Below are 144,179 nucleotides of genomic sequence, written 5' to 3'. Positions count from 1 at the left end.
AATAAAAGATAACGAAAATCTAAATGAAGTCGCTAGTGGGTTTTGTTATCGTGTGCTGTCTGTGGATGTGAAGGAGAAGGATATACAAGCTCGATTAACTGGCCATGGAGGAAATTCCGCCATGATACGGCCTCTTGTCGTCACATTTTCAAATATGGGGGACAAGATGAGTGTTCTCAAAAATTCATACAGGCTTAAAAACACGGATTTCCACGTGCACCACGATCTACCTGAAAAGATGAGGAGAAGAAGAACGGAACTGCTGCATCTTCGTAGAGAGATAATGAGATCTCATAGGGACATAAAGGTGCTGGTCATGTCTGAGCATCTTGTTGTTAAGAACCATCGGTTTTGGTGGAGCGACTCGGAGGGTCTACGCTGTGACGATGGAGATGGGCGCAAGAAGTTGGATGAACTTTTGGGGACGGATCTTTCTTCGGATGGTGACACTCTCCCGCGGATCAAGAGGAGTCAGAACATCGGGCGGACCCGAAGTAAAAAAGCAAAAAACAATGTACTTAAACTTAAGGCATGACATGGTGCCGTTGGTCGGATTCCTGTCCCCAATAAAATTAATAATTTATCTTTTGGTATCCTCGCATAAAATGTTAATGGATTAAAGTCAAAGATTAATGATAGTTTCTTTTTGAATTTTTTAAGAAACTTTGATTTTAAGTTTTTCATCAGATCCTTCATATCCCGTCTTAAAGTCCGTACTACCTTTCCTTTCAAGCTGAACCCACTTCTTGGCTTTGTTAGTGGTTCTAAATTATTCTAAATTTATGCTATTTCTGCACTCTCAGGGCAAAACTAAATAAATCCAAAAAGACTATTTTTCAGGATTGCAATTTTAAAGTTTAAAGAATTACTGGAAGAGGCACCTCTCATTTTGCCAAAATTTGATTTATCCACACTAGATTCTCTTCGAAATGACTATCACGTCTTAATTTGGGCAATGAGACGATTCTCTTTAGTATCAATTCGTATTCAAAAAGTTCACTTTTTCATTTTTTTTTCCACTTTTTTCTATGGTATGTCTTGCTATTTCATTATTTCTGAAAAGGTTGAGATGGGGGTTGGGGTCCGAGTGGATGGAAGTCACGATAGCTCAAGTGGTAGAGGAGCGGCGTATCTAGCCGAAGGTCGTGGGTTCGAATTCCGCTCGTGATACTAACTTTTTCATTTCAACCAATACCTTACATAAATTATTTGGGAGATCATGAAATGCGATCTGGTGTGACGTAGGTTTTAGAAAAACATTTCTTTTATCGTACCAACATTTCGATCTTTATTGAAATCATCTTCAGGGCTCAAAGTGTTTGTTTTCCGTGTAGATATATCATTCTTGTCTGTCGTGTTGAGAGTACCCAACTCAACTCTATTGACATCCCCTACGTGCTCTCTAGATCGAATTGCACCCTTCAATTATGGGGGATATATCAAGACTTTCTCAACATACTGGACTTACGTGGACTTTAGTTCAAAAGTACAAGGGTACTCGGAAGGTAACGAAAAGGCGGACATCCCAACCTCCGGACATAACCTCCACGATCAGGCCAGGCCCCCTGATGTTAAAAATTAAAAAAGAAATTAAAAGCGGATCAAGAGCATTGTCGATAGGTGGCCCTGACTCGTAGAAGAAGAGTCATCCTCATCCGATTAAGAATAGACCATACGAGGTTAACACACCGACACTTTTCGCAGTTTCCATTTAGAACTGACAAAATTATTTCGTTTTAAATGGGAATAATATTTTTAAGTTTGGTGTAAAAAGAAGAATTGAAAGTATGATATGCATGTTAGGTTTAATAAGTCATTAATGCAAAGCTGAAATAAAGTAATTATAGTGTAAATAGAACCGTTCTACGCAAATTGGTAAATGATTTGGGAAGATTTAATTCAGCGACTTCCGAGAGTAATAGTAACAGATTTACTTGATTGGACGAGTATATTCGGAAGATGCTCATAAAAATTAACCAGAAGAACCTTCGTTCAGGTGGTGTTAATTTCTACCTTCCTTGATATTAAATCTCGCCGACTTTTTTTTTTGTGTGAGTGAGGTCAACCTTTCCGACATTCCCTCCTAATGAAGAGGTATCGTAAAGTTTTTATGAAGTGCCTGGGAAACCGCGTAGTGAAGTCCATCCTTTAATACTTTACAGAGAAAAAAAGGCATGGAAAGTTTTTTTTGTATATGCTTAATTTGTTTGTATTTCTTCTTCGTGATATTTAAAAATACATTTTAGAAATATTTTCTCAGCGGGTCTAAATGTCAGTTTGTAGCTTTAGAAGTAATTATACTACCCTTGGGCACAACCGGTCCAGTTCGAGTGCTTCAATGAACGGCAGAGCAAGGTTTGCACAAAGATTCAAGCCGTTGAATTCGTTAGGGCGAAAACCGAGGAAAAAACCCAACTCTCTCACCATGATTACATTTACATTCATAGTGCAAAAAATGTTCCTATCTTGAAAACGTATTGTATTTCCTCTGCATGTGAACTTTAAGGGGAAACGAGTTTAGTATCTAAACAAAAGTATATTTTAAAATTTAATTCATTTCTCCGACAATTCCCTTTTTTAATCTTCATTGATGAATGGTTATGGTGTCTTTAGTCTTAAAACATGTATCCAAGCTGACTACTAGGTCGAGAATAGACAGACCACCAATTCTTAATAACCCGTTGATTTTTCTTCTAAGGATAGTATTTTCTACACCCGATAGTATTAAGTGTAACTAATATGTAGCTGTCTCCCTATAGATTTACAGTCGTGCCTTCTGGGTGCCTTGTTAGATCCTAACGGCTTTTGACGGCATTTTCATGTAACGCTAAATTGTAACGAGCAGGGCAGATGGAAAATGGGATTTATGTTTGGCTAGATTATGAAAAAGGATCGCCTGTTCCTCTCATTTATTAATGGTACTCTTTTTTTTTTTTTTTTTTTTTTTTTTTTTTTTTTTTAATTTAAAGATTATAAAATCGAGAGATGTTGTGAATTTTTAATTGTTTGGCTATGTTAACCAACTAAAATAATAAAACATATTGTAAAATGTACGTTAAAAAGGTTTAAAGTGTAAATGATGGATTTTTATATTTGCGTTTTATATTTGACCAATAGTTTTCCTTAATGCTAATTTCTCTTTATGAAAGAAAACAGGTAAGATTGACTTTGTCATAAGGCATAACAAATATTAATTCAAAAAAATTATTTCATACTCGTGATTTTAATTTTCAATGTTTTTATTACAAAATTCACACACACAAATCTCCCCTCTAACTCACTCTCACTCTCTCACTCTCTCCCTCCCTCTCACCCTCTCTCTTTCTTATCTATCTGTTTATCTATCTCCCTCTAAACTATCTAATACTTTCCAATTTTAAGTTAAGTTGAACATTGGACATCGGGGAGAAAAAATTTCCCTCCAGTGAATCCAGTCAAAAATACATATCTTTCTATTTTATACATTTTTTATATTATATATATTTTCTTAAAGATATACATTTATATTTTTATTGAGGTAAAAAATTTTATTCATGGGTTTTGACAGGATCTTAGAAAGATTTCCATTTTTTTTTAATAACAAAAATCCTTTTTGGCTTACTTTATTAGAAGCAAGCAATTTTCTGGTTTTGTAATTTTTATGTAACTAATTTCATTTAATACGAGTGTGCATATTGTTTTCTTACCTAGATACACTCTCCCTCTCTCTCTCTCTCTCTCTCTCTCTCTCTCTCTCCCTCTCTCTCTCTCTCTCTCTCTCTCTCTCTCTCTCTCTCTCTCTCTTTCTCTCTCGCTTCACCTCGACAGGGTGCAAATTGCCGTCTGTAAATATTTTTTTAATTTAATTTATATTTCGCAGTGTAGTATCGTCTTATCAGTTTTTCTTAGTATCAAACAGGTCCCGTTACACAAACCGTTTCCTACGCATAAATTTCACAATAGCATAACTATACATCCTGGTTGAGTGCAGTTCTGCAGGACGCAAACCCGAAGGTGTCATTGACTGTAAATATACAATGGGGTATTGTAAACTCACCAGCATGATATATGGAAACGTACTAACAATATTATATTCGTCGTTAAGAAAAAAATATTTACAGAATTGTTTAAAGAATGCACCACAACTGTACAGTGGTAACGAAAAATTAATATGGCTGCGAAATGGAAGCTGGGATAAAGAAAAAATAAATGATTTATTTTATTTTATATTGGGTACATTGAAGTTGAGAGCGTTTGTGTTAGATGAATGATGCAGTTTGCCAAAGGTTCTTTATATGTCCATAATATGTTCTATGTTATTGTTAAGTATCTATATCAATATATAATTGTATAATTATAATAAATAAATAATAATAATTAATTATTTTTTAAATTAAAAATTATGTATATTGTTAATTGTGTTGCACTGTACATATGGTGTTCTACTGTAGTTCATGAAAAATTCATAACAGGTCTACATCTAAATTAAGCTGTGCTGGTGTTGCTTCATCGGCTTTGATAGACATTTTCAACTTATACCTTGTTACGAGATAAGTAATTAAAACTGGTTTTATGAACATTTTTATTTATTTCTTGCGATTACATGTCGACCAGTTTGGAAAAAAAAATCAGTGGATTGAACGAACATTTCAGATGTTTTTTTTTTTTTAATTAAAAAATACGTATTGTTTATAATTATTTAGAGATCGTGAGATGGGGTCTGGTATGACGTAGGTTGACATTTTTTTATCGTGCCAACGTTTCGATCTTTAATGAGGTCATCTTCAGGGCTTGAGAGTGCCCCCTCCGCCTGCCAAAACGGCACTCTCAACACGACACACTAGAATGACTCATCTACACAGAAAACAAACATTTTGAGCCCTGAAGATGTACGCAATAAAGATCGAAACGTTGGCACGACAAAGAAAATGTTTGTCTAAAACCTACGACACTACAGACCGCATCTCACGATCTCCAAATAATCATTACAATAAAGGAAAGAAAAAAAGATAAATGTAGCCTTCGCCCTACAGTGCGTAAGCTGACATTTCTAACTTGCTGGAGTCGTTGTTTGCTGAATATCGATTACGAAGTATATTCCAACAATAAAACGATCATCTCTCTGACATGTGATCCGTTGGCGACCTGATCTATGCCTTCTTGATTAACATCCAGTACCTTGGTAGCGATGGAAGACCCTTCGGACAGTTGTTCCGGGAGTGCTATATACCCTGTCCATATATGCTCGACTTCTTCCATCGTCCAACAGTACTACGATAGCTCAGGTGGTAGAGTAGCGGTGTATCTAGCCGAAGGTCGTGGGTTCGAATCCCGCTCTTGACAATGACTTTTTTTATCTCAACTAAAAACCTTAATTAATTGAAAAATACTTCGATTCTTGCCGAATCTGAATCACTTTAACCCATCACTCAAACAAGTTTAAAACTTAATAGTGGCACAACTTAAATAAAATCAAACCACTGGAACTTTATAAAGACGCTTTACAGAAAATCCAAAAAAGAATAGATTGGCTATTCCATGATTCATTTACAAAATCCAATTGTTCACACAAGTGGTAAATTTTATCTGTTTTAATTTTCTCTAATCCTCTAAAACGTACCTATATTGTCGTAAGATAATCAATAGAGGATTGTCTAAGAGATAATTAAAAATATTAAGGGTAGCCACTTTTTTCCCCTCGGTATATATGAAATTAATATGTACAATGTAATTGCTACATTCGATAAAGATATGGGAACATTATTTTTTAAAGTTTCGACAGAAACAACGAATGAATTCAATTTTTCATTTATGCCACAGTAACAATAGTAGTCACACCAGACCCCATCTCACGATCTCTAAAGAAACATTTATTAACGGTCACTATTCACCACACATTGTTTATAATGACAATTGTTTTGAAAGGGCATTGGCCAAAGTATCAAGTTTAATGAGTACTGAAATCGTTAAATAAACTTCTCTTTTTTATTACAATTTACAAGATTTTGTTAAGTTCATTAATATGTTGTTTGTTAACTAGGAAATGGCAATTTTCCTTTGAAATTTTCTAACACGAACTCTCATTTGCACTTTGGCTTATACAAGATAAAAACAAGGTTAATTAACAATCTATTAGTATTGTTGCGTTATAAACAACGAATAATTGTTAGTAATAAACATGGTATGGAATTTAATAGGGAAGAGCGGAGGCGTTGTAATGATGGAATATTGGAAGGTGATGGTCACAAGGCGCCTTCAGTAACGACCAATTATAATTATCATAAGTTACACAGGTAGGGGATCCACCTATCTTATTGATGTCTCGTTTGTTTACTTTAGCCCTGCTAGCCGATCACAATATATCACATTAGTTTAAGATAGGATCAGACGCCAATTATAAATCTTTAAGTAAATCCCCCTGGGCGGTTTCCATTTGTTTTGGTTTTCTCAATTTTTTTTTATACCCACGTTTGATTTACTCTTGGAGATCTTTGATGAAGGCATGTATATAGTCATAACGTTTCGCCGGTGGAAAAGAATTTCTCAATGAACGAAATATTCCGACGGAGGACCGACTTAAAAAATCAATTGAATATTTAAAACTTTTGTGTGGTGATTAGTATCCGTTAATCGATAATTATTCAGAAGTCGTGAGATGCGGTCTGGTGTGATGTAGGTTTCAGAAAAACTACAAAATCCAACATATATAAATATAAAACAGCAAAATCTCGTATGCGCATTCTCAACACGATACGCTAGAATGGCACAATTACACAGAAGACAAACACATTGAGTGAGTAGAAATACTTTGATTGAATATAAAAAAATATATTTTGCATTGTATTGTATAAATTCACTTTTCCACATCCTAAATGTATTTGTTAAATGTAAACAATGTTTATAAATCCCAGGCCCTGAAGATGATCTCAATAAAGATCGAAACGTTGGCACGATAAAGAAAATGTTTTTCTCAAACCTACATCACACCAGACAGCATCTCACGACTTCTGAATAATTATTTAAAACTTTATTTGGACTTCAATTTTCTACGGCTGTTAGCTATTGGTTAAAGCATGCCTGATTAAATTTCTGTAACTGGTCATCACGCCGAATGATTGGCAGCCTTGCGATTAGCAGTTAATAGCCAATTATTCAGATCGCCTTCGGAATGGTAATAGACGCGTTATTTTAATGTGACTGTTCAAATCCAGGGCAAAACTACTTTCCATAACGATTTCCTCTCTTGCGTCTTATTGCAAATTGACCGCCTGGTAAATGTACGTTTCTCTTATCTGAAGTTTGAAACAGGATAAATTATTCCCCTCTCGACACAAATTAAATATTCAAAATTCTATTAAAGTGCAAATTATGTTACATTCAGATACATGTTGTAACGGCATGGAAAAAATATGTTTTTGAAAATTACATTATACAGAAATTATTCAGAAATCGTGAGATGCGGTCTGGTGTGATGTAGGTTTCAGAAAAACATTTTCTTTATCGTGCCAACGTTTCGATCTTTATTGAGATCATCTTCAGGGCTCAAAGTGTTTGTCTTCTGTATAATTGTGCATTCTTGCGTGTCGTGTCGTCCTGGCACTCTCAACACGACACACAAGAATGGCACAATTACACGATTGTGATTTTTGTTATATCCTTATTGATAGGTTGATACTGGGAAGTTGTAGTAGGTGACTCATGATACAACCGGCACTCCGACACTTATTGGTTGCGTCTTCACAAGTGAGTTACCGTTGAATTACTCCTACACGTTTCGGCATTGCACTATCTTCTTTGAGGAAAATTGTTTTTTGATTATGCATTTTACATTCAACTTGTTGAAGGAAGCATGATGAATCCCGCTTTGCAAGTGTACTTAAGCTCACTCCGGCAAATTTTGGAGAAAAGAATTACCAAATGATTGATTAGTTAATAAGAAACAATCATTGTTTGAATAGGGAATAATATCGGGTCGTAAAATAAGTTTATTTGACTTTTTGATTATAAATTAAATGAAAAATTCAGGTATTTGTAAATAAATTTAATCCACAATATATGAACCATTTTGTTCCACTACCGGTAGCCATGTAACTTTGTCCTCTTAAAATGTTCTCAGGTTTTTGAGCGATGAACCCCGATGTGTTTTCTGAAATGCTTAAGTGAAGTAAAGTCTTTCATGTTAACAGAGGTTTTCAGAGCCCGGAAAAAGTAAGAATTTGAAGGGGCAAATGGTAGGAATGATGGCACATACTAGCCAAGCTCCAAGGAATTCTGCCGCATCTGCAAAAACACGTGGGGGCTAAGTGGGAAACAATCCAATTACTTACTGTCGGATGTTGTTGGTTAATTGGTTATTTTAATCGATCTAATTGTATGCATTGTACACTAGTATTAACTATATGGTCGGTTGAAAGAAGTTCACAATCACCCCCTTTCCATCTCATCAAATGCATAACTTTCTTGGGATGTAATCCGACTTTTGGAGTTGTTATCGGGGGGTCGCTGCGTTTTCTCCATGACATTGTTGTAAATGCTCCACTTTCCATCTCCATTTATTAATCATTTTCATAATGGATCGTTTACATTGCGTTTTTGCAGATGGAGTTCCAATAAATTCTCCTCAGTCAACCTAATGTAAGGAACCCATATATCGACATATACATTATTACAACCATTCTATTTTTTTCTTCATGTTGTTCTCAAAATGTTATAAATTTATGTGATTATAACTCAGAAAAATAGACATAAAAACAATAACAACATCCAAACGTTTTATTTTATATCTTTAATATAAATTTATTTATGGAAACCAAACTAATATAAATAGGTTCGAAACTTCTGTAAAATCTCTTGTAGAACAGTTTTTTTAAATTCATTACAGTTCGTGGTCCGATTGACTTAATGAATTAACTTTTTCAATTAATTAATATTTATGAAAGGTCTTGGTTGAGATAAAAAAGTCAGCGTCACGAGTGGGATTCGAACTCACGACCTTCGGCTAAATACGCCGCTGCTCTACCACTTGAGCTATCGTGACCTCGATCCGCTTGGACACCAACTTCCCAACCTCCCCTCTCGAATTTTCCCTCCTTTTTGCCATTTTTCAAATGTCGTGTAATCTATTTGATATAAATATTAATTAATAGAAAAAAATCTTTTTCAAACTATCCCTAACCATTTGTGTGATTTTAGAAAAAAAAAATCTGGGGTATATTTAGTCACGAACACTCTGGATCAAAGTATGCTCTTGAAGAACTTCTTCTGAGTTGTATGCCTTTATTCAAATTTGATATTTACCAAAAGGAGCACAGTTTTGCTGGAATCGAACCGTCTTATTTCTTTTTGAATTAAATGCCAGAAAAAAGGAAACATGAAATACTGGGAAACCAGGTATAAAATATTTTCGCTATCTTGTTTCCTTCCACTGCCTGATATGTAAACAGGTTTTCAGGGTTTCGATAATCGGCTTAAGACGTTCCCGAATCAGTTTGTTAAGAAGGTGACCGGTATACCTCGGCTGCCCTTTCATGGGATTACACGGGTAAATCCTCAAATCGGACTTGAATGGAAAATCAAATAAGATTAGTTTCACGACGCCGCCCTTGGGAAGGTCAAATATAAAAAGGCCCATGTTACATTTCTTTTAAATTCTTATCTTCCGTTTTATTCCAAGGGAATTTATGCCAGATAAATAAATAACCAATGGACAAATTCCTTTTCAAAATTTGAAACCATAATCGCCTAGAAGATATCTTTGAACCGTGTCAAAAATTGTTTGTCCTAGGAGAAAGAGGTATATTTTAGAATAAGTCTAATAAATAAATGAATAATAAATTTATGACTGATAAGATAAACGCTGGATTGGAAAGTAACAGTGCAGATTGTTGTTATACATTTTTTGATAAATCATTACGATTTTATTCACGTTACAATCAGGATGCTCCCAAAACCTAAGAAACCAAATCACCTTCCTAGCTCCTACCGACCCATCAGTCTTTTGCCCATCATTGGCAAAATATTGGAAAACCTCCTATTGAACCGCTTTTCCAAGGAAATTCCTACAAACACAATTCCCCATCACCAATTCGGCTTTCGGAATTGCCACTCAACAAGCACATCGCATAATCGACGTTATTTCCACATCCCTTGAGTTAAAACAGTATTGCCCAGGTGTGTTCTTGGATATACACCAAGCCTTTGACCTAGTATGGCACTCTGGGCTGCTGTGGAAGCTCAAGAACAACCTACCAGCAACCTATTACCTTATCCTAAAATCCTATCCTAACTATCGTTACTTCCAAGTATCTCACAAAAATTCATTGTCTCCTATCCATCCTAATCTTGCAGGTGTCCCACAGGGCAGCGTGCTCCTTTCCTTTATTCAATTTATACCTCCGATCTACCTACGCAACCTAACACTATCACCTTCACCTTTGCCGATGATACCGCAATCCTTTCTCCTCATAAAGATCCTGTCACGGCTTCCCGTAATCTTCAAAATCACGTAAACACCCTAGAATGCTGGCTCCGTCGGTGGAGAATCAAGATCAACGAAACCAAATCAACAAACATAATATTTACGCTAAACAAGAAAACACTCCCACCAATCAACAACATTCCCATCCCAATTGCGAACCATGTACGATACCTCGGACTCTACCTGGACAAACGACTGACGTGGAACCCCCATACACGACTTAAGCGCACAGACTGTAATGTAAGATTTTTCATGTTCAAACGACTACTCGACAGACGATCAAAACTCGCACTAACAAACAAAAGAAAACTTTACATTGCCCTCCTGGCCCCCATTTGGACATACAGACTTGAAATGAACAGGACTGCTAAGCGTTCCAACCTCAATCGAATTCAATCCCTTCAATCTAAAATCCTCAGAACAATAGTACACGCCCCTTTCTATGTATCCAATCACATCATCCATACCGACCTAAATGTCCCTTTTGTTACCGAGCTAGCCCAATCCCGCTACAAAACGTTCCATTCCAAACTTCTCCATCATCCGAACCCTTCCGTCAAAAACCTGCCATCAACCACATTACCTAATAATCCCAACAGAAGACTGAAGCGTTGGTTGGCCCCGCGACAACTATTGACAATTGACATCGGTCTCTTACGATGGAGTACATCTCGCTCATCGTATTGATTAACTAACGGCTACCATCACTGGATGGTAATTGTTCAAACTTTCACGCTACCGTTAATATGTTTATATGTAAATATAATCTGTTTTACTTGTTGCGTCGAAGAATGCAGTTGTAAAAAACAAATAAAAAGTTAAAAAATACAGTCAATGAAAAGCGAGAGAGAGGGATTTTGTTGTTCCTTTGATACGAATGTGTGTTGTGATTGGTGACCGTTAATCGATATTTATTTAGAAATCGTGAGATGCGGTCTGGTGTGATGTAGGTTTTAGAAAAACAATTTCTTTATCGTGCCAACGTTTCTATCTTTATTGATATCATTTTCAGGGCTCAGTGTTTGTCTTCTGTATAATTGTGTCATTCTTGCGTGTCGTGTCGAGAGTGCCGAGTATTTGTAGAATATTTCTGTTATTCAGTCTCTCAAAGGATTTTTTAATTATTAATTATTAATTTTTTAAGGATAAATAAATAAACCTCGTAATAAAATAATTTACTTGTAGCTGAATGGCTTTATCGCATATGTGTGGTGTTTAGTGACAGTTAGTCAATAGTTATAACAATAGTCAATGATTATTCGGAGATCGTGAGATGCGGTCTGGTGTGAAGTAGGTTTTAGAAAAACATCGATCTTTATTGAAATCATCTTCAGGACCTGGGATTTCAATAAAGATCGAAACGTTGGCACGATAAAGAAAATGCTTTTCTAAAACCTACGTCACACCAGGCCGCATCTCACGATCTCCGAACTATCATTTATCGCATATATTGAATTTTAGGTATATTTGTCAGCCAGGATTGATAATGCAATTTAAAAATATATACATATATTTTTTAAATATATACATTTATATATTAAAAAAAATATATATTTTAAATATATACATTTATAACAAAAAATATATACTTATAACAAAAATTCTTTTTAGCCTACTTTTTGGGAGCAAGCATCTTTCTGTTTTTGTATTTTTTATATATCTAATACGATTTTGCATATTTTCTTTTATTGCTCTTTCCTAGATAAAAAACATAAATAGACTGACGTATTATATGTCAATCTATTTATGTTTATGAATTGACGTTTGCAATACGTGTATAAAAAGGGCAGAAAATATGTTTAAAAAATTACTTCCATTAGTCCAAATATTTTTTTACCACAAAAAGAAAAAAACCTGATCAACGTATTTAATTAGTTTAATTTAAAAATGTGGGAAAATAATTTCTTATACTGTGAGAAGTAATTTGAATTTTTGCCTATTACTATTATGTAGGTATACTTCTTCATCTTTCTTAATTATCTGAAATAGTTAGTGATGGATGTACTTTCGAATCGATTTGAAAAAATGAGATTTTACAAAGGTCTCAGCTTAAGGCTAAATTGTAGATAATTAACAACACCATAGGTTATTTTAAATTTTAACAAAAAATAAATATTTAAATAAAAAAATCGAAATTTGCATAACCATATATTATAGTTATTTGCTTATATTTTCTACCTACTTTTGTATTTAAGCATGATATGTCAAGAATAATTCTTATTGTTGATTTAAAAAAAAAAAATCTAACAAGGGTTACAATCAGTATTTGACGAGCCACGCGAAAAATTTAATCACTTGTCTAATGGGTTTTAATTTACCGTCTTTTAATATCACCTTTCATACTATTTTGTATGGTAATTTATTCAAAAACTCATAATTATTCCATAAAAACTGTTATGGAAGGTTGATAGATTGCACTACGCCTTTTTCAATCTTCTTGCAAAGAAGCGAAGCCATTTTTCAAAATGAAACCGCGCGTTAATTAGAAAAGGAACAAGTGAAGAAGCCATTAATTAAATGGACAAGTGGTTTTCAACTTATAACCCCCCTAAGGGTTCTGTGTTGTAAAATTCAAGAAATATTATTGAATTTGTTTGAAATTGTTTCTGTTAAATATTAATTCAACGTAGCTTTAATATAGTTTGACTAAAGCATAACTTCATCAAGGAGAAATTCGGAAAACGAAATTACTCTTAATGCTTGGCTGAATAAACTTGTTTGGAATACTAACGACCTACCAATCTAGTTACGTCGTCTTTTACAAGTCCTTCGCAGCAAAATAAATAAATTGTGAACAAATTAATTTTGATAGAAACAATCGTGCTTTTAATATTTTTTTAATACCTTACATTATTGATGTGTTAATTAATGTTGGAGATTTATTGAACTAATAAATCTATCATTAATAATCCTTAATAATAAATATTAATGTGTGGTGATTAGTGACCGTTAGTCGATGATTATTCGGAGATCGTGAGATGCGTGACGTACGTTTTAGAAAAACACTTTCTTTAATGTGCCAACGTTTCGATCTTTATTGAGATCATCTTCAGGGTCTGGGGTTTACAAACATTGTTTAAATTTAACAAATATATCAAAGTATTTTTATTCACTCAAAGTGTTTGTTTTCTGCGTATAAACACTTTGAGTGAGTAGAAATACTTTGATTGAATATAAATTTTTTTTTTCATTGTATAAATTCACGTTTTTTCCACATCCTACATGTATTTGTATAATTTAAACAATGTTTATAAATCCCAGGCCCTGAAGATGATCTCAATAAAGATCGAAACGTTGGCACGATAAAGAAAATGTTTTTCTAAAGTTCACTAATTTCGTGGTCCGCTTGACCAATTTTCTAAAACCTACGTCACACCACACCGCCTCTCACGATCTCCGAATAATTAATAAATATTAATAGATCCTAAATACAGTCAGGATGGCCTGAAAGGAGGATCATTTTTATTTCTTTTGTTCCCGCTTTGAAATGAGTCGGTAGATGGAGATAGTTAAAGTGAAATTAATTATAAAAGTAGATCTGATAAAATTGCTTATCAAACATCGAGGAGCCGAAAGAACAGTTTTTTTAATCATCTTGTTCTTTTCACAGTCGTAAAGTGCAATTAGAGCAGGTTAGATTATCTACTGTGATGCATCGCGATGCTCGTTTTGAAATAAATCGAACTCAGGAGAAACGATGTTTAAGCAGTGTTCGTGTTATTTTCAGCGATAATTTTTCACGAGATGATCGACGTCGTTCGTGAAGCGTAATTGAAAATTAATTATTTACGACTAATCTGGACGGCTAATGGTCTCGGCCGATTTTATCGTTTTGGTGATAGATCATATTTTACATGGGGAAGCATGAATCGGCGAATATCGCTGGTTAAACGTGTTATTGATGGACTAAACATGATTTATGTACGTGTAAAAAGGTTCGTAGGTTTGTTAAAAAAAACCTTTCTGGTAAGTTTCAAGAAAATTAGATATTAACATAGGGGTAATTCGTTCAAATCAAAATATGTATAAATTATTTACGAGCTGCAATGCTTTTTAGTAGACCAACTACATTATCATAATCGTTCGCCGATTCTTGGAGACTAATGGTGGTTAGCCGTTTTTAGAAATCATTAGTGAGTCCAGGGTAGTAAACCAGTTAACGGCGACAACAAATCAAAAGTGATTCGTTCCAATTATCGATCGTCTCACCACCGACATACCCTTGTCAGATCTCCGGGTTTTAAAACAAACAAAAAAGTTCTCAGCGTCAAAAACCGGTACGTGTGTAGCTAGTGAAACCAGATTTTATTTATAAAAAAGACCCTTTCAAGAGACTGCATTCTCTTTATAATTTATTAATGTTTAATATAATAAAAAGGCTATTTTATCCTGCACCCTAATTAGAGAGCTTTCTGCCGGAATGGGCACTGGCACGATGCCGTTTGAGATGTGCGGTAGGTATTCTTTTAAATGTGGGGAAGCAGAGATGCACGAGATTGACAATGGCCCAGCGGGAGATCCGGGCTCCATCCCTCAAAGTCGCACAATAAAACCACAATAAACACGTTTCCTCCATTTGACAAAATACTCTGCGGACGGTTCTGTAGAAATATTTATATTGAATCGACAAAAGGCTGACCGGGCTGGACAGACTCAATTGTGCAGATGATCATTCAAAACCACCTACGTCGAACGACTGTAAAACAGAGGATAAAACAGTCCGTTTTCGTTATTATTGAGATAAGTCGTATATTATTTAAACTTAAATTTTGTAGATGGTATTGAAGATGCAGAAGTTCAGTCAGATTATTTTTGAATAAAACATAATAAAAATTCTCATCTATTGAACCTTATTAGTCTAACTGATAGCCCTACATTTGTGTTGATTTTAATCTGTAGTAATCAGTTTTTCATTACATGTACCGGATACGATTAAGTATATCATTCGAAGCTTAGTAAGGTTAATTCCAGGAAGTTTCTTCACAACGAAATGAAATTTTAAATTATTCATAAATCTTCCAGTGTTCACATTTTACACATTTGTGCTTATCAGTTGGACTGAAAGGATTCAGTAGATGACTCGTTCTTTAGATAATTTAACGTAGATTTTACAAACGACTTTCCTTTTGATGAAAAATGGATAGGTAACAGATAAAACAACTACACAAACATTGTATCTTTTTGACGGAGTCCTTTAGAAAACCAATTTTTGCGACTATCTACTGGTTAACATTTTTCTTGTACAATTGGCCAAGAAAAGAGAGGCTTTTATAAACATTTATTTGGCTCGTTTTAGGTTCTTTTTGAGAAATTGAAGGTTAATTTTTTTTGATCAAATCTGTCTAAAATGGAGCCTGTATTATCAACGTTGTACTTATTTTGCTAGTCTTACGAAATTGTTGAGAAATTTAAGGTTAGTCTTTTTCGGTCAAATCCGCCAAGAAAGGTTTTTTTTAATCAACATTCTCGTTGTATTTATTGGCTAGTTTTACGTATTTTTTGAGAAATATAAGGTTAGCTTTTATGTCAAATGTGGCAAGAAAAGGAAGGCTTTTTTTTATTAATATTGTCATTGTATTCACTAATTTCGTGGTCCGAATTGGTGAAAAATGGCAAAAAGGAGGGAAAATTCAAAAGGTGGGGTTGAGATGGGAAGTTGGTGTCCGAGTGGATCGAGGTCACGATAGCTCAAGTGGTAGAGCAGCGGCGTATCTAGCCGGAGATCGTGGGTTCGAATCCCGCTCGTGCCATTGACTTTTTTATCTCAACTAAAAACCTTAACTAATTGTAATTGTCATTGTATTTATTTGACTGGTTTTACGTAATTTTTAGAAGTAGGATGTTGGTTTTTTCTTTTATATAAATTGATGGTCAATTATGGCCACTAAACAAATATGGGTTAGTTTGTCTATCAAATCTGCTATGAGAGGAGAGTTTTTTTTTATCAACATTGTTATTGTATATTTTAAACTAGTTTTACGTAATTTGTGGGACATTGAAGGTTCGTCTTTTTTTGTCAAATCTGCCAAGAAAAGGGAGGCTTTTTTTAATCAACATTGTTATTGTATTACTTAGAGATCGTGAGATGCGGTCTGGTGTGATGTAGGTTTAGAAAAGTATTTTCTTTTCTATAAATTGATTTTCGCACGTGAAAATCAATTTATACAATAATGTAAATTTGTTTTCAAATCTTACATGTATTTGTAAATTTAAACGATGTTTATAAATACTAGGCCGTGAAGATGATCTCAATAAAGATCGAAACGTCACACAATAAAGAAAATGTTTTTCTTTCATCACACCAGACTGCATCTCACGATCTCTAATCATTAATTAACGGTCACTAAATTCCACACATTGTTATTGTATTTACTTTACTAGTTTTACGTAATTTTTGAGAAATTGAGGGATAGTTTGTCTATCATATTTGCCAAGAAAGGAAAATCTCTATTATCAACATTGTCATTACAATTATTGCGCTAGTTTAACGTAGTTTTTGAGAAATTGAAGGTTCGCTTTTTTTAAGTCATATCTGCCAGGAAAAGGAATGCATTTTTATCAAATTGCTATTGTATTTATTTGCCTCGTTTTACGTAATTTTTGAAAAGTTGAACATTAGTTTTTTGTCAAATCTGTAAAGGAGAGTTTTTTTTATCAACATTGCCATTGTATTTTTGTAACTAATTTTACGTATCTTTTATGAGTAGATTGTTGTTTGTTCTGTCAAGTCTGCCAAGAAAGGAGAGTTTCTATTATCAATATTTTCATTACATTTATTTTGCTAGTTTTACGTAATCTTTGAGAAATTGAAGGTTAGTCTTTTTAGTAAAAGCTGCCAAACAGGTTGAAGTTTAGACTTTTTCAGTCAAATCTTCCAAAAAAGGAAGCCTTTTTGTCAACAACAACATTTTTTGTACAAAATATTTTATTTTTATAATTAATTTTACGTATCTTTTATGAGTAGATTGTTGTTTTTTCTCTCAAGCCTGCTAATAAAGGAGAGTTTCTATTATCAATATTGTCATCACATTTATTTTGCTAGTTTTACGTAATCTTTGAGAAATTAAAAGTTAGCCTTTTTAAGTCAAATCTGTCAAAAAAGTAAGCATGTTTTGATATCATTTTGTCATTGGATTTATTAGGCTAGTTTTACATAATTTTTGAGAAGTTGAAGATAAGTTTTTCTATCATATCTGCTATGAAAGAAGAGGTTTTTTTAATCAACATTGTCATTGTATTTTTTCAAAACGAATTGTACGTATTTTTATGTCTAGATTGTTGTTTCTTTTCTGTCACATCTGCAACAAAGGATTGTCTTTCTTCTCATTGTAAAGAATATTTTAAAATTTTATAAATTTATTTTCCATTGCACTTGCAAGTATGTTATCCTTATTTACTCCACATCGTTTCTCTTTCTACACGACTTCACGCCTTGGAAAATATTGAATTTCGTTTTATTACTTTATGGAACGCTTAAAGCACAAAGTGTCCAAATACGTTTTCTCTCATGCAAGGATTAAATGGTCTGTTTATCTGTAAAATAGGGGCCAAAGGCGTTGACGCCTTTGACAAAGGCATGCATTTAAATTTGTCAATCTTTATGCAAAGAGGGTAAAAGAAAGGCGGCCTCTAAACGGCCTCGCAATTATCCAGGTGTGAAGACATTCTAGCCGAATATTACATAGAGAAATTATCACGAAATTGGACACGAAATATACTTTAAAGAGTTTTCTAAATTTCGTCAATTAGAGAGGATGGTTGATGCAAAAGTGGATCTATTGGTGTTTAAATGACTAGTTCTTATGGAAAAAAAATAAGGGTATGCAATATTGAAAATTTTCGATGTAGATCGATTGAGAAGCTCAAGATTGTAGTACTAAAGTACTATTTATTTTGTAAATGAAATGTTAAAAATATGCCCTCTCGACCTTCAAAGGTATGCGTTTACAAGGGTTGTAAAATAAGCGGTCGTTTCCGGAAAATTGTAGGACCGTTTGGAAAAAACTTACCCGCATTTGTAGATTACATGTAATTGCCGACTGTGTGGGGTCCACCAGGGTGGGCTCCCCTAACAAGAGGTTCGTGTCATTAGGGGTAGTTCCGATGGTCGAACTGTGAGTAATTAGTATTTCTTCTTCTGCCTAAGGCAACTAGATCCCAACCTACATTCGGACGTATACTGTTGTTTATAATTTACGGCTAAATTTAATGCATCTTTTTACTTTATTGGTTAAAAAAATCTCCAATGGTTTGGAAGCTTCTCCGATGAAAGAGAGCAGCATAAAGCTGTATGGTAAAGGGCTTTTCGTCGGGTCGGAGCCCACTTGGGTTGTCAAACAGTGTGGAGAATTGACACATTCACCATAAGTTATAGGTATTGCTGCGGTTTTCAACCTTATGGCCCTCGACGTGGGAGGCAGAGTGAATAGTTACTCTCACCTGCACACATTATAAAAGAGTCAGTATGTGTGACGGGGGAGGGGTTTTGTGGTCATAAGGACTTGGACGATGACCACAATGACTCTTGAAAAATAAAATAAATTCGTATTTTTTGTTTTTTTTTAATTCGTCGATTGCTAATATTTAACACTTCCATTATTTCCATACATCCTTCTAACCATTACAAGTTTAAAAAACAATAAAGGAAAAAGTAATTGTAGCAATAGTAAATTTGTTCGATATAATTTTTAGAGATATTTTGACCATAAAATATTTTTGAACATATGATTTTTAACATAATTTCTATAAAAAAAGTCCATACACTTTAAAAGTCAACTTTGAAGATGCTTATTCTCGAATTAAACAAGCACATGTAAGTCTGATGAAGAATTGAACCTGAAACTTGACGGTTTAGATTCCTACAAGTGTTGTCGCATCAGCAGCAAAATATAATTTTGACTTTGAAGCTCTTTTGTATCTATTATTACATTCAAATTAGATAAATATTGTTATTATTAAACAATATTTAAACAATTGTCATATCATTATTTTAAAATAAGTCCAATATATTCTAAATAAAAATACATAATTAGCCGACAAATGCGAAAATTAAGCCATTCTTGCTGTGTCAGCGACAAAATATAATTGGAGAAGAGCTGTCTTTTTGGAGCTCTGAATCGTAGAAGAGGAATCATCTTAAACCGAAAGAATAGGTCATGTGAGGCTGTTAAAGAGGTACTTACTTACCTCTGGGCCAAAGGAGGCATATGTGTCCGGCATGATGAGCAAGTTTTTCCTATGTGACCAACTAATTGTCTTCCTTGGCCCCATATAGCGAGCGTGTAGGAATGCCACCAGATATTAGAATTGTGCGGCAGTGAGTACTTGGCTTTTTTTGCTATATCTGGCGTTTTTTTATGCTTGTTAAGACTTAATGTATTTATTAGCGAGCATTTGTTGTGTTAGAGGACCTCTAGCGGAATATGAGTACCCGATCTCGATTAGATTAGTTTATAATAAGTATTCTTTCTATGTAAGGTCTTGGTTGAGATAAAAAGTCAGTGTCACGAGCGGGATTCGAACCCACGATGTTCGGATAAATACGCCGCTGCTCTACCACTTGAGGCTTTGAGCTATAGTGACTACGATCCTCTCGGACACCGACTTTCCATCTCAACCTACAACCGTTCGAATTTTCCCTCTTTCTGCCTTTTTCATAAGTCCAAGCCATACGAGTAGCGGCATATTTAGCCGAAGGTCGTGGGTTCGAATCACGCTCGTGACACTGACTTTTTTTATCTCAACCTTACATAGAAAGAGTAATTAATTGAAAGAAGTAACTTAGTCAATTGACTACTAAAACGTAAAATGGATGTATGTAATAACTGTAGAGAGTAATGGAGGAATTATCAAGTATTTTCCTAACTGAGTAAATGGCATATAACTACGAAAGGAATATTATTATATAAAAGTATTTAAGAGTGAGTGTGACTGGAGACGGTTTGCATTGGGGGCTGAAATGACCTAGCCGTTGATCTTGATAGCTCCTGGAACCCGACCCCAGTGGCCGGATAGACCAAGGTTGACCCCGAACGGGAATGCCAACACCCTTGAGACTGAATATATTTATTAGCATGAATGTGTTGTGTGAGAGGGCCGATGGCGGAATATTGAGTAGTATATAGAATGAACGGTATTTAAATAGAAAATAATATATTTAATAATGTGTGAAAGTGTAAGTGTGTCTAGATTTTTTTAAAGATGTTTATTTTATTTATTGCTATCTGTACATAATATACATTGAGAAAATAGTTAGTTATAAACAAATCTGACAGACCTGTCAGACTAGGAGGCAGTAGGGAGAGAAACCAACTTTTATTTAATTTAGGGGGGGGAGTTAAAGTTAATTCGGTGGGTTAGATAGAAGGTCACGAGGCCATCGTCGTTTTAAACGGCGTGGAGGATTGTAAGGGTAAGATGTTGAGGAAAGAGTTAGGGCTAGTGAGTTAGGTGGAGGGAGAGTTTAGAGTGAAAAGTGAAGAAGCGTGTTTGGATAAGATCTTTGACGAAAGGGATTTTAAGATCTTTATGGATCGTTTGATTTGTGACATAGAAGGGAGCATTGAGGATGCGGCAGAGAACGTTAGATTGAAAAGACTGAATTCGTTGGATATTGGATGATTTGGCCGAACCCCATAGCTCGACTCCGTAGGTCCAAATAGGTCTGATGAGTGTTTTGTAGGCGGTTAGTTTGTTATGTATGCTTAGTTTTGATTTTGGTCCAAGAAGGTGTCGGAGTAGTCCATATCTTTTGTTAAGTTCTTAAATCTTTCTAGATTTAAAAACTGAATCATTTGGGGCTGAAAAGCTATGAAAAAAAGTTTGAATCCGTACATGCGATTAGGTGGCTGAATCTACAAAGGTCAATCGATGTAATACTGTGACATTTTATACGATTTGTGACTTAAATTAAAAATTTGTACATATTGCTATACGAAAACTATTACTCTAAACAATGTTAATATATATAACGAAAAAGGTCAGTTGGCACACCTAAAACTTTAGAACACCCAAGTTTTTCCGATCTGCAAAGAAATACAAGGGTTTGCTTGACTTATACTGTTATATTCGAGTTATTGTATTTAACGAAAAAAAATATTATCATTGCTTTATCACGAATTATTTTTGTGAAATATACATAAAACATCAAAATTCTTTCAACTGGTACAGATTAATTTTTGAATTGGCTCTTCCACTAAAATACCTGAAATTTCATACAATTAACTCTAATTAAACTTTGTATTTATCTTATTTTCTATTTATTACTAGGAATCACTTTTATTCGACAGGTCTCAAGGGAATAAATTTAAAGTTAATGAAAGACATAACACCGTTTAATTAAAATAAATGAAGAAAAAAGTTTTATATTTATTTTGTTTCAAAAACCTGTTTATTCAAAGAACTAATGAAGCTTAGTGAATCTCCTGTCTCCAATGAAGCTAGATTTATTAACAGTGGCTAATTTTATTAATTATTATATATTAATTGGCTTATTAGATATTAATTATATATATGAGGCAAATAAGGGTTGATCGTTGAAAAGTGGGATATTATATAAAAGGATCGTTATTATATAAAAATACAATTTTAATAAAAAGAATTTTTAACGGACAACTCTAGAAATATTAAATTCACTAATTTCGAGGCCCCCTTGACCAATTAATATATTACAATTAATTAAGGTTTTTAGTTGAGATAAAAAAGTCAATGGCACGAGCGGGATTTGAACCCACGATCTTCGGCTTGATACCCCGCTGCTCTACCACTTGAGCTATCGTGACCTCTAAAAACCTTAATTAATTGTAATATATTAATTGGTCAAGCGGACCACGAAATTAGTGAATTTAATGATTAAAAATGAAGTGTACTTCTCTGAAGCTTTCCGTGGCCATTTCATTTGTCGTCGAGAATCCAACCCGATTACACGATATTTGAAAAATGGCAAAAAGGAGGTAAAATTCAAAAGGTGCGGTTGAGATGGGACGTTGGTGTCAGAGTGGATAGAGGTCACGGTAGCTCAAGTGGTAGAGCAGCGGCGTATCAAGCCGAAGATCGTGGGTTCGAATCCCGCTCGTGCCATTGATTTTTTTATCTCAACTAAAAACCTTAATTAATTGTAATCTAGAAATATTAATCAATTTCAAGAATTATGTCGATTGGCATTGATCACTCTCACGATCACTTCAAAGGTCGCTAGGATTATCTGGAATGCTGCGGGATGAAAGCTTTCTAACAATAGGGTTTGTGTAACAGAATAATCATTCATGAAACTACTTCTAGCTGTTTTTGGCAAATTCAAGTACATTTTGGATAGTAAAGTCGTTGTGAATAGAAAGATTTGAAATGTAGAAAGGAGGATTGACCATAGTTCGGAGGATTTTGGATAGTAAGGATTGGTACGTTGGAGGTTGGGAGTTTGATTGAACCACAAATTTCGTAGGTCCAAATGGGCCTCGGAATGTTGGTACAAATGAGCCTATTGTTTTGTAGTGTCTGTTTTATTTTGTTTATCCAGCCTCTTTTAAGAAGTCTGAAGCGCCTGTTGAGTCGCGTATACAGTAAGTCGGTTTTCAATGTATAGCCCAAGGTAGCGGACGACACTATCAGGTGGGATACTATTGCAGTTGAGGGAGAGGAGTGGTTATTCTTGAAAGGGTGAAGTGAAATGTTCAGAGTGTTTAACGTTTATTGTCATTTTCCAACGCTGCTCAAGTAATGTAGGTGTGTAGTTTTCTGGCTGAGATGACGGGAGAGAGGTATCATCTGCACAGGTGTAATGATAGTTACAAAAAGGGTTGGAATGTCTGCGGTGTATACTGTACAAAGATGGATCTTAAGATATTTCCTTGATGCACCCCTACATATGCGCAATAGAGATGAGCCACTGATGACTTGAACGTAACTAGCGGTTAAGTATAATTTTAGGACTTATTAAGAATTATTCTTCTTCCTAAGCTTCTAGAATTGCCTAGCGTGCCATGCCCTATCGAAGCTTCACATCTAGCAATACACCGAAACTGCACTCCTTTCACTCTAGAGCGGTAGTCACTAAGGTTGCATGAATGAAAGATGGGGAGAATGTACTTTACCAGGAGTTATTCTAAGATTTTGTAATTATAATTAATTGATTATAAGAGGAAGTTTATTTAGAAATCGTGAGATGCGGTCTGGTGTGATGTAGGTTTCAGAAAAACATTTTCTTTATCGTGCCAACGTTTCGTTCTTTATTGAGATCATCTTCAGGGCCTGGGATTTACAAACATTGTTTACATATAACAATTACATTTTGGATGTGGAAAAGTGAATTTATACAACGCAAAATATTTTCCACTTTTCCACATTCAAAATGTAATTGTTATATGTAAACAATATTTGTAAATCCCAGGCCCTGAAGATGATTTCAATAAAGATCGAAACGTAGCACGATAAAGAAAATGTTTTTCTGAAACCTACATCACACCAGACCGCATCTCACGATTTCTAAATAAATATCGATTAACGGGCACTAATCACCACACAAATAAGAGGAAGGTTGATAGAAGAATATAACGTTTTTTTAGGCTTTGGAATCATCTGAATGAGGGAAAGTCCCATTGGGTTGAAAAATATGTGGTTCTACGGACAAAATTATAACTTCAAGCAAGGAAAACTACAAACTGTTTTAAACATGTCGATTGTTGATTCCTTGCTACATTTTTTTGTAAATAACGCTGTATTTTAATGGCTCGACAAACTTATTAAAAGACAAAAACAACTATTACTACTAGACTTTGGTCAAACTTATTAAAATTTACTTTAAGCTGCTGTTGGATTTAAAAAACAAGCACGTACGTGTAATAGAAACAACAACACATTTTAATTTGTAATTAAGAGAAAAACCTTGATATTCAATTTAAACGACTTTCCATTGAGCTGTTAGTTGCCAGATTTCGCCCAACAGGCTACGGATCGATAAACGAGTAATCTAACTTTGTGAGGAGTGTGGGGGAGAGAGAGAGAATGAAAATTACATTTTCAGTCAAATTGAATACATACAATAAAGCGTTATTCCAACAACATAAAACAACTAAACGAAAACTCTCCAAAACGTTTCAATCTTTTGACTATTTCATTTGCAATTTTTTCTATTTCGTTAAAAAGTGATCAAACCACCTTCTCTCTGTTTGTTCCCTCGTTAATTAGTCTTTCGAAAGAAATACCATGGATTCTTCTCTGATTGGCGTTAAACGATGGAAGCACGAAATTAAAAGCTAATCCGACAATAATGAGCGATGATTTAAGTGATTAGCGGTTTATTCTTTAGTATCGAAAGGTGGTAGGAAACGAAAGTGGGGAGGCAGGTGCACTAGGACAGATGTCCTGGTTCTACTTTCATCTTTGGTAAACTGCGAGGAGTGCAGACGCGTACGCCGTGATCCTTTGGAGATAAACAGCTAGACACTGTTTGCTTCCATTCATGCCTACATTGCCATAAAAATAACATTAAAAATTAACCTGAAACGTTTAAAATATAATTGCATGAGATAAGCGGCATGATTTTTGAACAATCCCATAAATTGATTTATTTTTGCCCTTTTCCAACAAAAAACAATCTTTAGGTATTTTATTGAAAGGACAGTGAAAATAACTACGTGAAATTTTTTAAATATCAGCTCTTGAAGCCATCGGCCAAAAATTAAATTTATCTATGGTACTTCATGAAGAGTTCATATTGGCGAAAAAAAAAGATTATTTTAACGAAAACCAACATACATATTTGTCATTAATTAAAATATTATAATTTCTCGAAATCGAGTAACATGAAACATGGAAAGGTATCCTAAAAATAAAACAAAGCTTTTCGAGAAAACATTTTCCCCTTGGATACCAATCTGTCAGCAGAGTTGCAATAGAAAGTCTTTATTTTATTTAAATAAACTAACTTTTTTTTTAAATCCTCAGCTTATCAGAAAAAAAAATTATCTCTGTCCTGTAAGAAAAGTATATATCGGCGAAAAAATAAACTAGAGGAACTTTTAATCAAAACAATCTTTATTTTATTATTATTACTATTTATTGTTTATGTAAAACCTTTAAAAATTATGTTTATCGGTATAGATATTTACAAAATATTTCAAAGAAAACATTTCTCGGATGTTCAGCAGAGTGGCAATACAAAATGTTTATGTATTTTGTTATTTTTGAAATATAGGATGTTGGGTCTTCCCTGGTCCTATAAGAAAATAGACGAAAAACAATATACAAGAAGATCATTTAATAATAACGATAATAATATCGAATATTAATGACGATATTTATAAAACAAACGAAATATTTCAAAGACAATTCGTATTAAAATTTCTATTAAATTTGAAGCCTGAAAGGTCAAAAATTTAAATTTAAATGTTCACTCCTTGCTTTTATGTTCTAGTATGTTTTATGTTCTAGTAAACGATGTGAAGTATAAATAATTAACAATGTAATTCAACTTTGGGTGTATTTTTCTAGCTTTTATTTCTGCATTGCGATTTTCTTCTAACCTTATTTTTCATGCTTTGTTTTTGTCGGACGTGTTGATTCTATTTTGGTTGATTACTAATCACAGAATCGGCCAGGGAAGAAAAATAAATCAATTATTTAATATTTGACATTATAATTTCCGACGTTTCGGTATTTCAGTTCTGCTTTAGCCATCTTCAAGGCGTATTTAATTATATTATTATGCTCACTCTTTCGTGCCGCTTATTTTTTTATTCTCATAATTTTAATCAGCAATTGCGGCTGGAATTACATTCTTTCTTGACTCGTCTCTTCATACAGAAAGAACAGTGAACACAAAATATATATCCCTGAAGATGGTTCCAAGACAGATGAAACGTCAGGAAATATAATGCCAATAGAATAAAACGTTTTTCTCTTTGTTTTCCTGACCAACAAACCTATAAAAACTTTACAATATTTGAAAATTAAATTTTCTTAAGTTGTTGTTCCTTGGGTTTTCTTAATTTTTCTTTCTATGACGTATGATTCTATTCTTTTATAAACTATTTCTTCTTAGTACTTCGATGTTTGGCGAGACAAACATTGTGCCATGAACCCAAAGGTACGAGGTTGGAAATAGGTACTGGATCAGAGAATAGGTCAATCGAAGTTAATCAAAATTTTGAAGTGGTTTGAAATGAAAAATTTGTCCTTTCGTTGGCCAACTGCAGAAGATTTGCCTGCGGTTTGTCAAAAGCTGAGGATTTTTGGCCAGAAAAAGTAATATTTCTGTATTATATTTATTATTTGTATTATTGTAACTTATTTTTCCAAATTAAATATGATCACTGATATTTGCTATTAATCTAGATGAACACTTTTTCCCTTATTTCAATTTGTCGCAGGCGATCAGCTTATGAGAAACGTTGAGACTTACAAATTATTCTTTTTTGATTAATTCTGAAAGTTGATAATAAAGTCGTAACAACTCGTGATAGTATTTCTGATAAAAACGTTTTTTATTTACAAAACTTTAAGTGTACGCATAGACTATTTTCTACTATTTCTTCAAACCCCGGCAAATACAGGATGTTTTCCTATGAGATGAAAAAAATGGTGATAGTAGACTGTAAATGGAGTTGAATGCCGCAGAATTGTTTTTCTAACTCACTGCATCGAAAAGAAACGATTTTTGCAATTGTTTACAGAAAAAGTTTATCTCTGTTAATTATGCATTTTTGACCAAATGAAGGTCGTTTTTAAAATCTATGTTAAATTGCCTATGGGAGACCAAAAATGGTTGGAGACTTCCCCCAAGACAGGATATACAGTGCACAAATGTAAATATGTAAATAAAAAAAATAATTGGTCAAGCGGACCACGAAAACTAGTGAATGTATGTATATAACCTCAAATTACGAGATGTACATTTTATTAATGCAGGTAGTAATAAAATAAATAAAAAAATTGCCTAAAGAATGAATCACTTACAAAAATTGCTTTATTTAATAAATAAACTTTCGAATGGTATCAACGAGAGGATCGGCTTTAAAAAGGCCATTGATGAAAACTTTGTGAAAGTAAGGGCAAGAAAAAGTGTAAAAAGAAAAAAAACATTCTTGATGGAGTGCGTAAGAAAATCAATTTTTGTGGAATTCTATTCAATTTACAGTTTACTATCACCTAAATTTTGTTTGCACCTCACACCAAACGGCCCTGCATATTTTCTTTAGCCAAATATTAAAACTTTGACTCTTATATTATAAAATATATAATTTAAAAACACAAGCATCATTTGTTTGCGATAACTCCGAAATAACGATTTTTGAAAAAACTGATATTTACAAATTGCAATACTAAAGAGATTCCATTTTTTCGATTCACAATGATTCGATTGAGTCTGATTTCAAGCCAGAAAGAGGTCTTGCTTAAATTGTACCATGTATCAACTCCTTAATAATTAAAAATAATAAAAATTGACCCTATCAGTTCTTGTAAATTCTTATGTATGTATATCCAAAAAGGAAGAATTTTCTCCTCCTTCGTCTCTAAATTTTAATCTTTGTTAAATCGCCTAAAGAATGATTCATCTACTGAATTTTACCCCTTTAGCCCATTATGGCTGGAACAAACCGATAAAATTGAAACTTCGGAGGATAGATGAAGAATTTCAAAAATTCACTACGCAGGGACCAAATGAACTAGAGATTGGGAAATTTCAAAAAATTGCTTTATTTAATAAATAAGCTTTCGAATGGTATGAAGGAGGGGATCGGCTTTAAAAAGGCCTTTGACGAAAATGTTGTGAAGGTAAGGGAAAGAAAAAGTTTAAAAAAAAATCATTCTTGATGGAGTGAGTAAGAAAATAAATTTTTGCGGAATTCTAATCCATTTACAGTTCACTATCACCCAATTTGTGTTGGCACCTCACACCAAACCGCCCAACATACAAACATTTCTTTTGCCAAATATTAAAACTTTTATCTAACTATTATCAACTCTTATATTATAAAAAAAGCGTATATTTAAAAACACAGTCATGATTTTTTTGTGATATCTCCAAAATAACGATTTTTAGCGATGATTTTTACTAAACTATAAATTTTTATAATTTTAATTTTAATTTTTAGTAAATTATAAGTGTTTTCTTTAATGTCCGTACAAACTTTTAAGAATTAATTAAAATGGATCCTAGTATTGATGCCTGGATGTTTGGAAATTCGAATCTTTTTTCCACCTCTACGTTGCACCGTCATTATTGACATTGCAGGTATTGTCAATAATATTGTGTAATTTGTTTGTTTGAGCGTAAAACATGGCGGACTAGAGAACCACAGTTTTTTAGCAGCTAAAAACGTGAAACGTGAAACGTGTAAACCTGTTCTGCCGATTCTAACTGATTTTAACCGTCAACATTTCGCGATTTTCTTAGGTGCTATACTTTTAGCGCACCCCTGGTCATGTCACACACTTAAAAAATAACACTCTAAATAATAATGATTAGATTATTCGTGGTTACAAATTTCCCAAAATCTCACTCATTAATTACTCGATAAGATCTTGGGAATTTCTGTGACGTAAAGATTTCATAATTTCCCTCGGCGGTGTTGAAAGCGTGACAAGTTCTTTTGGAAGCTCTATAAATATTTTATTTTCAAACTATGTTGTTCGAATGTACAAGTGAGCTTATTAAACCAGATTATATGAGGGCAGTTACAATAAGTAGTCCAGGTGTCAAGGCATTAGGCTCTTAGGGGAGCCGAGCTCTAGTTAGGGGAAAGAACAAAACTTAAAAAGGGGTTTTTACCCTTGTCTCAAGTCGCCTGAGCAATGAATAGTGGCTAGAGAGTATCAATTACCTATGTCGGCCGAACCTTGTTAGACAGATAATGACGGGGAGCCTTCGATGAGATGATGCCGCCCCTTTTTTATTTTCTCACCTTTTTAACCGGCCTACCCTCCGGCTCTTTTGATGATGGGAGTCCGGCTCGTAAACATTGTACAGTGGAAATCGGCATTAAACCGGAGCATTTTTGTTCTTTCACCCGAGACACGGTAAAGAAAAAGAGACTTTTGTACGTTCGACTTGTATAAACGAGCCGTTTCTATACTGTACGTCGAGTTGCATTTGGGTTGAATATAAAGAGATGTAATGCTGAAGTCAGTAGTTTATTCACATTTTATCTATAGTTAAAACTAATAATATCAATAAATCTTTATTTACTGTTTATGGATATATATTTATAAATTAAATACATAGAGTACAAGTATTAAAATAAAAGACGAAATTGTTTATATTTCTAATACGACCTGCATAAGATTTACTTGAGCTCAAGACATCCTTTATAACTTATTTCCGTCAAATTAACCCTTTTTAGCTTCAAATTGACTCTTTTTAACTTCAGTTTAATATGTGCGGTGTTTAGTGCCCATTATTTGATGATTTTTTGGAGGTCGTGAGATGCGGTCTGGTGTGACGTAGGTTTTAGAAAAACATTTTCTTTATCGTGCCAACGTTTCAATCTTTATTGAGATCATCTTCAGCGCCTGGGATTTATAAACATTGTTTAAATTTTATAAATGCATGCAATATGTGAAAAAAAATGAATTTATACAATGCTATAAAATTTTTGGATTAAAAAAAATTATACAATGCTAGACAATTTTAGATTATAAAAAAAATTATACAATCCTAAAAATTTAGATAAAAAAACTAGCATTGTATAAATTCATTTTTTTAACCTAAAATTTTCTTGCATTGTATAATTTTTTTAAAATTTAAAATTGTCTAGCATTGTATAATTTTTTTTTAATCCAAAAATTTTCTAGTATTGTACAAATTCATTTTTTTCACGTCCTACACGTATTTGTAAAATTATCGCTCCAAATTATCAATTTAGTATTTTTTTAAATTTTCAAATTAAACCTCGTTTAAAGCATTAAAAAACTTGCAAATTGAAAATAAAAATAAAGGGTTGTCTAAAAGTTGTTTTAGAACCAGCAAACTAAATTGGTCATCGCCAGCCCTCTCTCTTTATCTTTGCATTTCTTTTCTTATCGTTCTAGCGTTTTAAATCTGCTAATTTCTTTTACTGATTCTCCTGCCAAGTTATGATGTGCTATGATGTATGATGGTAACCAACTCTCAACCTATCTGTACGTCAGTGCCTATTGTGGATAAAATAACTCCAATAACAATCAAAATTACACAGAAACACAAAAACATAGTCTGGTTAGCATTCACACTACCCCAGAGTACTCGATATTCCTCGGGGTAATTGGGGATAAGCCCCTCCATTCACGCAAATAAATACATTCGTACCAATAAATAATACAATATAATAATATAAAGGGACGAAAATCTATATACAATTAGAAATATTTATGGCCATGAGATATTTCTTGACCAGCGATCTTTGGCTTCAAGGCCGCTCATAGATCATTGGGGATGCCGTATCTCTTTCTTTGCAGAAATAGGTCTTTGCATTGTGTGATTATATGCTCTACCGCAATAAATTCTCTACAAAACGGGCACCTATGTCGTCTTACTCTTATAAGAAGGTGTCTGGGGGTGATCTTGGTATGAACTATGCGCAAACTGTTAAGTATGACCTTTGTCTTCCAGACACATCTCCGCAGGCCAGGAACCTATGACTTTTTTACATTTATATAATTTAAATTTTTTTTGTCCAGCGGATGCACGATTCATTTTTTATAGCATAGCTTACCGATACTCACCCCAATTTTTAGATCCAAGTAGAAAACAAAAAATTTCAACCGCTCGTTGAGAAAGCACATGAGCATGTTCTTCCATTCGGCACAACTTACCTAAGCACACCATTATTTTCTAATTACACAGCCACCAAAAATAAATACCGAAGTTGTCTGGATGCTTAACCCGATGTACATTTCCAGCTATCAAAAATTAAACCAAACATCCAAATTATGCAAGCTAAAACAATATAACATTTCCCATTAATTCGTTAATCATTAATGTTCAAATTATTACTTTTAAATTTGGCTCGAGCTTTATCTACCTATTGAGTCCGTTCTGGACAATTTGATTTTTGTGTTCAGGATTTTGTAAATAAAGTTAAGTACGTCAATCTAATGTGTTTTTTTTTCCATAGTAATATTGTCCTCCATCGCCTAATTAGGAAGGACTGGCTAATTTATAAAACTTTAATTGAATACATGCTAAAAGTATCTAATTTTAAATAAGTGAATGAGAGGGGTTAGCCTTAAATTTTGTTTTGTGAAAAGGGTCTGCAGGTGAAACGACCTTAAAACCCAGGTGTTTCTTGTCAATGTTACATGTATCTGTATTATTATCAATCAACTTTGTGTTTTCTTGAAGTAGCGCTGAATAGATGTAGAGGTATCCCCTTAGTTTCTTAAAATAAAGTTATCCAAAAATAATCAAAAATATAGTATAACAGTGGAGATAGAGGCTTTTTAATTATTCCATTAAATGTTTTATTAACATAGTTATTATTAAATCTTATACTTATAAGTATAACAAACAAGCTTCCCTAAAAAGAGAACATTTATTTTGCGCTAACATGTCCACAGATATCAAGAGTTTTGTGTTGAGTTGTCCCCCTTGTCCATCTATCAGAAAGACAAACCTAAAGAACTCAAAATTAGTGACATACCAAACAAACCCTGGAAAACAATTGGACGTGACTTGTTATCAACTGGAATTAAAAACATCAGATTATTAGAGATATTTATTCAGGATTTTTCGATTTCCAAGAATTAAACACGACCACTAGCTTTACTGTGATCAAGAAATTAAAAAATTCATTTTCTATTAAAGGGATACGTCACAAGTTGAAAATATACGGATGTCAGCAGTTATGTTATAAGGGATTTCATGATTTTGTCAGTTCATGAAACATCAACATCAAGTCTCCAGCCATTTTCCTCGCTCAAATGAGTTTATTGAACGATATGTGCTAGACACGAAGTTTTTATTAACAAAATGTGCTAATGAAGGCTCAGACATTCGTTTATTTCTTTTGAACCAGCGCGATATTCTCAGAAACAGCATCGGCTCCCCTGCAAAGAATGATTGAACGACAGCCGTTTCACCTCACTTATGATGCAATAAAAAACCAGCAAGAAAAGAAATTCATCGATCCAAGGAGCTACTGCTATCGGAGATAACTACAAACCTGTTCCAGTTCTAACTAGTCCAGCTAAAGACATGTTCCCATACAGCATATTCCGTAGAAAACCCTGAAACTAATGTTACCAGTGCCAAAAGACCAAAGGGACGCAATATGCTACGCTTCCAAATGCTGAAGAGTGTAGAACCAAAAAATGGCCGGCTAAAATACTCCAGAAAATCGCAGTAGAACACTCAATCAAAAAATACAAATGAGCTCTTGAAGAAGGAGTATGTCAGGAACCATGACGCCATTGCAACAATGAAGACATGGACGGAACTTACCGTTCTTGTACCTACTTTTGAAGTTTTAAGATTTACGTTAAAGAGATGATTACAAAAGTCGTCTCCTTGATCTTCCTTTGTAATAAATCATTAGTAATTAACTTACGTTAACAATAATTACGCAGGGTCGGTCACTAGAAGTTGTACTTTATGCACTTTTCAATTGTCCACTTTTAAGTTATTTGAATAATTATGATAATTTTCAGTTGCGTAGAAAAGTTGCCCGGAGAGGTTTATTTGGCAAATCAGGCTGATTAAGTCATTCATAAATAAAAACGGACTTATGGTAAAAACGATTAAATATGTAAAGATTTATAGAAAAGATTTTTACGACAGTTCGTACAAATGGATAAATTGAGAGTGAATGGTTAGAAATATAATGAACCCATCACCAGTTGTAATTAACAATTGATATTTAAAATAATTTGATTGGAAAAATCCCCTTTGAAATATTTTTAGTAATTTTTGTTTACAAAGCTAGTCCAAAATAATAAGCAATGCCTCGTATAGCTTATTGTGCGTAAACTTGAAGCAGTCTAATTGCAAAAATTTGATATAATAATTTCTCTCTCATTTCTGTAGATAGTTAAAATTATAAAATAGAAAGGTTTAAAAAAAGGACAGAACCTACTTTTTATTTAAAAAATCAAGGAAAATGCAAACATTCGCTAACCAAATCGACACCTGCTGGCCACCTGAATTCATCAGGTGATGTAAAACAGCCTGAAAAATGGGTCTGATCGTGAAAGAAATCGTTGGACTGACCTCTACCATGCACATGCTCTTTTTTAAACTTTAATAACTTTAACATCTTTCAAATAACCTTTAAAAATGGCAAGGTTTATTCAATCAAATTTCAACAAGGATTTGCAACGATTCTGTGTTTTTTTGCGTTTTATTTGAAATTTGTCTAGTCATAGTAAATTCATTGAACAAAAATCACAGAAAAATTTGGAAATGTTAAAAAGTATTTTCAAGATATCATAAATTAAGATAGCTTGCTCTCTGATGCTCGAACTTTCGTAGTCATTTCTTGTTAGAAAGAGTAAAAATAAACCAAAATTAATATTGTTGAAAAAAGTAGAGCTAATAATATAAAAAATCATGAGTTGTTACTGGAAAATAAAAAAAGTCAAAAAGTCTGAATAAAAGAAGGAACAAGGAAATGTTGGCTTTTCTTGATTTGATGAATATTCTAAATTCCTTCTCTTTTTTTCCTTTTTTTATTTTTATTTGAATGATGTTTATTTTTGTTTACAATCAATTATAAAATATAAAATATAAAATCACGTTTTTCTGACCAATTAAGAAACACTATCTGCCAGGGTCTTCAAAAAATAGTAAAATATTACAATAAAATTGTGTGTGGTGTTTAGTGACCGTTAGTTAATGATTATTTGGAGATCGTGAGATGCGGCCTGGTGTGACGTAGGTTTTATAAAAACGTTTTCTTTATCGTGCCACGTTTCGAGCTTTATTGAGATCATCTTCAGGGCTCAATGTGTTTGTTTTCTGGGTAGATGTGTCATTATTGGGTGTCGAGTGGGCACTCTCAACACGACACCCAATAATGACACACCTACACAGAAAACAAACATTTTGAGCCCTGAAGATGATCTCAATAAAGATCGAAACGTTGGCACGACAAAGTAAATGTTTTTCTAAAGCCTACGTCACAACAGACCGCATCTCACGATCTCCAAATAATCATTACAATAAAGTAAAGAAAAAAAGATAAATGTAGTCTTCGCCTTACTAAGCCGTAAGCTGTCATTAACATTTCTAACTTGCTGAAGTCGTTATTTCTGAATGTCGATTACGGAGTATATTCCAAACAGTAAAACGATCAGCTCTCTGGGATGTGATCCCATGGTGACCTGATCCATGAGTCGATCTTGATAAAATCCATCCATCTTGAGTAACCTCCTGTATCGTGGTAGCAATGGAAGACTATTCGGACAGTTGTTCTGAGAATGTGAACACCCTGGCCATATACGATCGATTTCTTCCATCGTCCAACAATACTACGATTCTAGCCGAATCTTAAACCCATCACTCAATCAAATTCGAAACTTAAAACTGGTACAACTTAAATAAAATCAAACCACCGGAACTTTATAAAGACGCTTTAACCAAAAACCAACAAAGAAGAGATTGACTATTCAATGATTTTACAAAATCCAGCTATACACACAAGTGGTAGATTTTATCTGTTTTATTTTTCTCTAATCCCCTAAAATGTACCTATATTATTGTAAGATAATCAATAAATGATTGTCTAAGAGATATTAAAAATATTAAGGGTAGCCACTTTTTTCCTCTCGGTATATATGAAATTAATATGTACAATGTAATTGCTACATTCGATAAAGATATGGGAACATTATTTTTTAACTTTCCCCCGCTCTTTCTCTTGATATTTGGTACTTCTTTTTCTCCGGTCCCAGCTCCGGTTCATTGATTTTTACATCTCAGTTTTGTGTCCTTTTTCTGTTTCTCTATTCTGTTTTGGATTTGAATTCTGTTTATACGTCTTATTTAATGTATTATTCATACTTTGGTTATTTCTGTTAATATACTACCGATGCATTGATAAATATTTAATTTATTATTTAGTATTTTGTTATAAATGTTACATTTAGCATACCATTGTATTTATTTAGCTTAATGCGTTTGTACGTTTATTTTATAGGATTAGTTAATAATTAATCCAAACTCCGGCAGACGGTTACCTTGCCGAATTAGGTATATTTTATTGTCTGAATTATCTGTAATTTTTATTTTCTTCATGTGTGCAATAAACTTATTATTATTATATTATTATTTTTTAAAGTTTTGACAGAAACAATGAATTCAATTTTTAATTTATACCACAGTAACAATAGAAGTCATGAGTTCTTCAAAGGTTGAATTTTTTTTTTAAATCCTAGATTGAATGAACAAACGAACAAATATTTTTAATGGCAAAATTGATACACGTTACATTGAAGTAGAGCTTTAACCGTTTATAAAAAAGTTATATTATAACCATGAGGTTTCCCTTATCAATGCCTGCTGCTGAAAAACCACCCTCTCCCACAATAAAAATACGATTGCAGCAGACTAAAAGCCCGAGGGTGTAGTTTAATAATTGATAATTAGAACTCTCCCGTGCACTATGAGAACGATTTGAATATCAATTTCACTTTTTTAATAACATTTGTCCCGAGGGGTTTCCACCTTACGTTGTGATCTACCTAGACCTCCCACATTAAGGTCTGATCTCGGCCCCTTTAATAGAATCAACATTTCCATTAGCTGTTTCGAGCATTCTACCCTTTAAAAAAATGTTATTCCCCCCACGAATAAATTCTCAGGGAAGTCCAAATGGTTGACGGTAACGCATGCGAATGGCCGGTTAATATTATGACGCTAGGAGAGAAAAAAAAGAAAGAAAGAAAGATAGATCCCAGCCGACTTTGATGAAGTCGTAAAAAGTTTTTGAAAGCCTGCCACGTACTCTGTCTCTCATGAAAAAACTTAAGTTCTCAATTTGCCTTAAAAAAATAGGGATCTTTTTGATAAACTGGTGGACGAAAACGTGTAGGTAACGGAAAGAAAAAGTAAAAAAAAAATCATTTCTCGATGGACTGAGTAAGAAAATCAATTTTTGCGGGATTCTAATCCGTTTACAGTTTACTATCACCCAAATTTTGTTTGCACATCATACCAAACCGCCTTGCATATAAACATTTTTTTTAGCCAAATATTAAAACTTTGATTTATATTATAAAATATATTTATTTAAAAACACTCATGATTTGTTTGCGATAACTCCAAAATAACGATTTTTGAAAAAACTCATATTTACAAATTGCGATACAAGAGATTCGTAAAGAAAAGAGAAAGTAAGGGAAAGAAAAAGTAAAAAAAAAAAAAACATTCTTGATGGAGTGAGTAAGAAAATCAATTTTTGCGGAATTCTAATCAATTTATAGTTTGCTATCACCTAAATGTTGTTTGCACCTCATACCAAACGGCCGTGCATATTTTCTTTAGCCAAATATTAAAACTTTAACTCTTATTTTATAAAATATATCATTTAAAAACACAATCATCATTTTTTTGTGATAACTCCAAAATAACGATTTTTGAAAAAACTAATTTTTACAAATTGCAATACAAAACAGATTCCATTTTTTCGATTCACCATGATTTGATGGAGTCTGCTTTCAAGCCAGTAAGAGGTCCTTTAAATTGCTTAAATTATACCGTGCACCAATTCCTTAATAATGAAAAATAATAAAAATATACTCTATCAATTCTTAAAAATCCTTATGTATATCCAAAAAAAAAAATTTTTTTCCTCCTTGGTCTCTCAATTTTCTGTGGTATAACATCTTGGGCGTCTCAATTCGAAAAATTACCTAATCGCTCCAGGGATACTTTTTACGTGTTGTACGCTAAACTTTTATCACATCTACTTTTCTTGATTCTCCATTTTCTATTGATGATTTTAACTTGTCATAAACAGTTTAAAACGCAACAAAGCTCCCGGATGTGACCAGGTTACTTATGAATTCTTTATTTATGCCCCTGAATTGTTTCTTGAAAAATTATTATCTCCCTTCAACTTCATCTATCTGAATGGTTCCGTACGACTCCATTGGTTCTAGATTCAATCCTATTTTCATGACTTAGTTTAATTGTCGAACTGTTAAGTAACAAATGAATGAACAGCTCATTTAAACTACTCCCATATAATCGCATCACATGCATAAAGTCCCTTAAAAGTAAAATTAAGTTCACTCCCCTCCTACAATGGCTGCCAAACTTAGTCCCAACAGAAACTTAAACAGAAACACTTTGTTAAATTTTTTATATATTTTTTTTATTACTACCTGTATTTATAAAATATACATCTCGTAATTCGAGGTTATTTACATATTTACATTATATACTGTATAGTCTTGAGGGAAGTCGCCAACCATTGTTGGTCTCCCAGAATAATAATATAAAAATTAAAAACAAAAATAATATTTGTTCAATTTTTGAAGCTTACTACGAGGTTAGAATGTTTCCGGTTTTCTTTTGGTTTTTTGAAAGAGTTATTATTTTTAAGTGTTGTTTAGAAGGTTCTGTCAATGACGAGTTCCGAATATCTGCAACGTATAAAGAACTTACTTTTTCAAAATAGGTGGAATCTAGCTTCTATTGTATTTGCACTACTGACCTCCCTCGTCCTATCAATGGCTTACTTCCTTAAGGATAAAACATTCAGAGATTGAAAGTCGTCAAAAATGGAATAAAAGACCTTCTTCAACCATAATTTAAGGGTTGTACGTTCCAGAGAATTAGGCAACATATAATTAACCTTCGATTAAGAGCTATAATTTCACGATTAAAAATACTTTGTTAATTGATACCGCATTTTTTACTCACCTTTATAAATTAATAAATCCATTACAGTTCGTGGTCCGATTGACCAATTAACTTTTTTTCAATTAATTAGTTTTTATGAAAGGTATTGGTTGAGATAAAAAAGTCAGTGTCACGAGCGGGATTCGAACCCACGGCCTTCGGCTAAATACTCCGCTGCTCTACCACTTGAACTATCGTGACTTCGATCCGCTCGGACGCTAACTTCCATCTCATCCACTTTTCGAATTTTCCCTCTTTTTTATTTCAACCAATACCGTTCATAAATATTAATTAATTGAAAAAAGTTAATTGGCCAATCGGACCACGAACTGTAATGGATTTAATAATTAAATTAAATTATATTTTCACGAAAACTCTCCGCGGCCATTTCATTTGTCGCCCAGAATAAAATAGATTACAAGACATTTGAAAAATGGCAAAAAGGAGGGAAAATTTGAGAGGGAGGTTGAGATGGGATGTTAGTGCCCGAGCGGATCGCAGTCACGGTAGCTCTCAAGTGGTAGAGCAGCAGCGTATTTAGTCGAAGGTCATGGGTTCGAATCTCGCTCGTGACACTGACTTTTTTACCTCAACCAATACCTTTCAAAAATATTAATTTATAAATTAATCTAGAAGGACTCACTGTCATTGACGCGTTTTCCTTGAAAGTAGGCCAGAAAATTTTTCTCCAGACTGCAATGAATGAAGCAAACATTTTGCATTATAGGTTTTTAAATAGATCACGTTTTCCAGCGTGATAACAAAACCCATTGTTGGTGTTTAAATGCAAATCTCATTCTGTTGATTCCGCAGGTGGTTTTGCTGTACCTTTTTATGGTAGAAGGGCTGCCTATACGTTTGGACACATGTCCTTTTCGTCGAACAATAAATCAACTTCCTCTTCGCCACGCGACATCTGCTTCCGCTCTCGTGGCCCTCTTCCTCCCAGATGCTCATCACCTGACGCCACTTTCTTTTAGAACAATCCCTTTATTTTATAAAATTGTTCTGGGGCAATGGATTTCCTAACCGAGACGTGTGCCGCTTTAGTTCCCCTGCTCGCACTCCTTACTTCACCACATGTTACACCAAACCACATAACCTGACTGTATGTGGAAAATATTTACTTGTAGTTTGGTCGTTTCGGATCATTTTGTGCTACCCAATTCAAGCTGTTTTGGTCACATCAATTATCAGATGAAGTTGGTAAGACAAGTTTGACAGACCAAAATAACGTTACTCAGACTAAAATGATCGGAAGCGACCGAACTATAAGTTCATCACCATTCTCCTTGCAGACCCTATAAGGAGATTTCTCAATTTATTTACTATTTACTTCGAATTAGAAAATATTTTCATATTATCTCATAGTTTTTCTTTTTTCCAGAAGGAAGACATCTCATTTATGAGAAATTTTTGTTCCAAAGCGTTCTTAGCCCTTTCTTATCCTTAATTAAATGAGCTTTGGAATGAGGACCTTCTCAATTGATAGGCCATTATTTTAACTAAAATATCCTGAAATGCAATAAAACATTTCATAGAAAAACCGTAGCAACAGATGGAAAGCAGTTTTGAGGCAGGCGGAGTCACAGATGGTCGGCACGAGCCGTCCCCGTGTTCTGTATTACTGAAACTTTTGTTCTATTCTTTTATCAATGACCGAATTTTTTGTTACCCGACAGGCCGGCGGAAATCGCTTTTAACTTTCCTCGCTTGTCGATATTTTATCGAGGTCGTCACAATTTGGGGCAGGATGTTCTAAAATTTGCCTTAGATTTGTTGTACGATTCAATAATTAGTGGCTGTAACGGCTGAGGAATAAGGATCAGCGTTTTTGGAACTTCTTAAACGAAAACTCAATGCAAAAATGTTCCTTTTCCTGCAGACATCGAAAACAGTAAAACTAAAATTCAGCAAAGAAACCTAAGGACTAAAAGTGTATAAATATAGTGCAGAATCTAGAAGCTGTTCAAGGAGCATTTACTAAATTTAACACTTTATATTTTCGAGGATTATGCAAGTTTTCATAGTATTCTTGATTTAGAAAACAGGACAAATATTTTACAATAATAATTATTGATGTATAATGTACAGTTCACATCGATCTCACTTAGACCATATCATCTGATCTCTGAGAATCCTCTAAATAATTCACTAGTTTTCGTGGTCCGCTTGACCAATTAATATCTTTCAATTAATTAAGGTTTTTAGTTGAGATAAAAAAGTCAGTGTCACAAGCAGGATTCGAACCCACAACCTTCATCTAGATACGCCGCTGCTCTACCACTTGAGCTATCGTGACTTCGATCCACTCGGACACTAACTTCCCATCTCAACCTCTAAATAATAATTTTTATTTTCTTTTAGTTATATATCATATTTAAATAGCTGCTTTAAATTGTTTCCATTAATTTATTTTAGCCTGTTTATCCGTGCTATTTTGGTCGGTCAGATGCATTTCGGTTTCTAGTCACCATCAGTGGATGGCCTGCAGCAAATAATAATAATAATAATAATAATAATAATGTAGGAAAGCCGACAAACAGCTGAGGTCATCGCCAGCCTTCTGCGTGATTTTACTTCTTTTTTCTGGTCTTTCATGCGCATTTTTGATCCTGCTGCCATTTCAGCGCCTCATTCTTTTACTGACGCTCTGCTTTTATATGAAAACTAAGACGATATGCTACAATATTGACCTCTCATTTGTACCGATCAATATTCCTCGGGCGAGGTTACACAATCACTTCATTTCACGCTAATAAATTACATTCATTCCGACAATTTAACATAAAAGCAAAATCCAATATAAACACAGAAGTCTAGTCATATTCACTCACCCAGAGGTCGAACCTACTCCATTCTTACCTAATAACTTGCTTAAACTCTCCAAACGTCACACACTCACCCCAGAGTACTTTGTATTATATTTATTTATTATTGACCATTCATATAATTTTTCCATTCCCATTTGGAGTCATAGGGATTTCTCCCTTTAGCCCTTTAGCTTTCATCTATTGTGTTCAATCTCTGCTAAATGATTTCCTAGAAGATTTTTGTTTCTTTTATGAACTAGACAATTTTTATCAGGGGTTTGGTATCAAGGGCTGCAAGCTTAAGAACGGCCTCCCCAGATGTTTTTTTCTAGCTATTGCGGGAAAGTTGTAGGATATGTACTGTTGTCTCTTTCTAGATATAATCGACATTGATCATCTCTCGATAGTCCCATTTTTTTTTTAAGGTGGTTCTTTACTGTAGCATGTCATAAATATATACAAGTTAGAATTTTTAATTTCTTTCTGTTAAAAATTTTCTCTTTCTCCCATTGAGCTGTTTTTGCGAGTAGTATTTTTGCTTGCCCCATGCCTGATTTTTTGCACCCAATTGTGATGCCACAAAATGAATTTGGGTCTATGAGCTGTTCCTCCTTTTTTAACAAGTATATCTCCTGCCTCTAATTCCTGAGATCCACTCTAGCATTGTGACATAAATTGAAATAATAAATTTTATTTTCTTCTCATGCAAAAATAAAGATTAAATTAAAAAAAAATAGTCATGACTATTAGTCATAATGTTGATCTTAACTTAGACGGACCAAAAAGCATACTTATTGACGATCTCAAAGAGACCACCAAAAAATTAAAGGAGTATGTAAAAATGTTGATTCTTTAAACCTAGGCTTAAAACCTTGCCAGTTGATTCAGATACAATCATATTTTGCTTCCATTTACTTTAAACTATACTGCCATTACTTTAATGCTAAGCAAACAACTAATGATGGTGTCCTAATTTTCACTGCCAAATGCAGCCTGAATTTGACTGTTACTGAGGAAAAGCATGAGGATATTTCAACCAATACAGCTAAAATTACTTTCAAAACTAATAATTATCTTATTTGTATAGTAGCCTTATAATGAACCGAGCCTTTTAAAATAATGATTATTTTAGTAGTGATCTGAACATCATTTTTAACTTGATAATAACAATTTTAAATCCCCGTATTTTGTACTTATCAAAAAGAAAACTGTTTAAAAAAATCTTAATATTATTTATAAACCAAGATTTATTAAGAGAATAAACTCAACCATTCAAAGAGCCAACAACTGCAGAGAAAGTTGTTTTGATCACATAATTAAAACTAACTAAAGAATCAGTCACAGTATATTTTTTCTAATTACATTCTACCTTTTAACATCACTGATCACTCTTCAACTGATTATCCACTAATCTAAAAAAATTAACTTAGTAGTAGTAAAAAATAACACAATTGTGCAACCAAATATACCATTAATAATTGACCAACATTAACCACAGCAATCTTGTAAACATCACAACCATTGTAACTACAATGATTTCTGAAGGCAACCATCTTTTTATTTTTCAAGATTTATGCAGATTTTCAGTCTTTCAGAATGCAGTCTTTCAAGATGCAAGAAAATTTTAGATTAAAAAAAATTAATTTATACAATGCTAGAAAATTTTAAATTCAATCAAAGTATTTGTACTCACTCAGAGGTTTTTTTTTTATTCCAGTGGCACTCTCCAAAATGACACATCTTCATGGAAAAACAAATTCTTTGAGTGAGTACAAATAGTTTGATTGAATCTAAAATTTTCTAGCATTGTATAAATTCATTTTTTTTAATCTAAAATTTTCTCGCATTGTTTAAATTCATTTTTTTTTAACTAAAATTTTCTAGCATTGTATAAATTCATTTTTTCTTTTTTTGTACATCCTACATGTATTTGTAAAATTTAAACATTCTTTATAAATCCCATGCCCTTAAGATGATCTCAATAAATATTTAAACGTTGACATGATAAAGAAAATGTTTTTCTAAAACCTATGTCACACCAAACCGCACCTCACGATCTCCAAATAATCATAAGGAACAATGTGAAAACATTGCAGGCTCAAGACACAACCTTAATGTGTAAAGTCCCAGGTAGATTAGTGATGGCCATTAACATTTTTGAACAATATGAAAAATAAACAAGCCAAAAATAATTTAATTGATATAAAGAAAGTAAAACGTCGGATATACCATTTATCCACAACCTTCTTAATAATAATATTGACTCCCCAGAATTTCTATCATTCCTCAATTTTCATGTCCCATCTGTCCACATCTACAGTATAACAGTATACTACCATCCAATTTCCTATATCAGTTAAACTTCTCGCACACCCAAATACCAGAATGATGGTATGGTCAATATCAGACCTGACAGTTTAGATATTATTAATACTTCTAAAATCAGTTTGAAGAGGAATTTGTGAGGAACTTGTACAGCAACAGTCAATTTGTGTGTGTGTGTGTGTTTGTGTATGTATACCAGATGTGCTGGTTGATTGTTGTTTTGCATATATATGTAAACCTTATTAACCTTTACAATTGTTTTTATTTACTAGTCAAATTCCAAATTCCATTTTATTATTGTTATTGTTTAATATTTCAATTTTATATACAAATAAATAGCATGTTTTAAATGCTATTTTTCTTCTTATAATTATTGTAATAAAATGGGCTATTTCCCGAAAATATCTAAATAAATTATTTTATGAAAATGAGTTAATTTGTTAATTGTCTGAGTGATATAAGAAAAAATATATTTGCTTTTATTTTTTATATAGCATCAGTGGTTACTTGATCTGATTCTTGATTTCTTTTCATCTCATAAGCGTATTCAATTTTATGAAGGATGTTAGCAATTTTTGTTTGGAGACTCGATTTTGTACATTTAGACAAATTGTTTTCTTTTCGTTCTACCATCATTTCTTTCATCTCTCTCAAATACAAGTCCAACTCTTGGTTCCTTTTTTCAACTGTGGCGAGAAAGTTCAAAGATGCATCCTTAATAACTTTTTTCATATCGTCTGCCAGTTCCAATGCTTCGACTTTCAGACAGAGTTTGTAGATGGTCCCTCTTATCTCTTTCAAAACATCCACAGTCCGTATTAAAACTTCTTCCTGGAGATACCCAGAAATATTATTATTGCTAGAAACAAAACTGTACAATAAGAATTTAAGTGCGGCATTGCTACTAATCATTAGCAGACAAAATGTCTTTATTTTCTTTCGAGCAACTAATTATAATAAGAAAATATAATTTTGTTAACACAGCGATCCTATATTTCATCCTTTTATAATCTTCACTAAATTCTGATTAAAACAATAAAAAACTGTATTTGCATGGAAATTTAGCTTAAAAAACTAACTTGGTTGTATATTTTGTACTCATATTATTAAAAATAAACTTGAAAAGTTTATTCGAACAGATTGGCACTTGATCACTTGTCTACTCTTGTGGGTTATGATTTTATGTAAACACATTTAGACTTTGCGCCATCTTCTGTGAGGAAAAGAGTTCTCTAAGTTAGTTTATTTAAAGCAAACTAAAATCAAATGAAACATACTGAGTACTGTTGGGCATTAAAACGTACTGAAACTTTGATCTTAATTAGAATATAAAAATTCTATTGCCTTGAACATTTTATATTATTCTATTGAAGTCCATCTGTTTGAAGATTCAAAGTCAAATTCAATAAGTTTTTATAATAAAAGATGAGGAAACACAAAATTCTGAAGAATTGTGGATAGATGGAAAGAAAATGGACCGTTTTAAGTAATTTAACGTTTTCTGTTAATGCTTTTGACCCTTTTTAATATTTTTCCCAGCTGGTTTAATTTTTTTGCCCTGTGAGGGATATAATGATTCCATGGTATTAAGAAAGTCATCTATTCTAAAGTTCAAATTTTCTTTTGTGATTTGTTCTGTTTGACTTGATTCCTTAAGTGCTTCTTCTAGAAAAGTCAAGCACTCTTTAACACTTTGAACTCTCTGCTCGGCCATGGTCAAGAAGAGAGTGGCATTCTCGATAAGATCCGTTTTCAGCTCAAGACTTATTTCCAGTTCTTGAATTCCAGCAATAATTTTCTTGACTATTTCCCTCATTTCTTGCAATGGTTTTTTTGATTTTTTCACTGCTTCAGCCTGAGGAAAAAATTACAACTTAGTAGAATAAAAAGGAACTATTTACATGTTCAATTAATACTTTGTCCTCCATGTTATTTTATATATCATATTAAAACTAAATATGTATATATTTTGTACATTTTAATATTTACTATTTTAGTAGTTGTTACTTTTTTGTTATTAATCCTGTTATGTTTTTCTTTCTCTTCAAACTTCAATTATCGTTTTGTTTTCATTAGAAATTTAGTCTTATTCTTATAGAAGAGCAATGATCTCTGCTGGATAGATCTTGTTTACTATTGTCTGCTATTCTTTTGTTCTTTTATATGACACAATTTTTCTTAAACTACTTTGTAAGAAGGTTGTTTGAAACATATAGTTATCGACCTACACCCGTGGCATGATTGATAATCAATCCAACTAATCATTGTAATATCTGTATATAAAAATTTATGCAACTATTTGAAACAGCATTAAATTTATATAAGCTAATATGAGTTAATATAACTTACAGATTGAAAAAACACCTGCCTTCTAAGAATAGTTTTGTGTGAAAAATGGTAAAAATAAATAATTATCAATTGTGAGAAACTTTGCTAAATGTTAAATTTTTGAACTAATTTAGATTAAACATTAAACTTAATAAATTAAACATACAAATTTCGGATTTTATCAAATGCATTTTGACATTGGCAGATCAACCCAGGATAGATGACTAAACAGTAACACATTAAAAAAAAAATCAACTTTTAAGATATTTGTTGTTTATAGTTTAGATGTAAAAAAATTAAAGTTGATGGTGGGTTTTGTACTTATGTTGAACCTGTACAGGGTCACTTCCTTTGAAGAAGTTCCTCACTGAAAATGGTGCAATGCTGAAGCGTGTCTGCATAACTCAAAAACCCGCGAGTGGAGACAAACCCAGTAAGTGACCCTGTACTGGTTCAACATGTCTAAGTATCTGTAATCTAAGTCTGAAAACCTGTGCTACATTGTGTTAGTTAAAAATATAATAAAAACAGTAATAGTCACTTATACATTTTTATATTTAGATGGCATTTAAGCTAAAAAGTAAATGGAAGTGTAAATATTGTGAAAGATTTTTATAATTTTAAAACAAGATTACATAAACCCAGTAAAATTTTAGATTTTACAGAATTATTTTGTCATTACTTTGTCTGCCTTAACTCATGAATAATTTACAAAAATATTGGTAAGCAAAGTTATAATTTGAAACATTTCTTCTATTTCTTTTATTTCAAAATAGAAATTTTCATTTGAATAATAATACTAATAAAGAAATTTGGTTACTCTAGAACAACAAATTACATGATCAATTTGTTATATTTACTTCTTACGAATAATTTCAAATCATAACTAGTCTTCAAAAAATCCTTTTAAGTTTTTCAATTAATTTTTCGACTGCTTTCACAGCTTGTTCTTTATTCAAAAGTTGCTGGTCGTCTATCGTAAAATTTGATTTGAGATTGACCAAAATATTTTCTAAATTGTCTTTTGTAAATTCAGCATTATTAATAAAAGCATCGGCAGAATTTTCAATTTTTCTTTTCCTCTCTTCTGGTAAGTCACATGCGTTGATAGCCACCTTTATTTGTTTTGCAATATTCTTCACCTCTTCCAGCTCATTTTTATACTTCATTATTACTTCTTCCTAATTAAATTAATTCCAAATTAGTAACATTTTCCTCATACTTTGAAATAGAATTCTATGATTATTTTTCTAGTCCATTTCTAACTCAAAAACTCAATTATTTGTTTTTTTCCAGTTTGAGTGAAATTTATGTTTTATATATATTGACAGGTGTTCAATAAACACTAATGTGTCATTAATAATGATAAATTGAAGTAAACTTACCTACTATGAATATATTTATTTGTCGAATAAGGCGAGACTAGGTGGTGGGTCACCCCCTGAAATTGCGTCCCTTATATTTGCTAGTTGATTGAGTACAAGCTGGATCTTGGGTCCCACTTTTTCTGGTGTTAGTTTGTTTTTGTTGGCAGTCTCCATCTTTTTTGCTATGAGATCAGCATCTTTTAATAGCATTTGAGCCTCTCTGTGCTTATCATTTATTACATTTTGGAATTCGACTAGTTTAGTTTTATATTGTTGTAGTTTATCTTCTTTGATATTAAATTCATTTATTACTTTTTTTAGCTTCTCCAGACTTGGATTCATTTCGTTCAATAATCGTTCAAAATTTTTTGCTCCTTCGATCTATTTTAAAAATTTTGAGTTAGCGTTGGGTTGGAAAGTGAAATAAACGATCACTAACTGAGAATATGAAGAGAACAAATTTTTTAAAGCAGTTTCAATTTAAGAAACGGTGTACACTCATTAAATGGTATATTCCTAATTCCTTTCTCATTTACTTATTTATGTCAACAGAGATCAATATGTTTCATTTTTTATTGTAACATCTAACTAAAACAGATTTTTTCCTATTTTTGCTATTGTTATTTTACCATTTTGACTTCACTGTATAAACCTTTTACAATACTATCTAAATTATTATTCAGTGAAGGAAATTAAGAAGAAACTTACCGGAAACGTGTATTCAATTAAAGAGTGAGAGTTGTTCTGGAGAGTTGTTTTGGGACGAGGCTGCTTTAATGTTTATTACATCGGCAATAGCGAGTTCAAGCTTTTTACCAAGATTATCTTTTGTAAATCTGACTTTGTTTGCATTATCCATTTTCTTTGCCATTTCATTTGCATCTTTTATTAACATTTCGGCATCAGTTTTGTTTGCTTCTACTATAAATTTAAATTGATCTAGTTTATGTTGAAAATGTGTCTTTTTTGGCCCAGGTTCAAATTCATTTATGACTTTTGTGAGTTGTTCAAGATCTGGATTGATATGGTTTATTAACTCTAAATAACGGGTTGCATCTTCTTTCTGTTGTAGAAGTATTGACGTTATTAATCTAGCGACTCAATTTAAATGTAAAATAAAATTCATCTTATTCCTTTCTTTAAAAAAAAATTACATACCCGCTTTTGATATTTATAATATTATGTATATTAATGTAATAAAAAAAGAAAAGAAAAAAAATGCAGGCGCAATTTAAGTTTTGTTTCAAATATTGGTATAAAAAGCTAGTTTAGAAACATTGGGGCTTGTTTCAAAAAAAGATAACTGCAAAATACAAGCAATTATCTATTTAACAAACTTGAAATTCAAATCTTAACATTAATAGATGTCTTCTTCTAAATAATAATACATCAATACATTACTTAAAAACTACAGTTATGTAAATGGCCAATGGTAATGAAAAAAATTGTATAGTTTTCTTTGATTGTGAACAGACGATAGACTGATTTTGGTTATTGAATTAGTCACCATCTCTGCATTCCCCATCTTTAATGAGCTACGCTTTCATCAAATTCAGAAGAACTTTCAGCTTAATACAGAGATGGTAAGACCAAGTTTTATTGTTTATTCTACTTTCTTGATATTAAGGTGATATAAACTTAATTCAAGTCAAGATGTGAAAGGTAAAAGTGTTCACCTTTACTAGAAGTGTAATGATTTTATGACAATGGTCAAGGGAATTTTGTTTTAAATCTTCAAGACAACAAAGCTATGAAAAAAAGAAAATCATCGTTTTTTATCATCCGTTTTGCTGCCAGAGGGTCTCTGAACTATTTGTAAGCCAAAAGGGTTCATATCTAATCGGCATTCCCTCGAAGCGTCTACTGCTTCAAGCCACTGATCTATCTTCTTTTCATAATTTGCAGTTGTGATTTTAGCTTTGTCTGATTTGTCCACCTTTTTCAAGAGCCGTTTTATTTCTCTGAGATAAACACCGGAGCCTTTAATGACTTCTTCAGCAGACAGTTTGAACGAATCATATTCTTCTTTCATGATTTGTAACTCTTCAACTGACCAGTTTGTTTGTTCCATAGTTGAAATTAATTGTTTATAGAGAACTTTTATTTCTTCTAAATCTACTAATATATTCTGCGTAATAACCTCCTGTTTAAATAACATAAAATCAATTCAGTATAATTATTTCTTATAATTAAATGATTGTGATCAAGAACATATCCTCTCCTTGTAATTTTTTTTTTTTTGTGTGTTATTGATCTTAATACACACAATTTACTCACAGAGTTAAATGAATGATGTTTTTACTCATATCTAATACCAATAAATCTAAATAAAAAGTTTTAATTATCTTCTAAGATAATATATGTAAACATATTTACTATTTTTATGTATTTATTTTGTATGTAATTTTATTGCTCAAGTTGGATTCTTATTCAGTTTCAGCATTATCTGTTATCTCCGCTTTCATTGGTTCTTCACCAGGTTTACTTTTTTTTGCTTTTTTCTTAGAACTCTTTGATTTGACTGATTTTGATTTTTTAGATTTTCTAAGTTTTGATGGCATTGGCGTTAAACCAGGGATTGCCAAATCGTCCGGTAGCGGGTGTCTTATCACATTAATTTTCTCAACCCAATTGTCAACTTGGGAACCGATTTGACTTCTTGTTAATTTCACCACATTTTCCGGAGATTTGACTTTTTTCAACAGTTCCATCAACGCTTCTAAAATGTCTTGAGCATCTTTGATCCTTTCTTCCAAAAATGATTTGAACTGTTCATATTCTACTTTTATGGCTTGCTTGTCTTTTGAAGGATTGCGAATAGATTCGTAGATGTTAATCAGTCTTGTAAATAATAATTTTACATCATCAAGAAACTCTAAATACTGAACTGTATCACAACCCTACATAAATGAAATATTATTAAAAAATGGAATTGTGCAATGAAGTTTAAGTATAAATGCAACTTATGGAAATAAGAACATAACCTCTTTCCTATTTTCTTAAAAAAAAAAAAAAATTGGTTTTGATAAATTTGTTCTTAAGTTACTACCCAGTGTGAATAATTCAGCAGTTTTTTGAAGAATGATATTTATTAGAAATTATGTTGGCTTAAAAAAGAACAAAATATAATTAATTTTGAAAATGAAAAATGTAATTAATTCACATCTTTATACCATTATAATTAATTTTAAAATACTGCTATAATTTAAGTAAAAACCATTTTTTCTTTTAATCTACTAGAGTATAAAAAAATACATGCAGTGAGAAAACCAACCAGTTTTTGTTTTAATCATGATTATTATAGAAAATAATTTTAAGCAGGGTTCTCAGGAAAATAAATATATTTTCATGTATTACATTCAAGTGTAAATAAAAATTGAGTCTTTTCAATGTTCAATGTTTAGTTAGTGCATTGAGGTAATTTTAAATTTTTAGTTTAGGAAAAAACTGCTGAACTACTCTAGTCTGAACTAAAACATTAAATCATTTTTGAACATGATTCTAATAATTGATAGAAGCAAAGTTGTCCAAAAAGCATGAATTTATAAAATTATAAATTTTTGAAAATGAAAATTTACCTTTTCGAAATAGTAGTTTCAAAATCAAAATGGCCAATGTTAAATACCTCGAGCTTGCTTCTAATTGCTAATAATTTATAAGCTTATTCTTTATGCTGGTGGCAGCCTCCCTTATTTCTTTCCAGTTGAGGGTCGACTGTTCCCTTGTGACGGTACTGATCCTTGTCCTTGTGAAGCACCTTGATTTGGGACTAAAACGATAATTGGAACTGGCTGTTTGGCCATTTGGAGTTTATTAAGCCATTCGTCAACTTTTGGGCCGAGTTTTTCCACTGTAAACTTCATCTCATTGTCTGGCGCTTCGACTTTCTTGATCAATGATCCTACTTCTTTAAGGAATGTATGGGCTTCATTTGATTTCATATCTGCAAATGATTTGAATTGACTGTACTGTGCTCTCATGAGTTCTTTCTCTTGCGGTGCTATTTCCATCGATTCAACTAGATTGACAAGTTTGTCAAAGAGAGCCATAACTTCATGGACAAGTTTTAAAAATTGCTTTGCATCACTGGCCTAATAAAGAAAATGTAAAAAATTACAGTGACTTATTTACATCGATGAGTAAATTTTTAATGTCACAAAGAACATATCCTCTCCTCTATCAACTTTCTCTCTCTTTCTCGCTTTTTTTATTCTTCATAAATTTAAGTTTACATAGTCACCATTTTTAATGACCTTAATATCTTACAATGATTGCAAAAATGTTCAATTTCTCATTAGTTAATTAAATAAAATCACTATTAAATTTCTTCCTTATAAATTTAATATATTCTTAAGCTATGTTTTACTAGTTAAGAATATAATTTTAATGTTTAATTTGCACTAAATATTTACAACAGTTATCTGATAGAATATTTTTACACCAATTCTACTAATTCTAGTTTCAAACTAAAAATTGATAGAATAACAAAAAAATTATTTTTTACATGGAATAAATTCAATTTGAAATTCATGCAATTACTTTTGAATTGTGTGTATAAATATCCTTTAATAATTGCCATAACTAATAATATAAGTTGTGTGAATTTTTATATAGTGTAAAACAATATTTTATGCTAGTTGTAGTAGTTTAAAGTTGTATCAAGAATATCAAATTGATTTATTGGCAACGGAAATAATAGCAGTGAATAATTTGTTGTGAAGATCGGAATTAATCCTTCAAAGTAGAAAAAGATCTGCTGATAGTTTATGTCTGTGTCCACTATTTTCGACCAAAGCTCTGCTCACTTCCACCCGGAGGTGGAGGCAATTCAGGAAAACGTCCTGCAGTCGGATAGACATTTTGACTTGAACCTCCGCCCTGGGTGTATCGATTTATCGGTACAACAATAACATATTGCCGTGGATCCCTAGCTGCTTCCATTTTTGCAATCCATTCATCAATTTTTGGTATAAGCTTTTCTTTATTGAACTTCATGACGTTGTTTGGATCTTCTACCTTTTTTATTAAATCACCTACTTTACTGAGGAATGCCTCAGCTTCCCTTGATTTCACATTGATGTACTGTTCAAATTTCACATATTCTGATTTCATCTCTTGAATATCTTCGGGTGAAATGTCCATAGTTTCAATCATGCCTACCAGCTCATTGAACATAGACCTGACTTCGTTGGTCAAATTTAAAAATTGTTTTGCATTTGTCGCCTACATAAATAAAATGTACAACAATTAAAGATTTTAGTATACATTCAAGAACATATCCTCCTCTTTCCTCCTCGGAGATTAAATGTTAGCATTTTGGTTGTTTTGGTCTTGAAAAGAAAGTTAAAAAGATGCCATCACTCCGGTAGCACTCACAGTCTTATCAGTTATTAAATGTAGGCATTGTAAAGAAATCATTAACACTTTCTTTAATAAATAAAATACTTTTGATACTTTCAAGTAATGTATTTAATATGAAATTTTACAGTAATAGTTTACATATTAATAAAATGAACAAACATTGTTATTTTTTATGTAAAATCTTGTTATCAAAAACACAAGTATTTATTAGAAGGAATGTTCTAATTTATAGTATGTATAAGGAAAGTTAAAACTAAAGATTTGTATAAACACTTTTTTTTTTAAATAAAACCTACAGGGTTTGGGTTTCCTTCTCAAGTCTATTGACATATTATTTGTTATTTTAATAATAGTTAAATTGTCTTACCTGAGCTTTAATAGCAGCTTTTGCGATCCTTTCTATTCTTTCATTCACGACTTTGAGTTTTTCTTCAATTTCTCGATCAGTCTCTTCACTGTCTGTACTACTTATTTGCTTAATCTCTTCCAGTTCTGTTCTTAGAATTAATGATTCTTCCTCAATCTCTTTTGGGTTTTCGTTTAATTTAGCAAATTCATTCAATTTGTTTGTGAGGATATTTTGTAATTCTGCTATCTCTTGAAGTTTCTTCTGCATCGCAGGCGATATCGTGTTGTCCATCTTAAATTTGATAAATGGTTTTCTGTATAAGTAAAATATTTGTTATTACTCTGTATTTTGATTTCTTGCAATATATTTCACTGCACATTTTAAATTCAAAGATTTAAAAGTTTACTATCTAATGTATGTGTACTTGTCATTAACATCCAATAGTTGGCTTTATAAAATTTTTCAGATTTTATAATACATCGTAAAGGTATTGAATAGAAAAGTTCATGTGATGTTCAAGTCAACAATTGTTCTCTATCATCGAATAATTTTATTTTAAAATAGTTTAATAATTAATAACGGATTTATGGATTTCATGATTGAACCACTCTGAAAAGTGTAATCAAAGCTTTAAAAAATAAAATAAACTGCAGAAACCAATATTCAGATTTGCAGAGCCGGATTTGTCTTCTAAGCAAAACTTTTATGTTAATTTTCAATCAATAAACCACATTTGTATACAACTATAGTTGGCTGTGGGTTAATATTATACAATTAAAAAATATAATTGAATTTTGATTTTACCAAAGGAATTGCAAAAATTTAATACACAGTATGGCTTGTTATTGTTTTTATTCATTTTGGTGTTTGTTTAGTTATCGTCACATTTGCTCCAAAGAAATAGTTCATTTAGCATAGCTAGTAATTTTGAAGCTCGTTTTGAGATTAATTCTTTAGGTGAAGTGCCAGCATTAGGATCGTCAATTTTCTTCAGATTCAATCTAAATTCTTTCAGATTTTCTTTCACCTGGAATTCGCTCAGTGTAGCATTCTGGATACGATTGCTTATATTTTGAATCATCTTAGTTTTGGCTTCTTCGGAAAGATCAAACCTGTTTATCACAATCATTACCAACCCCTGTAGTCTTTTCAAATCAGCAATAGCTGGTATGTATCTTTCCACTTTCAATTCCTATTGGGATGCAATTAACCAGTTAAATTATACCAATACATCATTACATCATAATGTAAAAGTAATATAATAATTTACAATGCAGTAAACAGACATTATTTTAAAAAAGAGAGCTTTGGATTATAAAATAGGTTTTGTATATTTATTGGTGATTAAAAACTAAATGTTAAAAGTAGTCAGTATGTATAACAATTGTATGTAAAGTGAACAATTTTAAATTCTATGTGTTCTAAATTGTATGTGTTTCAAATGTAACTTTAAGAGTTATTGCTTGTTTAATAATTAGTCAGTATTTAAAAGAATTAAAAGGATTTAATTCATGATTTTGTTTAAGATAGAAGGACAGTAAAGTCTTTAAATTTGCGCAAGATTAATACATTTTTAATTCCTGAAGTTATTTTTGTATATAATTACCTGATGTGTTATTGCTTTTTATTATTTGCAGGACCACCTGGTGCCTGTTGCACAGGCACTATTATAATCGCTGGCCCTCCGGGTCCTCCAGGATGAGATATTTGCTTATTGGCCCTGATCTTTTGTACCAAATCGTCTATTTTTACACCGATGTCTTCTTTGGTCAATTTTGCCTTATCAGCCGTGTCCATCTTTTTTGAAGCTTGTTCTATTTCGGCAATAAATGTTTCAACCTCCTTCGTCTTAGCGTCCGCCATCATTTGGAATTGGAGGAACGTCGATTTCATCTGATTTTTCTCATCAGAAGGCACATCAAACGAATCGATGAGCTTAAGCAATTTTGTAATTATATCTTTAATGTCTTTTACCAAGTTGTGATAGTTCTTCGCAATTTGCCGCTATCACAAAATGAACATTGTTAATTCAATAGTGTACGATTTTAACTAGCACATAAAAGGGCACAACCTCTTCAAATTTCAACCAAAACAAGTAGAATAATTTAGAATAGGCATGGCATAAAGGACATATGAATTATAACTGTATTTGCATTTTTTTTTTTAATTGTGGCCAACTTTATTTTTTTGTAATTTCATCCAATTTCTATTATAAACTTTTCTTCAACTGTATCTGTTGTCATCAATCATTTTCATTAAGAGATAAGTTACTAATAGTTCAATTTCTTCCATTATAGACTCGTCTTTTCACTCATTTGCCATTATGATCCAGAGCCATCAATTTAATAGTAACTGTGACATTTATTTTCACTTCTTTTTTGTTTTCATTTCACTTGCATTTGTTTTCATAGTCCATCCAAGCAATGAAATTCATTTTGTGTTTATGGCTTTTATTTGAATACTTTCGTAAAACACAACTTAAACTTCACAATAATACTAATTTAAATTATATAAATTTAATAGATTTTGGTATTAGCACTTAATCAACATTAATTAATGTAAAACAATGATTTATTCTTGTAGTTTCTCACGCGTTTTTTATATTAATACTCTGTATTATTCATTTTCATCACATTCTTAAATATTTCTTTATTTTACTCTTGTGCCTTTAAAGCCTATTTATAGTATATGGTACGTTTATATGTCTAAGTATGTTTTGTAATACAGTTTGATAATAATAAAGTTTGACAGGAAAAAAGAATTTCACAATTTTTTAAAACTATTATGAGAAAAGCTTCTGAACAAAGATCATGGAGAGAATATGTATTCAATGGAACTATGCACAATTTCAATTCACGGCCCTCTTAATTAAAAACATTGGCTGTAAACTAATTTCTTAAAGAGTAATTAATTGTAATTACAAGTTGGTCATTTAAATCCACTATTTTAAATTTACATTAAAATAGAAACAAATTAATTGATCAAGAAAGCCATTTAGCATACTGTCACTCAATGTTACTTTGGAAATATGTTTATGGGGTAAATAGTAATTTTTTTTAAATTAATCATTTTTATTTATTATATTTTGGTAGTTGTAATGAGAAAGGAATAGGATGAGGGTATGTCCTTTTATGAAAAGTAGAAAAATTTAAGAACTTCAAACAATTTTAAAATAAAAAAAGAGCTTTAAAATTTGTTATTTCTAGAAGTACAAATTAAATATAATAGAAATACCTGTTCCTCCAGTGCTGTTTTAGCCATTTTCTCCATTTTTTTATTCATCGCATTGATCATGTCATTTAATTTGGCATCATTTTCATTTTTGACTGATGCTGCGTACTTTTTCAACTCTAACAGTTCCTTTTCCAAGTCATCGTATTCTTTGACCGATGACATGTTTTTGTTGCTTGCAATTTGACCGAATTGTGACAATTTCGCGTTGAGTTCATCCTGAAGTTTTTTTGCGGCCTGCATTTTGGCCTGCATCTCAGGTGAAAGATTATCATCACCATCTCGCTTAGCCATGTTGTGTGTTATTGAAGATTTGTCAAAGAGTAATATTGTCCTTGTTGCCTGAAGCACTTATTTACAGGTTAAGCGAGATCCAACTTATTTTGTTGCCTAAGGACTCCATTCCTCGATTGTAATAGGACAAGTGGCGTTTGGCTAAGCAAAACTGAGGAGCTGATTGTTCAGTACACATTAATGAACACTGCAATATATACCGGAAAACTGAAGTGAGGCTCTCCAACATTATCGGCACTTAGTATTGTTGATAATCCTGAAAATACAAGTTAGTAATTTACATTAACATTAAACAGCTATTACATATTTGTATCGAAGTATAAGTAATTTATTGAAAAAATATTTTTGTAAAATTTTATGTTCGGCATCAATGTTAGATGAAAAGTAAAGAAATAAAAAAGCATAATAGAACAGTAGATTTTGGCATTGGATGTTAATGACATTATGGAACACAACTGAAAATAGCAACAACATACCGAAAAATGACCGAGGATCAAAAGGCTTGCAAAATTATGTGTTCTAGCTAAAAATAACCAATAATAAGTATTGAGCTTATCGTAATTTCACTGTTTGAGTATCACATCACCTTGCCATTATGGTCTATTGGAAGGGATCATTGTAGTGAAGTTTTGTAAATTTTTTTGAATTTTAGCTGAATCCTGCTCATTCCTGTAAGAGTGAAAGATGGTGTGATTGAAAATACTAATTGCAATGTTTTTCTTTCATATGATTTTATTAACTTTTATATTTGCTCCAGCTGCACATTTTAAGAAGTCTTACTGGTTGTATGCTTTCTGCCTGAGTTAAATATTACTAATTTTTTTTCTAGAAATGTATATACAATTGGAATACACCAACATTTTATTTATTTTCAGCTTGAGAAATAAGATTGTTTTCTAACATTATAAAACCCTCCAATTTCAATTGCATTACAAATTCTACACATGTTAGAACCTACATTGTATTTAATACTTTTAAGCTATAGTTTTAACATTTTGAAAGAGGTGAGGTATGCTATGAAACTGTAACTTGATACTGGTTTTGTATGTCAGGAGACAATTTAGTATATTGCCAAAAGCAGAAATCAAAGACAATGGTGAGTTGACAGTTCACAGAAACATGTCTGACAGAAAAGAAAGATAAAAGGTGATCAGAGATGCTCAAGCTACCGGAATGTTTTTGTTATTAATTATACAACTATAATCAAAAATTTGTAGAGGCAATTTATCAAATAATATAACTGATTATTAAATCATACTCATAGAAATCTTGAGGAAAAAGCTGGTTGGGCTGACAAAAATATATCTTTCTATGAAAGTTAATTAAAGAAACAGCAAGGAACAATAACATCACCAAAACAAACAAAAGAAAAGAACAGGACATAACAGAAAAAATATTGTTGCAATTTCCATGAATACTCATTCGTATTATTGTCACAGTTTTGGTAAATAGCTTTCAGACAATTTCTGAAAACTAAAATGAACGCAACAAATTTTATCCCACTTTTTGATTTTTTAACTTTTATTAAATTAGTTTGAAAACCTAAATAAAAAATAGATTGTATTCCAATAAATTTATATTGGCAATTGTAGAAAACCTGTGAGTGGTCAGCAGTCCCTAGTCTAACTTCACACCGTTGATCGTACATGAGATTTTCTCTGAGCTGTTTTCTTTATTAATAATTTCACAATTTTTTTTGTTGCACTAATACTAATAATATAAGTTGACATGTACAGCATCCCCTCCATTGTGATGAAAATGTACACTGTGTCTTCATAAATTTTCCACCATCATGAAACAGATAAGTTCATTTTTTGTAGCTGTATAAGAATCTGACTTTCCTTTTAAAAAGTAATTAGTTGGAGCGATTTATCTTTTATTTTTCCTCACTGCGCCAACAAGTTTTGATCCTGTTAGATAAAGAGGGTTCTAAAAATAAACTAGAACATAACACAGGTACCATTTATTTAGAAAAAAAGCACAGCAAAATGACAGAAAAACTCATATTACGACCACTCATAGGTTAATAACACCTCTTACACTTTTAGCTAGTTTTTTCTCAATTGTTTTCCTGTATTTTTAGTGTTTTAATCCTTCTAATTTCTTTTCCACCTTTCTCCAGCCAAGTTATAACATAACAGTAACTGACTCTCTCTTTTTTTATCCTACCTCAGAGCTTTTTTTTCATAAAATAATACAAATAAGACATACGCAAAGACAAGATAAAAAAATAGTTTGGTTAGGATTCATCTTATCCCAAAATATAAGGGTCATATATTCCTCAGGGTAATTGTGGATAAGCCCTGCCATTCTTGCTAATAAATACACTCACTCATTCACTAACACATATCACATATATGACAGTACACAGATCTTTATGGAATGAAAATATTTATGGCCCTGAGATAATGCCTGTTGCCATATACTATGGCTGAACATAGGTCATTTGGGATATCATATTTTTTAATTTTCAGACTTAATACATTACAGTCTGTTATGTGCTCTACCATGATAATATCTCCTCACAATGGGCACCTGCGTGGCCTCACCCCCATTAGTGGAATCTACACAATATCATAAGAATGACCTTTTTTCCTTCAACAATCAGCCTTTGCAGGCCACAGTCCAATTGTCTTACAATTTTTATAATTTAGAAGTATTTTTGTCTATAGTATTCTCCATTCATTAGATGTTTTAATTTAAGAACAGAGGCTCGAAAAAATTAAAACCTTCATTTATAAAATGTACAATTCTTTACAAACAAAAACCCTGAATAACTGAATTGGACAAGGGAACATACTAAGCAGTTAATTAGGTAATAAAACTTAATATGTACAAACAAATTTTGAATCACATTTTATAATAAATAGTTGAAAGAAAATTTTTTTGGTAGAAAAGTTGGTTTCTATGGTATTACTGTTGTCATTACTTATTGCATAGTCAAATTAGTACAATGAAAAATTAACATTTAATTTACTTTATATAGTTGTATCCTTCACAGAATTATTATTTCAGAAATAAGATGACAACAAGTCGAACACAAACACGACCTTTTAAGGTAAAAATACCCTACCAATCTTGTTAAAAAACTACTTACATAACTTTGTAATACAACAATAAATTAACATAATAATAATAATAATTAATAACATAATACACAAATTTGTAATTCAAATAAATTCCTTATTTACTATATACACAATATTACTTTAACATACAAAATATAGGAATGTTTAACAGTATTGTTTTTTTCTTAAATATTTATTGTTTAATGACTTTATTCTTTCATTTTGTTTTAAAAAAATGTATTTTATGTTGGCTTATATTTAAGTCTAATTAGAGGTTTGAAAAACAATTTTATACTTCCTCAACATTAATTAGGACAAAACTGTTGGCAGAATGAATCCTGCCAAGTATTTGTGCGCACACTGCATATTTTAATAAAATTGACAAAAAAGAATGAGCATAAATAAAAATGCATATTAATTTTAGAAAAAATTGGCAAATTTATACATGGTATACTTTGAGGTTGGTTTGGTAAATAAAGCCAGTGTGAATTATTTCAGCAAAAAACTGCAGTGGGTTACGTCCTCAAAATAGAACAATTAAATCATGAAGGTTGCAATATTATGGAAGTTCAAGAAGGTTGTTGGATTTAAACAACTCATGCAATTTTAAATAAGTGCAGTTGCAGGATTTCAATGCTACTGGAAGAGCTTCCATTGCTTCATCAGTTCTGTCACCAAATAACTAAAAACATATGCATTGAAATAAAAAATTTAAAAAAATCTCCAACTTTCAGTTACCTTTCTTAATAATTCCTTCTTAGAAGGTAATGTCCAAAGACCAATACTTGCAGCTTGTCTAACAAAAAATCCATGGTGCTGTGCTAGAGTTTGATTGTAGGCTTCCGTACCAACTGAGCTTGTACTATCTTCATAATTGAGTTGGGAGACTTTTTCAAAAAATGTCCTTACAAAGTCTGGGAAAAAAGTGTGAAAAATATAAGTGTGAAAAATATAAATAATTTCATAATGATTAATTTGCACCTAAACCCCTTAGAAGCCTGAGTAACGTTCTACAGCCGCAAACGCCATTATTTAGTTGGTTTTCCCTGCGTTCATAAGCAATCATCTTTTGCAATGAGGAAAACGTTTCGGCATCTTTCTGGAGGTATTCTTGCAAAATATTTGATTTGCTCGAAATTTCTGTGGATACCGCATTAAACAATATTCCACCCATAAGATCACAGAATCTGTAACATTAAATTAAAAATCTTACACAAAAATAAAATAACTAGTTAAAAAGGTATTTTCTTTTCTTTTTATATAAAAGTTTAGCACAAATTAAAATATGAATCTGTGTGTGTAAAATCTAAACAGCCAAAAGCTGTGTAATATTTTTACTGTTCTAGGTGATGAGGGAATTTCAGGTAATGTACACCCTCACTAAAAAAGGGAATCCAACAGGTATATTTCCAGGGCATGCTCCAGTAAAATATGGCTTGAAAACAGGACTTAACAACAATGTCCAATGTAGATTATGCCTAGATTCACTAATTTCGTGGTCCGCTTGACCAATTAATATATTACAATTAATTAAGGTTTTTATTTGAGATGAAAAATGGCAAAAAGGAGGGAAAATTCAAAAGGTGCGGTTGTAATGGGAAGTTGGTGTCCGAGTGGATCGAGGTCACGATAGCTCAAGTGGTAGAGCAGCGGCGTATCAAGCCGAAGATCGTGGGTTCGAATCCCGCTCGTGCCATTGACTTTTTTTATCTCAACTAAAAACCTTAATTAATTGTAATTATGCCTAGAAGAGACTGAAATAGTTACCTTATATGACTGTCTTGCAATAGCTAGGAAAAAGAAAATTTAGGAAAGCCTTTCTTAAGCAATAAATCTTTCAGGAAAATAGTTACAAGTGCAAAAGAGTGGAAATCCCCATGACTCCAAAGATTGATTGATTGATTGATATCGCTTTATTTACATTATCTCTCAAGATTTGGTCTCGAGGACCACTCTTATATCTAAAGAGAAAAAGGGAGAAAGAGAAAGAGATAGAGAGAGTGAGAGAGAGAGAGAGAGAGAAAAGAGTGTATTGATCGATAGTACACAAGTGTTTTTATTGCTCTTGAAATCTCTACTTTTTTTGTTGTTCTTCCCAGGGATCGAAGGTTGTTACTGTGCCCCTTAACTTTTTTTAACAATTAAAACAACCCTGCCATTTAGTCTTACTGAGTCTATAGGTACTTTTGACCATACGCTATCCTTAAGATTCCTAATATTTTCTTTCAGGTCAGCCAGTAATGTAAAATTGTAGACATAATATCTGCAAGTATACAAGCCATACTCGCGTTCCTTTTAACAAATATATCAACTTTTTTATTCAACCTTTTATTCTCTAGTGTCCAAGCCCAGTAAGTACTTGGGCTAGTGTGGTATTATATCAAGAATATTTTTTCCCCCTATTTTTATTTTGCTGCAGTATGTTAATTATGCAACTCCTGTTCAAGGACAATATTATTATATTACATATTCTATAGTTTACAATATGTTTAATTAAAACATCTTACATCGTTAAATTCCAGTAAATTTCTTTTAAAAAAAATAACACAAAATATATAATAAATTCAAATAAAAAAAATAATTACTTGTTGAGCTCTTGGAAACCCAGGAGAAAAGGCTCAAGTTTAATATCTTTATCTGCTTCCATTGATGTCTCAAAACATTTGCTTAGGTACTTCAAATCAAAGTAATCTGAACTTGACATGTTGCTGTTTCCAAACCCGGTGTTGAATTACAAAATAATTTAAAAAAATAAATAAATAAAAACAAATCTGGCACTAAATGTGTGATTAAGGTTATTGGAAGTTGGAAACAGCCAACAACACAATGACAGCCGAAAGCAGGTCACATCTGATAACACTTGAATGCAGCAGACAGAAGTTGCTGTTTTCTACTTTAAACACCAGAGTCTTGCCAACAGCAATGGAAGGGGAATAAATAATACAAAAAATAATTAATTCAATAAAATTTTCTTCATTTTTTAAACTTTTCATTATTAAAAATATTTACCTTTGCTATTGTTTTGTCTGCATTCATTTATAATTACATTCTTTTTTTTTGCATATTGCCTTTTTTTAAATCTTTTGAGCTTTTCTTGATTTTAAATTGACATATTTTACAAAAAAGAATACTCCAGTTTAATGTTAATGGGAGAAAACAAGATGCTTCTTGAGTTTTGACAACCTCTTGCAATGCATAAAAAAATTACCAATGGCTTTAGGTTTTATACATGAATTTAGCCTTCTGTGACCGAAAGTAGGCCATTTGTTTCTGGAATTATTGCATAATAACTCTCATGACTAGAATCATAATAATCAATTTACAATCATACAAAACATTTTAATCGTCTAAACCACACAATTATATAAGACTTTTCTTATGTAGCTTTTTATTACATTTAATTTTTAGAACATAGTTTTTTTATTATTTGGAAATCGTGAGATGCAGTCTGGTTTATTTTACAAATACATAAGGATGTGGGAAAAAAATTATACTATGCTAGAAATTTTAGATTCAATCAATGTATTTGTACACAGAAAACGAACACTTTGAGTGCGTACAAAAACTTTGATTGAATCTAAAATTTCTAGAATTGTATAAATTCATCTTTTTCACATCCTATTGATTATTATGATTCTAGTCATGAGAATTATTATGCAATAATTCCAGAAAAAATTGGCCTACTTTTGATCACAGAAGGCTAAATTCATGTATAAAACCTAAAGCCATTGGTAATTTTTTTTATGCATTGCAAGAGATTGTCAAAACTCAAGAAGCATCTTGTTTTCTCCCATTAACATTAAACTGGAGTTTTCTTTTTTTTGCAAAATATGCCAATTTAAAAACAAGAAAAGCTCAAAAGACTTTTAAAAAGGCAATGTGCAAAAAAAGAATATAATTATAAATATTGGGCTGTCCGGAAAATAATGCAGGATTTTGGTATTAAACAAAAAAAAAGAAACTAGTTACTTTAAAGCAATGTTCTTTAATCAAAATAATTTCCCATACTCTCAATNAATGAGTAATCCTGTAAACGTAAACAGAATATTTTATATAGATTTTTTTTAATGAAAACTTAAAATCCTGCATTATTTTCCGGACAACCCAATAAATACAGACAAAATGTATTTGTTAAATGTAAACAATGTTTGTAAATCCCAGGCCCTCAAGATGATCTCAATAAAGATCGAAACATTGGCACAATAAAGAAAATGCTTTTCTGAAACCTACATCTCACCAGACTGCATCTCACGATTTCCGAATAATGATCTTGTTAGAGTTTAACTATTAAGTCAAATAAACAAAATGAATAATTAGCCCTCCTATCCTTAGCAAAAGAAAGAAAGAAGGGCAACGCAAATAAAGAAAACTAAAATTAAAATAACTAAAATGTTAAATATCTCAAAAACTATTGAGAAAAAAGCTTTATTGCGGCCCTTACCTGCTTTATAGTTATGCAACAAATATGTTTATTAGCTAAGTATTTGAAATTTACTTACCTTTTTGTTTTTCTATTAAACATACTAAACGTATGTTTACCATTTTAGTTGTGAAACTGAAGTAATTTTTGTTCAACGATTTAGTTCCTTTAATTCTTCTTTAAATTGAACTTTAGTTCTTGCCCACTTTCGTGGATCTTTTTTAAGCAGTAAAACTTTAAAAACTTCCTCATTTCTTACAGACCAGATCTGTAGAAAGCTATAAAGTCTGAAGATGTAACTGTTGCACTTTTCCCTAAGGTACTAGTTAATTTTACTCCCTTGGTTTTAAACAAGTGGGTAGAATTGTATATGTATGTATAATATGTATTTCTGAACTGCGTTGGTTTTCAATAAAAATAAATTAAAATATAAGAAAAAAAAAAACGTTAATTTTGATGATTTTTCAGAAATTGTGAGTTGCAGTCTGGTGTGATATAGGTTTCAGAAAAACATTTTCTTTATCGTGCAACGTTTCAAACTTTATTGAGATCATCTTCAGGGCCTGCAATTTACAAACATTGTTTACATTTAACAAATACATGTAGGATGTGGAAAAACGTGAATTTATACAATGCAAAAAAAAATTTTTTTTTAAATTCAATCAAAGTATTTCTACTCTCTCAAAGTGTTTGTTTTCTGTGTAAATTCACTTTTTTCACATCCTACATGTTTTTGTTAAATTTAAACAATGTAAATCCCAGGCCCTGAAGATGATCTCAATAAAGATTGAAGCGTTGGCACAATAAAGAGAATGTTTTTCTGACACCTACATCACACCAGACCACATCTCATGATTTTCGAATACATCAACTAACGGTCACTAATCACGACACATAGTTTTTTTAGTTATGTATTGTACAATAAAATGTTTTTTTTTATATTCTTACATTTTTTAAACATATTTTTATAAAGTAAAATATATTTACTTTAAAAATAATAAATATATTCTTTGATGGGATGAAAATTGGCTGATAGAAAAACTATTACTAGTAACACTGTAGTTGCAATAAAATAAAATATTATTTATTATATGGATTTTTCATCAATTTGAAACTAACCTTTTTTTAATTATCATTTTGTGTTAAAAAATCAGGGATGAGGTCAATTTGAAAGAAAGAAAAACACTCAGTCCTTCGTCATTGGGGGGGGGGGGGATACATGGGAACACAACTTTGAAACTTTATTAATAATTCACAAGCTTACAAAATATGTTTAAGCATCTACTTTCCATTTTGAAATTTATGGGTTCAAAAAAGTGAATTTCCAAGTGGATAGAGAAATGAGATCTGCAACCTGTCCTTAGAATGGAATTAAGTAATAGTTTCAAAGTTCTAATATAAAAGGCTGATATCAATTACTTATATATTTGTCCATTTTCCCAAACAGCTTATTACTGTGTAATCATGCATAAACGAATGTGATTTAACTGATTTTTTTCTTTCTTTAGGGTTCGCGACAGCAAAGGTTATATCAACCCTCGGGGTGCCGGTGTTTTTGAAAAACAGCCCATTTAAGTATGTAAGTATGTCGGGTTTAAACGCAGGGCTGCTGGATTCGAATCTGGGACCTTTACCTTACAGTGATGAGCGCCGTGTCAACGCCTAAACCGTTGCGGCCACCAACTCCCCCGGCACCAGAGCCTTGTCAACAGCAATGGAAGAGGAATAGATAATACAAAAAATAATTAAGTCAATAAAGTTTTCTTCATTTTTTAAGCTTTTCATTATCAAAAAGTTTACCTTTGCTATTGTTTTGTCTGTATTCATTTATAATTATATTTATGTATTTTGTACATTGCCTTTTTTAAAAGTCTATTTCCTTTTGAGCTTTTCTTGTTGTTAAATTGACATAGAATACTCCAGTTAAATGTAAATGGGATAAAACGAGATGCTACTTGAGTTTTGACAACCTCTTATAATGCATAAAAAATAATTTACCAACTATAATTTGGCAATAGGTCTCATACATGAATTTAGCCAGAAGTAGGTCAATTTTTTCTGGAATTATTGCATAATAACTCTCATGACTAGAATCAAAATAATCAATTTACAATCATAAAAAACATTTTAATTATGTAAACCACACAAATATATAAGAATTTTATTATATAGCTTTTTATTGCATTTAATTTTTATTACATGAAAATAGTTTTTCTATATATATTGTACAATAAATGTTTATATTCTTACATTTCTTTTAAAACAGATTTTTATAAAATATATTAGTATTTATTTTAAAAATTGTATTCTTTGATGGGCTAAAAATTGACTGATGGAAAAGCTATGATGTAGTAAAATTGTAGTTGCAATAAAATAAATGATTATTATATTTTTTATATGGATTTTTGATCAATTAGAAACTAACCTTTTTTTTATTATCATTTTGTCCTGATTAAAATGATAAATTAAGGAAGAAAACAGCCCTTCTTCAAGCATTGGGGGGAGGGGAATATATCTATCCCCTTTATCAGAACTTTGAAACTTGATTAACAATTCACAAGCTTACCAAATATGTTTAACATCTACTTTCCATCTTGAAATTTATGGATTCAAATTGCATTAATAGTGGAACGAGATCTATTTAGCTAACAGTTTCAAAAAACTAATATAAAAGGCTGATGTCAAATATATCTAAATATTTTTTATTTTCCCAAACAGTTTATTATTGTGTAACCATGCGTGAAAGAATGTGTAATAATTGAACTATATTGACAAAAAATAACATCTAGACCTTCAGTGGAGAGGATTTTGCGCTGGGAAAAGAATGCTGGTGCTTTGCCAAAGAAATTTCCCCCCAAAAAGCTATATCTGGCATTCTTTTTAAACCGATGGTAATCAAAGCTTATTAAAATTGATAACAATTAAATTACAGTTTTTCCGGTTTATGGTGAAACAAAATCGCTCATATATATCACTAGAGTGTTATCTACAGGATAGCTTAGCAGGAGCTTACAGCCAATTTTCTGCAACAGGAGATTTAAAAACTAATTAATTCTTATAATAAAAGTTTAGAATTGAGTCAGATTGCTGTTTTTGAAATACCAGTTTTATTTGCATCTTGAGAAGATTCAACAGATCTAGATTCTAAGATCTAAAACTTTGGTGACCATATAAAGTTTAAACTAAACTATTTCCATTCATAGAATTATATTTTCCTTGATTAACTTTTACATTTAGATCATGGAATTTACTTTTGTTTTATTTGTATCTTTTATTGTATAGCAAGAGACTATAAAAAGAGCAATTAATTTAGTAACTAACAATTTATTGTTTTATTATTCTAATGTTATGAAAGTTAAAATAAATTTAAGCTGTTTTATTATTTTACCATTTAATTTTAGAGAATTTTATTTACTTAAAGCCCTCTTTTCTATAGATACATTTTTCTTCTTCCAATTTTTACTTATCACAATTAATTACCAACTAATACAATTTCTAGATGCTGATAATGGGTTAAAAGAGTACATTTGTATCAGTTAACAAATTGTAGTGCAAATACTACACACTTGTCTTAAAAAGTAATTCCAGTCATATAGGAGCTTTTAAAAACCAACTATCTGTTGAGTGTCGCAGACACCACTTGACATCATCTTTTCATACTATTATCAATTAAATTTCATGGTTTAAGCAGAGATCCGAACCTAGAAAACAGTTAGTGCAGCCAAATATGAGTCGGATGACTTCAAATTTGCCATCTCGTCCCCCACCCCCTTAAGTCACCATTTATTTATACCTAAAAGAATAAATATGTTTAGAAAAATAATGCCCAAGATAACTCAAAGAAAAGAAATTCAACCCCGGACCTTTACCTTACAGTGATTAGCACTGTTTCAACGCTTAAACCGTTTTACTAAGACAAAACTTGAAAAAAGTTAAGTGAAATCTGATGTAAATATTTAGTAATTATAGGGGCTGTCGTGGCTGAGTGTTTAGGGAGTCTGACTCGTATTTGACACACTAGAGGGGTTCAAATCCCAGCAGAGCCTATGGCTTTCTTATTGATAATGATTTGAAAAATCTATTTACGTTTTAGTGGTCAATTGACCAAGTTACTCCCTTCAATTAATTATTCTTTCTATGTAAGGTCTTGGTTGAGATAAAAAAGTCAGTGCCACGAGCTGGATTCGAACCCATTATGTTTGGCTAAATGCGCCGCTACTCTACCACTTGAGCTGTCGTGACTTTGATCCACTCGGACACCAACTCTCCTTCTCAACCTATAAGAGTTCGAATTTTCCCTCGACAGGATCGAAGTCACAATAGCTCAAATGGTAGCGTAGCGGCGTATTTCGCCGAAGGTCGTGGGTTCGAATCCCACTCGTGACACTGACTTTTTTGTCTAACCAAGACCTTACATAGAAAGAATAATTAACTGAAAGAAGTACTTGGTCAATTGACCACTAAAACGTAAATAGATTAATACTGAATAAGTAAAAGAAGTATCACTTCACTAAACAGCACCTCCTGGCCACTTCATAAGTCGCTGAGAATCCATTCCTGATTACACATTTGAAAACGGCAAAAAGAGGGAAAATTCGAATGGTTGTAGGTTGAAATTTGAAAAATGTGTAAAGTGATTGGTTGTTCTATGACACCCAATGGGTAGTTGAACGTTAAGCCCTCCTGTAAAGCAGGAATTAATTACCTATTTAGTGATATTATCAATTAGTTAAAAAAATTTGTAACATTGTTATTAAGGAAAAGAACTGTGACGGAAAATTCACGTGGACCAATAGAGTGAAGGTTAGCCTAGCGACCACTTGTGGGTTAAGGACAGTTTTCCATTGCAGATTTTAAAAAAATGTATTTGAGAATGAATTTGAATAAAAAATCAAAATTGTACATAAGAAATAAGAATGGAAGATATTAGTTTTTGAAATAAAATAAAATAATGACCTTAAACTTTACTACATCCACATTATATTGAAATGTTGATGAATGTGCCTTACTGAAATCATACGAATTAATGAAATTAATGTTTAAACATATAATCATTAAAAATATTAATATATTAGTTATCCTTTGTTTTTTTTTTACCAATTTCACCCACAGCTTAACTAATTTTAAAAAATTCAAAGGGGAAAATGAATTTTCTTAAAGAAATTATAACAAGATCAAATTTTATTGCAGATAAATTTTAACAAATGCAAAATTGGAAATGCAATTTAACAACGAAACTACTAATTTACCAAAAAGTATTATTAACATCATTTTCAACAAATTATATATAAAAGGTTTTTTAATAATAAAATATATTACTTTACTTCATATATTGTATTTTAATGTCCTACTTAGTGGTAGCATTTAAACTGTGAAAGTATCGATTGTTTGTATTGGCACACAAAAAATACTTTTTTAAATATTTAGTTTTGCAAGTTTAAAACAAATGATTGAATCAGCACTAAGTAGTACTTAATTTACAATAGCATGTGACAACAACAACAACATTAACAATTACAAAATGTTTACTAAACATTCCACCTAGCAATGGGAACATTAGATAACATTGGCTTTTTTTAATATTTCATTACAAAGTGCAACCTGTCTAAAAGGGTTGTTGAGGTTCCGCATTTATGTTTTGCAACGTTTCTTTCATTCTATAATTGATGATGATTGTATTAAAAAAAAAGTAAAAAAGAAAAATATATAAAAAATAATTGTCTACTCTAAGCCTTATTATAATTAGTCAAACGTGAGACCAGTTTTTGACTATTTACGTGCCATTCGGTCAATTTTGCACTCTAAATAGGAAGAACATGTAACATTTTAATATTTTTATTGTAACAAGTATAATATTTGTACTTCACCTACAACTATGATGTATATTATATAACGTTATATATTTATTTGACAAGTAACGGTGTTGTACATTTTAAATATACTAAGTTAAAATATCTGATTTGTTTATATCAAAGCTTTAAAATGACTTAAATCAATGAATAAATGTAGAAAATAGAGTTAAGCGCATTGTTTTTAAACTTATTGCTAGCATTAAAAAAATATCTAATTCCCACAGTGACTAAGTGTATTTAAAAATAATAACTTAGTAAGCTACTACAATAATTTTTAGCTGGTAAAATTTAAAATTAGTGTTTGTTCAAAAAACTGTATAAAATTAGTTTCCACTGTTATTTGTATTGCCTGCTCAATAAATATTAATGTTTTTTTTTTTAACAATGTTATTGAACCTTAAATTATGAACATTAACATAGGTTCAAGATGTTAACTAACAGCATTAGTATTAAAAAGGTATAACAACTTTCATAAACTATCTTATATATACCTTTGTGCTCTGTGAACGCAAGGTAAATAATTGTCTTTCAACGTTTACAACATTTCTTTTTCATCGCGTTTCAATTATTGTTTACAACAACGGTACTCTCCAGTACACTCTTATTTTTCAACTATTATACCAACATCATTCATGCTTAATCATCATCATTTTTAAGCTAGTTAAAATCATTGACACAAGCAAATACTGATTGTTTTCACGAGAAGTCTATAATAACACCGTGCTGAAGGAATCCAATTTTTAGGTTGAGCTGGGATTGTAATACCGTATTCCATTTACCTGTAAAAGAAATAACAGGGACAGTTAAAATGACATTTAAATTAGGTTCAAGTGTATTCTTACAGTCATATCATGCTCTGTAATAAACGCAGGAATTTCAAGATGATTGGGGTGAATAACGGGATAAAGGTATTCCACCCCAGGAAGGCTATGAACTTTCTGTTTAATTGCTGGAGCCATAAATGTTGTAAACCACCATGTCATCATCTGCAAAATATATTCATTAAAAAAAAAAAATTATGTACACTCATTAAATTCACTATTTTTCGTGGTCAGCTTGACCAATTAATATCATTCAATTAATTAAGGTTTTAAGTTGAGATAAAAAAGTCAGTGTCACAAGCGGGATTCGAACCCACAACCTTTGGCTAGATACGCTGCTACTCTACCACTTGAGCTGTCGTGACTCAACACTCGGGCACTAACTTCCCACCTCAACCCCACCTTTTGAATTTTCCCTCCTTTTTGCCATTTTTCATAGATTGAAATAATGAATAGATTACATGACATTTGAAAAATGGTAAAAAAGGAGGGAAAATTTAAAAGGTGGGAAGTTAGTGCCTGAATGGATTGAAGTCACGATAGCTCAAGTGGTAGAGTAGTGGCGTATCTAGCCGAAGGTCGTGGGTTCAAATCCCGCTCGTGACACTGACTTTTTTATCTCAACTTAAAACCTTAATTAATTGAATGATATACACTCAAAGACAAAACTATATATTTTGGACACTCATATTTTGTCATTTATTTCAAACTATATGTGTTTTTATTGTTAAATTAATTACAATTCTTATCATGTAAGCTAAATTAAAAGAGTTGAGCTTTAATATTTTTTTTTGATTATGATGTTTCAAAGAAAAATTCACCAAAATACCGGAAAATCATTTAGTGTAGATTAAAATTTAACAATTTATTACCTAGTTTTGCTCTTAATAATACGTATTACCTCCTCTGCCTCATGGTGGGCCTTAAGGCTCCTAGACATTGAGCAAATAAATGGTCGGATTTTGTCTTTAATACGAGCAGTTTGGAGCTGTTCATTCAATGCTTGTTAGAGACAGCGAATGATATCTTAATTTATTAGGCTGACCAAATCATTTTGGTAATCCCTTCATCAACCAAGTAATGGGTGACAACTCGAGCTACATGCAGTCATGCATTAACATGAAGTTGTCCCCAATAAATGGAGCCAATGAGACCATAACTTAGTGCAATCAAAAATCATTCCACAACTTCCTAAATGTACCTTGTGCAGTCAAAAATCCATTCTGTATAATCATTCGATAACAGTGTGGCCATTGATTCTACCCCATACAATAAGTGTCTTTGAAAAGGCTGTGACTCACGCACGGTACATGAAGCAAGATGTTCTCTACGTCTTCTCCACACACGGTTCTCGTCATCTGTTTAGTTGAGTTCTGGCACTCATCTGCGAAGATCCCCCCGCATTGTTCAAGTGTATAAGCGAGATGCTGATTTGCGAAGTCTTTTTATTCAATGCTTCTCCAGTAGTAGAGAAAATAAGCTATTCTCATGAATTCTCTGATGACTGTTTTAGAGCTCACTCTTACATTACAAAATGTTTTGAGTTGACTACCTATCAAGGAAGTTGTTAAATGATGGTTCCTCAGTGCAGCAACAACAATAAAATGATTGTCTCTAGCAGTTGTATATCTCAGTTGACCAGTACCTTCTTTGATTGAGATTTCTGGTGGCCTTAAACCACAGTATACCATCGCTGTATGGCAAACCCAGTACTTGAGCTATGTAATGGATGCTAAAACCATCACTGGCCAAAGCATCTGTTTGGGCAAGATCTTCTTGACTTAAAACCATGCTTTTAAGAAAAGCCATAATAATTAATTTTTTACCAATATTTATTGATTCACCAAAGAAAAAAATTAAAAACCAATTAAATTGACTCTGGAAAGGATGAAAATGAACTTATTTTCTTTATTTTTAATCAAAAGGTGTAAACGGATCAGTAATATATAAATGTAAACAATAAGTTATTAGTGTTGGGTTTACATTTTAAGTCAACTATTAATGGGAAAATAAATAAATACAAGTGTCCAGTTTTTGTCTTCGAGTTCATTTTTTTTTTTTTTAAATGCAAAACTAGAGTTTAAAAAAATTATCAGTACTCACCTTTGTCCAAAATGTTGGATGTACGATATAGAACGCTTTCAAGTTTTTCTTGTATCTAAACAGAAAATTATTTAAGCTCATTACAAAATGTATAATATTGTTTTCTAAAACGAAAACATACTTGTAAGGAAGAATATTATAAACTTCTCTCAGCCAAGCAAATGATGGGTAATTAGCATTTGAAGTGTTCGTGTGAAAGTAAGCTATCACATAATCACTTTTAACAAGTGGATCCAGTAAATAAATAAGGTACAACAGGGCCTGTAAAAGAAAAATAACATATTTTTATCATGTTTTCTTGTTTTAGCTACTGCACAATGAAAATTAAATATAATTAGTTATGCAAATTTATCATTATACACCATGCAATAAGTTTGATTAAAAAACGAATTCATACTAGGTTGTTTGGGCAGAACTGATTCCAGTTTTGGTTTGAAAGATAAAAACAAGAAGGAACATAAAAAAAAAGTATTTTTACATTTTTAAACCACCTTTCTAGGGAAAACTAGATTTAATAAGGATAGACAATTATAAGTCAATTCATTGCTGGCAGATAATAAGCTCAAACACTTTGGCTCAATAGTATGGTCTTGAAGAAAAAAAGCAAATTCAGTTGTTACTGCCAAGGTTTTGACCTATTTTAAGGTCATCATGAAGACAAAACAATCTTAAATATGTCTACCGATTGTCATATTTAAGTTTTCTCTCTCAAATTTTCTTGAAGATCGACTCAGCCTAACTTTCCCTAGGAAATATATCACAGCCAACATTGTGACAGTCGTTGGAAATGTTACAACTGAGTTGGTCTGCTTACATAAAACAATGGACCATGCAACCACAGTGTGTACAATGGCAAATCCCATATGTACGGAAAATGTCAGATTTTAAAACTGAGTTAGGTTGCCCGAATGGATGAAAGGACACCTAAAAACCAAATATGATATGTCAGGCTCTTTCAACGGCACCAACCAGTGCCCGATTTAGCAGATTTAGATTTAGGATGCATTAGTGATTGTTGCATCGGCCCATTGTTTTATGTGTAACTTTGTCATGTACCATATTGAATGCTGGTTGTTTTATCTTGAAATTTTATGAAAGGAATGCTGAAGGGGGGGCTGAAACATCGTTTCTAAAATTCAACTACAACAGAATTCCTGGTTCCTCTGTTATTTCTGTTAATAACTCACTTAAATGCTTAACTGTTTAAAAAAAGTAATTAATACTGTATTCTGTTTTAACAATATGATAATGATCTAAATCTAATTAAACAATGAAGTTCACTAATTTACTTCACTTGAAAAAAAGAAATTGCTGAGGCTGTGCAAAAAATATTTAATAAAATTAGTGAGTTATAAACTTTTAGTGTTTTTAAGAACAAAAAAAAAAAAACGGATTTTTGCAATAGCTTTGGAGAATAATTTTCTAAATTTTTAATTTTAAATTTAAGACAAATTAAGTTAAGTAGGAATTCAATTAATTAAGGTTTTTTTTTAAAATTTATTTAATTATAAAGGCATTCAACCACGATGGGTCAAAACTGCCTTGATGATGAATTAATCGATGAGAGAAGAAAACAGAGAGCGATAAGCCAGGAGGGGCAGGGACATCAAGAGCGGGCACACCCCCACAGCGAACCGGACACCACAAGACCAGGCAGGAACCAGACACCCACACCAGCTCCTCTCCACACAAGACAGAGACAGTGGCAGACTTCTCAGAGGGCTGCGCATGGTGTGCCAGCATCCGCAGCCCTCCCAAGTTCCGGGGTTCAAACTCAACCCAGAGGCCAGCCCCACCCACCCCCAGCACTGGCCCCCTAGGAGCCGCGCCCGCACTCAAGGCCGCCCCGCCCTCCTACTTATTGTTCGTCACAATTTGTCGGTCAACCCAGTTTCAGTTAGGAACTCAAAAAGCTTTCTAACGTTAGCTGGGGCATCTTTCAAAATTTCGGTCACATGTTTCCAAGCTTAAGTTTGACCCGAAGGTCTTCGTACTTTCTGCATGTTGACAGAATATGCCTGATGGTGATTATTTCACCACAAGTTGTGCATCTTGGGGGAGGTTCTCTGGCCATTAGGTAACCATGTGTTAGTCTTGTGTGACCTATTCTGAGCCTGGCCAGCACGGTTTCTTCTTTTCAACATCTTTGCATTGCCGTGTCCCACTGTCTGACACTTTCCTTAATTTCTCTGAGTTTGTTAACCTCGATTTTGTCAGCCTCTGCTGGGTCCCAGGACACATGGGAGTAGAAGGTAATGAGGAAGCGGACACCCTGGCAAGAAAAGGGGCTGCCACACCGCTAATAGGACCTGAACCCTTCTGTGGAATAGGAACACACACTATCAACGAATACCTCAGACAGAAGGATAAAAAGAGAATGAGCGAACTTTGGAACTCACTTATTGGACACAGACAATCCAAGAATTTTCTAACCAACTTTGGCAAGAAAGAAATCACAGAATGTGTCAAAGGAAGCAGGAACAGACTGCGAATCCTAACAGGATTCCTGACAGGACACTGTAGATTAAATGGACATTTAAAGAAAATTGGAATAACCCAAGATGGCACATGTAGATTCTGCAAAGAAGCAGAAGAGACACCAACACACTTACTAACAAACTGCGGAGCTACACTAGCCCGCAGGAGGAAGTGTTTTGGGATGTACAATGTGACCATAAAAGAACTACAACCACTGAAACCGGGCCTATTAATCAATTTCTTGATGAAATAGGACTCACCGATGTGCTTTAAGCAGAGCACAGGGGATACAATAGCTCTTAAAGGGCGCAGTATACCATACCCTGAATTATTACATCTATCTATCTAACCTCGATTTTTTGCCATTCCGATTGCCAGGGGTTCCAAATTTTTCCTTTAAGAAACACAGCAAAGTCTTCACATGGCACTTCCGGTAAATACCATTCGATGCAGCACATTTCGCTGCTTGGTCAGCCTCCTCGTTGCCTTTTATACCACAGTGACCTGGGACCCACAAAAAACTAACTGCTGTACTCGTACTATTTTTTATAGCAAGTAAAATCTCTTGGATTCTTGGATTTATGGAAAATTTGTTTTTGATGGTTAATAGAGCAGAAAGGGAATCAGTGCAGACAACTAGAGCTGTGTGGTTCGAGTTTAGGATGTTAATGCATTTATTGATCGCAATTAATTCGACAGTGCAGTTATTACATATCTGAGAAAGAGAGAACATCATTTTTCTATCCTGATAAACAAATGCTGCTCCGACACCACTTGGGTTACTGGAACTGTCCGTAAATGCGAAAGTTGCATTTGGGATTGTACTTTTTATTCTTAAAAAATTTTTTTTATAAATGTATGAGGGAGTATTTTCTTTAGGAAATCTTGTTAGATTAAAGTTTATATTTGGGGTAGGCATGAGCCACGGCGGAATCGGGGCGACATGTTTCTTTTGTATCTTGGGAATTGATAAGTCTGTGGTGTTTAGGAACTCAAAGACTCAAAAGGCAAAGTGACATTTATATGAGTTATTTGTATTCACGGTTTCTGAGGGAATGGGTCGTAGCGGAGGGAAAAGCTCCCGTAGTGGATGAAAAGGTGTAGATAATATTGTTGCAAGGTATTTTAGTTCGAGTAATTTTCTTCTATAGTGTAGAGGGAGTTCACCTGCTTCTTGAGCTATCGTGACATCGTGTGAGCACAAGTGGTAGAGTAGCAGTGTATCAAGCTGAAGGTCGTGGGTTCGAATCCTGCTCGTGACATTGACTTTTTTATCTCAACTTAAAACCTTAATTAATTGAATGTTATTAATTGGCCAAGCGGACCACAAAAAATAGTGAAGTTAAGTAGGAATATGCATTAAAATATCATTTCATAAATCAGTTATTTTATATATTTTTAATTTTTAAATTATTTATTTTTTATATGTATTTTTTAACAGTTTATTATAATATAAAAAAACTCATTATTAAATTAGTCAACAAGGTTTTGTATTAGCAATTTTTGTAATAGCTTGGGGAATAATTTTTTAATTTTAAATTTAAGACAAATTAAGTTAAGTAGAAAGATGCATTAAAATATCATTTTATATATTTTTTACTTTTAAATTATTTATTTTTATGTGTATTTTTTAACAGTTTATTATATTATAATATAAAAAAACTCATTATTAAATTAGTCAACAAGGTTTTTGTATTAGCAATTTTTGTAATACCTTTGGGGAATAATTTTCTAAATTTTTAATTTTAAATTTAAGACAAATTAAGTTAAGTAGAAAGATGCATTAAAATATCATTTTATATATATTTTTATTTTTAAATTATTTATTTTTTATATGTATTTTTTAAAAGTTTATTATATTACAATATAATAAAAAACTCATTATTAAATTAGTCACCAAGGTTTTTGTATTAGCAATTTTTGTAATACCTTTGGGGAATAATTTTCTAAATTTTTAATTTTAAATTTAAGACAAATTAAGTTAAGTAGGATGATACATTAAAATATCATTTCTTAAATACCAAGGTGTTTAGTTTGGAAATTGTAAACCCACATATAATGTTAAATTTATTAGTCTGATCAAAATTTGACATCTAAACAAACAGATTGATATTTTTTATTTAAAAAAGTTTATCTTTTGAATCTAAACGATTAAGAAGATAAATTAACTATATATTATTAATTATTAATCATCTAAACGATATTAGAACGTCAAAGACTAGTTGAATTTATTACACAGATCTGTACTTGATGGTAGGCGGTTGCCATGTTATGCATAATACAGTACATATTACACTAGGTTCGCTCAAGTAGTATATTATTATAGTATTTTCTTTATATGTGGATAAACAAAATGGTAAAAATAGATATACTGACCTTGTCTAAATCGATATCCTTGAACTTGAACCATTTGCCGACGAAAACTACGACCGGCCTACCGAATCGATCGACTCCACTTTGGTAGAGACAACCGATGCCGGATACTTCTGTCAGGTCTTCAGTCTTCGCGCGTCTCAAGAGTTGATCGTATCTGAAACAAATTCGTAAATGAATTGAAAGTTTAAAAAAAAATTACACGGTTAAAGCCAATCTGTGAAGAGTCAAGGGAAAGATTGTAAATGACGTGTATAAAAATTGAGCGTAGGCGGCATAGTATGTGCGTCTATTCAGAAAAGTTTCATTATTAATAGAATTTGTTTTTTTTTTTGCAATTTATAAAAGGGGGTTGCGCTGTATTAATAGAACATTCCTTAAAGATAAGTATTTTCGAACGGTCGAAACCTGAGTAAACAGGAAGCACGTATAAAATTAAAGTAAAAAAAGGAAATAGAATAGAAAATTAAGGGTTTTTCTCATGTTGAGGAAGTGAGTCACAATAATTTTCCAGGATTAAATTAGTTTAAATAAATATTTCAACATTAAAACGTGTCGGCTGTTTAAACTTACATTTTAATATATTACATTATTTAACTATATGTTTATATTTTTTATGCAGTAGTTTTTGTTAAATAATATTTTGAAACTATTTTAATGCTGAATGTTTGAAGCAGCCTTGACACGAATCACATCAACAGTGTTTAATCGAGACAAATAAAGATCGTTTATACATAAGGATTTCCTTTTTTTCGTCTTAAGCAACAGAATATATAATTACCTCGATTCTTCTTCAACTACAGGTACGTTCGTTTGACTGATAACTTCCATAGGATTAGAAAGACACGAAAAAGCGAGGATGAAAGCTAAACGTTACGAAGCGACTATTACAACAATCTTACGCAACAGTCAAGAACTGGAACAATGCAAGAAACATTTCGCCCCCCCGGGTTGAAAATTAGCGCAATTACGCAAGAAAGTGGAGGAAAAAAATGAGAGTTTAATCCAAGTGAAACTAGCTGCCTGCTAACTAACAACTGAGCAGATCAACGAGATACTAACTTCAAGGGAAACATCTACGGAAAAGAGGGGAGCGATGTGTGTGTGAGTGTAAATTTAAAGCAGCGCGATATTTTGCGTTTGCTTTTACCAAATTCTTAGCGTAGTATCAATAATAAATACTAAATAAATTATTTTACCGAGAAGAGTATAGAACGTGCTAAAAGTTATCAAAATACAAAAAAAATTAAAAATTTATTTAAAAAACCTAAAAAAAAAAAAAAACGACAGAAAATTTGAGTTTAATTAAGTTCTTTAAAGTTTATCTATGGCCCTGGAAAAAAATTTTTTTCTGAAAATTTTCTACTGGACAGAAATCACATGTTTGCAACATCACAATATTACAATAAAGAGGTTTTGAATGCTTGCAATACTCATAATAATATTCAGCATAATTTGTATTATTATTTTTTAAAACTGAAAGTTTATCAATCAAACCATAAAATGACAAAAAATTAACTCTTAATTTTCTTAACAATTTACTTTCACTATCAATATACAATGTAAATCGCCAAATTTCCACAAAAGTGTTTTTTCGCTCGTTTATCTTGCTCAGTTGCTTTTTTCTATCTTTAAAATAAGATTTTATTTTATGGTATAATATCAAAATAATATTAATTTCTTTTAATAATCAAAATTTAAAATAATAAAAACAGCCGAATATTATTTTAGTGGAAAAACTTAAATATTTGTTAATTATTTTGGTTCCCTAATATAGCATTTATATTTAAATAGTCCACTTGAAAAATAAACATATTAGAAGGTTAAACTATTATTAATTAATTCATTTTTATGAAAATATTCTTAGCCTAAGTCGCTAGCGAACAATGAAGTTCTTTCTGGTAGATTTTATGTTTAAGGGATAAAAATTATCCAGCAACACTTGCCAATAAACCATTAAAAAACCAATACGGGTTTACGAAAAATAACAAATCCCAACTGATTGTCTATAAAAGCATAACGCAAACGGGAAAGTCAGCGGAAGGTGGTGTAAAATTCAGATAAAGAAGACCAGATTTTTGCCAAAAAATTGAACTAAGTTGAACTTTATATTCAAGTCGATTTTGGACTCTAAGACCTCTTTCAAAGCAGTTAAATGTCAAGGGCGGTGGTCACCCACGACGACTTCATCCAGTCATATCAACCGATTTTTATTTATAAAAAGCAAAATGTTCCAATTTTTTAAGAAAAAAAAGATCGTTACAATCAACCAATATGAAAACAGTCAGCATTTATTAAACATTTTAATTAATTTGCTTGAGAAATTTAAAATTTAAAACGCATGTATATGATGTATCAGTTTCGAAATATTGACAAATCGTTATCAGCTTACCTTTCCTGGGTGTGAAATTCTTTGGAGATGACCGGATACGCAGAAGACACCTGCCTCTCGCCGAGCAACCTCTGCTGATCCAAATCACCTTGCATGTGGGTGAACGAAGTGTCAGTCATGGCATCAAAATGACTAGAAAGGTCTATCACATAACTGTCATCTTCTGAAACGGAAGCTTTATTTTAGAACACAAGTGAATATTCGAGATGAGTCAAACATACACAAAACAAGGAAGAAAACAAAACAATTAATTTCTAACAGGGTAAATGCTGGCGTATGTTATGGACTGATAAAGATTTTCTTTCTTCAATTAAAAAAGCCCTATAAATTATTTTTTACAAGGGGGCAAACCAAATTGATGACCCATAACTCATATAAACAATCTGACGATTATCAACCCAAAGATTTAACAAAAGTCTTGAACATATAAGGAATTTTTAACATTTCAGAAAGCAAGAATTCAAAGACAATAGACAAAATTTGAATAAAATGGCCGAAATCAGTTGATAAATCAAAGATGTCCTCATTCGTTTATATGTAGGTGAAAAAAAATGATCTGCCATATATTAAAAAAGGCAATTGCACTTTTACTTCTTATATGCTCACGCTTTCCTAAATTTACGATAAGTAAAAAAAAATTTTAAAATAATTTTTATCGCTAAAAGGTCTATATATTTAAGCGACATCCTATAAAATAGAACCTGTACTTCTGACTAACGAACATTAAACTAAAGTATGAGACATATTTTCATTGGCACGGGAGTTACATAAGGCACACTTGTCTTTTTTCTTAAAAAATGGCTGAATTTAAAGGAACAACGATGGTCGTAGTGTGATAATCCGGGTTCTAGTGTCAAAATTAAATAAAGATGTGTAGCATTTAGTGAGCATTAATTAATGATTATTTGGAGGTCGTGAGAAGCAGTCTGGTGTGATGTAGGTTCAGAAAAACATCTTTTTTATTGTGTCAACGTTTCGATCTTTATTAAGACCATCTTCAGGGCCTGGGATTTACTAACATGACACAAAGTTATGAATACAAATTGATATACACAACATAGAAATTTTAAGTTTAATCAAAGAATTTGCACATATCACTCGAAGTGTGTGTTTTCTGTGTAGATGAGTGACTGTTGTGTGTCCTGTTGAAAGTGTTTGTGAGATATTAATGTTTTTTGATTATATATGTTTGCTTTTTAGGAAGAAGGGATAAAAATTCACTTTTCTATGAGGGGTCGGCTTCTTAGAGGTGAAAGGGACGGACAATGGAAAAAAGGGGTAATAGTTTGTCGTTAGGCCTGGTTAGCCTTTCAGGATTATTAACGAAAGGAGAGAAAATTGTTGAAGACTATGTAGAATTGTTTGATGTGTGGAATGTAATGATTGTTATATATGTTTTATGTGACATATACCCAAAATACTCACTTTGAGTGAGTACAATACTTTGATTAAACCTAAGATTTCTATGTTGTGTGCTTCATTGTATAAATTCAATATTCATATTTTGTATGTATATGTATAATTTAAGCAATATTCATAAATCCCAGGCCCTGAAGATGATCTCAGTAAAGATCGAAACGTTGGCATGATAAAGAAAATGTTTTTCTGAAACCTACATCACACCAGACCGCATCTCACGATTTCTGAATAATTATTAGGTAATGTACTTAAAATAATAAAATATTATTTTTCCCTGAAAAACTATTTTAGTATTGAACAAGGAAATGTTTGAAAAAAAAATCAAAATAAGTGTGGAAATACTACAACGAACACGAAAAATACTTACCAGCCATTCTCAAGCATTAGTCAAAAAAGCAATTTGCTTAACGCGCATGTATTTAAAAAAAAATTACAACTTTCTAATAAAAATGTAACAAAGCAAACATCTTTTCTTCAAAATACTCAAAAACATTGATTAAAAATCGTTTTATTAACCCTCTTCCGATGTCCTTTAAGTTGTTGACAATTCGGCACCATCCATGGATCATGTGCGACCCATAGTATTAATAATGCAATCTTCGTTTAAAAAATTGCTTCATTCGGATTCAGAATAAATAAAAAGATGCTTTTAGGCATAAACATATAATTTATAATTGATGCAATGTTTAAAAATCTCATTTTTTTGTAAGGAAGCAGTCTTGCGATCCACTTGAATACACACAATCTTACTCAGCCTTATAAATAAATAAAATGTAATTATCTTGGATAATATTTGAAGGAATAACACCAGCAGAAATCTTACACAAAACTGTTATCAATTTCCGAAGTCTTGAACCAATAGAATTAAATTTTGAATACAAACAAAATTATGATCAAGAAAAATCAGTCTTATTGAAGGGCCACGTGAGGTGGAACAACTCTTCTGTTGACAGTCCTGAACTTGCCAGAACTACAGCCATGAACAACAAACCAAGTCTCTAGTAGACCAGTAGGACCAAAGTGTGACTGTTTGGACGTGAACTTTTGATGATTTCTTTACAAGCCCTGTGGCTCTCCCTTTAGGTTCAGGCAGATCAAGATAAAGGCATCACAAGATAAAAAAGTAAGAACTTCTATACTCGACCAAAAGGTAAACAATTTTGTTACACAAGTGTGTCATTCACGACCCATAATAAAACATCACAAAAAATAGCATAATAATTTTGAGTATGCGTTGGAAAACTTAACTGTTAGCTTTGGCGGCTTCTGGACAACTGGCTGTAAGGGTAATAGGGCCCTTTCCCTCAACCAAAATAGGGGCTGTGGGTCACATACGACCCGGTCGGAGTCGGACGAGGGTTAAACAGCAGTTGTGGCTTAGACGTGAAGCAAGCCTTCCTACGGAATGCACTAGGCACTGCTCTGTTAGGAAAGAGAGTTTTATTACCTTTTATCTACTACCATATCCTAAAACTTAACCGACCGTTACTTTCAAGACATCAGTGGCTCCTCTCTATCATATATCTTAGGACGGATCCATCATCAATAGACATTCCTACTCTTTCTGAAAATCCTTATCACCTACGATAGATGACACGGCCTTTGCTCTCATAAATAAATATCCCGTCATCTCAGAAACGAAAGAGCCAAAGAAAATCCATTTGGAAAGAGAATGAGACCAATGTTTCAAATTTTCGTTTGAATCGACATGCCTAAAAAACTGTTATTTTCCTTACATTTAAAATTCTGTGTATATATTTCCCATCTCAATGGAAATTTTCCGGCGTCCGAATGATTTCAAAGCCTAAAAACCTCATAACTTTCTTTTACCCTTCGTCTATTGCCAATTATGGGGCAAATCATAGAAAAACTAATAAAGCTCATTCTTCCCATCGTTCGTTCCCGCAACTTTATTCATGACCACCAGTTGGGGTTCAGGCGTTTTCATTTCACTATGCGAAGTTGCCATCTCGGTGTAGGCATCATCGCTACCTCTCTTGTGAGAAACGAGCGTTGCTCCGGTGAATTCATAGATGAGAAGCAAGCCTTCGGTCCAGCATGTCACTCGGAGCTGCACTGGAAGCTTAAGAGAGTTCTACCTTTTACCTACAACCTGATCCTAAAATCGTACTCGACTGATACAACCCAGCCATCTATGATAGCTCTCTATCCTGAAGTATCATTGGACGTAATATATAACACTGATCATACAACATAATCCCACCAGCTAATGTAGTCCTACCTTGGATAAATGACTCAAAAGACAAGATTTCAACACAAACTTCAGACTTCTTCAAAGACTGATGGACAAACAATCAAAACTGACTCTGAAAATCATTTATATATTCCCGGACTTGAACTTTGGGGAACATCTGAAACATCGTCAAAGCTTCTTTCCAACCAAATTGCTATTCACAACGACTTTAACATTCAATATGTCTGAAGTAGCAAAAATACACTTACAAGAAGTTTCATAAACGATTGTACTGATAGACTAATCCTTCTGTCAGAAATTTATCATCCCGCACCCTTCCAGATAATCCTCCCCGATGATGTGTCTGTCACTAGACTCGCGACTTACTACTTTTGAGTAGTTCCTCGTTTGTATTTATTTTATTCCCAAAGACTAATAAGAAAAATTAATGATCTGATTAGTGGTTCACAGTGTTGGTGCTCATAATTGTACAAAATTCTAAAAAAAATTACGAAAGAAAAAGTAAGAGAGAACGAAAAGAAGAAAATGACAAAAAGTAAATTTGTCCATTTAAGTTGACAAAATATTACACCACCAAATTATTTCATTTCTAAAAAAAAAAGATGAAAATTTTTCAAAATTGAAAATAATTTATGAAAGAAGAAAAAAGGTAAATTTCCACGTTTAATTTGGCATGTTAGATCACCACATTATTCCCTTTCCAATGAAACAACAGCAACACAAATCTTTCAAAATTGAAAATAATTCATGAAAGAAGAAGAAAAAAAGGATAAATCTCCGCATTTAATTTAACCAACTGTTAGACTATTATATTATTCCATTTCTACTCAAAAAGCGACAAAATCTTTCAAAATTGAAAATAATTCATGAAAGAAGAAGAAGAAAAAAAAGATAAATTTCCGCATTTAATTTAACCAATTTTTAGACTACTACATTATTCCATTTCTACTCAAAGAAAAGCGACAAAAACTTTCAAAATTGAAAATAATTTATGAAAGAAATAGAACATAAATAAGAACTCTCTCACGACACGCAAGAATGGCACAATTACACAGAAGACAAACACTGAGCCCTGAAGATGATCTCAATAAAGATCGAAACGTTGGCACGATAAAGAAAATGTTTTTCTGAAACCTACATCACACCAGACCACGTCTCACGATTTCTGAATAATTGTCGATTAACGGTCACTAATCACTACACACAGAAATAAGAAAAGTAGAAAATGAAAAAGCTAAATGTCCACGTTTATTTTGACATGTCAGTTCGCCATATTATTTCATTTCTACGCAAAGAAAAACAACAGAAACCTTTACGAATTAAAAATAATTTATGAAAGAAAAAGGACGGCAGAAAGAAAATAAGAAAATTAAAAAAGTGTCAATTTACACATTTAATTTGATCACATCTTATTCCACAACATTTATTCCATTTCTGCGGAAAAAACAAAAAAAAATCTTTCAAAATTGAAAATTATTTATGAAAGACAAAAAGGCAAATTTCCATATTTAATTTGACAACATAATGTATTAGATCACCACACTATGCCATTTCTATACTAAGTTATACGTTTACAACTTGATACAGCAAATAACCTTTTTTTAATAATTAAAAAAACACTATTAAAATTAAACATAAAGTATATAATGAATATATAATATAAAAATAAAAAATAAGACAAGTAATATTATATAATAGTATAATAAGAAAGTTTATCCTTAATATATTTTTATAATTATAACAAATAATATTAAAACGAATTTATACTCAAAGAAAAACAAAAGAAGACAATATTCAAAAGTGCAATTATATTTTTTTAAATGTTACTTTCAAGTCATGGAAAATTGCAGCCCATTATTATCTGCAATGTAATAATATAGCAACAGATTACATTATACACATATATGTTTTTCTTTTCGTTTTTGATAAATGTAAATAAAACACGCATTAAAAGCTGAACCCTTCCACAATAGAATTTAGTCCACTCACTTGGCTGATTTCCAGATATGGTAAACGTCGAACACGATCTTTGGACTGAAATAAACTGTAAACACCGGCCATAAACAACGTGTTGGACTTAAAAACAGTTCCCAAGTTCAATAACTCCGTTGCTATATCACTGTTCAGAAAAGATAAGGTGGCGTGGTTTTGTACAAAGACGAGATTATGTATGACTCAGGATGAAGTTATGTAAGTACACAGGATATTGTTGTTTCATTAAATGTTTTAACACTTTCTGGCCGGCCTTCATGGAAATGGTTTTCGTAATATTTTCAAATTAAAACGATCCAACTATCATGAAAAATGATAAACAGGCGAATTTTATATACTTAAAATAAAATACAGTTTCGCTATTTGCATAATTCACTAGACAATGGTCAAAACAGTCATTACATAACTCCTGGCCTTGTGCTCATTAAAAGTCTTATAAATATTTTAATGATGAATTTTCTGGGGCGTCGGTGGCCGCAACCGACATCGCGCTCATCACTGTAAGGTAATCCTGCCCAGCGTCCCTGCATTCGGAACTTGATATACTTACAAATTGGCTTTTTTTTTTCAAAATCACCGGCACCCCGATATGACCCGAATATGGCCTCTGTTGTTGCGCACGTTCATAAAAAAATAATAATGACTTCATATAACTATTTCTTATTTTATATATAAAATTGCCATGTCTATTTTGTTTAAATAATCTTACTATGTTTGGAAAAAAAGTTCTTTTTTTTTAAATTTAATAACTTCTTTGATGTAAGGAATGAAAAATAATATTTTTACGTGCTATGACTCATAAAATGATTAAAGCAGCTTAATGGTATCACGAAATTTTAGAGTTTAACATTCCATTCTTGGCCCTTGATTAAAAGAAGACATGTATTTTGTTGTTTATTTCAGACCATTTTTATGTATTTTACTATTATTTTAATGTAAAATAAATTAAATGAAATAAGGAATTCACGAGTTTTATTTTTAAAAAATTTAATTATGGCGGTTTGAAAGAAAATTCACCAAAACAACGGAAAATCATGTTATGATATAATAAACTGTTAGTTAAAGTTTAATCTATTCCTAATTCCAATAACAGCATAACTATATCATTTTTAAAGAAAAGTGTGAATTTCTGATCTCGTATAATTTGGTTTACATTAAAAATAAATATGTTGTAATTAATATATCAATATAAATACTTCGAAATAAACAACAAAATACGAGTTTTTTTTTGTTGTTGAGTGTATTATAAACCAAAAAATGGAGATTTATCATTTCTACAAAAAAATATAGGCTTTGTAACATAGGGATCAATTCTTGTTAATTGTTAATTAAATTTTAATCAATCACTAAATGATTTTACGGTGTTTTGGTGCATTTTCTTTCATGCAGCATAATTAAATAATTTTTAAATAAAATTGCGAATTTCTGATCTCGTTTAATTTGGTTTACATCAAAATAAGTATGTTGTACCGATAAAAATACTTCGACATAACTAACTTAATACGAGTGTCCAGTTTTTTGTCTTTGAGTGTATTATAAACCAAAAAAACCATAGATTGTGTAACTTTGGGATCAATTCTTGTTTTCAAGACAATTGATCAATTGTTAGTTAAATTTTAATGTATCATTAAATGATTTTCCGGTGTTTTGGCGAAATTTCTTTCAAACCATATAATTAAATAATTTTTATTGAAACTCGTGAAGTTCTGATTTCGTTTAATTTGGTCTACATTAAAATAAGTATATTGTAATTAATATAACGGCAAATATATACAGTTTGAAATAAACAACAAAATACGAGTGTCCTGTTTTTTCTGTCTCTGAGTGTATTGTAAACCACAAAAACATAGGTTGTGTAACTTTGGAATGATTATTGTTTTCAAGATATGTTGACTTTTCTTGAGAGCGAGCCCCATCAGGAGAGGAAAAGATCGAACCAAAACAAAATGTATTTACCTGTCGCCGCTTCTTTCCCATTGGACGGCCAAAAATGATGGCTTTTTCTCATATTGTCAAATGAACTCGGATTTGAGGCAATCCACTGTTCGGAACAAAACCGCCTTTGACATTTCGAACGGTTGGCGATCGTCTGGGAGCCTATTTACCGAATGGGATCCATCGCAGATAAACGCCGTTATTAAATAACTGAAAAGGGGATTTGACTATTTCTAAGGATTCCTGGCCGACTCGTAAAAGACTAAAGAACACGACGAAAGGGCTCCGGACAGATGAAATTTAACCGAGTTTAGTGCAAATTCGATTCGACACAAATAGACACCCCAAACGTTTGGACGTTTGACAAATCTTTTGATAAATCGGCTACCGCCACACAAATTTTAAAAAATAATGACTAAAAAAAACTAAGTTTAGTTTTAAATGTCAGAAAGGTATCATCAAAGCAATAAAGGAATTTAAGGGTAAAATTTTAAACTACAAATAAAACAAAAGGTGTATCTTTATATATTCAATTTTTAAATGAGAATTCAGTTATTTTTATATTTTTAATGAGCAGCCTTAACGTTCTATTTTTTCCGATACCTTCCATTAAGATTTTATTTATTTATAATATATTTCTTTAAATTTCTAAATGAAAGAGGTAAAGGGTCGTTTCCTCCATTTTATTCATTTAAAATTTTAAGCTGAAATGTGGCCTTTGGAACTGAGAAATTTGATCGCGTTCTAAGCGTAGTTTTACGTTATGGTCAATTATAATAATAAATATTTATTTCATCATAATGGAAAACAAAAGAAAATACAGCTTTTGGATTCCATGCCTACTAATTAAAACAAAACGCCTAATTATAAAAGTAATTTGTTATTCTTTCGATAAGTATAAATACTTGTGCCGGTTAGCAGGAGTTGTAAAATTAACAATATCTTTTTATTACAATAAAACAAGAAAAAATAATATTAATTTACAAAAAAAGACTAGGAAACTTAATTTCTTGAGGCAAGAATGTATGAATGTATAATTTTTTGTAACTGACTAAAGTTCTGAAATTAATTTATATTTGTGGTGTTTAATGACCGTTAGTTAATGATTATTTGGAGATCGTGAGATGCGGTCTGGTGTGATGTAGGTTTTAGAAAAACATTTTTTTTTATCGTATTTGTATAATTTAAACAATGTTTATAAATCCCGGCCCTGAAGATGATCTCACTAAAGATCGGAACGTTAGCACGATAAAGAAAATATTTTTTAAATCCTACGTCACACCTGACCGCATCTCACGATCTCCAAATAATCATTAATTTATATATTGATGTACCCAGTTATACGAAAAATGATAGTATTTAGTTATGTATTATAGTTATTTTTGGTTAATCATGGCAATAATTTAATATTTTGTGACATATATTTAAGGATTTATGAAATAATTTATATCGAAACATTAAAATTTTAAAAATAATTTTGTTAAATTGGGAACTTTAAATTCCTTGTACAGTAACTTTGTGTGGTATATTCTTGGTTTAATTAAAATTATTTTTATGAGAGAATTTGAGTAGTCAATAAGTATGACTAAAAGGAATGAGAAACGCAAATAAAGCAATCGCGGGCCTTTTTAAGCAATCAAAAGCTAAAAAGGATTCAAGAAAGTCAAAACTATTTATTAATGCTACAATCAATAATTATCATTAACGAGAAAAATGAGAAAAGTCAGGCGTTTTCAATCATAAAATTCAGTGATTCATACTGAAAATTTGTCTCACTATTTGAGATTTTTCAGGAGTGTCATATAACAGAGATTTTACGTGTTACTTGAGTATTCTAATAAATTTTCGTTGTGAAATGGTTACATAGATAAAATTAAGACAACTAAAATACAAAATGGAAGTATTATTAACAAGGAAAACGTCGGTTCCCCCGCTGATATTACAGGTGAAGCAATAAAAATGAGTAACTACCTTTTTTGAAGGACACACGTAGCTTTTATTTTGTTTATAGTTGATAGTAGTGATCCAATTGTGAAGATATTTACTTAGCAAACTAACCAAATCCCGAGATAACACAAAACTGCAGCGTTCGGCATTTAGAGAAATAACTCGCCAGGTATATTTATTGTTCGAAACTGGCCGAATGACGACGTACAGACTACGGAGTGCAACAAAGGGCGTCCTTGGTAATTCAAACGTACCGGAAGTCGGTCGCGTGAGGCCAATGCTACTGAAAATATTTATTATTAAATCTTATGGCAGGATTCACGCTTGCTCCTCCCGCAAAGAGGTACGGTCAGATCGTGCATTCAAAGGCGAGACACATTTGTATTTTACCTGTGAACCAGCAAATAGACGGGGAGATTACATTATCTCAACTGCGTGATAAATTTTTTACAGGGCACGCCCGTGAAAGGCTCCCTCCACACCATTATTTCTCAAAAAAGAGAAAAAACGCACATTCAAACGAAAATATATTATTATTCAATTATTTTTGGTTTTGTAATTTACGATTTCAACATATTACATAAACGAACTCTTCATGGACAAATGTTTGTACCCAAGACTAGAGTATTCCTCAAGCAACCCTAGGGTACTGGAATGCTTGCTTATAAATGCTTCTATTTACTTTTGTATTATTTGTATTATTTTATTTCTATTAATAAGTTAATAAAAAATAATAGGTTAATATGTTGTTGAAAAAATCCTGCAATCTTCAAACATAATGGTATGAAAAATATATTGGGTTGTCCGGAAAATAATGCAGGATTTTGGTATTAAACAAAAAAAAAGAAACTAGTTACTTTAAAGCAATGTTCTTTAATCAAAATAATTTCCCATACTCTCAATACATTTCTCCCAACGTGTTGGTAACTTATTAATTCCGTCTGAGTAGAATTCAGAATTTTTAGAATTGATAAAGTCAATAAATGCATTTTCCAGTTCCGTTTGATTTTTGAATATTATGTGTTGTAAGTAGTGGTCCAGGTGTCTAAAAAAATGGTAGTCAGTAGGCGAGAGGTCCGGAGAGTAGGGTGGGTGAGGCAAAGTTTCATAGCCAAGCTCCAATAATTTTTGTGACGTTACACGTGACACATGTGGTCGAGCGTTGTCATGCAACAAAATGGGCCCTTTCCGATTGACCAAAGAGGGCTTCATTACTGCCAATTTCTGATGCATGGTATTAATTTGGTTACAGTATGATTCAGCATTGATGGTTTCGCCAGGATTTAAGAAGCTGTAGTGTATTAAACCAAATGAAGCCCACCATACCGTAACCATTACCTTTTTTTGATGAGTTGGGGGCTTTGGAAAATGTATTGGAGCTTCTCCTTTGTCGAGCCACTGTCCAGAACGTCTAGTGTTATCGTAGAGAATCCACTTTTCGTCACATGTAACAATTCTGGCCAGAAATGGGTCATTTTTGTTTCGACAAAGAAGTGATGCACAAACATCAAAGCGCTGATTTTTTTGGCGATCGTTTAATGAGTGTGGAACCCAATTTTCGAGTTTTTTCACTTTTCCAATCGCCTTGAGGTGGTCAGCGACGGTCGTTTTACTGACTTTGAGTTGCTCTGCAAGTTCTCGAACAGTTGTTTTGGGGTTTTCTTCCACCACTGATCGCAGAACATCATCATTAAGAGAGGAAGGCCTTCCACGACCTTCTTCATCTTCAAGGCTGAAATCTCCCTCCCGAAATTTTTTAAACCACCTTTGCACAGTGCACTCATTAACACAACCCTCGCCCCAGACTTGGTTAATGTTTCTAGCCGTTTGGGCTCCGCTTCGGCCGAGTTTAAACTCGTAAAAGAAAATCGTACGAAATTCTCGCTTTGACATTATAAGGATGACTGAATTATTTCCAAGTAGCGGAATGCTACAGAGGTAAACAAACAATATCATTTGGAAGAGGATTAATAAGTGTTGACATTCATACAAATGAGTAATCCTGTAAACGTAAACAGAATATTTTATATAGATTTTTTTTAATGAAAACTTAAAATCCTGCATTATTTTCCGGACAACCCGATAGCTGACCCATTGTTAAAAAACAAAACAACAAAAGAAAGCTACCAGCAAAACGATTACCATGTGGTCATCAAATTTATTAAACTTATTACAAAAAAAACACATTATCCTTGAGTTGGATGAATATTATGAAGTCACAGTTCTTCTTACGAAATAGCCTAGGGACATGGAATAATGACAGACAAATATTTACTTTTGTAAATAAAGCACTTGTTAGTAAAATAGTTAATTAAAAAAATCCCTGTAATCTTCACCAAAATGTAATGAAAAATATAACTGACCCATGGTCAATTGTTAAATAACGAAACAACAAAAGAAAGCAAAATGATTATCAACATATATCTACACAAAAATAAATAAACAATATTATGTACAATAAAACATAGAGGATCTTTCCTGAGTTGGATGAATACCCGTGGTCAACTCGTTAAAAAAACAAAACAACATATATCTTTACAAATAGAAAAAAATACTATTTACAATAAAACAGGTCTATCTTGAGTGGGATGAATGTTATGAAGTCATAGTTTTTCTTAAGAAATATCCTAGGGACATGGAATGCTAATAAACAAAAATCTTAACCAAAAATGAAAATTATAAATTGATCATGACCAACTTTACCAAAATATCCTACGGACATGGAATACTGAACAAATACTATAGATAAAGCATTTGTTAACAAAAAATAATAAAAAAATGAATGGAATGGCAACAAACAAAAATCTTCAACTAAAATGGAATGAAAAATATAGCGAACACACGGTCAACTTGTTAAAAAACAGAAAACAAAATGATTATTAACATATACCTTTAAAAGAAAAAAAACCCTGTAATCTTCAATTAAAAAATAACTGATCCAGGGTCAACTAGATGAAAAACTTATCCACAAACAGTTACATCACAAGCAAAACCACATATTGAATCCTTGTCAAATAAAGCAATACTAATACAAAACAAAAGAACATCTATTATGAATTGAATGAGCATGCCTTAAAGATAAGAGGAATAAATTATCGAATAGTGCGTTTATTAAGTTTATGGTGGTGGCAGTTTTTCTGTGAGTCAGTGAACACTCATAAAAAGGAGTGCCAAGCAGCCGACAAGTGACTATCTTTAATGAAGAGATGGGAGGGAGGGAGGGAGAGAGAGGGAGAGGGAGAGGGAGAGGGAGAGGGAGAGANGAGAGAGAGAGAGAGAGAGAGAGAGAGAGAGAGAGAGAGAGAGAGAGAGAGAGAGAGATGAAATATTAGATAGATAGAGAAGGAGGAGGAGAAAGAGAAAGAGAGAGGGAAAGTGATAGGGAGAGAGTATACAGACCCAGTAGAGTGATCAAGTTCCAATCAGTTAGACATTTATGTACATTCAATAAATTATGATAAAAAGCTGTCAATGCATAAATAGGCAAATAAAATTAAACTAAATAAATCTATTTTTCTTTTAAGTATCTTACCATTTAGTTGATGTTGGGGATTGTCAATGATACGAATCTGCCTTTCAGGGAAAATCAGCTCGCCATATAAGCCGTAGTTCTGACCGGCAGGCAATTGGAGTACAGCAGCTAGTTCCTCTTTTTGTGAACGTGGAAAGTAAAGAGGCAAGAGTACTTCATAAATGCCAGCATCACAGCTCTCGACAGCAAGTATTATCGTTTGTAAACATCCGATGTTTTTATTAAGTTGGTATTCTAATATTTTTCTAATTGTTCCTGTAAAAAAATAATTTCTTATAAGGTCATTCATAAATTTAAAAAAAAATAAAAAAATAAAAATAAAGAATAAACTTACTAAGAGCAACATGTGCGCCCTGGTCAGGTGGATAATTGTTTCTAACTGAGTTAATAACACATAAAGCCAGAGTTTTTACCTTCAGTTCAAATGCTCTTAGTAAAACATTTCTGAAAAAAATTCATGTGAAAAACATAATACTGCATTCATATATATAAAAAATTAACCCAGTACTTGTAGCAGTTGTGCAATGAAGTCTCAGCTGCAGTTTGAAATTTCATGTTGTACTTAGGGCCAACAGTATGGATTATAATTTTTGCTGGCAGATTATAAGCTCCTGTGACTGCTACTTGCCCAGTTTTACATTCTGAAATTCAATCGAGAAAATAATCAAAGGGTTAATAATGTTATAAGGTATGTTAATACCTTGGACACTCTCAAACAGCTCATTTTTCAATCCTGGGCCAGCTTTATTAAATATTCTATCACTTAACGTTGAGCGATCGTCAAAAGTTTCATTTGTAGAATGAACAAGAGCATCAACTCGCAATTGTGTAATGTCACCTTCCCTAAAAAAGTGGTAAAACTGTATTAATAAAACTTCTTTGTTTTTCTATAGTTAAAGAATGATAGAACATAAACAATAAAAGGTGAATAGTTAGAACCAAGAGATTTTATACAATATTATAATTTTAAAGGTAGTAACATTATATTTGACATGCATCTTACCAAAAGACAATTTTTTTATTTAAAGCTTGGTTGACTGGATATGGGCTAGAGTCATAATTTGCATTAATATTGTAATGTGTTGGTGCAATAATTGGATCAGTGTCTGCCCAAGTCTTTAATGAGGATATATTTATAATTGGATAAGACACCCTAAGTGGATCTTCTAACACTAACACCATCTAAAAAATAATAAAAGAAAAAATTAATTGAACATATACAATAGAATGTTTATTTCAAAAATATAAACAAAAAGACAAACTTTGCATGAACTTGAAAAATGACTGAAATCAGGCATTTGCTCAGTACACTTGTAAAACGTGGTTTTGATATAAGAAAGAACTAGTACATTTCAATTTTTACAATTGAGTTTCTCGCTTAGAAATAAGAGATACATACATTTATTTTTTATTTTTATATAAATTTGTTTGTTTTTTATTATATAAATATTATTACTACTATTTTTATATAAATATCTTAATTCATAATTGTATGTATGGTATTTTCATTGTTTTCCTTATATTAATATGCCCTGAATTGTTTTTTTTATCTTGATTGTTGTTTTTGTTTTGTTTTGATGTGACAAATTTTTGGTTAACTTCTAGCAGATGGCCGGTTCCATGCCATTATAGCATGCTAATAAAATCTATACTTAGTGTAACATATTGAAATAATAAATAAAGCATTATTATTATAGACAAAACAATAAGACAGCTATATGTGTGCAAAAATAATTATAATAAACACTAACCACACTTCAAATGATTTGAATCATTTGATCTGGTTATGTATTCAAAACTGACAAAAATAAGTCCCTGTACAAAGTGAAACTACTGAAGTTCAAACACGTTTGCAATTATAATGAAGTATGTAACAATGTCATAGATTTCAATGTTATATTACTGCTTTTGAATGAAAATAAATGTTCACTTTCCAAATAAAGTTTAAAAAAATCTCCCCTTAGGAAATTTAAAAATAATAAACTCTGGCAGTAACTTTTATATGTTTTCTGGTTTCAGTTGATGTTTTTATCCAACCACTATTTATCGAAGATGGCTGGCAAAATATTCAACTGTAATTTCCTCACTTTAGCCATCATAAACATTAAATAACAAATTCCTAACAATAAACACGAATCAGTAAAATGTTTGATATAATACCTTTATATACTCGTATTTTGTTGTTTACTTCAAACTATATGTATTTTCATTGTTATATTAATTCCAACATATTTATTTTATTGTAAACCAAATTAAATGAGATCAGAAATTCATGAGTATTAATCAAAATTATTATTATGATGGTTTGAAAAAAATTAATCAAAACACGAACCATTGATTACATGGTTTTGCTCTTAACGCATTAAGAGCAAAAACAGGTAATTAATTGTTTGTTAAATTTAATCTAACCCGAAATGTTTTTCTGGTGTTTTGGTGAAGTGGTTCTGGTTCTGGTTCATTCTGGTTTACATTAAAATGTGTTGTAATTAATATAACAATAAATGTAAATATATATATTTCAAAATAAACGCAAAAATTTAATAAAGCTGTTACAAATCAAATAATATTGAAAAATATGAAGAGCAACAAAATAAAAATAGAGAACCTATAAATATTCAACACAAAGTATCAACAACACACATAACATTCAAACAATTTAAATCAAACTTTGTGAGAATTTAAAGTGAGCAATTGTCAAAAGATAAAGAACAGAGACAGGTGACTTTGTCAAATATCTCAAAACTAATAGCAGTTCTAGATTGATAATGCCAACTCAATACACATTCAGAGTGGTACAATACAGCTAGTATAGGTTCAGCCAAGAAGAAGAAGAAACCGCAATACATTTTATATGCTGCTGCTGTAAAAACCTGACAAGGCACTGTTTTCTAGTAAATAAAGCTAAATTCGACAAATATAATGAGAAACCACAATCAAGATAATAGGGGAATGTGGGGACTCAGCTGAAGTGAGCTCTAAGTCATACGAGGAGGGGTATAAGAGTATTATCTGATGGATGTATTAAAAAAAGCTATGGCCACATCACACAAACCTAACCTAATCCTGAAACACAAAGACGACACTGAAACTTGTCTTGACAGACCAAAGAGCAAGGATAGGCAACAGTAACGGCCAAAAGGTTCATCACTCTGCAGACGTTTAGAGGAAATCTTAAAAAAAAAAAAAAAAATTAAAAATGAGGTTAAAATTAGTGAGCGTGTAGGTGAGTGAGAAGAAGGGAGGGGAGGGGTGAGGGGGAGNGAGAGAGAGAGAGAGAGAGAGAGAGAGAGAGAGAGAGAGAGAGAGAGAGAGAGATGTTACTTTTAATTATAATGGATATATGTAAATATAATGTACATGTATATTTTTACGTTAGTGTTACCAAATTTTACCATAAATGAAAATGTATCAAATTCATCAGAAATATTTTGTAGCTTTTTTTGTCTTAGGTTACTACTGAAACTTACTTTACTATTGTAAATTTGGGAATGCTGAACTACTTTTGGTTTTAGATGTCACTCATTGAAGATATAACTTATACTGAAATTTTGTTAAAAATCAAACTAACACTTTCAAAATAAATATCACCCCATTTGATAATTTAATTATCAGAAGTTGCAATTGCCCCAATATCAATTAGCTTTGAATGACTTGATTGCCAACCAAGATGTTATCATTAAATACACGTTTTTCTCAAAAACGGGTTTGACCTTCAAAACTTACTTTCAAAACAAACTATCAAAATCAGATCGTCAATTGTATTAGGGCTTTATAGCCCTGGTTCTAGCTCTGTCTATCTCTAGTCTTTGGTTGTAAGACTCATCTAAGTTGATCAAATCATTGTGATTATAATAACAAAAATAACAAGAAATTATTAGCCAAAACGTATTATATACTCTAGTTAGAAATAAACTGTTCTCAAAATATACTCTAATATTAAAAAATAAATAAAAAAAGCTTGATTTCAAAATAATCAAATCCTAGAGTGTAATTTGAATGTTCAAATTTGTAGTAAAATATTAATCCATATTTGATTCTTTTGTTCATATAATTTAGGTAAATGCTTTCCCTGATTAACCTTTAGTTGGGAATGAATTCCAACAGTTGTGCATTTCCATTGGCATTTACAATTTGCAATGTGTATATCCAAAGAACTAATCATGATTATGAGATTTGTGGAAATCAATTTATTATTAAAAATTTAAAATTTAAACTCATTGCTTTGCGTCTGTTGAAACTATAAAGTTGTTTAAGTACTGGTAGGACTCTAGAAGCCATTTCTATTGATATTTTCAGCTATAAAATCAAAACTATAAATTTTATACTTGCGTTGAGCACCTTCATTCATCAGCAGTTCATCCTGCCTCTGCTTATACCCTTGAAATCTGACTAAGGTGTTTTCTTGTTAAAGCCATTTATTATTATTATTATTAATTTTTAAGGGCGTTTTAACGGCTAAGGTCATTTCACGACCTAACATCCAAACCTTCTATCTTAGGTTAGCTATATCTCTTCTGAGTGCTATAAAGCTCTGACTCCAAACATTCACTCAAAATCTTATTTATCCTATTGCCATCCAAGCTTTAATTTTTCTTTTTAAAATTCTTAATTCGGAAGGCCAAATGTATACAAAATTCCCATTTTAAATTGCATAAAATTTTATTATTATTATTATTATTATTTTAAGGTGTAACTATCAGTGATATCACCACCAAATATAAACACTGGCTATAAGTTAAGTATTTGGAGAAGATGCCTTATATTTGGACTTGAACAAAAATGTAATAGCATAGTAGAATTATAGAGAGTGGAAGAAAAAAATGTAGTATCTTTAATCAAAGCCACTATTCCACCCATTATTTTTGAGATATTTAAAAACTCAAGTTATATTAAAGAATCAATGTAGCTTAGGAAAGCCATAAAAGGTGTTTTTTCTGCTAAAGCAATTAATAATCTAATAGGGAAACAAAGTATGTCAAACAAAGTAAAAATACCTGCTCTATTTAAAGAATAGAATCTATTTATATTTTTGGGGCTGGTTGGTCAACGAGTGAACAAACTCGTACGTTAAACATTGATCTCTTATATCCAACTATTCTCTTCGTGCTGTGCTGACTGTTTTATTTTGAATATGGGTCAAAATACACGAGAAAAAGGAAGTTCACTGTGAATATATTAACTTGGAAAGTTCTGTGGTGATGAAATATCCAAATTTCCTAGGTCACATACTAGATTACTATGTAATTGCAATTTAAAAAAAAATTACATTTATGTAAATTCTCCACAACTGATTTTTTAAGTAATACTAGAAACCGTGTAGTGATAAGAAAAAAATCGATAAATCAATATGGAAGGGTATAGCATATTAATACTATTTTCAAAGAGCCAAATTCTGTTTATGAATTACAAACATATATCCCAATATGTTATGTGATAGGTTTATCAATAATCTAAAAGTCTAAATTAGTTAACATTAAAAATTCTAATCATTGTCAGTTTAAACTGACATGGAATATAAATATATCTGGATTAAACATGAAGATGTAAATTGTTTTAATCATTTATCACAATCATTGGAAATATAAATGATATTGTGTAAAAGAAGAAAACACCTATTTATTTTAAGTTTGATCAACATGTTTTACTTGTGTGGTTTACCAATATAGTATTTATTATTAGAGGATGGCATTATTTGAAGCCAGTTTTGTACGCTCCATTGCAATGATTTATGTCAGATCTTGTAAAGGCTTCAGTTATATTTTTGTTTGGCCTGATTTTCCATTTTTCCCTCCAGAAAACATAGTAGGGAATGGTCGGTAAAGATGAAGATAAGCCTAAACATGCTCAACAGACCAAAACAACAAGAATAGGCAGACCAAAATGATAGCAAATTAAAATTTTTTATTGATTCTTATTCCCTTGCCAACGTTTTAATTAAACAAGGCGAATTTTTGGTAGATGAGAATAAAAAAACAAGGCAAGCCCTGGAACCCCTGGGGGCACTAGCTTTGATCAGTTTATTATGAGAATTTGACTAATCCTGAATGACAGATGTCTCAACTACACCTCTTCTCCTTACATCCTTTGTTGATGACAGTATTATTATCCTTTGACCCTGATTGATCCTACAGTTGCTTCAGAAGATCTGCAGAGACACGTCATGCATAGCTGATTAGTATGAATCTACAAAAAATTAAAAATGAAGACAAATAGAAGGAAATGTGTCCACATCACATGTACACTCTAAAGCAAATAACTTCTTACAATCTACTACACCTATGTTCCTATCATCAAAACTGAGTGATTTCATTTTACCTTGGGTACCACGTATACTCATGTTTAACATGGAATCAGCATGTGCAACTGAAACAAGATATAAACAAACACTACGGTCTGCTCTTACTTATGAGACGACAATCCAAAAAACTTACAATCATAAAATGCTATTATTTTATTACATAGAACTGTGGGAAACTGCTAAACCTTCCAATATATAACATTTTTAATCTGTAGTTTTTATGTGAATTTCAAATACTCCGTATTAAACAAAATAAAATAAAATCCATTAAAACCCATTCATCTAAAAATTAATTTCTCAAAAATATTCATAGTAGACGCCCATCACCCCAAAATTTTGCCCAATAGGTTTCATTCTGACAATCCAATGAGGTGTCTCAAACAGAAATGGTTTGGTCACCGCCTTTTTGGGGAAAAGCAATCAACTAGAGAAGTCAAGTGCAATGGGAGAATAATATTTATTACTTGCTCCCCTCATGTGACCATTTTCACAAATAATTGCTAACATTTACATGTACATTTATTTTCAAATTATTTGTTGATTAAATGTAGAAATTAGAAATTGCAGATTATAATGAAATATTGATTTTATTAAATAAAAAGCTATGAGAACTACATAGATGGTATAACATAAATCTTTATGTGTGATTTCTTGTTACTTATATTAGGTATTTAAACCACTAAGACGTGGACGTGGTTATAAAACAAATCTTATCTTATAAAACAAATACAGTGGGTTTTTGATCTGTTTTAAAACAATCTAACAGGAAAACAAATTATGTCTTGTCTAGTTATATAAAGGCATGTTTTTGAATGTGGTAGGTCAAGTTACAGCAGTGGCTGGAGTTAATTCTACAATTTCGTCATTTCCTATCATTTTGGTCTGCCTAACCTCGCTGCCTGTTTTGGTCCATCAAAAACGATTAGGAATAACCAAACTGCAGGTTCATCACCCCTTAGACCCAGGTAAAGAGATCTCACACAATTCAATAAAGCAGAGTGAATCAAACCCACACAGCAACATTGAAGGGAGAAAAAGAATCATCAATCATAAAACAATAAATTACTTCAAATCATATAGTATTTATAGTCTTTAAATGTTTAAAGTTATTAAGCCTGACAATTTGTAGAAAAACGAGAGAACAAACAACAAACATGTCTCGACAATAGGTTTTACATAATTTAAAAAAATTGGTGTAGTTAAGATTTCACCTCTTGTTGAGCACAGAGTGGTAAATCTGGAACAGGGTAGAAATTAGTTGAAGATGACGCTGTGCTAATTATTGTGCTAATTGCTATGTGCTAATTTGTACGTCACTTCAGGTGCTTGCACTTGCTTAAGACCAAACCTAACAATTATTCTCTTTTTAGTTATTAGTCTTCAAAATTTTGTAGTGGCAAGGGAAATCAGTTTTATTATGAACTATACATAGATCTGATCAAGGGTAAAAAAATGGTAGATTTAATGAGATTAAAAGGCATGTATCAGTGGTAGGAAGTTGGTGTAAACTAAGTGTTTCAGCAGGTTTCATTTCTGCATATCACCAGATAGTTCTGGCAATCTCTTAATCCAATTGAAATAATGCTCCTTTCATATAGACTTACTCCAACTTTTATTTTCATTTTTAATTACTGTATGAAGCATCCAGCTTCATCAACCCTGTTAACTTCCAATCTAACACTATGACGGTATTGAACAAATTTAACTTAAATGTAAAGATTTTTTGTCACCATAAAATAAGTCAAAGATTTGAGCAATGACAATTTTAAAACTTTAATTAATTCAGAAACCTAAAACAAAAACCTATTTTTCAGATTATAACTATTTTCCAATGTTAGAATGTAGAATATATAGAATAATAATAATAGAAGTTTAAGAAAATTGTAAATTGACTATTGCAAACCTCATGAACTTGAAATAAAATTGAACCCTAGAATATTTACTACCAAGCAACTTAAGCCGTTCGGTTAAGTATTTAAGTGCAAAGTTCTTTTCTTTCTATATCAAAGGAGAACTCATAAAATACAGACCAAAACGAACTCAGCAAGATTCTTTTGTTGTGCCAAATGACCTTTTCAGAGTCTGTCTTGCTAATGGTCTCGTCCAAAAAAATGTGACACAATTAAGAACACCAAAACTTCTGCTCCTTTGAATGATCAAATGTTTCCGCATTAAATCATCCTGTTCCACTATTTCTTGATACTCACCATTAGTTCTTCCTACACTTACAGCTCTATCAACGAAAAATTGTTTATTAATAGTAATAAGAAGTAGGGGTAGACTAGATTACTGAGATAAAATTGAGATTGTGTCAGTAAACAAACACAAAAAATAATGTCTTCAGAGACTTTTTTTAATTTGAAACGTATAACTCCATAATGTTGTTTAATTTCTGTATATTGAATACTATTACATGTTAAATGGTTTTTGTTGTTGATTAAAGTTTATACACTAATAGACAAATTTAAGACACCACTCAATTTATTTAATTTACAATTAAAATCATTATCGGTCTACATTTGTTTCAGGTAATTAGGAGCTATTGTAGTCAAAATAAACAGTAAATAATGTTTTGTTTACTTCCTTTTGTTTACTTTTGTACTGATTAATCCCTTTTGCAGAAAAAGTAGCATTATGCCCTTCCTTTCTACTAAGCCTAAAGATCGCTTTCCATTAATCTTTTTCCTTCGTTGATTCATTTGATATATTATTCTTATTCATAAAGCTTTTACGATGGCTCCAGTCAGGCATTTGATTGAGCATGACAGTGACAGGGTTGTAACATTATTAAAGGAAGGATACTGGCAGCATGAAGTCACCAGGAGACTGAGTATAAATCAATCTACAGTAGGAAGGATTCTTTGGCTCTTCAGAGAAACAAGGCTTCACAATAGAAGGCAAGGGCAGGGTCGACCTAGGTCTACAGACGAGAGAGACGATAGATTCAACAGACAGCTTCAAAACCGCAGCATTACAGGAAATGAGATACCAAATCTGATAAGACAAGTCATCAATGTTTCATTTTCCTAATTTCATATGGAGCTCAGGAGAAAGGTATGCCCAATGCTATATGATTCCTCAGGTGTCATTCTATTGTGAGTCATTGAGGTGGCTCAATGAAAAAATAACATCAGGGCCCACCACCTGGCTCGTGAACCTCTTCTTACCAAGGCTTAGAAAATGTCCAGGCTTCAATTCCAGTGAGAACATGTGAATTGGACAGTGGAAGATTGTAAATGAATTATCTTACCTCAAATCTTCAGATTGGCATAATTTCACATGGAGCTCAGGAGAAAAGTATGCCCCATGCCGTATGATTCCTGAGATGACATTCTATTGCGAATTACTGATGTTCTGGGGTGGCATTTCCTTGGACATCTGTACTGAATTGGTTGTTGTGCCAGGAAGATCTCTAACTTCATATAAGTACTTACAAGAACTAATCAAAGAACATGAGCCATTTGCCCCCCCCCCATCAGTATGAAATTGTTTGTAAGCCAGGGCCCATAGAACTCGTATTGTGTATGACTACCTGAACGAGGTTGAAATTGAGTGCTTGGTATGGCCAGCTCGAAGTCAAGATTTGAACCTGATCGAACGCATTGGGACCAACTTAAGCCATGAGTATGACAGCAAAACCGAGGTCCTAACAATCTAAAAGAGTTGGAAACGGCTGCTCTTCATGAATGGAAAAATTCCTCAGGAATTCCAAGGAATGCAAATGCATTTAATGGATGTGATTCGTGCCAGAGGTGTTAATACTCAACATTAAAGGACCAAAAAAGTTTTTTTTTAATTTTTGTTTTTGAATTGTCTGTCCTTACTCAAAAATTGCTTTTTAAATGCCTTATTTTACAACCAAATCTACTTTTGGAATGCAAAATATGGGTACACCTAAATACATGAAAATTTAAGGTGGTGCGTTCATTTTGTCCATTGGTTATATCTCATAGATTCATAATGGTGCATAATTATTAGAGAATTAATATTGCACCAGCACAGGGTCACTTACTGCGTCTGTCTCCACTCGCGGGGTACCCAGTAAGCGACCCTGTGCCGGTTCAACATGAGTTCACTAACTCGCAGATCAAAACCCATCATCAATTCGAAGAACTAATAGTAAAGAATATCGAATAAATATGTCTGAATGGAGTTGATTAAGGGGTTGAAACTGTTCAACCATGGATAATGAAGAATAAAAAAAATCGAATGCAATGATGAACATAATAAACAAAAGGCAAAAACTTATTCCAATATGTCAAATTTTAAGAAATTTTGAGGGAAAGCTGAATAGCTTCTATTATAAACCAGCAATGGGGAAATTTTGAGACGAAAAATATTCAAATAGTGGAGTCAGAACGACGCTTGAATAGCATGATGTTAGAAAAGTGGAAAACGTCTAAATTGAAAATCCAAAGAAAAGCTTTTACTTTCCTCATCGACGAGTTTGTAGGTCGGTTGTTCGGCTGGTCAGAAAAAGCGACCGAGGTGCCCTTGGCCGAAGTAGAAGGGTTTTAGCCGGCCGGTTTTTACCTTCGGGAAATTCGTGGGAAAGAGAAAAATGACAAAATATTTACCTTAAAGTTAAAATATCACAAAAAATAAAAACAGAGCTGTATCAATAAATAAAATATTTCCTCTTCTCTCCTGCAACCTCGCTCACTGCTCTCCTGATAACCTATGATAACGGCCGATAAAAATGACAGGAGAATCAATTGATTTGACATTTCTCAGCCACGAGGGTGAAAGCTTTAAAATAAAGCTCTTCCCCTCTTGAAAATTATTCTTTGACATTTTTCTCTGCCAATCAAAGCGATATCGATGAAAATTGTCGAAAACTGTACAAACCTAAATAATTTTAAATACAGGATTAAAACAGAAGGCAGGCCGTTTTCTGCGTTTGGAGGCAAATTGAAAATGCCTTGGGACCCAACTTCTGTCTGTGTCCTGCCTTGTTAATTTATTTATTAAAAGCACAAATAAGGCTTTAAGCTCCATGTATATATCTTAAAAATAAATTTAATTTTATGAACATAGTAAAATATTTTGAAATTCTGAAGTGTTGAAGACTTGGGATATGAAATGTATTTGGTTAAGAAAGGTGGGAAAAAAATTGAAAAATATTGAGGATATTTATTTGAATTAATTTTAAATATGTACATTAAAACTCTAAGTTTATAAGTGCGTAGAATTTTAAGATTGTTGAAGACGTTAATGTAGGAAGAAATATCATCTCATGATTAAATATTTATTTGAAAGTTACAATTTGGGCTGGCGTCCCTTCACCTTAGAAATAAATATAATTTTATGAGCATCGTAAATTATTTTGCAATTCTAAATGATAAAGCTAAAGTATTAGAAGAGTGTAGAAGGCTTGGGATATGATTGGTGCATTTGAATAAAGAAAGTGGGAACAAAGTTGAAAAATATTGAAAACATTTATTTAATTTTAAATATGTATACTAAAACTCTAAGTTTGTAAGTACTTAGAATGTTAAGATTGATGAAGGCATTAATATGGGAAGAAATATGATCTCTTGATTTGTTTATTTTAAAGGTACAAATACAAACTTCGCATGTAAATACCTTAGAAATAAATTTAATTTTATGAACATAGTAAAATATTTTGCAGTTCTGAAGGATAAGGCTAAAGTATTAGAGTAGTGTTAAGGGCTTGGGATTTGGATAAGAAAAGTTGGAAAAAAGTTGAGGGTATTTATTGAATTTAATTATAAATAAGTGTACTAAAACTTTAAGAAAAATATTGCTGCTTAGAATGTTAAGATTGCTGAAGTCATTAATATGGGAAGAAATATGATCTCTTGATTTATTTAGTTATTTTAAAGTTATAGGGTTCTCCACATGTACATACATATCTTAGAAATAAATTTAATTTTATGAGCATACTAAAATATTTTGCAATTCTAAATGATAAAGGTGAAGTATTAGAAGAGTGTAGAAGGCTTGGGATATGATTGGTGCATTTGGATAAAGAAGGGGGAAAAAGTTGAAAATATTTAGGACATTAATTTGATTTATACTTAAAAATATTAAAATTCTAAGTTTATAAGTGCATAGAATTTTAAGATTGTTGAAGATATATAGGAAGAAATATGATCTCGTGATTTATTTATTTATTTTAAATTCACTAGTTTCGTGGCCCGCTTGACCAATTAATATTTTACAATTAATTAAGGTTTTCAGTTGAGATAAAATTTTTTTTAAAGTTACAAATAGGGCTTTAAGCCCCTTCACATGTAAATACCTTAGAAATAAATTTAATTTTATGAGCATCGTAAATTATTTTGCAATTGTAAACGCTAAAGTATTAGAAGAGTATTGAAGGCTTGGGATATGTGGTGTATTTAGATGTGGAAAGTGGGAAAAAAGTTGAAAACTACTGAGGACATTTGTTTAATTTTAAATATGTTTACTAAAACTCTAAGTTTATAAATACTTAAAATGTTAAGATTGCTGAAGACGTTAATATTGGAAGAGTTGTGATCTCTTAATTTGTTTATTTTAAAGGTATAAATAGGTGGTGTTTAGTGACTGTTAGATAATGATTATTTGGAGATCGTCAAGACCGCATCTCACGATCTCCAAATAATCAGGTATAAATAGGGCTTTAAACCCGCTCACATGTATATATTTCAGAAATAAATTAAGTTTTATTAACATAGTAAAACAATAGTAATAGCAATAATAATTATAGAACAGATTATGAGTGAATGTTTGGAGCCAAAGTTTTATAGAATACAGATCAAATCTCCCACTTGTGTTTACAATTGGATTTTGTAAATAAATCTTTGTATAGACAATCTCTTCTTTGTTGCTTTTTTTCTAAAGCTTGTTGTAATATTCCAGTGGTTTGGACTTTTTTATGTTGTACCATTTTTAAGTTTTAAATTTATTTGAGTGGTGGTTTCAATTCAAGGGAGACAATTTCAAGTATTTGATTTTTCTTCATTTATGTACATTCCCACTATTTTTCTTTTATTTTCAATAATTTCACAAACTTCTTTTAGTGCCTTTAGTATCATCTGCATAAGCACTCCTTTCTTATTTCTAAAAACCTCAGCTTTTTAATAGGCCATTTTTATAAGCTTTACTAGGTTCAGTTTTTCAGGTAGTCCAGTTTTCCTCAATGTAGTGGACATAGCCTTTCTGCTAACTTTGTCAAAGGCCTGTTGGAATCAATAAAAAATGCATGTATGTCCAGATCATATTTATAATTTTTCTCAAAAACCTGTTTAACACAAAAATCTGATCAATAGTACATCAATTTATTTTAAAACCACATTTATATTCACTTATAATCTCTTCAGTACATATTCTAAGGAGATTTAGGACGATTGAGGACCTTTTTATGCAAATTTAAAAGAGAAATTCCTCTGTAATTTTTCTATAATCCTTTATCTCTTTTTCCTTTGTATATTGAACAGATCAAGTGTAACTTTGTTGAGGTTTGTTCAATTAATTATATGAGAATATAGGATTTTGCTGTTTCTGAAGGAGATCTGATACTGACAGAAAACGGCCAATTTATTATTATTTAATATTATAGATGAGTTTAGGGGTACTCTAAACACCTTTACAGGTCTTTTGTGTGAGAAGAGTTATGCCTGGTTTTTTTTCTATAAACATTATTTTATTCTATAAATATTATGTTGACTGTAATGGGTTCACCCTTTATTGGTTCACTCTTTCCTGCGAAATAAGGCAACATTACTTTTATTCATTTGATTCTTTGATGTCAAATGCGAGATTTTTTTTTTATAAATAAATGTATTTCTAATTTACTCAATATTTCCAACAAAAGAAAAAAAGCAATTCAATTTTTTTAAAACAATTTTTATTTAATTTGGTGGCCCAAAGATTTTAAATCTAGAAAGTTGGTTATTATTATTTTTAACTAAACACCATTTATTTTTATGCCGTTATGGCCGAAATGTATTATCAATTAAAAAAAATATGGCATAAAAATAAATGGTGTGTTGTTATATAAAAAAAATAATTTCTAGATTTAAAAATAGCAATCTTCAGTGTGTCTCACTAGAAATATGGAGACTTCCTCTTGAGGTCTGCAGGATGATGAACACTATAGTTTGATCAATTTTGCATATTTGTCACAGACTGAATATGGTTGTTCGAAAGACGTCTGACAGACTAACTCAGCGAGGATAGGTAGCGGGCAAATTATTTAATGATTAAAGCTGACTGAGCTTGGCATATTTATATTCTCAATTAAAATTTAAAAGTAATAAGATTTTAATTAGTTTTAATTAATTTAAAAGTAATAAGTAATAAGAATTTAAAACAACATGCATTTTCATTTTATCTGCATTATAGTGGGTTGGAATCAGCCAAGTAGTATGATGGTAATTGACAAACTTGAAAGTTTAATTGTCTATATAAATGTATATTATTGTTTAAACATTGGATTCACATCCCCACACATCTGTCTTTTATCATCAATTACACTTTGGATTTTTAATCCCTAGAAATTACATATCAATCAACTATGTTTAAATGTCCAGAAAGCATTATTTGGTGCTTAATATTATGTGCAAACAAAAAACACACTCACCAAAAGAAACTAGATAAAATTCAAAAAATTTTCAGGTTTTTCACATTACTGATTCAGTCAAAATTAAAATAAAAAACAACCGAACCAAAAAAAAGGGCAGGCTTTGAAAAGGGTGAGCTCACAGGTGATCATAGTATCATTGAGTACCATCTTCCCATGTTTTTAAAACTATTTTTTAGACGGGTTTGCAACAGAAGAGTTTGAATTCAGAATTCAGAATTGGTGAGGCAAGCGCTGTGCCAATGGCTACTGATCCCTTTTTAGAGTTTCTTTGTAGATCCAATAATACTTCTACTTTTAACAATTATTATTGCTGATTAAATAATGTTTCATAAAAATATTTGACAGTTTAGTTTTTCTTGGAAATATTCAATTTTGAATATATGTTTGCAATACTATACAACTTTTTGAGATTTTCGATACAGTTTTAATAATAGTAATATAATTTTCATTTAATAGCATTTTGCACCATTATTGTTAGGAAATAGATTTGAATTCACAATACTTTGTATATGTAATATATATAATCAGACAGTTTTGGAACTACTTTCAATATCATTACCGAAGACAAAATCAACCTTAGAAAAGAGTGGGTTAAAATTAAAGTAATGGATTATAAAAAAAAAGATTTATTTAAAAAATATGTCAAATAAAAATGCAATAACTTCTGTCATTTGTAATAACATTTGTTTAAAATTATGAAATGATTTATTGTTTTTGTATGTTACCTGGTATCAATGACAATTCTGATGATGTGAAAAGTGAAAAAAAAAAAAAAAAAAAATAGAAAAGTGAAGCTATAATTAAATCACAATTAGCAATTTACTCTTATAAGTACAAAATTAAACTAATTATGTCAAAGTATTTGATTTTATGTACATTATTTATGTCTATATTAATACCACTTGTATGTAATGTACATTTGAAAGGGTGTATTGTGTGAAAAATGCTGAAATAAATTTAATCATTTACCCAAAATGTACAATAATAGATTGCAAGGATTCACAACTGAATGATGACTTTGGCACATAAGAGAATTTTAGGTAAAACAAAACTTGAATTACTTGCATAAATTAACATAAATTACAGGCTATGATAGTGAGATACGATTCAAAGAAGTAACTACCCTGAAACAAATTCTTTCTCTCTTTTTTTTTTTCCTTTTTTTACACAATTACAATAATAATTTAGGAATTATTTACAAAACTATACATGCATAATATTGAATATGAAAGTTTTGAAGGTGAAATTTTGCTTTTCAATTGCATTGTACAAATCCCTCTTTTGTTTGGTTGAGAGGTTTTGAGCTAGTTTAAAAATAATATATGGTCCTTCCACATTTTCAAAACAATTGATTTAATATAAAGACTTCTTTGGAAATGTAGCAGTTTTCACTCTTGTATCATGATGCTTGTCTTGCTTGTGGAAAACCATACATGAGGAAACCCGTGTAAATAAAGAATGCGGAGACGATTGCGATGAGAGCATACATGAATAAATTTAACTCTGGCTGCCTAAACCTGTTCTTTTTCAACCATTCTAATACAACTAGTTCTGAGGTGAACTCTCCTGTAAAATTTCAGAAAATTATTTTAAAGAATTTCGAGGCATGTTTGGTCGACCTACCTCTGTAAATGCTTGGGAAACGATTACGGAAATAGACAACTGCTGGGAGTTTCACAACACCCCATTTACGGGCATATCGCGTATCGCCCATTTTCACAAATGTAATATCCATGTTTTCTGTTTCGTCGTCAATTTTTTCAAGTAGCTCGAGAACCTTTTCAGTAGCAGGATCACCCTCTTCATCTGAAACATGAAAATAAATTCAGAGCATAGTTGAATTCAGAAGAATATATATTTTTTAATTACAAAAGAAAATGGCTAGAAATTCGTTTTCATCAAGCAACTTGTCCACCATTTTTCTGTTGACCTCTTCAATCTCATTTTTCAATTCAAACACATCTTGGGATGTCAGCCAGGAGAATACTTTGTCTTCATCAGTTAAATCACCTGAAAATATTTAATTGGTGTAATGAATAATATTGTAGCTTATTTTTCATATTTTACCATCATAAATCAAGGGCATTCGTTTCCTGAAATAGACCAGTGATGGCGTGTTAATAACATTGTATTTCTTAGCCACTTCTGGATCAGAAATCTTGACCATGTCAATGCCTAAGTAATGTATACAATCACAATTATGATCAAGATTAATACAATCACAATTAAAGATGAAAATAACATGAAAGAAATTTAATCATATTAATTTACCATACATATCAGCTTCTCCATCAATAATTTCTAGTACTTCTAACAATTCATCACAATCTTGGCAATCTTCATCATCTATATAAAAATAAAAATATAATTTTTAGTAACTTATATGCATTAATAAGATGAAAAACTTACAGAAGAATACAGCCAAAAATAATGATTCGTCAAGCAATCTTTCCATCATTCTGGCATTTACTTCCTCAATTTCATCGGCCAGCTCTCTGTTATCGTCATCGACCAACCATTCTAAGACTGACTGTTCATTCTGAAGATCTCCTAAATTTTGCTTTTTAAATTGTTTTATCTTTCATTTAAATGAAGTTTAATTGAAAAATTAGTGACCTTCAAACAACAACGGGTTTCCATTTCTGAAATACACTAAAGCTGGATATGTTTTAATGGAATATCTTTTGGCCAATTGTGGGTCCATTATTTTCACCATATGGATGCCAAAAACATCACTTTCATCATCTATCTTTTCCAAACCTTCAAGGATCTCATCACAGATGTGGCATACTGGTTTATCTAAAAAGACAAATATGTTGATTTTGATAAATAAATAGGATTATAAATAACCAATTAAATAAAAGTATTCACAAAAATACACAGCTAAGTATTGAGTTTCTTCAACCATCGCTTCGAGCATCTCTCTTGTTATGAGTTCAATTCTGTCTTCAGTTTTTTGTGTGATTAACCATTGGAGGACCTCTTCTTCTTCTAATATGTCACCTTGGATTTTAAATTTAATATTAATTTGATTTATTTATGTTATTTCAATACAATAATACCTTCGAAAACATTTGGCACTTGTCCTTCAAAATAAACTATTGATGGAAATTCTGAGACGCCAAATTTGGAAGCAACACTCAAATCCTAGGCGAAAAAAATCTTTTAATTTGTATTATTGCAGCATTGTTTAACCAAGTTACCTTAGTTTTGACAAAAGTTATGCCATGCCGGTCGCAATCATCGTCAATGTTTTCCAACTCTTCCAGTACTTCTTTGCACTGGGCACATTCGTCGAGTTTACCATCTATAAATATGAAATAGCAACTGTCATTTTTGAAATGCACAATTTAACTTTATGATAATTCAATCTACTTAATTTTATCTAGTTTCTATTGATGAGTGTCTTTTGTTTGTGCATAATTTTAATCATAAAATAGTGCTTTCTAAACATTTAAGTGGAAAACATTATAATTGATTGATATTTAATTTCAAGGGTTTAAAAAAAAGTTTAATTGCACATGATAAAAGACTTTGTGTGTGTGTGTGTGTGTGTGTGTGTGTGTGGATGTGAATCAAATCATAAAAGAATAATATACATTTATACAGACAATTATATTAGCAAGTTACCATCAAATACCTGGCTGATTCCAACCCTCTGCAACGCACATAAATTAATGAAAATGCATGTTTTTAAATTTGATAATGCTTTAATTTTTGAGTATAGAAATGTGCCAAGCTCAGTCAGCTTTAATCAGTTGCTGTAATTTTATCATTATTGATCCTTTTGGTTTGCCTGTCCTCACTGGGTTGGTCAGTAAAGCGTGTTTCGGATTCAGTGGATAGGCAGACCAAAATGTTGCTAATGATCATACACATTATTCATTATACCTTATTATTAAAAATAATGCATTTGAGTGCTACATTGCTATGAGATTTAGCATTCTTTCATAGTTATTAATTATTTTATTACTCTTAATTTTTCCATATATATACAACAGAATATCTATATTTTAGCAAAATTATCTGTGTTCATTAGGATCGACATTTCCCCAGTTTTGTGAAAAAATTTTCACACTGTAATACTAATATTACAATAAATTAAGTTCTTCTGATTGTGGAGGGGAGTCTTTTTTAATAAAAATCATTGCTTTGTTAAGTAAGTTCCATAATGAGAAAAAATATCATCAGTTTGACCAAAAATATGGAAATCTTAACAAGTTTTTTTAGAGATGATTTGATCTTTGAATTTATTTTTATGTGTAAGTAATGAAGTTTCTTATTCCGTTTTTTACAGAAAGACAAAAAATTGATTGGTACGACATGATAAAGAACTTCATTAAACTCCAAAGAAAATAATACAACCAAAAAAATCTGTAAAAGTGTGCCAACTCTTTGGATTTAATTGAGCACGTATGTAATATGTTTCTAACAATTATATAATATGTTGAAGTTGAGGAGTGGTCAAAAACAACACATTATAACAGCAGGTCACTAAGAAACATATATAACAAAGTATAATAAATTTGATTATATATGCTAATATTGAACTATTGAATTGAATATATAACTTGATTATAAAAACTTGCAAGCTGAGACTGACAGTGGGATTAAAAAGCTGACTGTTTTATTATTTGAACTCTATTATTTTATAGATAAATGTAAATGAGCTGAATGATTTTTAAATGTTAATAATACAAAAGAAAAATAAAGCTATTATTGTATTAATTGGTATTAATCCCTTGAAATTTCAAAAAACAAAATAGTAAATATCAATCAAATCTAAATGAAACTTACAACTGCTGTGCATACTGTCCTTTTATTCAAATCGAGAAAACAAATGTTAGAAATTAAAAAAAAAACCTAAGAAAAAATGAAATAAAATATCTAATATTTTACATGATATTTTGGTTGGGTGTTCTGTTCTTATTCAATTAAAATTGCTACTACATATAGCGTAGGTTTTGTTTTTGTACTATAAATACCCTCGTTATCTTCTGCTGTTTCATCTTCTGCATGTTTGACGATCTTCTTGCGATATGCTTTAGAATTGCAAAGATCACACTGAGTCTTGTTCCCTAGATATGACAGTAAAATCTTAAAAAATCAACAAGGCCAAGGAAGAATTGTAGGCTTGGTAAAGATTTAAAAAAAATGATTTTTGATTTTTTTTTTTAAATGTTCTCATTCCTTTTTGATATATTTATATTTAAAAAAAACTGTTTTCAAACAAACAATTAAAAAATAAAATGTTACTATTTTAAAATTGTTAATTGCTCATGTTATTTAGATGTTAACAAGCGAAAGTGTTCACTTTCAGCACTAATACAAGAAAAATCTATCAATACAAGACAACTCACTTTAATTTGTCCAAAGAAAATGATCAAATCATGACTATTGAATGAATAATGAAATAATTACTTAAGTAAAAAAAAATAACTTGTGGTGAAAATTTTATGTACCTGATTTTTCATAAGTGTACGTATATTGATACTTACAAAAGTATACCGCCAAAGAATCAGAATTTTTAATCATTTTCAACAAAGCATCACTTTCCAATTCTTCTATTACATCCCCTGAAGGGTCTTTTTGTGTTAACAACCACTGCAGAATATCATTTTCTTCATACAGATCACCTGAATATATGGGTATAGTATAAAATCTTCAAAGCGTAACTCAAGCACTTCCAACTACCTGCATAAATAACTGGTTCTTTTGAACCCATCTTGAAAAATAGAACAGCAGGTAATGCAAACACTCCTAATTCTTTGGCCAATGTTTTATCATTAATTTTAACAAAATCAATTCCGGCAGCATCAGCATCATCATCTATGTGTTCAATTTCAGTAAGTACTCTTCCACACTGCTTACAATCATCACTGTCTAAAAAAATTCAAACAAATAATTATTACATCATAAATCTTGAGAAACATCAAAAAGTTTTTTGGTTTTAAAGCAAATGATGGTTTGTAACTTGAAGATTTGAAGTACAAACTTTTTAACTTATATTACAAGTCCCTTACAAAAGAAAACAGCAACATAATCTGATGTTTGTCGTATCTTATTGAACATTTTTCTATTCACTCTTTCAATATGTTCAGTTAGTTCCATATTTGCTGGATCAGTCAGCCAATCGAGGAGTTCTTCTTCATCATCAATATCCCCTGTAAGAAACATCATTACTAATTGTATAATATTTGATTTTAAATAATTTTTTTTAAATGTTACAAAATGGTAGTTGGTATTTAACAAAAGTTAAAAAGTCATTATTTTCAATAATTGTTATTAAATCCAAATATTTTCTGGGTTTTAGGATACTTGCCGTCATAATTAATATATTTTCCTTTTCGAAAGTATGTTATACCAGGAGGTTTTCTATACCCATATTTCTTAGCCATTAATTTATCATTGCATTTGACAATTTTGATTCCGTACTCTGCAGCTTCATCATCAATCAATTCTATATGCCGTAAAACTCTGAGGTAATCTGGGTCCTCTTCATCATCTGAACAGACATGAACAAATTGATTCTTTAGCAAAAACAACCAACATAGTTATTTTGAATATAGAATTTTGAAGTTTTACTCACAAAATACAACTGCTAAAAAGAATTTGGTTTCAATCAATTTGAAAAGTTTCTCTCTATCTATATCATCGATACTTTCATCATTTTTCTGTTGTACCATCCAATCAAGGACTTTTCTTTCATCCGACAAATCTCCTATATTTTAGAAAATAAAAAAAAAAGAAAGAAAAGAAAAAAAGAAGAAGCTTACTCTTCAATTTATTTCTTCTAATAGCTGTTTTTGTGAGACATTTAAGTGAAGAAGGACTGGATTGACTAGCCAATAAAAATGAGACAGTTAACAAAAAGTATGCATGTATTATGTAACAATTGAGAAATAAATAACAATAAGCGAACACAAAACTATTATTAATTAAAATGAACCCTGTATATGTTTTTTGTCACTGCAAAATAAAACTACCCTTACGGTGTGTAGAACTTAATAAATATTATGAATTCATCACTGAGTGTGTAGCAGTATAATAAATAAAACAACCAAAAAATAGTAGCAACAGAATAAACTAAGATTTTGTCTAAATGATATAAGCCAATCTTAATTAAAATAAGTAACAACCTATTCACCAGTCATGTCATAAATACAAATCTAGATAACTTTAATAATTTAAAACAATTTTATCACATAATAGACATTTAATGTAGGAAGAGCAAATGATCAAAGGGTAGTTGAATTTCAGTATTTATTTTATTAGTAATTATTTAAAATCATGAACACATTATTAGAGGAACCCTAGAAAATAAAATGGATATTTCTGATTTGATTGTAAATTAATTAATTGTTAGGATTCGTGTTAAATACCAACTGTTTGCTGAAAAACAACTCACAACTTACACTTTGGAAATGCTATTCAACTTCTTTATACATTGTAAATTTTGCAATAGTAAAATGGGACTACTTTTTGTATTAATTACAATAATTGATTATGTAGCAATTAATCATTAATGAAAAATAAATTAAATAATAATAATTGTACTAAAAATTAATTTTATAGTAACAGTCTTGTTTTGATGGAAATTTGTGTTTTCGTTTTGTATTTCGAGTTGTCTTGTTTTATTTGATTTGTATTTTTAATTAGCCAAATAATAACAATAGTGATTGTAATATGAAATTGTATTTTAAAGCAATTATTTTCATTCAGAATGTTTTATTTTAAAATAAATAAACAGTGATAAATAGGAGGAATACAAGTACACTACAAAGTTAAGAGAAGAAGAAAACAATGTAAAGATTTAACAGAGTGTTTGATACAATGAACAGATTTAATTTGAGATCAACTTTTTCCAAAATTTACAAATTGCATACAGCTTGCTCTTGTGATTTAAATTTTCCTCCTTAAATAGTGTTAGCCGTTAACATTGAAGTTCCTTTGTCCGTTTTCCTTTTCTGGGGTACCAAATTCCATGAAATCCAGCACAAAACCATAATGACACAACAGCTCAACTAGTCTTGTGTCGAATTTCATTTAACTTCAAAATGTAAGAATTTGGTCACCACCACCAAATATATTTTCCAGTGCCAAAAAGACCTTTTTTCCCTTTTCCTTGTTTTTCCTGGACTTTTACTGCCTTTTCCGCTGGTGGTTTTCCTGTCAGTTTTTTAGGAGGTGGTGTGTTTTTAGCGGGTGAGCGTGGAGGTGGTGTCACAACTTTTGCAACTTTGGTCTGTTTCTTCACTTTGATCGGGCAGCACTTGAAGGAGTCGTAGGATGATTTGGGTGGAACTTGTTTACCACCTATCCCAATCATGAAGCAGCCATCGCCTGCAGCAAAATATTCAGTGTAAGCAAAATTATCACCAAGAAGTATAATAAAAGTTTAATTGGTACTGCACTGCTTTTTAAATATATTCTTAAAATGTTTTAATAAGGAGTATTTACACATTAATGAGTAATTATATTATAATGAGGTAAAACAGGTAAAAATTTAAACTTTAAAGTCAAAAATTTTATTCCTTGCATGCTAACAATATTTTCTTAAATTTATTACTTTGAAAATGAATTAAGGCAAAAACTACTGATTGTTAAAATTTATTTTAAAAAATATACTTATTGACTTTGAGATTTGACATGTAAGTAAAATGATAAAAAAAAATGGAATTTTTTGCTGCAGACGATTTGACTGTACAGTTAGACAAGTTTAACTTTTCATGCTTAAATCAAGCTATTTTTTTATTTTGTTAGTTTAAAGCTTTCACATTAAATAAATGGACATCAATATGATAAAAAAAATTCAAATTACATTCAGTTTTTTCAAAACCACTACAATGTTTTGTTTTTTAATAAAACATGTTATGTAACATTAATTATGCTGTAGCTGTGAACACTTATGCTCCATAAACCCAGTTCTTTTCCTAGTTTACAAACTTTCTACTGTTCTAATGTATCACAGAATCCACACTATTTTTTAAATAAATAACTAAAATACACGAAAAAAATTTTTTTTTTGCCCAGGACAAATATCAATTATCAAAATTGTTTTGTTTTACACACATTGAACTTCTTTTGAACTGTTATTATTGTAATAGTGACAAATACAGTATGAATGTGAACACAAACAAAAAGAATATATATGTATATGTAAACGATATTTTTGCGTTCTTAAGCTCACTTTATTTTGGCAAAAATTAATTGAAATTGTGAAGAAAAGAGAACATAAAATAAAAAGGTCCTATCACCCTCGGGGTGCCGGTGTTTTTGAAAAAAAAGCTCATTTGTAAGTATGTTGGGTTTGATTGCAGGGCCGCTGGATTCGAACCCCGGACCTTTACCTTACAGTGATGAACGGCGTGTCAATGCTTAAACCACCATTGCCCCTGTGTTTTATTATAATATTCTCCTTAAATTTCTTTGCAGTTTGACCATCTCTGATTGTTTGACTTCACATATTCTTTCATAAGTAACCCAAAAGTTATGGCAAGTGAACTTGAACGATTGGGGATGATTGAACTACTATCAAATATTCAACAACTCACAATCGAGAACATATTTCATTTTTCAAAGAATGGATTAGTACAAAAAATAAGTGCTTACAAATCTAATTTTAAAAAAAGTGCATGGCTTTACTACAAAAAGAAAGCAAATATGTATTCAACTCAGTCCTGTTGAGAAGAAAACAATGAACAGTCATATCTCTTGAGTTGGCAAAACAAGTGCAAAATTTCTTATCATGATATATTGTTTGATTTTTCTTTGTTATTTATTAATCATAATAGAGAAAAAATTTTTGTGAAAAGAGACAATAAGATAATTGTTTTAACTTCATCGGAATCTTATTTTTGTGATTGTCATTATAAAAGGGATGTCTAAAACGAGTACATAATTAATAAAGTATGAGTGTATCGAAAAAAAAATTTGCTAGTTTTGACAACTTTTACAATTTGAAATCACTAGTCACTAACTATATGTGTTATTCTACCTGAAGATATTTTAACTACATCATTACTATCATCATCATCATCGTCATCATCATCATCGTCTTCATCATCTTCATCCTCATCCTCATCCTCATCATCGTTGTCGTCATCGTCATCATCATCATCATCATTACCTAAATAATTATTATTTATACATACAACAATGACCTTAAAAAGTGTCCGTGAACTTTCGTGTCATAGATTTTTGTTTTTTTATAAGTACTAATTGAATACTGAGCTTTACTGTAAATTTGGAATTTTCCGCTTTACAAAATTTAAGAACAACTCTTCAGTTTAACTCGAATAAGAAAGACTGGGTTCATATAAAGGCAGATAAATAAAGACATTTGTAATGACATATTATTTGAGTCAACAAAGAACATATTCAAGGTTAAATTAAAAGTTTGTTTAAAAATGTGTGATTTATAATGCATTAAAGGAATGTCTTACTTTTTTGTTCAACTAGCCAGTCCAGTACCTTCTCCTCATTTTTAAGATTACCTATAACATGGCCATTGCAATAAATAAAAATTGATTATAGGAAATCAACAGCCTGAAGATAAAAAATTGAAAGCATAGGAGAGAAGCTTTTAGTAAAGCGAAGCAAACAAATCTTACCATCGTACATTATAGGTACCCCCGTTTCATAATAGACAAGAGCTGGAAAACTGAAAATACCAATTTCAGAGGCTAATTTAGCATCATTGGACTTGACAAATTGGATTCCATGTTTGTCTGTGTCATCATCAATTGTTTCTAACTCCTCAAGGATTGTTGCACAAGATGGACAGTTATTACTGTCTAACATAAATAATGAATAATTAGGACAATTGTTCTACTTTATCCATAAAGGATTGTGTTATTTACAAAAAAAGACGGCTAGATGCTCAACATCCCTGATCAACACCTGAAGTGTTTTTCTATCAACCATTTCTATGACATCCGGTTCTGATTCGTGTAGTTCTAAAACCCATTCTAAGATATCTTCCTCTTGCATCAAATCACCTAAAATTCAGAATTGTTATTTGCCTTTGTCAATGCAACATTTAAAATGTGAGCTACCTGTGTAAATTTTTCTGAATTTGTTTCTGTAAAATACAAGGCTTGGCAAAGTGGGGAGATCATATTCTTTATCAATTCCTTCATCAGAGGTCTTAACAAATGAGATGTCTTTTTCTTCACATTCATCATCAATGTTTTCAAGCTCAGCTATGATTTTCTGACTTTTCTTATCTCCTTCTTGGTCTGTCAAATACAACAACTTATGTTTTCAGTATATTTAGATTAAATAGTATTTTTAACTTACAAAAAAATACTACTACATGTTCATTTTCATTTAATATTTTTTCCAACATTTTTGAATTAACTTCTTCAATGCGGCCTGGAATTTCTAATGTGTCTTCATCTGTCAGCCATGATAGTACTTCATCTTCATCCTCGATATCCCCTGAAAGAAAATAATTGATTTTTTCGATTGACAAAGATTGTCTTTAATTGTATAACTGACATACCTTTGTATTGTATTGGCTCTTTATTTCTAAAAAGGAATAGTGAAGGGAATGTTTTTATGCCATGCTTTTTAGCTAATGCAGTGTCTTCAGTAGTAACGAAAACCATGCCTGATTCATCAAGCTCATCATCGATATTTTCTAGTTCTTCGAGGATGTTGTCACATGATTCTCCTTCTTCACAGCGACCACCTATAATTATTAATAATTAATATTTTGTTTTCATTTATAATCTTTTTTAAATTGTCACTTACTGAAATAAACAACTACATATTCATGCTCATTTATAAGCTCTTTTAAAATTTCATCTGTGACTTCTTCAATGGTTGCTGATTCTTTTTGTTCGACAAGCCATTTCAACACTTCTTCTTCATTCATTAAATCTCCTAAAATGGTTTGACATTTAGAAGCTTTTCATATCATTACTTGATTATAAATTACCTTCATATAGTGCAGGAATTTTGTTTTCAAAGTACACGAGAGTGGGCAAGTGGTCGATACCATATTCTTTAGCTTCAGCATCATTATCCATACGCACTATTACAATGCCTTCTTTTTCTAGTTCATCATCGATGTTCTCTAATTCATTTAGCACACGGATATCCTGACTGTCATCTTTGTCATCTAGATTGCAGTTATTTTGATGTTAATGCTGTAACTGGTATCAACGCTGATTACTTACAGAAAATCACAGCAAGGTATGGTTCACTTTCAATTAGTTTTTCTACAATTTCATCTGTTACTTCAGGAATTTCACTATGTCTCTTCTGGTGTACAAGCCAACTGAGGAGATCATCCTCTTTCAACAAATCACCTAGAAACAAAATTATTCCAAATTTTATTGACTAGAATAAAAACATGGAATGAGGCAAACAAATTAAAGCTTGGTACCTTCATAGATATGTGGAATGCGTTTTTCAAAAAAGACTAATGTCGGCAAATTATCAATGCCGTATTCCTTGGCTTCATTATCATTGTCAATTTTGACAAATGCTATATTGTTTTGATCACACTCGTCGTCAATATTTTCTAACTCTTGTAATACCTTCTGACTTTTTTTTTGGTCTTTGTCGTCTAAAAATGAAATTTGTTGGTTTAGTGGAATTTTACTGAATGATTTGTCAAGCTAGAAAACAAATGGAGCACCTACAAAACAAGACAGCAACATGGGGCATTTTTTCAATAATCATGTCCAACATTTCATCAGTGATATCTTCAATTTCATCACTCTTCTGTTGCTTGTCTAGCCAAGCAAGAACCTTTTCCTCGTCTTCAAGTTGACCTATTAAATATTTAAATTTTAATTAAATTTGAAGCTTTTAATATTTCAAAATTGTAGAGTTCTTTTTGCATCTTACCTTCATAAAGCATAGGTATTCCTTTCTCAAAATACATGAGAGCTGGAATTTTTTCAATACCGTATTCTTTTGCCTCTTCTACATTGTCTAGTTTTACAAATACAATTCCTAAGGCATCACATTCGTCATCAATATTCTCCAGTTCATTTAATACTTTTTGTGATTTACGGTCATTATTGTCATCTAAATTTTTATTCAAAACAAAACAAACAAAAAACAATAAATTTTGTCAATAGTTATAAATGGAAATGACTCACAGAAAAGAACTGCCAAAGTTTTGCCATCTTTAATCAATTTGTCAAGCATCTCATCAGTGACATCCTCAATTTCATCTCTTTCTAGTTGAGCTATAAGCCACTCGAGAATTTCATCCTCATTTTCAACGTCCCCTGCAAAAATTAATATCAAGGCAAAGTGTAAAAGATTTGATTTTTGTAAAATTACCATCATAGACATTGGGTAGTTGTTTCTCAAAATAAACAATTGCAGGTAAATCGTCAATTCCATATTCCTGTGCTGCACTGGGGTCGTCAATTTTAACAAACTGTATTCCATGTTTGTCACAATCATCATCTATTTTTTCTAGCTCGCCAAGAACTGTCACTGACTCCTCGTCATCGTTATCGTCTGAAAATTTTGAAAATTCTGAAATATACTGAAATATAATCTGAAAATTGATTGGGACAAAACAAAGTATAACAAAAATAAATATAAAAAAGGGTAAGTTTAGTTGGATAGATTTATAAAATTTTTGAATTTAATATTTATTCAAGTCCTTTTGAATTTCTAATTTTAAACTTATGTTGAGGTGGGCGGCCCCAGAAGAAACGTCCAAATGCTTCGTTCAAAACATTTATTGACAATGTTTCGGACGTCTCACGCTCTTCATCAGGTACATAATCATTGTTTTTTGTGTCAGTAACACCCTTTCTGGCGCCCCCAGACCAACAGCATTAATATCAAGGAAAAGTGTAAAAAGATTTGATTCTTGTAAAAAGTACCATCATAGTCGTTGGGTTGGCTGTTGGTCTGGGACGCCAGAAAGGGTGTTACTGACACAAAAAACAATGATTATGAACCTGATGAAGGACGTGAGACGTCCGAAACGTCAATAAATGTTTTGAACGAAGCATTTGGACTTTTCTTCTGGGGCCGCTCACCTCAACATAAGTTTAAAATTAGCAATCAATTATCCAACAGCCGACTAAAACAAGGACATGAATACCTTTTGAATTTTTACATTTGCCTTAATAATTCATTTTTATAACTAGTTAGAAGCATTATTCCGGAATTTCGCAAACTTCATCTCATTTGTGGGTTATTTTGTCAAGTAAGTCCTATCTTTTAATGTTTGTTTAAAGTAAATTGGTGTGTTGGCATCATCTTTGTTTTGTCTGACACATATATAAGAGGACAGCTTGCAAAAGAAAACACAGAATAATTTCTGAAGATGGTAAAATTCATTTTATAGTCAAAACCATTGAGATTTACTTACAAGAAATAAAATGCTGTATTAAAAGTTTACACACAATTGAAATAACAAAACAATATACATTACATTTTTATTCATCATTCTCAATACTGTACTTTTTTCTTTATTAAGAATTCGCTCTTTAAAACTATTGTTTTAAAAGTTTATTATCAAAAAAGCTACTTACAGAAGAGGACGACCAAGTTGTCGATGGAACCAATTAAGGTGCCAAGTGTTTTTGCGGTTACATCTTCTATAACATCATCCTCGTCACCAGTTGACTTGTTTTGAACAAGCCATTCCAGGACATCCTCCTCGCGTGTTAGTTCGTCTGTAAAACTTATACTTAGAACCAGTTTTTTCCTCTTCTTCTTGAAGAGTTAAAAAAAATTACTTTCGTAAATGATAGGTATTTGGTGCCGGTAGTATACTAATTTTGGTAGTTCTCCGAGATTGTATTCATCTGCCAATGCTTCGTCTGATATTTTGACAAAACCAATCCCTAACTGATCAGCTTCATCGTCAATATTCTCTAATTCCTGAAGCGCCTTCGCACATTTTTTGCATTGTGGTTTGTCTGAAATAATAGTCAGAATTAACTATAAAGCATGACAAAATGATATTTTCAATTGGATTTTGGTAGACAGTATTAATTAACTTCATATAGAGAATGAAGTAAAATAATGGATTTAAGCTACTACATAACAAACCAATATTAAATCATGTTAAAATGAGAAAAAAAAATAGCTCCAGAATGATTCTGATCAAAGAAATGTGAAACTGTGTAATAAAACAAGTTTTGATTCTTACAATACATTAGTCTTTTAAATAGTATAAAAATTACATTATTTTTTTTGTATGAGAAAAACTGTTACATTACACTAAACTACTAAGAAAATATAAAATGTTTAGATTCTACTTAGATTTTTCTGAAAATTAACATTAGATTATTACTAAAGATGTTTACTATTGCTGCCTTTCCTAGCTATAATTCAAATTAGTACCAAATTTTTAGTCTACCAAATAATAAAAAAAAAGAAAATAAAACAATAAAATAGAGGCTATCATAAGAAAAAATAGTTCTGTCTTGGTTTAGTTCATTAGGTTGTATTTATTACAATGTGTAAAAAATATTAGCATAGTATATTATTTAGATAATTATTTGGATTAGTACTTTTTGTATTAATTTAAAAGTACAGTGGCTTTGAAATGACATGCTCCTTTCAGCCTGGGTGCATAAGGGAAAGACTGCTATAAACTGAAATTACATTCAAATGTTTTAATTAACTAGAGGATATTAAAGAAAATTCAATACAAGGAAGTTACTCAGCAAGTGCCTTCTACATAATTGGAAGATTCCTTGTCCATTTTTACTTACTAGAATTTGCAGCCGAGCATTTGCTTTGGTCCGGGCCTAAATCAAGTCCAATTCCATGTATCAAAAAACATTTAGAATCAAAATATGTAAAAACATAAATTAAGATTTTTATAAAATAAATTACACAATATCATTCTGTTAACATACACCTTTTTAACATACACGTTTTTTGTCACCAAATATTGTCAATAACAAAAATGGCATTTTGGTTACAAGCTTGTGTCCACTTCATAAATTTATTTCAATTGTATTAGACAACATGCAACACTTTAAATAGTCATTTATAGTTATTAATCTTCCAATAATATTTTGTGGGTTTATAATTTTTGAAGTAAATTAATATCAAATGATATTGAATGCATTTCTTTAGTAATATTACAAATTATTGGAACATAAAAGAAAATATTAAAAAACATCACATTGACTAGTTAGGATTATAACATTTAATTATGCACGGAAGTACTTGCTTGCAAACACCAAAAGCTTGAAAATTAACACTTTTATTTTATTATATATATTATTTTAAGTTGTTCAATAGTGATTAAAGGTCTTGAATGTTTTGTTCTGTTTAAAAATTGGTCATAATTTCAAGTAAATAATCTTTCATGGTGTATATACGGAAAAATTCCTTACAAAATAGAACGGCTACAAACTCTGTGTCTTCAACTATTTTATCCAAAATTTTTGAATTGACATCTTCTATCCTGTCGGGTAAATCCATTGCTTCCAAACTAGTAAGGAAATCAAGGACATTTTCTTCGTCCATAAGATCTCCTGCAAAAGATCACAACTGGGTATTACAAGCCTGAGAAATTCCTGTAATAATTTTTGGAAACATAAAATCCCCATAGGCAGGAGTACTGGGGAATGGATTATTCATGAAAGAATCCGATATAAACTTTATAAAAACAATTATTTAAAATCATATCTAAAAACAATTATTAATAAATTACATTGCCCATTAAATATTCAAATGCTTTAAATATATCTAAAAATAAAGGTTCCTTAAAACATAAAATAAAATTAATAATAAATATCACACAAATTAAAACAAAATATATTACCTTCATATATAATAGGTTCTTTCTCTCTAAAGTATGTAAGTGCTGGGAATGTTTTGATACCATATTGTTTCGCAAGTCGTTTATCATTGATTTTAACAAAGTCTACACCAAAAGAGTCTGTATCATCGTCTATTTTTTCTAGCTCCTCGAGTACTTTGTCGCATGTTACACAGCTTCTGGCATCTGAAAACAAATAAGTAGAAAATATTATTCCATGAGAAATTAATTTTGACAAATTTAAATTAAGTTAAAAGGTTTCATCCGATTGTAAAGTTTCAACTATTTTCCATTTCATCGAATTAAAGAAAGTGAAAAGCCTTTATAGTCCACGTGCAACTTTGACAAGTTTTATGTAATGATTCATGAGCCAGAACAGATGTTGTCAAGTCAGATAGTAGAGCCTGGCTGGCTCTGGGTCATCTATTAATGTACCTTAAGGTCCAAAAATGACATGCTTCCCAGATAGAATCGCTAAAAACTTTTACTGTCAGTTCTCAATCAATCGTCCCACAATATCTGCAAGTAGATAGTCATAACTTTTCACTTTTTCAATATATTATCTGGAGAATACTGTAGGTACATTTGCTTGATTTGTACTTTTGGTTGGTATGTCAAACCTTGGTATCTTTTATTTGTCTATATTATATTAATATTGTATTTTTGGGTGAGAGGTGTATATTAAGCTGATAGGCTTGCAAGAAATTATACTTTTTTAGTGTCTTTTTAAGTTTCTATAAGTACTGTAACTTTTTAAAACTTTTATTCCTTCTTGTTTATAATATCGTGGAATGGGCTGGATCATTTAGATCTCCTGTCTTTATAACAATAATAATCGTCTTAATTGTGTTTTTGTTCAACAATATATGTACGTTTTTCAACACTGCTATTTTAACTCTATAAAAACATAACTATGTTTAGTGGGTAAAATATTTTTTTTCTGCCGTTAGTACTGATTCTATTGGATTTTGAATGTTTGGAATTATTGAATGCAGTGTCATTTTTTACATTTGCAGTCTTTTGAAGATTAATAACATAACGTCGAGTTTGTTTCCAAAAACTGGTTCCTGTGGCTGTCAGATTTCACCCTTTACCTCTTCATATTTATAAATGAAAAGAAAAGGACACACTTGACAAAATAATTCACAGACCAACCACTGAAGATGGCGAAATGCGTCTGACAAAAAAAAATCGGCTTGAAAAGGAAGACCAGAAGGATCTGAGAATGAACCTCAACATGTTAAAAAATCATTAAAAACACCTATATATATATATTTGAAAACCAACGTATTTTAGATTTTAGATGTGATTACAGATATTTATTGGAATAAATACCGTAGAATCGTATAAAAAAAGGAAAATTTTGACTTTTATGTATGATCTCACACGATCGCTTTAAGAAAAAAAATACAGGAAGTATATTAATAATGATGAAGGTTGGCAGACGCTATTAGTAGAGATGGTGGTTCTTAACTGGTCTAATATTTAATGTGAACCGTGATGGGAGATGTTGAATGCACCTGTCCCATCGATCTTTACAACCGCATATTTTGGCATAGGCTGATCTTTATAATATAACCCTCCGAAATGGTTGTTCGCTCTTTTGATGTAGTTTGGGCTTCACACGATAGTAGAACGACGCGACGTCCCGCTCTTTATAGAAGGTATTCGCCTTTATTTCTATATTCGCAAGCAGTCTAGACGACCTTTTGCCAGTTCGGCCTCTCGGCCAAGTTCTCCCGGCCAAAGAGAACCGGTCGAAATTTCTCTTTTTTTCTGGTCTCTAACAGCTGGCCGGTAAAACTGAATCGTGCTTTTTTCTATAAGCCATATCAAAAATCTACCAACAACAGGCTGAATGAGTTGCTTTACGATATATACAAATTAAATGTTTGTACTATAATCAATAAATCACTATTGAGATAAAGATAACGTACGAACGTTTGTGTGGGTTAGATAGAATAGAAGACAGATAGATAGATAGAATGTATGAATAGGCGAGAGTGAGAAATAGATAGAAAGTGAGAGATATAAGGGGAGGGAGAGCAAGAAAAAGGTAGATACATAGATAGAAAGCTATATGATAGAAACATAGAAGATAAATAGATAGATAGATAGATAGATAGATAGATAGCTGGAGAGAGAGAGAGAGAGAGAGAGAGAGAGAGAGAGAGAGAGAGAGAGAGAGAGAGAGAGAGAGAGAGAGAGAGAGTGAGAGAGGGGGGGAAGGAGAAAGAGAAAATGAGAGAGTGAGAATTGAATTGATTTCAAACGCTTTATTTATAATACTCGCAGATTTAGGTCATATTGACCTTTCTTACAATCAACGAGAGAAAGAGAAAGAGAGAGAGAGTGAGAGTGAGAGAGGATTCTTAAAATGGAAGAGAGAGTAATACGACGAATTGTAAGTTTCTTACTTTGAAAAACAAGATAATAAAATATTACCGAACTATAAATTTAAACTTGATTAGACTGTACTTAACATTAACCTTAACATTTGACAGAATTTTAAATTTTGTTAATAGATTAACCAGCAGACGTTTTAGTATTTCGACAGACAAATCTGGCTAAAGAAAACTTCCGTTTCTAATTTTATTTGTATGAAATTTATAACGAAAAAACTTGAGGTGAAAAAGAGATGAGGGAAGAAAGAGCGAGATAGAGAAACAAATAATTAAGATGTTGTGAGAAGAGAAGAAAGAGAGAGTGAGTTACAGAGATGAGAGAGAGGGATCGATGGAGATAAAAAGGTATCTCTAAGGAAAAAAGGTAAAGATAAAATCTCACCAATGAAGAAAGTGAAGTAGAGAAGTAGAGAAAGAAAGGGGACGCTAGAGGCTGCGTGGTTAAGGCAACCGACTCGTATATGCCACACTTGCAACTCTAGGTTCGAATCCTGGCACTGCCCAAGTCATTTTAATCGGTGATAATATGTAAAAAGTATTGTAAAGTGGTTTTTAATCCTCGCTAGATACTATATCTATCGTCGACATCTCTTAAGCAATCTGTACGGTCGTGCAGTACATCTAAATTTGTGTGTGTTTTCACCTGTGTGGAAAACAGGTGGTTAAGGGAACACAAAGAACGGGAAAGTGAATGCCAGAAAGGCTGGCGTCCAGCCAGTTCAGAAAGGTTGTGTAATTATTTCCTGAACGAATTACGTTTACCACCGGTGGATTATCGTCAACTTCCTTGGATGTGAAAAGTGAGTTTACTTCTGACGTGCCTTTTTTTTGTACTGCCACAGCCAATAGGAAACAGTAGTTTAGGAAAGGTTTAATGTGTTGAGAATTATGATCATTTTTCAAATCATTCGTTCTACCCCAGTTTAAAAACGGAAAATTATATTTTTCCTTAAATGGTATATCTATAATCAACTTATTATTATTAAAAAAAATTAACAAAAACTTCAAACAGTTTTTATAACCCGTAAAATCAGACTATTGGTCAAGGCGTAGTCTACTAAACCATACATTCTTTCCAGTGTTGCGGGTTTAGCATTTTATCTCCCCTTTGTTTCAAGGCCCGTTTATACAGGTAATTTTCTATCTGTAATACTAAAAACGGTTTAGAAGTGGGAGAGATACCATTTCAATAGTGTAGAAAGAGAAAAAGATAGATTGGAGGTAAACGCAATGTTTTAATAAAAATTTTCACGTTTTCACTAGAGTCTCGGTTTAAGAAACCATGCCATATCACACATCGTTGGAAGAAGGAACGTTTTGTTGTCTTGAAAAGTAAGCCTAATGTGCAATTTGTAAACAATTGCTATCAGCACTATTTTAATCCGTAACTAGTTACTTTATGTTTTTTGTTCGGCTTAAAATCTGACTGAATCTTTTTTTGCCTAATTTAAACAGCTATTGAAGACAAATAAAAAAAAATACTGGATGACTTTCGAAAGGTATGGGGCGGGAGAGAAAATGTATGAAGCAAGCTTAAAAAATAGTGTGTATCTTAATAACCTGTTGTTTCATAATTTGTTTAAGTCGTGAGGAGCGGTCAAGAATGAAATAGCTTAAACAAAACACCTTTTTAATTTTTTTGCTTTCATTGATTGGTTTTTATATATCGGAAATAATATTATTAAAAAAACCTGAAGTACCCCAAGAAATGTTATGAGATAAATTAATTGAAGAGTTTTTTGCAGTGAATTTATCTGAGGAAGAAATGCGTAAGATAGCTATATTAGCAGCTAGAAATGACGAAATGAAAAAAAAATCAACCATCTTATTGTGACATAATTACCACCATTAAATTGTTAAGTGTGTTTCCATAGTTCATGCTAAGTCACTAGATGGTGACAAAGCCAACAAGGAAAACGTAAGATTATAGTATCCCATTGAATATTTATAATCAATGACACCTTCGGGTTCTTCCTGCAGAATTGCACTTAAATCAGGTTGAATGCTACTGAGAAATGTATGCATAAAAGACGGTTTGTGTAACTGGATCCGTTTGATAGTAAAAGAAAGTGATATAACTGTACTACACTGCGAAATATTAACTGGAAATAAAAAGAGAGATATTGAGCATCCCTCGAATATAGTCACCGTCGGATAAACCGAAATGCCCTTTGTTTTGAAACGGTTGCAATTCCCAGTCCTCTAGTATTTGCTACGACAGCAAAAAGTCCCAAGGACAAGTTTTGAAAAATAGGCTGATTATAAAACAAAAAAATTACAGTATTTACATATTGACAATAATATGTAGTTGAAAAATGTCAAAAAGGAGGAAAATTTGAAAGGTTGGGTTGAGATGGGAAGTTGGTGTCCGAGTGGATCGAAGTCACGATAGCTCAAGTGGGTAGAGCAGCGGCGTATTTAGCCGAAAGTCGTGGGTTCGAATCCCGCTCGTGACACTGACTTTTTTATCTCAACCAAGACCTTAAATAAAGATTAATTAATTGAAAGATGTTATTTGGTCAATCGAAATCTAATGAATTTAATAATATGTCGAGGTGTACGACAAAGGTGGGCATTAAAATATAATGCAAATTAAAAGAAAAATTCTTAGAAAATATTGCTTTCAACAAAGCGTTGGAATAGAGTACAAGTTATTTTTTCCAGGGAGCCTGCCGAAAATCGAGAAGCGCGGAAGTTTTCGAGCTTATTTATTTGCTATTTCTTTTTTTCTTGTTTAAAAAATTATGATAAGATAAAAGTAAAAGGTAAGGGCTTTTTCGAGAGGGTATGAACGGGCAATTAAACAGAAAACCTTATTTGAACAAAAAACCTACCCGCGTAAAAAGGCTTTGGTAATTTTTTTGATACAAAAATATCAATATGGAAATGTTTGATTAAAGTCAGCAGTGTGTCGACCAAATATACTAATGTAAGGCTAATAAATCCTTGGATTTATTAACAAAACGACGGAGGAGTTTAGAAATATATTTGCTGTAAAAATTTGTATCAGTCACTCCTCAGAAGTATTCTTGAGTACATATGCAACGCTTTTCATGTTAAAGAAATTCGATCTATAGAAAGAGCTAGGTAATCTACTGAAATATTGCCTACAGGTTTGGGTATGCTGGTCTAAGTTACAAGGATAGATTCGAATGGTTGAATCTGAACTGTTTGTAATCCCGTCTAACATATATGGGATAACAAAAACAAATATAGAATCCTCCACCGCAGAATGGATCCAAATAAAACAAAAGGAGAAGTGGACAAACTCTAGCGGCACTAGACATAGTAAACTTATGATGAAACAACCCTCACCAAGACTGTCAAAATCATTGGTGCAATTGGAGAGGGCCAAACTCAGAGTAGGACTACTAACCGGTCACTGGCATCTGAGAAAACATCTCACAACATGGGTTTATACAACGATGATCCCATTTGCAGATTATATAATGAGGAGGAGGAAACAGCAACCCATATCATCTTTGAATGCAAAGCAACAGCTCAATGGAGATTTAACCTAACGTATCGAAAAAACTTAGGGAATCAAATTGCAGCAGCGACAGTCAATGACCTGATATTTCTAGGAACTAGGAAGAATAAGCCAAAAGGCTGCAGTGCCTGGGGTGCAGAAACCCCGTTTCATAGTATGGTTTTTTTGTTCGTACCATACAATCCAGTCGCATTTACGTGTACATTTCCCGACCTACTCAATAAAGGTATCTCTTCGGGTGCCACGAAGGCCCTTGAGGTGCCCTGATTTACTCTTTGTTCGGAGAACTAGAACCGAGTATGTACTAAATTCGAATGATGAGGTTTCTAAATCGGTTCTCCGGTGAAGATGTTTTTCATGACGCCCTAAATACATTCAAGGTTAGAGTAACTAAGTTAATTTCGACTGCACATTAAGCAAGGTGTTGTTTTTGTCAAAATTTAATGTGTAATAATGGTAAAATGTAAAATGTTACGTGACAACTTCTAAAATGCATCTTAATCTGTCGAATAGTAAAATAAATAAGTCAATCTCGCTCATGTAAGAAATTAGTTTATTTGTGTAGTGGAATTTGTGATAAATGTACTTTATTATCCATGGTATCAAATGGTTTTGCAGATTCCGCTTTTTTCTTCTTAAAACTTTGTTTTGTTCACTTAGCCAAGATGGGATTGGCTTATATCTCTTGTACTATATTTCCTCTTATTTATACTCTTGTATTATATTTCCTCAAATTATCGGGCAACTCAAAGGATGCGGACATTTACGATTTTTTCATTAATCCGTTTGAAACACGTTACTTTTGGGGTACCTGCAACTCCGTGGCCTAATATTAGAAAAATTCATCATTACAAAAACGCATTTATGACATTATAAAAAATACACGGAGAAAGAAGACTTTGTTACTTTTATTGTCTTTATTTGTAAATTTTAATTAACATAAACAAGGTCAAAAGTTACAAGAGTTTTGCAGCAGTTTGAACAGTGAACCAGCTCGGTTAGCACAAATCCCTCTGCCAACATCAATAACCTTTTTCAGTCCATTTTATAAAGGGGGAAGAGATAAAAATAGAAAATGCAAACTGGAAAACAAAACTACCGATATTCCTTTGTCTGTAGTTTAGATTTTAAAACTTAAACTTTCTTAGCGCACCTACTGAGAAAATATGTCGATTTAAACAAGACTTTGGTCAACAAACTACATATCACTCCTATGAAAGAGTCTTCAAGATAGGAAATATCATCAGGTTTCTTGTAGCATCAAGGTTCTTTAAGTTCTTTGGTTATTTTATATTATATTAAAACACGAGATTGTGAATGTCACAGGCAGTTTATTTTACAATTTACAGAACTTAAAACACCTCGACAAACTAAATAACAGGATGAAATTTAACAGAAAAGTGTTCTTTTTTAGTTTTACGTTCAAAGCGCTAAGACAAAATTTAGGTTTTAAAATATTAATACTCAATATTGAAGTTCAGCGATATTTATGATTTACTCAGGTCAATACATGTAAATACAAGAAAAACCTCTTATTCATTTGTAGAGATGGCATGGATATAATCAGAATGAAACTCAAAAATATTTGATAGTCGAACAAAAAAAATTGTAAAATTTTGGAAAGATCCTCAGGTTGTTCAAATTAGAAGGAAGTAAAGAACATACTATTTAGAACAAAATGAAGTGAAATTGATCGAATTGTATAAAAATACTTTTTATTGGTAGTCAATATTCTGACACGTAGGTGACAAAAAAAAACTGTAGATTATAAAGTAAAATAATTTTCAACTTCGATAATTATCAAAACTACCAATAATTTAATATTTCTGTTCAAGAAAAGTGAAAATAGTCTGACCCAGTAATTGTTTTTATTTAAAGCTAACAAAAATATTATCCCTATTTTTGACCAGGGAATGTATTTTTTCTTTGGTATACTACCGTCTAAAATAGAAGCTTGTTAAACGGAAATTGCTATTTCCGCGATAGAAAAAAATTTAATTTTAGAACTCTCACTGTAGTAACAGATTGTAAAAACACTGAAAAATTGAATATGAAAACTTTTTAATATAGAAAAAAAAACCGTTGTGTAATTAGATGGGGTTTAAACTTGGTCCTTAAGCACTGACCTATTTTCATCCATTATTTATCCTCCGATACTTAAACAATCGTTGAAAAACAAGGCTGTTTTCCAGGTGTTGATTTTACGTTATTTCTATTTCTATTTTTAATTGAAACGTTCTATTCGATCCCCAAAAAAATAATCAATTAAAAGGGTTATGAAAAACAACATGGTTTTACAATTATACGGCTTGATATGATAATTGTTGGTTATTTACTGATACAATCCAAAAGTTATCAATTATTCTTTACTCTTCAACTCGTCCAACAAATTAAATTGTAAAATTAACGTATTTTTACAAATTCTTCTTATTATAATTATTATAAAATGATAGAAAGCTTTATTATTTTGTTTATTATTATTGTATATTGAAGACAATTTTTATTATCATGTTGTTAATCAGTAAAAACGATGAAAACTGTTTTTTTGGTTTTAATTTAACGATACTTCATTAATTTTATTTTTTGTCTGGATTCCAAAGCCCCTTAAGTTATTCGTCAAAAAGCGAGCTTGATTAAAGTCCCCAGAATATAATTCATTTTTTAAAATTTAATATAGTTTATTGAAGTCAGTTCCTTTGCTAATTTTTGAAAACTGAACTATATAAAAGCTAGATAAATAGTTTTTAATTTTTTTTTACTTTCTAAGACAACTTGATTTTTTTGAGCAATTTTATCGACATTTGTACATTTTTTATAATCACAAACACACTTCTAAATAAATATCTCAGCTGGTCATGCGTAATGTTTTAAATTTTATTTCAAGTTTAAAACCATATCTTTATCGTTGTCACAAAAATATTTGGAAGAGAGACAAACGCGAGAGGCGACCAGCGAGAGTAAGCGGACCCGGCTTGAGCAATAATTCTCACGATTTCAACCATTGTTCTATTTCCTTCTTTACGTTGTTTGTAGGTTGATTGAAAAATATGATAAACCAAATCTTTTGTTTTAAATTTTTTTGTTTTCGTCAAATGATGATGATATTGTTTAAAATAAACTACAATAAAATACTTTTCACTATTATGAAATCCGCTTGAGGTTTTAATAAAATACACACTTTCTGCTTTATTTATGGTCGGGCGAAATAACGCTGAAAGGCTATCAGTAAAATCGCCGAGGTGACATGAAATACAATTGGTGACCGAGCTTTGATTTATACTTCCCGAGGGCTTAGCCCAGTTTCAAAAATAAATCCAAGGCCGATGAAATGTGTCTTCTTTGTGTTTCATCCTATTTAATCGACCGTGTATCATTTATGATTTATATTTCATGTGTTTATTTGTATTTGGATATTTATATGTTTATTTTATTGTTGGAAATAGCATTTATTGTTTTATGAAATCGGATACTTGTTAGATCAAAGGATGCTCAATAAAAAATAAAATTCTTTTTAACGTGTTTTAAGGGTTGGTCAAACTTGGATCACAACTTCCTTATGTTTCCAAGCAAAATAAAACTGAATAATTTTTTATTCTTATTATAAAATTTTCAATAAAGGATAGATACTGCAGAACTTATCATAGAAAAAAATAAACATTATAGCAGTAATATTAATTACAATATTAGTTATCTCATTCAAGTTGAAGTTTTATTACTGGAAAACTACCAAACCTTGACGACTTAAAGGTGACGTGATCTCTCCCGACGTTTCCAAAAGAAATGCTAAACATGTTAAAATTTATTCATTCATAACGATTTTCACGTTTAATTTGATGTGTTAATATGGTCTTGGACTCGGTTGGCAAAACACCTTATATTTCTTGCCAATGACCGTCCTAGCATAAAAGGCACGCATTTCACTGTACGAAGTTCGGCGACGATGCATAAATCGCGGTCGTGGTGAGACTGCCAGAGCTGTTTATTCCTGACAATTAACCCCAGCAGTACAAAAAACTGAATAATTGCAACTATTACAATTATAATTTACCGCTTAGCTCTTATTTTCTTTCACGGACACTCTGGATCAAAGTATGATCTTGAAAAAAAGCATATTTAGTTGTTACTGCCAAGGTTCGACCTATTATACATTTTTTAGTAAGTAGAAAAAAATTTTAATATGTCAATTCGTAGTTTTATATTTAAGATTGTTTTTCCCTGATGATGACCTTAAAATAGGTCGAACGCTTGATCCACAATGTACCAGTGTTCGTGGGTGAAGAAGTGGTCGACACTTCTAACACTGAAAACCTATTTTCTTTTCCATGCAATTTTATGCCACGAAGTCTTGTATAATATCATAGATCACATAAAATGCCAGACATTTTGAAATAAATTAATGTTCTTTTTTAGACTCATATTTTTGAAAGTACGAAAAGAATATTGAAACCATAAATTTATGAAATACAAAACGGTATTTTACATCTTATCCTGTGAGTCAGTTAAACAAGCAAATTTTTTTAAAAACCAAAAATTAGCCCATCAAGCTTATACTTTTGCGCAATGTTCACCGACCTATTTTGCTAATCATATATGTTTTTTTATATTAATAAAAAAAATTGCAATGTAGTTCAAGTTTTGTTGTGCAATAGATTCTGTTGAATTATTAAATTTACCATGGCTATTCCCAAATGAAAACGGTGTGATTCTAACAGACTTCTTTTTAACCATCGTGGTTATTATCGTTAGGGCATAACAATATTATAAATCACGTTAGCGGAACTAGGTTCAAAACCTGGCGTGGCTGGAATTTTGTTTCCTTTAAAATTTGACGTTATTTACTTTAGTTACACGATTGCAGAAGAAGTACTTTCTGTAGTAGAAACATCTTGAATTTGCTAAATTCTTATCTTGTTATTATCTTAAATAAATAAATTAAAATAGATCTAAATAAAATATAGACAATTATACCTGTCTGATTGTATCAGTTCGTCAATCGTAATCTCTTATTCATCGGTAATTTTTGTTCAACTTTTAAATCTTTAAATATTTTTCTTTGGCAGAGTTTTGCCAACCACTTGGCACGATATAAACAAAAACGATTGTACAGAAGGAAAAATACATTTCAAAGGGACGGATAAAATCAATAAAAATCAGCATTTGTGGTTATGAATATTAAACATTGATGTAGTTGATCGATGAGTAGTTTGAACCCACTACTCCATTCTCGATAATAATGCACTTTTAATTCCAAAGACGTTACATACTCACCCTGGCCTACTCGATATTCCTCGGAGCGGGGGTAAAAACCCCTTATTTTCACGCTAATAAATTACATTATTACAATAAATTTTAAAAAATGTAAGCAACCACAAAACAAACACACTATATACATTTAAAAACCCTGTTGCCCTGAGGCCTGAACATCAGTTGAATTAAGAAGTCTATTGAATAAAATTATTAAATCTTGAGCATATAAATTGCTCCGAGAAAAAAACTCTAAATGAAACAATGCGATCTGCGGTCCTTTGAGTGAAAGGTACGATTAGGTTCGCGCAGTACAAAGCGAAAATGTACATTAAGTTTTGGCTGTTATTTATATCATCTGTAGTCTCTAGTCAAGTAATCTGTTTTGCCTGTAAACATTGGACTTTTTGACTATCAATCTTAAGTTGTTGGTACAGGCTCTCAGAGGTACGGACTAACCTGCCATTGCTGTTAGTTGAAAAGTATTTTGTGCTCCTTCCAGACTGGGCTATTGATGCTAATCTGTGTATTTAACAAATTGGTGAATTTACAGTTTTCTAAACAGAACTCTCTGGCTCTAAGAAATAAGGTCACTCTGCAAGAATACGACGCTTATGCATTTGAGTCAGGCAAAAAAAAAAAAAAAAAAAAAAAAAAAAAACAGAAATGAGATCAGTTGGACCAAACTCGTTTCTTGTCTCAACATGCCTACATCCTTGAGGTCGCATTGTTGGCATAAAGTTTTTCCCAGTTAATAACGGACGTGGTTTCAAAGGGCCCGATGGAAGCTATAAAGATGTGGAACAAGGAGTGTTATCGTCACAAAATTAAAATGCTTATCCCAAATAGTGACTGATATTGGGAGTTAGTGAGTTTATGTGTGAGGAGAGGGTGAGGGTGAGGGAGAGGGAGAGGGAGAGAGAGAGAGAGAGAGAAAGAGAGAGAAAAGGAGATATAGAAGGCAGAGAAAGAGTGAGAGTTAGTGATTGAGAGGAAAACAGAGGAGACAGGGAGTTAGAGAAAAACAGAGGAGGCAGAGAGAGTGTGAGAGGGAAACAGAAGAGATAGAAAGAGAGAGCAACAGAAGAGAGAGAGAAAGAGAGAGAGAGTGAGTGAGAGAGAGCAAGAGGGAGAGAAAAAGAAACAGAACGAGAAAAAGCGCGTGAGAGTGGAAGAGAGAGAAATATAGTGATGAATAATGAAAGAAAGGTAAAGATAAAAAGTTAAAGGTAAAAAAGTTAAAGGAATAGAAAAATATATATGGATAGAAAAACAGGTGAAGGTAGATATAATAGGCAGATAAAAATAAAAGCTGTATATACATAGACAGATAAAGAATATTAAGAGATATATTGAGGGAGAGGAAAAAGAGAAAGAGAGACGAATTGTTTAAGTAACTCTGGATATCTCAACTAAGGTACACTTTCTTACAGATAATAATTGAAGGTAATATTAATTAGATGGATAAATAAATCTATATTATATTTAGATATATATGGACATAACAGCTAAAAAAAAGGATTTCTTTTTCTTCTCAACCAAGACCTTATATAAAAAGAAAAATTAATAGAAATAATTATTATGGTCAGTTACGACCGCTAAACATATACGGGTTAAATTTATAGTTTCGTTAGATATAAAATATTTTTAAGCTGTTAATTACTCAGCAACATAACAGTCAATAATTCAATAACTATTTATTTTTCACTAGATGGCTATCCTTATACGGATTAAGAAATGTATTTAATATATTTATGATTTATGATACAGTTGATTTTTATGGAAACAAAACAAATTTTGTTCCGAAGCAAATATAATTAAACAATTAATAAATAGCAAATGCTCCTCTAAATACTTCAATGGGATTTCAATAAAATCGTAAAATTCGATTTTTAATCTGGAAGGTGCTAAAAACAACTTGACCCGGGATAATCCAACCTCGATGTGACTCATAAACTATTAGCGGACCAAATGATTAACGGTAGTACGATTAGATTTCTGTTTAATTAAATTAGTTCGCTGCATTATGTCTAGAAGGGATGATTTTAATTATGAGAGAGATTTACCCCAGCTCGCTCGGATGCCAAATGTTTTGAGAGCCAGGAGAATATAACTTTGCTTGTCTGGCTTTGTAGCCGATTCATTTTTAATTATAATTGTGCGATACGGCCTCCGATTCTTTTGGGAGTTTGAATTTCTTTTCGAGTGAACTTTTTGACCTCCTTATGAAAAGAACATGGGATTAAGCTAGGAAACTATATTTTAAGAAAAAAATAAATTGAAAATATCCTGAAAGAGAAGATGAAGGGACGATAAATTCTAACTGTGGGGTTCTTGAACCCTATAAACCAGGTCAACACTTTTTTTGTTGTAAAGAATTTAAGCAATATACGAGTATAAATTTGCTGATAATGCTTTTTCCCTAAAGTCAAAAACACTGTTTACGAATATGTTTGGATAACCTTTTTCCCCAAAAAGTCCTGTGTGATTGGGAGGGCTAATTATTCGTTTTTTTACTTGACTTAGTAGTTAAACTCTAACAAGATCATTATGCGAAGATGCGGTCTGGTATGACGTAGGTTTCAGAAAAACATTTTCTTTATCGTGCCAACGTTTCGATCTTTATTGAGACCATCTTCAGAGCCTGGGATTTACAAACATTGTTTAAATTTAACAAATACATGTAGGGTGTGGAAAAAAGTGAATTTAAAACAGATCAGTATAAATTCACTTTTTTCCACATCCGATATGTATTTGTTAAATTTAAACAATGTTTGTAAATCTCAGGCCCTGAAGATGATCTCAATAAAGATCGAAACGTTGGCACGATAAAGAAAATGTTTTTCTGAAACCTACATCACACCGGACCGCATCTCACGATTTCCGAATAATCATCGACTAACGGTCACTAATCAACACACATTTCTAACAAGATCATTTTCAAAAAATCATAAAAATTGGAACTTTATTCATTGAATCGCTTAGAAAAAAAACAGCGATTTGGCTAATCATAGAAAATTAATTACCATCAGGTTAGGAACAGATCTACACTTTTGATCTTTTTAATTTTTTAATGACAAAGACGTTTTAAATTACGATAAATAAAATATAATGTTTTCTTTGCATGTCACGAGCAACATAATACATTTGCCAACATCTTTTAAACGTTTATTTTCATCTTACTGTTTAATGATATGTTACTTAGTCAAAAATATTTAAAAACAAGCGACCCCACAGAAAGGTTCTAATTCATTAAAAATTAAAAACTTAAAAAGTCTTGGGTATTTTAAAAGAATAAACGCCAACATTACGGACAATATCTTATTTCGCAGTCCTGAAAAGCAATCAAAATCAACTTTCTTCACTTTATGCTTATTTACCATCTTTTTACAAGTAAAAAAGGCACAAAAAATTCTCTAAATGTGATACAAATTACCTGTTATAAATGTGATAAACACGCAATCGAAATATAATAAAAATATAAACCAACGTTTAAAGTTCCAACAAATGTTCATTGGAGGAAAGTAAGCAACTAAATAAAAATGTTCTGTTTTAAGCTTGATAAGAAACTGATATGCGTGAGTCAAGATCAATTGCACAAAATTTCAAGAATTCGTTGCTGCATCGCGATTATCTCGAGTTTCGCAATGGTCAGCGGTGTTTTTATGTTTTTATTGTTATTTTATTTGTCGTACAACATTACAGTTAACGTTCCGAGAAAAAAAAGGAATCGGGGACACACATTGCGCTCACAAAAATTGTAGAAATAATGGTAACACGTTTTTTATAGGGAAAGACAAAATAAAATTACATTTTTAGGAAGGTTTGTTAATCTGTTTACTCTCTCTCTCCCTCTCTCTCTCATTCTCTCTCTCCCTCTCTCTCACTCACACACACACACCTACAAACACGCACATTCTTTCTCAATCTCCAATATTTTTTCTCACTTTACCAATTCGCCATCACACACATACATATAGAGAAAAAGAGAAAGAGAGAGCAAGAGAGAGAAAAGAGAGAAAGAGAGTGGGGGAAGAAAAAGATGGATAAATAGCTAGATAGAAAGAAAGATAGAGGTAAAAACAGAGATAGATAGAAAGATAGATAGAGATAGATAGAAAGATAGATAGATAGAGATAAAAATAGAGATAGATAGATAGAAAGATAGATAGATAGATAGATAGATAGATAGATAGATAGATAGATAGTAGATAGATAGAGAAAGAGAGAGAGAGAGAGAAGAGAGAGAAAAGGAGAGAAAAAATAGATACGGAGATAGAGATAGATTGATAGATAGATAGAGATAGATAAATAGATAGATAGATAGTTATATATATATATATATAGAGAGAGAGAGAGAGCCTGAGAGAGAAATAGATAGAGATAGAGAAAGAAAGAGAGAGAACGAGAGCGAGAGCGAGAGAGAGAGAGAGAGAGAGAGAGAGAGAGAGAGAGAGAGGGTGAGAGAGAGGAAGAGAGAGATAGAGTGAGAGGGTGAGAGAGAGGAAGAGGGAGATAGAGAGAGAGAGAGGGAGAGAGAGAGAAAGAGAGAGAGATAGTGAGAGAAAAAGAGGAAGAGAGAGAGAATTTTGGTTAAAATTTTGTTTTTATTTTAGGACAAGCGTTTGTAGAATTGCTGACCGATTTTCTTTTTCATCTATCTAAACGTATGTTGTGAAATACGATATTCTCTTTAATGTTTGACAAAAGCGTGAAATCGTTAGTTTGTTAATGAACGTTTCCGATTGTTTGCTATTGTTCATAGCCCACCTGGCAGATCTACATAACATGGCCTCTCGCCGAAATAGACTGCTATTACTAGCGAGACTGACCAACATGCCTAAAGGCCTAGCGTTTTGATCCTACGCGGGACCGATAATTTCTTATCGTTCTCCACGGCCGGTCTGTATAACGTTCAACAATCATCCTGAGTACTTTTTTTTTTATTAGTTTAAGGCTTAAAGTGGAGTATGAAGGGTTGCAAAACTATTCAGCTTTTGATTTATGAACAATTGAATCGAAAAGGCAGACACTGTCTCAGACCAGACTTGATGGTATTTTAGCGTTGCAATTTAAGCATGTTTTAAATAAAAGCTTTCCGGACTTGTCCATATTATATATCAGAAAGTTTTATTTTCCAAAATCAATGTATTAGGTGTGGAAAAAATCAGAGACTTCATGGTACAGATAAAAAAACCAAATTTTAAATCCGAAATTCCTACAATAGGAGTAATTTAATCGTAGATTGGTCAGCAAAAGCCTGTATTTACAGAAATACTAATAAAACCAGAAAATCTGAAACGTTTAAATGAGTGAATCACTGATAATTGGGCAAAGTTGTAACGAATGTGGGTATTAGCAGAGCAGGAATATTAAAAATTCATCAGTGAGAAATAAAATGAGAAAAAGGGATAAAAATAGAAAGATAGAGCGAGAAAGAGAAAGAAGAGAGGGAGAGAGAGAGAGTGATGCATAAATGCATAGATTGATGTAGGTAGTATAGAAAGAATAAAAAAATGAAGGTAGGTGGTAAGATGGAGAGAATAAAGAGAGATAGATAAATAAATAAATTGGTAGATGGATAAACGAAATTAGAAGTAATAATATCAAGGAAGAAAGAGAAGGAGATAATTAAGAAAAGATAGAAAGAATAAGAGAGAAGATACAGAAAGATTTAAGAGAACAGAAAGAAAGTGAAGAGAACGATAAATAGATACATAGATAGATGGATAGACAGATAGATAGATAGATAGATAGAGAGATAGAGAGAGAGAAAAAAAACGAGAACGAAATCGCAACAAAATCCAGAAAAAAATAAAAACCAGAATCTTTTAGTACGGTTGAGAAATGCCTTCTCACAACCCTGGAAAATTAATTTTCCTAATAAATTTCTCGAATTTTATGAGAACTGGGAGGAAACTTGAATTTAACAAGGGGTGATAATATCTAAAAATGAAGATTTGTAATGTGTGTGAATAAAAAGTGCGCCAGAGTATATAAAAATTAATCGCAGTAATAAAACAAATTAATTGAGACGTCAAAGTTTATTAATTAAATTTTTGAAAATTTCATATGAAGTTTTATAATAATAATTTTTATTTTTTCTGTGATCCTCTTTCTATCGCAAATTTTCACCGCCGAGTCCGAACCAGCTATTTGACGCCTTGAAATTGCTTTTGGAAACCTGACAAAAAGTAGGGGAACAGTCGCCCAGAACAGAAATTTTCCCATTGCCTACGAGGGTCTGATCCTGGCATGAGTGTCAAGTTATACTATTTATAATTATAATGAAGCAACCCATATTCCGTCCACTTTGGGTTTTTTATTGTTCGATTTTTATAAATACGTTAATATTTTAGTATTACTTTGGTTTTATAGGATTGGTATTTTTTCAAAGCTTGAGCTGTTGGTTGGCTGAAGTTGAACAAAGGAAAGGAAAGTTGATTTTTGTTGTTGTTTTTTGGTACCTTGTTAGGAAGCAAAGAATTCAAAAAAGTGTAAAAATCGATTATCTTTTTTTTTTCTTTTTCTTTTTGTCTATAAATTTACACAATGGGTTTAAAATCTGGGTCAAATTTGTGTATATAAACTCCCTGGTTGGTCGAGATTGGTTCTAGAACTATTTCCTAAATTTTAACAGCGCTAACTATAAATTGTAGATGACACTCCATCGGAGGCCATAGTGTGACGAGCACAATAAAACTGCCCACGTTCGAAATATATAGAAATGTGAGCTATTTATTTTTAAACCACCGTGCGGAACTTATTCTCTGGCCAGTGGGTCTCCGATTTCACTCACGACTAATGATCCGGATGTCAAATCTCATTACGTTTCCGTTTTCAAAAGGAAACAAACCCTGAACGAATTTAAAAGGGATGAAAGGGTGGAGAATGTATTATCACCGTATAAAAAAGTCTGAAATAAAATATTCGCGGGAGTAGGTTAGGAATACGATTTAAAAATAGTAGAAACCTAATCTAACCCGAAATTCGATTGGCTTAAATGTCAGTGACCAAATTCAAATTGTCCAAATTAAACAGCCCATTGTAATTTTTTTTCTAAAATACCCTCCATGGTATAACTTAGGTTTTCATGTACTAGTTTTACACAGAGATGTTATAAATTAAAAAAAATAATACTTACACCAGAAGACAGCGACAAAGTCCTTGTCTTGGAGGATCCTCTCGAGCTGCTTCGCTGTGACTTCCTCGATTACAGGTTCGGCATGTTTAGCAGCAGCATCGGGAGTCTTCTTCGCGGCGGCCAAATTTGCCACGAGGAGGAGCCATATCCAGGGGAACCACCTCGACATCTCACCCGCGCGCACCACACTAAACCTACCACCGACTACCTATAAATACACGGCCAGGCTCCCTCGTCCGACACCTCCCCCCCGACCACCTTCCTATCTACCATCCCCGCCGACCTGCAGATTCCAAAAAACTTACTGTCCTTTTTTGACGAGGTCGCATGGAAAATCACGCCGTGAAAAAGGTGTCCTAGAGGTCTAGGGTGTTTTGTGCAATACTATTCTAAAAAGCTAAGCGCTACCTTATTTTGTAAGTTTCTCTTGTCGGGAGAACTGGCCTAAAAGTAAGATTATACAACCAATTAATGCCCCAAGTGTGCCAAGCATTTAGAAATTAATAGAACTTTCGATTTTAAAAACAATCTCCTTGGAGCTTGGAGCTCTCTTTCTCTGTCTGTCTGTCTGTCTCTCTCTCTCTCTCTCTCTCTCTCTCTCCATCTATCTATCTATCTATCTATCTATCTATCTATCTATCTCCCTCTCTCTGTGTCTGTCTCTCTGTCTGTCTCTCTCTCTCTCACACCTCTCTCTTCTCTCTCTCTCTCTATCTATCTCTATCTATCTCTATCTCCCTCTGTCTGTCTCTCTCCTCTCTCTCCATCCCTCTATCTATCTATCTATCTCTATCTCTATCTATCTATATATCATCTATCTATCTCTATTTTTATCTCTATCTATCTACCTATCTATCTAGCCATTTATCTATCTTTTTCTTTTCCCACTCTCTTTCTCTCATTTCTCTCTCTTGCTTTCTCTTTCTCTTTTTCTCTTAATGTATGTGTGTGATGGCGAATTGGTAAAATGAAAAAAAATTGGAGAGGAGAGGGAGAGCAAGAAAAAGGTAGATACATAGATAGAAAGCTATATGATAGAAACATAGATAGCTATATATATATATATATATATATATATATATATATAGAGAGAGAGAGAGAGAGAGAGAGGAGAGAGAGAGAGAGAGGAGAGAGAGAGAGAGAGAGAGGAGAGAGAGAGAGAGAGGAGAGAGAGAGAGAGAGTGAGGAGAGAGAGAGAGTGAGAGGAGATAGGGAGAGAGAGAAAGGAAAGACTACTTGGTGAACTTATTTGGCAATAAAATGCAAATTTTAATTAAAAATCTTTTTAGATTATGAACATCCAACTTTAATTCTTTAATATTTCGTTATTCTTTAATAATTCTTTAATA

The 144,179-nt window shown here is 31.8% G+C and overlaps 4 protein-coding genes and 1 long non-coding RNA gene across 30 annotated transcripts; 1 reads left to right on the top strand and 4 right to left on the bottom strand.

The window, feature by feature from the left end:
* Positions 1-43,852: 43,852 nt before the first annotated feature.
* Positions 43,853-58,184, bottom strand: LOC106670106 (vimentin-like). Of its 21 annotated transcripts, XM_014400137.2 has the most exons (7): positions 56,925-57,089; positions 56,815-56,861; positions 56,048-56,594; positions 50,682-51,194; positions 44,686-45,263; positions 44,488-44,621; positions 43,853-44,239 (listed from the first exon to the last, which is right to left on the bottom strand). In XM_014400137.2, exons 3-4 carry the CDS (start codon positions 56,336-56,338, stop codon positions 50,793-50,795), a joined length of 693 nt encoding a protein of 230 aa, XP_014255623.1. In that variant the 5' UTR covers positions 56,339-56,594; positions 56,815-56,861; positions 56,925-57,089; the 3' UTR covers positions 43,853-44,239; positions 44,488-44,621; positions 44,686-45,263; positions 50,682-50,792. The 21 variants fall into 21 exon arrangements, with proteins under 21 accessions (XP_014255623.1, XP_014255625.1, XP_014255622.1 ...); XM_014400139.2 differs by lacking the exon at positions 50,682-51,194 and adding an exon at positions 54,420-54,817 and having other exon boundaries at positions 44,488-45,263; XM_014400136.2 differs by having other exon boundaries at positions 44,488-45,263.
* Positions 58,185-58,286: 102 nt separating this feature from the next.
* On the bottom strand, positions 58,287-62,272 carry LOC106670108 (ceramide-1-phosphate transfer protein-like). The gene is made up of 4 exons (XM_014400154.2): positions 61,992-62,272; positions 60,388-60,593; positions 60,145-60,320; positions 58,287-60,088 (listed from the first exon to the last, which is right to left on the bottom strand). The coding sequence occupies exons 1-4, from the start codon at positions 62,108-62,110 to the stop codon at positions 59,966-59,968; spliced, it is 624 nt and encodes a 207-aa protein (XP_014255640.1). The 5' UTR covers positions 62,111-62,272; the 3' UTR covers positions 58,287-59,965.
* Positions 62,273-69,141: 6,869 nt separating this feature from the next.
* LOC106670104 (protein GDAP2 homolog) lies at positions 69,142-103,864 on the bottom strand. Of its 2 annotated transcripts, XM_014400130.2 has the most exons (12): positions 103,761-103,864; positions 93,889-94,067; positions 93,586-93,728; positions 93,394-93,526; positions 93,220-93,329; positions 92,886-93,140; positions 79,846-80,008; positions 77,457-77,610; positions 72,724-72,863; positions 72,603-72,657; positions 70,521-70,664; positions 69,142-70,457 (listed from the first exon to the last, which is right to left on the bottom strand). In XM_014400130.2, exons 2-12 carry the CDS (start codon positions 94,065-94,067, stop codon positions 70,419-70,421), a joined length of 1,515 nt encoding a protein of 504 aa, XP_014255616.1. In that variant the 5' UTR covers positions 103,761-103,864; the 3' UTR covers positions 69,142-70,418. The 2 variants fall into 2 exon arrangements, with proteins under 2 accessions (XP_014255616.1, XP_024086452.1); XM_024230684.1 differs by lacking the exon at positions 103,761-103,864 and having other exon boundaries at positions 79,846-80,005.
* LOC106670105 lies at positions 85,470-112,731 on the top strand. Of its 3 annotated transcripts, none has more exons than XR_001341029.1 (3): positions 85,470-85,669; positions 92,934-93,086; positions 112,074-112,731. It is a non-coding gene; the product is annotated as an uncharacterized LOC106670105 (long non-coding RNA). The 3 variants fall into 3 exon arrangements; XR_002911032.1 differs by having other exon boundaries at positions 92,934-93,110; XR_001341028.1 differs by having other exon boundaries at positions 85,471-85,669; positions 92,934-93,074.
* LOC106670103 lies at positions 108,442-143,055 on the bottom strand. Of its 3 annotated transcripts, XM_014400120.2 has the most exons (36): positions 142,831-143,055; positions 124,551-124,733; positions 124,120-124,260; positions 123,487-123,522; positions 122,503-122,685; positions 122,296-122,439; positions 121,082-121,264; positions 120,895-121,026; positions 120,638-120,820; positions 120,430-120,561; positions 120,171-120,353; positions 119,962-120,093; positions 119,721-119,903; positions 119,534-119,665; positions 119,283-119,471; positions 119,078-119,218; positions 118,834-119,016; positions 118,639-118,776; positions 118,390-118,572; positions 118,222-118,272; positions 117,774-117,905; positions 115,886-116,119; positions 113,800-113,940; positions 113,471-113,659; positions 113,275-113,412; positions 112,762-112,854; positions 110,980-111,083; positions 110,839-110,923; positions 110,648-110,779; positions 110,393-110,575; positions 110,186-110,326; positions 110,048-110,122; positions 109,844-109,951; positions 109,646-109,786; positions 109,400-109,582; positions 108,443-109,342 (listed from the first exon to the last, which is right to left on the bottom strand). In XM_014400120.2, the coding sequence occupies exons 1-36, from the start codon at positions 142,997-142,999 to the stop codon at positions 109,176-109,178; spliced, it is 5,247 nt and encodes a 1,748-aa protein (XP_014255606.1). In that variant the 5' UTR covers positions 143,000-143,055; the 3' UTR covers positions 108,443-109,175. The 3 variants fall into 3 exon arrangements, with proteins under 3 accessions (XP_014255609.1, XP_014255611.1, XP_014255606.1); XM_014400123.2 differs by lacking the exons at positions 115,886-116,119; positions 117,774-117,905; positions 118,222-118,272 and adding exons at positions 114,099-114,281; positions 114,366-114,497 and having other exon boundaries at positions 108,442-109,342; XM_014400125.2 differs by lacking the exons at positions 112,762-112,854; positions 115,886-116,119; positions 117,774-117,905; positions 118,222-118,272 and adding exons at positions 114,099-114,281; positions 114,366-114,497 and having other exon boundaries at positions 108,442-109,342.
* Positions 143,056-144,179: the final 1,124 nt, after the last annotated feature.

The sequence above is a fragment of the Cimex lectularius genome, unplaced genomic scaffold (genome assembly GCF_000648675.2).
Source record: "Cimex lectularius strain Harlan isolate CLEC.00 unplaced genomic scaffold, Clec_2.1 scaffold40, whole genome shotgun sequence".
Taxonomy (NCBI): Eukaryota; Metazoa; Arthropoda; class Insecta; order Hemiptera; family Cimicidae; genus Cimex; species Cimex lectularius.
This window is presented reverse-complemented; position numbering and strand designations above follow the sequence as displayed.

Coding starts and splice junctions, on each gene's coding strand:
- LOC106670108 (XM_014400154.2), bottom strand. CDS start 62,110: ATGTCAAGTTCAGATTACTTTGATTTGAAGTACCTAAGCAAATGTTTT. Junction 60,594..61,991: donor GGTTTCCAAGAGCTCAACAA/GTAATTATTTTT, acceptor TTAATGTTACAG/ATTCTGTGATCTTATGGGTG. Junction 60,321..60,387: donor CAGGCTTCTAAGGGGTTTAG/GTGCAAATTAAT, acceptor CTTTTTTCCCAG/ACTTTGTAAGGACATTTTTT.
- LOC106670106 (XM_014400132.1), bottom strand. CDS start 56,338: ATGGCTAAGCGAGATGGTGATGATAATCTTTCACCTGAGATGCAGGCC. Junction 50,004..56,047: donor AAACAGCACTGGAGGAACAG/GTATTTCTATTA, acceptor TCATTTATGTAG/GGTTGTGATACAGTTCAGTA.
- LOC106670103 (XM_014400120.2), bottom strand. CDS start 142,999: ATGTCGAGGTGGTTCCCCTGGATATGGCTCCTCCTCGTGGCAAATTTG. Junction 117,906..118,221: donor CTGGCTAGTTGAACAAAAAA/GTAAGACATTCC, acceptor ATAATTATTTAG/GTAATGATGATGATGATGAT. Junction 113,941..115,885: donor ACAAGGAAAAGGGAAAAAAG/GTCTTTTTGGCA, acceptor TGTTTCTTACAG/GGGATATTGATGATGAAGAA.
- LOC106670104 (XM_014400130.2), bottom strand. CDS start 94,067: ATGGTGTTAGTGTTAGAAGATCCACTTAGGGTGTCTTATCCAATTATA. Junction 72,864..77,456: donor AGGATATCGATTTAGACAAG/GTCAGTATATCT, acceptor TTTCTTTTACAG/GCCCTGTTGTACCTTATTTA. Junction 72,658..72,723: donor TATAATATTCTTCCTTACAA/GTATGTTTTCGT, acceptor TTTTCTGTTTAG/ATACAAGAAAAACTTGAAAG.